This window comes from Amblyomma maculatum, chromosome 5, assembly GCF_055883805.1.
Source record: "Amblyomma maculatum isolate TAMU_Amacu chromosome 5, ASM5588380v1, whole genome shotgun sequence".
Classification (NCBI taxonomy): domain Eukaryota; kingdom Metazoa; phylum Arthropoda; class Arachnida; order Ixodida; family Ixodidae; genus Amblyomma; species Amblyomma maculatum.
The window spans coordinates 73,492,967-73,637,145 of NC_139348.1; the positions used below are offsets into that span (position 1 = coordinate 73,492,967).

The following is a 144,179-nucleotide window of genomic DNA, read 5'->3' on the forward strand; positions in this document are numbered from 1 at the left end:
GAACGTTAACAGCGTCGTCATGGTTGAGGTTTTGAAGCAGCTCAGCTGGAATGCCACCAATTCCGCTATCTGTTCTTAGCAAGGCTGGCTAAGGGCCCATTCAACTTCACTACATACATACATACATACATACATACATACATACATACATACATACATACATACATACATACATACATACATACATACATACATACATACATACATACATACATACATACATACATACATACATACATACATACATGCATACATACATACATACATACATACATACATACATACATACATACATACATACATACATACATACATACATACATACATACATACATACATACATACATACATACATACATACATACATACATACATACATACATACATACATACATACATACATACATACATACATACATACATACATACATACATACATACATACATACATACATACATACATACATACATACATACATACATACATACATACATACATACATTAGTTCAGTCGTGTCCGACTCTTCGTGACAACATGGACCATATCACGGCACGCTTTCCGGTCTCTCACTATCTCCCTAACATCAGATAACTTCATCAGCAGTAAATCGAGCATGCCATCTAACCATCGCGTTCGGTGCCTACCCCTTCACCGTTGACCCTCAACCTTTCCCAACATCAAATCTTTCTCCACCGACTCCTCTCTTCTCATCAGATGACCAAAGTAGCTGAGCTTTAACTTTAGAATTTGAGTCAGTGTTTATGGTCAACAATATCGACTGATTTGTTCTTCTGGCCGTCCAAGGAACTCTCAAGAGTGTCCGCCAGCACCCCAATTCAAACGCGTCAATTCTTCGGCGGTCAGCCTTCTTCACAGTTCAACTCTCGCATCCATACATCACAACTGGGAAGACCATAGCAGGAGTTATACGGATCTTCTGCTCTTTATTAGGCAGTCAAGACAAGCCATGGCTCTCTTTCCCAGAAGCAGGCGTCTCCTAATTTCAGGGCTGCAGTCTTCTTTCGGGTTAATCTTGGAGCCCAAGAAGAGAAAACCTGTCACAGCTTCCACTTCTTGTTCCTTGATGCTGCAGGACCTGATAGTGCAAGACGCCATAATTCTTTGTCTTTTTAGTGTTCAGTTTAGGCCCAAACTTCTCACTCTCTTCTTGTACGCACATCAGAAGTCTCTTGAGTTCCGCTTCACTCTCTGCCATTAAAGTGGTATCATCCGCATATCTAAGGTTGTTGATACGTTATCCAGCAATCGTCACTCCTGCTGAATACTCGTCCAGACCGGCCTTCCTCATAATGCACTCTGCATATAGGCTAAATAGGCAGTGCCACAGTATGCAGCCTTGTCTCACTCCTTTCTCAATAGGAAACCAATCATTAAGACCATCCCCAGTTCTGACTGTGGCCTTTTGCCCTTCATACAGGTTCCTGAGGAGAAAAATGAGGTGAATTGGAACTCCCAACACTTGGATATCTTGCCACAATCTGCTGTGATCTGCGCAGTCAAACGCTTTCGCATAATCAATAAAGCAGAAGTATATGGGTTTCTGGAACTTGCTTTTTCCATGATCCAGCGAAGGTTGGCAACCTGGACTCTAGATCCTCTGCCCTTGCGAAACCCAGCTTGCACGCCCGGAAGCTCCCGACCCACATACTGCTGCATCCTACCTTGGAGGATTTTCAACATCACCTTGCTAGCATGCGAAATAAGCGCAATCGTGCGGTAGTTGAAACAATCTTTGGCACTGCCTTTCTTTGGAATGGGGATGTAAACTGACCTCATCCAATCCTGGGGCCACTGCAAGGTTGTCCGAATTTTCTGACATAATGTATACTGAACGTTAACAGCGTCGTCATGGTTGAGGTTTTGAAGCAGCTCAGCTGGAATGCCACCAATTCCGCTATCTGTTCTTAGCAAGGCTGGCTAAGGGCCCATTCAACTTCACTACATACATACATACATACATACATACATACATACATACATACATACATACATACATACATACATACATACATACATACATACATACATACATACATACATACATACATACATACATACATACATACATACATACATACATACATACATACATACATACATACATACATACATACATACATACATACATACATACATACATACATACATACATACATACATACATACATACATACATACATACATACATACATACATACATACATACATACATACATACATACATACATACATACATACATACATACATACATACATACATACATACATACATACATACATACATACATACATACATACATACATACATACATACATACATACATACATACATACATACATACTGTAGTAAACGAAGAGCAGATTACCGAAGACGAGGATGAGGACGACGAAGTGCCACTGCGCTGCTCGAGCTCGCTGGTTTTGTGCCTTGACGGACTGTGTTCTTGTGCTGTTCGCCGTGCAGCTTACAGAGGACTATATGCCCTGTTGAACCCTCAGTAAGACCCCTTTCACTTGGTGGAGGTGAGGATATCCGTCCGCCCTAGAGCTTCGCAGCCGCACACTACCCTCTGCGTACTATTACTTGAAGGTTTCCTAAACCGCAGGGAAAAAAAGCTTCAGAGGCAAGAGATAGAAGCCCGGCGCCGTGTGACGACAAAAGATAACTTACAGGTAAACATACTCGTGAAATTATTGACAAGGCGAGTGAGAAATTTCATTTTCCTGAAAGCTAAAAAACAAAGCCTGACTGCTTCACATTGGTATTTAGAAAGGATTTCAGATGACCCAGCTTATATAAATGAACATGAGTACGTAGAAATAAAATTTTGCTTGGTAAAGCAAATAAAGTCTGTGAACTGAGGGCTCGCTGGGTATCGAAGGGGAAGATGTTGCTGAGGATGGTCGAGGTGTCAAAGGTGCTCCACAAAAATTGTGACTAATTCCTAGCTAAGGCTGACTGACTGGACATTTATCGTATTGGTTCTTTCACTTACAGCAGTGGTTCTCTCTATAAGTAAGGGGAATGACGAATTCAACTGGGAGCGATTATGTCCTGCTGGGAATTGTAATTTGGACAGCATACACAAAACCTGCAAGCTGCTTTCAGTATTTTTATGTCTACACTCATTTAATATCTCTATCACTACCCTCTCGAAATTATGGCTCCAGAAAGTAATGATGTTTCTATCCCAGGGATGTAACTTCGTTTCCAGCTCTATGAACGTCTTTTTAAGACGAGGAGGCGTAAAATTATAACTAAATCAGACATTGACTGTTCTATCAGTAGACTGTCGGTAATGAATAATCATGATTACTGAATATTCTTTAGGCTTATTCTTCGGCGCTTATCAGTTGAAGGGGACAGCTTCTCTAAATTGAATCTTATACATAGTTTTATAGCTTTCTTTCGAGCTGTTGCTAGGCAGTCGCCTCCAAACTCTGAAAACCGAGAACATTGCTTCGTACCCTTTTTTTTTAAAAGCCATCTTTAGAGGGTACAACAAATCCTTATTCTTTGTGAGCTGCTAAAAGAACCAGGGAATTGTCTCGCAGATGCCAGATAGAATATTCATTTGGCAAGTTCCGGTCCAGGTTTCTTTGTCTCGACACAACGCTGACTGCCTCAGTGATGCATCTGCTGTCTTCGGATTCAGATGTACATTGGGATAATCGCCTTATAATAGCTAACACTTCAAAAGGACGCAAATTTGGCCCAACAGCGAAGTTTGTTGTGAGGCGTAGGATCCACTGAACGCCCTCCGGGCTATCTATGGCATCCTGTTAATTGATAGAGTTGAGCCGAGGGTAGTCGGTGCAGACCCTTCATATTCGGTCTTCCTTTTTACCAATATCATGAGAGCCGCCCAAGGGTTGAAGGACTCCTGAATTATGCCCAATTTCAACATGTCTTCAACTTGTTCAGTGATGACCTTGAGCTCTGAAGGCGAAAACGGTACGGCATTCAGACGATCGATTGGGCATATCCCGCGTCAATCTTATGGCGTGCGCGAGACCGTGGAAAACGTTGTGAGCCGTCGGACAGCACGAAATAGAAGGCAGAGGCGCTGGGACAAGAGGTTCTTAGGATCCTGCGTTTTGGTGTGTTCAGTGATGCGCTGATCATCGAAAGTAGCTTCTGGTCGGCAGGCGAGTGAGTAGCGCCGTTGTAAGGGGAAGCTGCGCTACATGAAGCTAGTTTCGATCCCGCCGGAAAAACAACCAGTTCCCGTACGCAATTTATAGTCCACACTTCGGTACGGCCCTCTTTCATGTAAACTAAGCAATGCGGCAATAACACGTTTTTTTGACGCACTGTGAATGTAGATGCCCCGCATTAGCCTCAAAGTAGTCGTTAATGGGACGGGAGCAGGACGTGGAGGTTCGAGTCCCGATGGAGACATGGTTTATTCATTTATTTTTAACTCCCGCTCTCGAAAGCGTGACACCTCTGCTAACAATCTTCTGTCGACAACAATGAAGCATTAAAGGCTTTCGCCTTAATATTATTAAAGGGACAGAACACTGACCAAAATATATGATGAGATTATGGTGGAGATGAAACAATCTTGCCTCATATAGTACAGATCGAGCAATACAATATCAAAGACGAGAGGCATTAAAATTTTAATTTGCCATTGAAAATCGCATAAATACAACCGAGGCGCTATCTAGCGGAGAAACACTAGTACTTGCAGTGTAGCCCCCCACGTGACTACATGTCAGCAAAATATCGTTGATTTTTGTAACTGCACATTGTTCTTTTTTCTTCTAGGAGTGCTTGCCATAATTTATTATAATTTGCGCTCCTTCCCATTCGTCCTTAAAAAAAAAACCACCCCTGCCTTCGCACCGCGAGAGGTATGCTTTCAGGTTTTGCCACTAGATGGCGCCACAGTGTTTGAAATTTCGTGAATGAAGCAATGGCTGTGCCTTACAGTGCCCACTAAAACATTCGTCGACGAGGCGTGCATTATTGTGCCGTAACAGCATTGAGTGTGAAACTGAAAAGGACGTTACTCTACGCAAAAAAAAAATGTCTGATTACTGTCTGGCGAGTGAAAGTTATAGTCTTTTTTCGGTACGTCTTTTTTGTCGACCACCAGTCGTCATCGCGGTCGCTGCTCATGGTTTCCAGCATCAGACTACATAAAAATGCGCACGCGCATTCATCAAAACATTCCCGGTAAAATTTTCTACAGCGTTCCTAACAAAACCGTCATGGAATCGAACATTTTAGACATCAATCTTTACACTGCGGCGAAAAAATATCGAGACGTTAATTCCAGTGTTCTGTCCCTCTAAGGACTAGGAAGAGAGAGAGAGAGAGAGAAAACTTTTAATGAGCATATAATCAGTAAATATTCACAGGAGCTGGGTGGTCGGTGCCCCTAGTCCAGGGCTCCGCTGGCAGCAGCTGACTTGCGGACTAGCTGGATAATCCAGGCTTGCTGGTCCAGGTTGTCGCTGGTCAGGGCCGCCTCCCACTGCTCGTGTGTCGGGCATGGCACTATTAACGTTGGGTCAGGTTTGTCCTGGCATTCCCAAGAGATGTGAAAGAGTGTGGGGCTTGCACCGCACCAAGGACAGTAACTCGTGTATTTTGTTGGGCTTATCTTATTTAAAATTTGAAGATTAGGGAATGTGTTTGTATTTTTCTCCAGTCTATAGCGTCCGAGGAAGGAAGATGTTTGTGTGGTGGTGAGAAAATTCTTCTTTCTAACCGTAGGTGTTCCAGCCCGTCGCCGTAGGGTCCTAGGAGAGGGGTGAGGTAGGGATGGGGATCCGCCCGGTTTGTAAGAGCTCGGGCTAGATCATTCGCTACCTCATTTACTTCTAGGCCTTCGTGTCTAGGTGTCCATGTAATTGTGTGCGTCTGGGAGATGGAACGTAATATTGCACACGCTCTTTTGTGAGGTTTTCCGGCCAGGTAGTCCCTGCAGGCTGGTTGGGAGTCCGTCACTACGTGTGATGACTTATTTTGGTTGTCTTGTGTTTTTATGGTGATGGCTATTGCCAGTGATTCCGCTTCCGCAGGATCCTTGGCATAGATCGAAGCCTGAATAATTGGCCTCTTCTTGTGGTCAACTGCAGCTATTGTGAACTTGCCAGGTTCGCCGTAAGCCCCTATGTCCACGTAGACAACTTCCGCGTCTTTAGACAATTGTTTTTCCAATGATTTGACTCTGGCTTTCCTTCGACCCTTCTGTAACTCATGGTGCATGTGCCTGGGTATCGGGTTCACATAGATGTTGTTTCTTGTGGATGTCGGAATTTGTGATTTGATCTCAGAAGTTCTTAGTGCCTGCCAGACAGGATTTCCCTACCCGCCTGCGTTGTTGTTAGGCGTTGTTTCTGACTCTCTAGAACCGCCTCCTTGAGCTCCTCGAAGTTGTTGTGCACTCCGAGTGCCCAAAGACGTTCCGTTGATGTTGTTGACGGGAGGTTTAGGGCCGTTTTATAGGCTCCTCTTATGATAGTGTCAATGGCCCTTTTATCAGTGAATCTAATTTCGTGATATGGGAGCCCGTAGGTAATTCTGCCAACGACTAGGGCCTGTACAAGGCGTAGGGTGTCCTCCTCCCTCATCCCTTTCCGGTGGCAGGTCACCCTTCTAATCATTCTGGAATTTTGGTTGACTGGTTTTGAGTGTTTTGATTGTATAATCCACTCTCAAATTGCTTTGCAACCACAGCCCCAAAACTCTGATCTTGTCCTTCTCTTGAATTATCTGGTCTCCTAGAGAGAGCTGAATTTCTCCTGGGGACTTGTAATTTCTTCTGTGTAGCCTGATAAGTTCGGATTTTTCTGGGGAGCATTGAAGACCACTCTCCCCGGCAAATTCCTCGACTAGGTCTATAGCGGCTTGCAGAGCTTCTTCTTTTTGCGCCAAGGATCCCTGAGTAGCCCAGATGGTGATGTCGTCCGCGTATAAAGTGAAGCCAATATCAGTGCGGGTCAACAGTTTTTTTGCTAAATTTATCATTGCTATGTTAAATAGCATTGGAGAGATTATCGAACCCTGTGGTGTACCTTTGTTCGGCATGGGTACTTTTGGTGATCGGATCTCTCCAATTCCTATGGTGGCTGTGCGATCTGAGAGGAAAGCCTTCACGTATTTGAAAATTTTCTCTCCGCAGTTGATATTGTTTAATTCTTGCAATATGGTTTGGTGGCCAATGTTGTCGAATGCTCCTTTGAGATCTAGTGCCAGAATGAAATTTTCGCCTTTTCGGGGTATGATGTTGATTACCTCTTCCCTAATCCGAAGGAAAGCATCTTGCGTGCAGAGTCCCTTGCGGACGCCCAGCATGCAGGAAGGAAAGATGTTGTCTTCGTCGATGTAAGGACTAGGAAGAAGCAGGCAGTGGCGCGGAATGGAGCGCTCGCACCTCACAGTCATCCGACATCATCTCTCTTCTCTCTGTTCTCCTGTATTCATCGGCTTGCAACCCGTAACATTTGGTTGGAGGCTTTGGGTAGGTCAACATCACTCCTTATTCTGGCCGGAGCTTCGGCACCCTGTGTCTGCTTGCGCCGTCGGCAGCAGTTCCACGGAGCGCATCGCCTGGCTGTTCCCCAGCCTGCCGGAACAGCCAGACGATGCGCTCCATGGAACCCGCTGCCGACCTAACGCGATTTACCGTTCCTCAGCCCCATTCCCTCGCCCCGACCACAAGACGCGACGAAGGAGAGACTGACCCGAGACGGCACGACCACAAGACATAACGAGAGAGTTGATGACCAAGTGACCCCACTGATCCGATTTGCCGACCAAAAACCCCAATGACCCAAGACGCCGCCACATATGAAGACATGATCCCTGCTCATGCCATGCGGTGCGTTCCTGGGCATCAGCCATCGGATCTTGGCGACCAAGGGCCCGAAAGCGTGCTGGACCAGGCTTTGTACGGGAATCTTCTTCTTCATTCTTGGCGGCAAGACATTGTACTTTGCCTTCTTCCTCTTCTTCAGCCATCCACTCATGCCCATCGCCACGACATGGACTAATCAGCATCGACAAACTTCCTCGTCCACGATCGGAATGGACGCTCGGTGGCCGCAGGTAATGTAGCGAACGAGGAAGAAGAGGGCAGTGGCGCGGGATGGAGCACCATCCGCGAGCCAGACTCCTTTTTTGGAGCAGGATGGCCTCGGTTTCATACCCCGCAGGTAATTCTAGTGCAAAATATGTTACAACATTTGCACGCAGTTTTTTCTAACATCCTTCCAACAAAAGTAAGTGCATCGTCGGTTCAAATTGTCTATGATGACATTTTCCCAAATAATGCAAAACACTTATCACCTCCCATTTTAAATGGATTATTATAAGATCATTTACAAAGTCTTCCCGTTAGCATAACGATAGCAACGGATGCTTCTCAATTTAATGAAAAAGCCGGCGTTTGAATATACTGTCCGCTTTTAGACTGGGCTTTTTCAGTCCGTCTTCTGGATTTTACTCTAATTTTCCAGGCGGAGTTGCTGGCGGTGGTGCTTCCTCTGCGCAAACTAGACCCAACATACTCAACAGTGGCTGTAATTACACTCTTATTCATTGTGCTTGTCGCTTTCTTCGAATATGGATTCGCCAATTTTAAACACCTTTCTTTGATTGCTCCCCTCACATTTGAGCCTCATACATATAGTGTGGGTACTAGGACACAGCAATGTGACAGCCAATGAGGTTGTTGACAGACTAGCTAAAGATTCTCTGAATGGGCCTGTATTGCCCATCCTCCCGGCAACAGCGTACATAACAGCAGCACGATTTCGGCAGCGTGCCTTATTAAGCACGCAGTCTGGATCTATTTTATCATCGGATGAATACCTGCATCTCAAGTATTCTTAGAATAGGAAATCATGTCAATCAAGGCAGACTGAGGTCTTTCTAACCAGGCTACGCTGTCGTATTCCGCCCCTACATTTCTATATGCACAGGTCTGGTTTGGCGCTTTCTCCTGTCTGCGCATTCTGCGGGGAACCGCAAACAATGGATCATTTCTTGATATTTTGCCGCCGTTTTACCATGATGAGAAAACGGTATTAAGAGAAGCCGTTACAACAGCTGGGTCTTAATTTGAGCAGCCAAATTTTATTATCGTTCTGTGCCACCATGCTTGGGTACAGCCACAGGCATGTTTTTAACGCCATTCAAAACTTCTTAATAGTAACAAAACGTCTACCTTGCTAATATGCTTTGAAGTTTTAATCTGCACATATAAATCTTACTATTCTCCTACTGCGTCCGTTAGTATTCAGATATGTGGCGCAACAAACACAAACACAGGAGAAGATACACAACACACGCGCACAAAAAACATTTACCTGAGCGTAGTTAGGATGAGAACACATAAAAGGGCCCGCAGTACAAGAAAGGAATCTCAAAATAACGGATTGAGGGGCTAGTTGGTGCTGCATCGTATCCAGTATTTACTCTTATATATTTTGGTTTTTTATATTTACATTTCCTTTTCTATACCCTAGCATTTATTATTTTTTTTATTTTTGCGATGTAGTTATACATCTCAAAATCTAATATCGCTGCACCCCAATTCTTGGCCGATCCCCCTGTGTGGGTATGTGCCATCACATTAGAAGAGAACAACAAGGAGTACCATCGGACATCTCTCTTCTCTCTGCTCTCCTGTATTCATCGACTTGCCACCCCCTAACAATATTACACAGAATATATTCACATGTCCCATAAAATGTTGCCCTCGCTTTTAGTATACTTCTTTCGCGGCAGTGGAAATAAACACGAAGGGTATATGAAGGCATTTCGCACCAAGACACATAGCAGTGCTTATATTAGTTCTCATCTTAAGTGTTTTTTTTAATTACCTCTCAGGGCTTGGAGCATGCGTGGCTATTAATGAGGGGCTGGCATTTCATAAAAAAAATTTTTTTGGCTTCATAGTAAAGCTCTTGTAGGGTTCTTCCTTGTACATGCTTCTTTTGTTTGGCTGGAAGACCTTAAGCTGGCGCCTTTCACCGCGATGTCCCTCGTATCACTGAATCACCCAAATGGTAATAAGGACGCTTAGCCTTCTTCTAGGCTTCCACTCATAGTAATCTATATTATCCACACCCGGCTATTCGATCCGCCATGGCCGCTGAAGAACGTTGTGAATACGTTCGGGTTGTTGGCTCAGAGTCGTACGGAGCGCCAAACACCAAGTCTTCGCCACGATTTTGTGCATTTCTTCATTTAGACGGTCGCATCACAAAACTCCCGCTTTATGAGTTGCGCTTGGACAGACATGACAACCTGCGCATGTGATTCTTGAGATGAGATGCTAGTGCCTCACTAAGGACAAGCGCTTCACTCGTTCTTCTTTCTCTGCGAGCACTTACTTTTGTCGCTTGGCATGAAGTGCAGCTAGCAGCCGATCTACAACTTCCACCAAAGCATTCAGGCTGCTTACTTCCCGGTGGAAGAGGCGATCAGAAAGCGCTAGAGACGCATTCGGTTAGTTTTGCTTCTACGCACGGCGCAGCGCCAAGTAGAATTGCCAGGAGTGGAATGGAGTTCACTACGGGGGCGCTAAGTCAAAGCGCTTAATATCGATGAATACATCCTGTTCGCATAATTTGTATGAATTTTTTCGTGCTGGATGAGCGTCCTTTGCTTCCCTGCGTTCCCAATTCCGTCTTGTGGAGCGCTGAAGATACATCTTTCTCTTGAACGACGAATAGTTACAACTGTAACCAAGCAACAAGCACTTGTTCCCAGTGAGCGTGTAATTAGGCTTTTCTTGACATATCCAAACGCAAAAAATATTCAATACAGTACATTAATACCAATTATTCGTTGCTGTCTAAGGGAATTGCTCGAGTTGTTCCTGCACACACCACCGCATTTCTCGTAGTTAAAGTGCGGATCATGCACCTAGGGATTGCTGTTGGTGACATGAAGTTACTAAACGTCTCTTTATTTTGCCAAACGAGCAAACCTACCACTTACGTCGCCAACGCTGCTCGAACTGGCAACGCTAGTCTCTGCGTTCTGTATTTACGTGGCTTGTACAGTAAGCGCCACAAAATATCCTACATACCTTAGTTGTGCGTTTAAGTAACTACAATACCCATTATTTATAGTCGCAGATTTTTATGGCTGCAGGCAGGGTCTCTGTCACGAAAAAACAACAGCAGAATCAGCGGAAAGGGCAGTCCCCTTAATAGGTGCTATAGCACTAGCCGCGTACACTACACGCTGCAATGTCCACTAGCGTGAAAAAAAAAAAGAAAGGTGCCCCGTGCGAGCATGCGCGCGCACGACCTCGTGCACAATAGTCGGCATCTTTTTGAATATAGGTGGTTGTTGCCACTAACGCGCACACTAGTGGCTGCTATTACAGTTCCATGGCCTTTGGCTGCTACCACGTAGCGGCGCAGACGACCCACGGATCTGTAAAAAAAAAACAATTGTGTTATCCTGTTACTTAAACCGCTGTGGCTCTTCTACCCACTGAAAATAAACGATGCGGGGCAGGTACCTACTGGAGTTAGCGTACTTAGTTTAAAATGAAAATAGCTATTAGATCAACTATATATTGCGTTTAATTCGATCAGTTCGATGTCTCACAATGACAATGAGTTCAAAGGCAGCGATTGTGTGTGCACCATAATGTAGGCCTTTATTAGATGCGGACCGTCGATTCTGTCACCAGATGTAATTCCGTCGCATAGATCTCCAGTTATCACGGGCCATGACTGCTATCTTTGCCGCTGTAGTCGTTGGTTGAGGTGTGGTTGTGGCGTTGGGCCGTGCTGGAAGGTTTTCGATGATGACTCTGCCTTCTTCCGGAGTCTTGATCGGAGACATCTTCGTGAAGTACTGCGTGTACACGTCGAACGCGCTCACACCTAAAAAAGGGCAAAACAGACAGCACTATACTTTGGCCCGAAGACAGAGTGCGAATGCTCACTAGGATATGTTTAAAGACAAAGAATTCGAGGACAGTAAACATGATCATTTCATTCATGTAGTACATGTGCAAAGATCACTGTAGGAAATCATTATCAACGTCTGCCGCCGGCTCTTCTTGTTAAATGTTAAATTTTAAATGTTCTCCATGTAGAGCACCAAAACATGTACAGTACTTTTATAAATTAGTGTGACGTTGTGAACCAGGTAAAGCAGAGTAATATTAATCGGTTATTTATGTTGCGAATGAAGACCATAAAATTAGTTTTTTAGACCTGATTTCAAACTGGTTACATTGACACAAATTAGCTAGAATATTTGTTTCTATCACTAGTATAGTGTAATATCATCGGCGCATAAAGACATATTTAATAAAATAACCAGGCAAATCACAAATCTATCTTAACGGAACACTGGTCCTAAAATTAAATGCCGTGGCAAACCTTGGTTAATGGATACAAGAACAGACTTTCGAGTGGCTGTTAATCACCTAAAGAAAGTTTTGCCGGTATTCTATTTTGTAACTGTCAAGAACAGAAGGGCCCACCTGCTTTCCCCGCCCATTCTCATCCCTATAAAAAAATGTTACTCACGTCGACATGAATCAGTAAGAACGTGAGCAAGAAGAGACCCCCCCATCCGGGTGGCGCCGTGGTTAGGGCGCTCGACTACTGTGCCCAAGAACGCGGGATCGAATCCCGGCCTCGGCGGCCGCTTTTCGTTGCAAGCGAAAAGCTAGGCTCCCGTGTGCTGTGCGATGTCACTTGCACGTTAAAGAAGCCCAGGTGGTCGAAATCTCCGGAGTCCTCTACTACGGCGTCTCTCATAGCCTTAGTCGCGTTGGGACCTTAAACCCCGAACCTCACAAACCAAACCAAATCAAGAAGTGTCAGTGGGTCCCATGGTTCAAAATTATAAAAGAGGGTTCATTCCGGCTGGTTTATTCTTGCTAGAACAAAGAAAATCTAAAAACAGTGTGAAGAAGGTGCAAGGAGCAGGAGGAAATAGCGGTGACTAGGAAACAATTTATTTATTGGAACAGGCAACGTAGCAATCAGAGGGAAAAAGGGGGATTGTTTAAGCACCAAATATTTTTCTTCTTTCTTTTCCAAAAAGATTGCCAAAAGGCATAAATTGAGAGAGGGGAAATGGGATGCAGGAGATAGAAAGAGAAAAGAAGGAGTGAAGGACCGAAGTTCAACGTATGACGCAGAACACTTGATAGTGCCACGAACCATTTAAATCTTTATCTGATCGTTTCTCGGCCGTCGCTGCCATGTGGCCTTATCACTCTGATTATGGCGCACGGATCAATTCTGATTTTTTGTTTGCTCGTGCTCGCTGTCGAGTGACGCAGCTTTATCAATTTCTTTGTGGCGCAAGATGCACAGAGATGTGTCTCGGAGACTCCAACCACTCGCTTGTGTTTCTGCAATGTTCCAGGTTGTCCTAGTTGCCGTTTGCTGCTTTATCTAGATGTTTTTAGTCGCCTTGGAATTGAAGGTTGACGGGTAGGACGGGAATTCTTTGTTCTACGACCACCGAGCAAGATTATTGCTATCGTCGCCGCCAATTGCTTAGTTTATTTGCGCTCTGAGCCAGCCAATAAAGAGTTTGTTCAAGTGAAGTTCAAGCCTCTTCATTTGTTACCAATGGCATCGTCACCACTACATGACATCTGGTGTAGGTGCTGCCCTTTGCCTACCCTTTCAAGCGAAGACCTCAGCATCATTCCTGTCGCTCAAGGGGACCAGTCTAGAGGTTACCGAGCCAGCCGCCGACTACAAGGGCTCCAACCTAAACACAATGGGCTGCCGGACCCCGTTCGACCCTGGAACAAGGTCCCAACGTCGACAATGACCCAGTCTACAGTACCGGTTGTCTTCGTGCCGCCCCAGGAGCTCCCATCTACCAAAGATTGCCCACTGAAGATGCGGAAGACTGAATGGACCTTTTCGACCGTGTGGAAATATTTTGAGGCTAGAACGGTGCTGCGAAACTCATGTAAGTCTATTTTGCTTTTCAAAGACCTGCCTGGTTCGAAAATCAGTCTAGTGTCGCTTTCGTGTCGGGCCGGTTCGGGCTCGGGTCTAAAGTTTAAGTACAGGGCCGAACCAGGCTCAGAATTTCGGTCTGTGCACACCTCTAATCATCAGCTCTTGTCACATCATCTGCAGTGGTTCTTATCACTGAGTGGCCCGGTGAGCAGCTCGGAGCCGATGTCGAGGGAGCTCTGTGCGTGCACGTCTGCTGCCCATGAAGGCGAAGGAGCGACTGACTCTAGAGATGGGTCGCTCAGGAGCGAGCCCGATCTTTTAAGCCGCGCTCTTCAAGGAGAAAGAGAGCCGTGGCTTGGTAAAGGTTGAGCGGCGGTTCTTTAGAAGGCTCGGTTCTCTCGTTCAATAAGCCGTGCTGAACCATTCCGTCAGAGCAAGATCCTTATAAGGGCTTTAGGGGTTTTAGGGGCTTTATGGCGGGCAAACTTTGAGTGGCATATACCAGCAGTGAGAGAAAGCAACAGCATTCCCGCTCTTCCTGCCCTTCCTCGCAAGAGTCGCAACCTCCCGCGTGCTTTCGGGTGTCTCCGAGGGTGCCTCCTCCTTGGCACCCGGGTTTTTTTCCCCTGAACTTTCGCGGTTCCATTTTCTAGCCAATGAGTGGTAGCCGGCTTTTCTAAATACCCACTACTCGTACTCGTCCGCTTTGCATACGATGTTCGCCGTATGTAGACGCTTTATATCGTGACTTCCGATGCCACTGAAGGGCGAAGTAATGACGTCTTAATTAGCACATAATGGCGCCGTTCGTAATCTACTGCTGTGTCTCACAAAGCTCAACGGTCGTGCATTGTGCGCTTGTGCAACAAAACTCTTTGAAACTGTCTTCCGTGTCTCTAAACAAAATAGGTTACCACGCAGTGTACATCCAAGTTTGTATTTGTGCTCATTAGCGTAGTCGTGAAAATGCCGCTCGTGCATTTCCCGAGCGTGTATCATTAGCAAGTAAATAAAATGAGGTCAATCATGGATTGTGTTGTAATAACAACTCATTACTTTTGCTTTCAAGCACAATTGCATGCTCGCCACCATTATGCACATCCTCAAGAATAAACAAATGTACGCGCGGCAGAGAAAAGAAGAGGGTGGAGGGGGGGTGGGGGTGGGAGAATCGAACTGATATGCAAAGGAAACGATCGAGACAGAGCGGAGTTGCCACGCGGCAGCGGTTTATGTTTCTCTGACGACAAAAACAGCCATGTGCACTTGTAATCCGGTGCGCCGGTCAAATGAGCCGATTCGTTTTACTGAATTGAACCCTTACGAGCCGCTCACTGAAGTGAGTCGTTCTGCACATCTCTATCTGACGCTAGGGAAGAGTCCGAATTTGATGCTGTGCAAGCGAAACACGGCTACTCGGTCCGGAGTAATTCGCGTTTGAAAAGCATTGCCTGGTGACGGCCGCACGGCTCCAACTGTGACACATGCCATTTTTCTCATTGGTTGCAGCTCTAAGGCCGCTCCGCCTTCTCATTGGCTAAGACGCGCGATGAGCACAACACCACCTAGGCTCGCGGCGTCGCCGCCATGTCATTTGGGCCTAAATCACGCGCATATCGCAAGGGCAGGCGTCGGGCCGCCACCAGCGAAATCCGTGATTGCGGCCAGAAATACTGCGCACTAAAAATGTTTCGCGGCAGGATCGATGGAATCGTGTTTCGAAACAGAAGTTTTTGACAGAGTTTACCATCTGTGCGTTTAGTTACAGATGAGTCGAACTTGAATCCGTCGCCTCCATTTGCGATGAACGAGGTGGTCACGATGCTGTAGTTCTTGCTGTCGACGACGTCCTCGTACACTGGCACGCTGCAGTTGGCGCACAAAACCTTGAGCGACACGACCCGGCACTTGTTAGGTCGGTTGAAGTCGTAGACGACACGTGCCCCTATAAAGAACGGAAGTAGAATAAGAAGCGTTTAGACAAAAGATGTCAATGCAAAGAACACAAGGCATCGATTGATTACTTTCAACATACATCAAAGCATATTATTCGCTCACAATTTTTTATACAGACTACGCAAATAATTTTTTGGCGGGGCTTTAAAAGAAATCTACTTCGTTGGGACCGACACTGATGTTTCATTTCCGTGCACTCAGTTACTGAAGGACAGCCGATCGTATGCATGAAGACAGGAAATGCACATCGGGACGCTGACGGTTAAACGCTCACAATAGTTCCCCGATCCGATGACAATGCAGGATTTGGCATATTTCACAGGAGGCTCTCTACACTCTGATCGAAAGCTCCCACATTCTCGCTTTTGACCGTGAGAACATACGTAATCTTTATTAATACATACATTCTACCGGACATGTGCGCTTCTAAACCTTGGTCTTGAGATCTTGTTTCTTATGTCTTGTAATAAGGGAGTAATTACTCATTGCATCCACCCAAGCGCAGCCATACGGCTACAAAGGAAACCTATGCAGCTTTCTCAGAAACTTCGTAGTTAAAGAAAAATTCGTCCTGATTCGGGAATCCAACCCAGCACCCCCGCCTTTCCGGGGCAGTCGCTCTACCGACTGAGCTAACCAGGACGGTCAGCAGATCAGATGGTAGGGTGAAAGCGAATTGATCTATAACTCGAAGTGGGAATGGTGTTGGTCAAATATTTAGGGGAATCCCCCAAGGTGGAGTATATTTGTAATAAGGGAGTAATTACTCATTGCCTCCACCCAAGCGCAGCCATACGGCTACAAAGGAAAGCTATACAGCTTTCTCAGAAGCTTCGTAGTTAAAGAAAAATTCGTCCTGATCCGGGAATCGAACCCGGCACCACCGCCTTTCCGGGGCAGTCGCTCTACCGACTGAGCTAACCAGGACGGTCAGCAGAACAGATGGTAGGGCGAGAGCGAATTGATCTATAACTCGAGTAATTACTGAGTAATTACTCCATTATTACTGTGCTGAGTAATTACTCCATTATTACAAATTTACTCCACCTTGAGGGATTCCCCTAAATATTCGATCAACACCTCTTATCCTTCCTCTTATGTCTTGTAGACTCTCAGTTGAAAGCAAAAAAAAAGGATCATAGACGAATAATATTGGTCCAGTGGCTCGAAACGTTATGATTCTGCAAATGATAACATTCATATTTGGAGATATATTCTGATGAACACTCAGAAACTAACCGCTTGTTCAGAACTGGCGCAAATATTTTAATTTGATTAGTGAAGAAAGTTTTCAAGCTTACAAATGTTCATGATCGACGACACCGCTGCAAACGTGGAGAAAGGCAAGGTTGAGAAAAGACAAGTGTTGACTACATTTATCAATACAAATTTAAATAGCACTGCAGAATCTGCATTGGAGTAATACGAAACCACGGATGCTGCTGTTGGTTGCTTCTGGTTGCTATTAGTTGCTTAATTCACTTCTTGTTTATCCCTTTTAGTCTTCGGTACTTTCAATTTGCGTGCTAATTCCTTCCTATGTCCTTTTTCTCCTCTGATTCCGGTTGCGTGACGTCACATCTTCCACATCAAAATAATTCATTTCTTTTTTACACATTTTAGTCCTTGGTACTTTGGAATTGCACGGCAATCCCTTACTGTACCTTCTTCCGGCTCTACTTTCGGTTGCGGGACGTCACATCCTCGACGTCACATTTATTCACTTCTTAAGTTGTTTATCCGTTTTAGTCTTTGGCACTTTCAAATTGCGCGCCAACCCTTTCCTACGCCCTTTTTTTTTTTGAAGGGGGAGGGGGGTTCGACTTAGGTTGCGTCACGTCACATCCTTGACGTCACCTTAATTATCCATTTAATTATCCATTTAGTATTTGATACATCTTGACGTAGCCCTAATGGACTGACTTAACTATTTTAGCATTTGATACATTCAAATGTGGCGCTAAACCGTTGGCTAGTGAGACCATTTTCGCGTTTATATTTGTCTCTAATTAATCACCTAATCGCCTTTTTGGCCTAAATAATTTTTCAGATACAACACTACGTCAACCTCTATCGACTTACATCACTCATTAACCTCCACCTCTTCTCAATTACAACTGCTGCGGGCACAATTTTTCGGACGCGGTCTGCGGACAGAAGTCTGTGTACATAGCGAAGTAATGCTTTCGTTTTAATAAACCAATAACCGGTAAACAAGTTTCCAACCGAACAACGTTATGCGCGTGTACAGCCAACAATGAAACAGAATTAGCTAGCGGAAGGTACACCTCGAGATTAATTTTTATTGCTATCAACTAAGCTGTCGATACCTAATTGCTAACTCATATCAGGTAACAACAGGCGAATTGACGAAAATATTGCTAGAGAAATTTATGTAGAGCAGTCGCATTATTCTTTTTCTGTTGTTCGTTTATGCCTCCAAAATAAGGACGATGCAAAACAAGGTCACCTGATATTTAGAAGAGTTATTATTGCAAGTATCAAAGTGTTATTCAAGCCTTTTTTGACGCATCATCTGTTCATTCCGATATGCACCGCACTACATGAAAGTAGGCACCTATCCGCAGCTCAAGCACTGCGCGAAATAAGTTTCGAACTTTGCTTGACTGCACAATCGGCCTTCCTGGCACATGATTTTATACCTAAATTGCGTCTTAATACTGCGAGCAAGGAACGCTTACTACGTGCAGGAAGATCAACGCTGGCACTGTACCTGCCTCTTATCGTTTTATCCCGCGGGCCTACAACTGGACATACGGCACTACAACCAACGCGTTTCAATCCCTGCGAGTGGGCTCTTGCTTCAAGTCCATTTTCAGCACTTTACAACCATATCTGAAGCCCTGGATATGAGTTCACACAGGGCAACGACTAAGCTTTGCGATTTGTTCCGACGGTCTCTTACCGACCATGTGACCACATGACATATAAACGGCTGGCCTAATAACCCCTCAAAATTATGAATAATAAGATTTTAAGTGAGCTGCCTCATTCTTTAGTCGGGGTTTAAGCAGACCTTTGACGAATATTTGTGCCCCCACCAATCAGGAACGAACAAAAACAGGTCTAGAAATTGAATTCTGCCATCTGTCTAAACTTTAGAGAAGAATATGAAACCTCACCACTTATCGGGAACCAATAAAAGCTAAAGTCGTACGCCTGAAAATATGTAGTCGTGGACGTAACGAAAACGTTTTTGAAGCAAGCCTTTTATTGATAGACCTATCAACATAGCTCAAACAGATGTTCCTAAGCACAGGTGCTTTGCGGGAGTCAGTGCGTACACCTGATTTTTGGATGTAGTACAGGCCATTTCACCCCCCACAGTAGCAGAAATAAAATAGAAATCAAGCCATTCTAACACGTATCAACTGATGAGATTTCCTTTGAAGTGAAACTCGTTAGTGTATGGGTGATGCAAGCTTTTCCTCTGTTCATCAAATCCCCATGAAGAATGCCAGCTCTGAATGCTTGACAACCGGCGAGATTTCGTTTAATAAGTTGTTCCACTGCCCATTCCGAGTTGGAGACGAGAAGGGCGCGTGTATTTAAAATTAGTTAAGGTGCCTGAACGCATAAAACGCCATGGGAATATGCCACGTGTTGCTCTGTGACACGATTCAATAAAGGAAACTTAGAGCAGCTTACTTCCTACCTTCTGAAATCTGAAGTAGATTTTTTAGGATTATTCTGCGCTGCCAAGATGCACAACATTGAACTTCCGTTCCGTTCAGTGGTGTGAAATGTCATCAAGGGATATATCAATGTCAACCTCTCAGATCTTTATGTGCTTTTGAACTCACTTGATGTTCAATGAAGATTCCCGTCTTCAACTCCGAGTGGGCAGTTAAATTCTTAATTAAACTGAATTTCGGTGGTTACCAGGTCTTCAATGCTGACGTTTAGGATATTTTCTTATTCCGTACTTTGTGTGCATTTGAACTGCTTAAACACATACATTTCCCGAGACAATGATATGGTTGCCGTTGTAGACGATAAGGCGTATCAGTTATTAGTTTTTCGAAAATCGTGTTTTTCTATTTCACATCTGCTTTAGTAGGATCAAATGACCAGCATGTTAACCAAAGGTAGAATGTAGGATAATATTATTTTGAGTTATGATGGCAAGTACAGCAATAATAGCTTGCGTGCTAAGTTTGAAAACAATTTTTTTTTTTTACATAATCATGCTTACGAGATTTTTTCTGGCATGGGCTTTTATGTAAATATTTGTTCAACACAAGTGGTCAGGAATTGAACTTTTTCACTGCTGTTCAGAGTGCTTTCGTTTGGTTTGTGGGCTTTTGCCTCCCTAAGCGACCCAAGCTATGAGAGGTACCATAGTGAATAGCTCCGGAAATTCGACCACCTTGGGTTCTTTAACGTGCACTGACATCACACAGCACAAGGGCACTTGCTTTTCTCCTCCATCGAAAAGTAGCCACCGCCGCTGGGATTCGATCCCGAATCCTTGGGCACAGTAGCTGTCCATAGCGATGTCATGATACGATTTCCGGATTCCGCGGAGTTTTCGCATCACTTGTGTTGGCCATATCGTCTGTAAAAGCTTTAGTATACCATATTTACAGCTATTAAAAGCTAGTAAAGATGATATCGTAGAGCCATATATGTTTTGTTAGCGCTTGCAAGTATTTATCTTATCGATCGCAGTTTGTCGAGGCAAACAACAGGTCTGAAAAAGAAGGGTTACGCTGGTGGCTTTATCACAAGAGCATTTAAGAAGGTTTTGAAGCTAGTGAAGAGATTTGAGAGGCAACAGAGGCAACAATAGTAGCATTGACCCAAAGAAACGATAGTGCGTATGTTCACAATTTCTGTCATTGGCTAAAGGGAGGCAAGTACGTCGTGAGCGTTGATTTTTCGGCTCTTAAAAGTTAAGCAATTTTAGTTTGAAGATCCGGTAAGAACTCAGGTACATGATCACGTGGCATGAATCGGGGTTCTTTGGAGAAGCGCCGTTTGGAGTCCATTTCTTGAGGTTTTGTAGCCATGTTTAGTTTGCATCATTGAAGCATCACTGTAAATACGTTGTATATACTGGGCTATGCGTAAACAAAAGGCTTTAAAAATATTTAGATTTTTGAAATAGAAACCCTTCATAACCTCAGCTGGCCTTGCCTTGACTTTCAATATTCTAGTTGCAAGACTGCTTTTCTAGTACAGTGATTTCTTTAGGCATCAAAAAAGAGTTGGAAAGAAAAATAATTGCATCATTTCGGATATATAACTCTTAACAGCATCAGTTGCTCAACAACCGTGGTCGTACAAAATATCTAGATTAACTCAACAGCGCCTAACTATTTGATACCGACCAACACGCGTTCCAGCCTTTATCCTCTATTGGCTTCAGTGGCAAATGGTCTGGTAATATTGGAAAGATATTGCCAGACCATTTGCCGTGGGTGACATATAGGCCAACTTCTTGTGTTGTTTTTTGTTATATATTAATTCTGCCGTTTATTTGAAAAAAATATATTCTAGTAAACGCCTATCTGGTCTGTGTTTCTGCCCGGGTGCTTTTGATCATGACTATTTAAGGTTGTCATTTTGTGTGGATGTTATTGAGGCTTTGAATGGGAATCTTCAATCATTTGGTCACTGTCTGTTTTTCAACGCATAAATATTGCAGCCATTTCTGCTAATATTTACCACTGACGCTACCGCATTATCCAATTATCTCGAAGCCTTTGGTTCTGGAGATACTGCTTCTACTGAAATTGACACCTAGATTCACACAGCTGTACTCTTACAACTATTGATTTATAATATTTAATCACACTGTGCACCAATCATATTGAGCATACTTTCACCTTAGCCCGGTATTTGTTCATACCTGTCAGTATATATCTAGCTCACGTTTGTCCATACCTCGAGGTATTTGAACGCAGATTCTCGGTATCCGTGTTGTTTCAGGGTAGGATGAAACTTTATTTTACCTGCGTTCAAGAAACTGTCTATGATTATGTCTTTTGACAGCGGGAGTATTGAAAATAGATTCTATATATGTTTGCCTATTAGTCGATCACAATAGATTGTCGGCGTGCGCATTGTAGGGGCGAGACGCACTTGATCAGGACGTTACCGCGATACGTATACTTATCATTGTCATCAAGACCCTAGAGAGCAACGACTTCTGCTAAATCCCATATTTCAAGTTGTTTTAACTCGTACGTAGGGCATTATTTTCTTTTCATTTTCAGCGCATGCATATGTTTATGTTTTCTGTATTCTGCTAATAGTTAGCCTTGACCGCCTAGTAAAAAGCAGAGACATTAGTCTGCCAACCAAGATCCGTATAACTCGTGCTATGGTCTTTCCAGTTGTGATATATGGATGCGAGATTTGGGCTGTGAAGAAGGCTGACCGCCGAAGAATTGACGCGTTTGAATTGTGGTGCTGGCGAAGACTCTTGAGAGTTCCTTGGACTGCCAGAAGATCAAATCAGTCGATATTGTCGACCATAAACCCTGACTGCTCATTGGAGGATCAAATTCTAAAGTTAAAGCTCAGCTACTTTGGTGATCTGATGAGATGAGAGGAGTCGCTGGAGAAAGATGTGATGTTGGGAAAGGTTAAGGGTCACCGGAGAAGGGGTAGGCAGCGAACGCGATGGTTAGATGGCATCCTTGAGGCGCTACAGATGGCGTTATGTGATGTTAGGAATATAGTGAGAGACCGGGAAGCGTGGCGTGATATGGTCCATAGGGTCACGAAGAGTCGGACACGACTGAACGACTGAACTGAGAATATCATAGGACACTTACCCGATACTTGCAGAAATTTCCCATTCAGATCCGTATACCACGTAAAATTCTCGACGCTGTACTCGAACATTTGTTGCAAATTATATCCACTTATATTCATGACTACGAGATCGCTGTCGTAAGGCATGGCCCCCAGAAGGTCGCCAAGTGTGACGTTCGCTGCAAGAAGAATATGTATTTTATTTTCACCCCTGTGCTAGCATTTCCGTAACCAAAATATTCAATATTATTAAAGTGTGCAAGAGAGCCTACACGTTGTAAATTGGCACCTATCAGTGCTCTGCATGGCATTTAATCGCGTATGGGCCGCTCAGAACAAAGCAGTCTGAAATAAATTGCGACTCGGAAAGCGCCCGAAATAATCTGGTCAATTATGCGTATTTTTTTCTTCAATAAACAGAAAAGGTACTCGCATTGTTTTTGCTTTTTGTTTTTAAATGTGAGGGAAAGTAGATTTAAACACTGCGGACTCACGCTTTTGCAGGATGGAGTCCCTCGCTATGCCGCCATTGACGACAGCGGCGTTGACAATGGACCACGCTTCAGGCACGCTGCTGTTTCTGTTCGCGTAGTAGTCGAAGAAGGAGTCAGCCATGAGGTTGACTGAATTGCATTCTTGGTGTCGGCACATTTTGTTGTTAGCCTCCAACAGCACTTTCGTAGAACCGACGACTTTCTTCACCGCAGCGTCCACTATTTCCTTGTATGGCTTCAGGTTGTCCAGCATTTCTTGGTCTGAAAAATGTACAAGAGAAAAGTAGGGAAGGATAACAGAGTTTAAATATAATGAATAGAGTTTTATAAAGTAAATTTAGGAACATTTTCTTACTCAGGTATCAACGGGGGTCTTGAGAAAAGCACAACTTGTAAAATCAATGACGTATTGCACGGACCGACAGCAAGAACTGAACTGAGCGCGATAGGCTTTTTGGCGCGCCCTATATTTAGGGTTTTAGAATTCATCTTCAGGCGTAAGTAGGTTAACCAAAAAACAGGGCTTCGTTGGTAGCTCTAGACTGTTTCTTTTCACGATATAGCTTTAGATCATGTTGTGGACGAAACAAAGAGCCGTACAACAAAGCCCCTCATTTTCCTTGCATTACCTTTATTATTTACCTCACCTGAATTATTTGCTATCATCAGTGATACCATTCATTTTAAAAGTTCCTTAAAACGATAATTAACCTCTTAACGTGACTTCATTACTTACCCGTTAGTCTATTTTGAGGCCTAAATTCATATTATTCTCCAAAACATCATTTATGTTCTGAAATTTTTGTTAACCACTATACTTTTAACTACATTATTTTATATTATTGTATAAGTTATGCTTCGCGTTCTTTTTTATTGTTGTAAATTTTTCTTCTCCTCTGTATCTACTCTGCAGCCTGAGAGTAACATAAATAATAAATCAATTGTTTTCTTTTCAGCGCATGCTGTTGTTCGTGAAATAACATTGTCGGTAAGTGTTCATAGCAAAAAAGAATTGGCTAGAAATGCAGCCTGCAAGAAGCAAATGCTGTCCATGACATCTGATATTTTAAGGCGAACGCCTTTAACAGCTAATGAGAGGCGTTCGCAGAAAGTGTGTGCAAGATCTGTATGCGAGCAGTATCGGCGAGATTCTGCGCAATATCGGTGGGGTTCTAGTATATAATGTCCGATAGTTGTACTTAGTGTAGGCTGCGAGTTTACTAGAGTTACTGTGACTCGAGAAACAGCAGTGGGAACTGACTTTGTATAGGTAGGTCAAGCACACGCAGCGATAGCGTTGCCACTGAAGATAGCGCGCAAAATCTTCATCTTCACAATAGCCCTCGCGGTGAAGAGGAGCCACTCTGGCGACTTACGGCGTAGGCAATAGAGCAGGTTCGTAGTATTGCTTGATGCGGTCATGCATAGTCTCGCGGACGCGTTGGCGGAGATAAGGAGAGATTGTCAGAAAACTTCAAAGGGGCGGCCATAGAGGTAAGGGCGAAATTTGGTTACAGCCCAAACTATAGCCGAGGACTATTTTTCAGAGACTAAGTAATTTAACTCCGCCTCCGTGGGTGTGCGGCTTTCATAGGCAACTGCGTATTCGGTAAAGCCAGATTATTGCTGTGCGAGTACAGCGCCGAGGCCAACATCATGGACTTCAGTAGGAGCCGTCAAGTCGAAGTGACGCAGGACGGGTAGCGTCGTGAGAATGTTCCGCAACGTATTGAAGGTGTCGTCGCATAGCAGTGACCAGAGCGATACATCAGAACTGCCCGACAGAATCTGGGCCGAAGCTGCAGCAATAGAGGCAAAGTTTCGAATGAGCCGAACAAATTCCAAGTACAGGCCTCGGAAGCTGTGCAAGTCTGATGGATCTAGACTTGGGAAAGGCAGAAGCCTGAGGTTAGAAGTGGTCTGGAAAAACTCCTTCCTTGAAGACAACGTGTCCTAAAAGGGTCAGTTGGTAAGAGCAAAACGACAATTTTTTAGGTTTAGCTGCAAGCCGGCATCGGAAAGGGAGGTAAAAACGTGCTTCGGCGTTAGAGGTGAGTGTCAAAGTCACGATAAAACGATATCGTCGAGTTAGTAGAACCAGGTCTTCCACTGAGTGCAAGCAAAATGGTGTACATCCTCTCAAATGTCAAAGGATTATAGAAAAGACTAAAAAGCTGAACCGCAAATTTGTACAGGCCGTCCAAAAGCAACAACGGCGATTTTGGAGCGGTCGGCAACTTTCACCGGGACCTGCCAGTAACCAGACTTACATTTCAGTTACTGTCAGGTCCCAAAGTAACAAAGGCGGTTTTATAGCGGCCGGCGGCTTCAATCGGGACCTGCCAGTAACTGGAAATTAAGTCTAGTTGCTGGCACGACGTCACACGACGTTACTGACACGACAACGAAGCGCTGCGCTGTTTGCAAGAGGCTGAATTCTTTTCCTCCCTGTCGTCGATGCGTGGAAGAGAACAAACGTACTTTTTCGTAATCCTATTAAGTCGGCGATAACTACACAGAAGTGGATGGAGCCATCCTTCTCTTTAACGAGCACAATAGGCGAAGCTCAAGGGATGCTTGAGGGCTGAATCACGCCGTTCTGGAGCATCTAATGCTTGCTTTTCAGTAACCTGGCACTCAGTTGCAGACATACGATAAGGGCACGATCGCAGTGGTTCATGGGCTCCGATGTCGATCTGATGAGTGACAGTTGAACTTCGACCCAGGGAACTTCGATGGAAGTCGAAGGGAGCAGCAATGGCGAGGGTTGTAGGCTACCGAGGTATTCATCCTGGCACTAAGTAAGGGGAAGGGGAACAGGTACAAGCCCATTGCACAGAGAAGCCAGCAGAGATAGTGAGTACCCCGTAGGGCAACGGGAGGCACTTTCGGCACAGAAGTAAATGTTATGGCATAAAGAGGACAGTTGTATCGCATAAAGAGTCACAAGCGATATTGACAAACATGGAAGAGGGGGGAGGAATGTCGATGTTTTCGGCGACAAGGGATTTATGCATAATGCATGGGGCCCGGGAAGCGCAGAAAATTCGAATTCAGCGCGAGCACAATCGATTATAGCAGCGTGACGACATGAAATTTCAGCTTAGGATAACCGCGTGGAACAATTTGGCAGCACAATGAACTCAGTAGTGTGAAGCAAGGGCTAGATTACGACTCTAGCGGTGCACTTGGCTAAATACTTGATTTGCTGAGCGCTGGCCGTGCGCAACGAAAGTCTGAAAATTGGCGTCTCGACTTTCTTAACGCAGCTATCTACTTTTACATCCATCACAGAAATCTCGCACCAACAGTGCTAATGAGGGCTATGACTGAAACGCCCTCAACCGAAACTTCAATAAGGCTGGCTGGTGATAGATGAGGACTTGGAAAGTTCGACGGGATCGCAGTTCTCGCCTCGGGAACTGCGGCCTATAGTTTACCTCACGTGAAGTTTTCGGTCAAACCGGAGAGATGGAGTGGAGTCGCGACAAGGGTTAACGGCGGTTGGAGAGGGCTGAGCGGTCTGGTGAGAAATGGCGACCTGCTGCAAGCACAATAGGCGCGGAATATGAGGGGTCAAAGACCAGTGCCCGGAAGCTTGAGAAGGTGGTACTAACACTGGAAGGCGATTTCAGCAATAGCTGGCAATATGCCCAGCCAGTCCGTAAGTGTAGCCAATTTGCCTGTTATCGGTTGCGCGCCAGGAATTGTGCGGTCTTGAAGCCGATGGAAAATAGGGTGCAGGCGCTTGCACAGGCACTTCCGGTGGGTGTAAGTAGGTGGCCGAAGTTGGGCAACTATGTCGGAAAAAGTCATTAAAGAACCGGCGACAGGCCTGGGTATGACATTGTCATACATCACAGGAGCGGCGACCGGTCTTGGAACGGCATCGGCGTGACCAGAGGAGCAGCAGCGACAGCTGGTGGCCAGAGGGAAGCGCCTCAGCAACCTGCTCTTGAATAGCCTGTCGCAAGGCCGGGGCAAAATGCGTATCTGCTCTTGAGGGCTAGGAAGTAGGGATGGCTGACGCGTCGCATCTTTACGAATGAAGGCATTTTCTGCAGCAGCGAGGGGTTTGCGGTTGCAGGCACCCTGCGACGACCGGTTAAACGTATGCTTGGGGCTGACGCTTCAACACCCTCTGCTTGCGAAACTCCTCCAAGCTTTGGCGGAGCGGAGCGTGAAGACTTAATTGGTGGTACGCAAGTCGCGCGCTAACAACATCTGGAAGGCTTCGTCATCTATACACTTCAGTATGCGTTCGATCTTGTCAGCCTCTGACATTTTGGCGTTCACACGTTTGCACAGGTCGACGACTTCTTCTATAGTTTATAAAGCGTTCGCCGGCAAGCTATGACCTTATTTCACGGAAGCGCTGTTCGGCGCGTATTTTTCTTACAGCCGGGCGACCGAACAATCTTGTGAACGTTGTTTTATCGGAAGGCTAAGTACGGGGGTCGCCTTTATGATTGCGGTACCACAAGTTGGCCACGCTGGTAAGATAAAATATTGCGTTCTTGAGTTTGGTCTTGTCGTCCTATATATTTTAGGAGCACGCCCTTTCGGAAGAAGTGAGCCAATCTTCTACATCATGTTTATCGGTAGCGCTGAAAATAGCCGGGTCCCGCTGGCGAAGGTAGCCGGCGCAGATGACAGCTGGGCCCGCTTGCACGACTTGATGTAGCACGTTGTCTATCATCCCTGGTGTGGAGACAGTGTGGCTGCGGAGCTTCAGGGCTGACGTTTTCACCCCGGCACCTCTACCAATTGTAGGATGGGGATTTATTAGAGGTACTACGACTCATGAAGCAGCGGCGGAAGCAGCCAGTGTACAGGCAGGTCAAGCACAAGTAACGATAGCGATGCCACTGAAGATAGCGGGCAGAATCTTCCGTTTCATATTTAAATTAGTGATAAATAATCAGTTATGAGAAAAAGAGAGTCTCGTTCGCTTCCTTCACCATCTCCCTCTCTCTGGAAAGAGAGAGCAGAGAGTGAGAGGGAGAGAGAGTCTGTTTCTGTTTCTCTCCCTCCGGAAGAAGTGCTGCCGTGAATAATTGGGGGGGGGGGGGGGGGGGGATATAGCAGTTATTCCGCTGTTCACGCTGCGAGCCTCACGCGCAGCAATTCTGCGCCTCTCGCAGACTTCCATTTTTTATATTGTGAAATTGTTTAACGACGCTGCGGCCACTTGAAACGCCTGACGACCGCGGAAAAGGGGGTCGTTAGCATAACTTTTGCAAATAATGCCAGTAAAGCGGAGTCCCGTCAGTGCCAGTGCTCTTCCTTCTAGTTTCCAAAATTTGTGTTTCGAACCTACGCATGAAGGAGGCTTTGTCGCAGTTAATAATTTTAAAGCGATATGCAATCACAGACTTCTTGAAAACGCCGGTCTTCAAGAGGAACATAACGTCCACAGGTTCCCGCGTCATTCGTCAAAGTCTGCGCGCTGTAAAACTGCACTTTTACGCTTCCGGGTTCGGCCCTGGTTTAACCCACCTTTTGGGAGCTGAGCTCAAAGTACGAGTGTCTGGGGAAATGGAGTTTTAGCTCAAAACAGATAGCCCTTTCTTATTCTTATCGGATATATTAACGCTGAAAAAGATATTCATACTTAATGGTTAAAAGTAATATATTTTTGTAAACCACTCAAAACAGATTTCCTTTCGCCTAAGCGAACATTTACAGTGGCGTGACTGACGGCCACACAGTGTTATGTACACGCCCTTATTTCTTATATTTAGCCCAATGGCGTACGCGGGCCAGACTGCTTATTCCGGCTTTCAAAGCTACCAGTAACGTCACAATAGTGGAAAATTTGTGCGCCCTAACGAACAGCTGATGACACCTCGTTATTAAAATCTACATTTATTTTCTTGACGACATGAGGTCTAGCTGGATATTTACCGCTGTGAATTTTATTAAACAGCCAGGACTCGCCCGCACGCAGAGTCTGTTATCGGCCACGACGGGAACCGCACTTCCATGAAGGGCAGGGCGGGGGGGGGGGGGGGGGGGGGGACAGAGAGAGAGAGAATACTACAGCACGGTTACTTTTAGCATGATCGGCGCATCACATTCAAACAACAACACTGGAAATCCCTCTCGACAAAAGAATACGGTACCTAGCAATGACACACGGAACTGAAAAACTCTAATTACTGCGAGCAAATACGAATAATAAAAATCGGCATTACCTTCAGTCAGATTCTGGCCGAGCAAAATGGGATTCCCAGACCACCTGGTAATGTTGCCATTTTTATCGATTTCAATTTCCAGGAAGCCAAGGAACATTCCAAAACGGTAATCTTGGACTATGAGGCACCGTGTGCCGTCTGATCGGTTTTGGACGTAAGGGTACGGCCCTTCAGGTGTAACTGACACTGGTGGCGTGCCTGCGAGTAAGGGAAAAATAGGCAGCGGCAGTTTATTCGACGGGGTAAATGCTCGTAACATAATAGTCATGTCAAACCAAATATTTATGAATGAATGCATGAATGTATCGCATTTCCTAGTAACGAAACATCAGGTATGAAAGAAGGGGGAGGGTTATTCTCTAACCGGATATTCTCCTTTTTTTTCAATTTTATTTCTTTTTGATCCGAGGTGATCATTTATTTATTTATTTATTTATTTATTTATTTATTTATTTATTTATTTATTTATTTATTTATTTATTTATTTATTTATTTATTTATTTATTTATTTATTTATTTATTTATTTATTTATGAAATACTGCTGACATTTCGCATGTCCAAGCAGGAGAGGGAGGGTACATAAGTGACAGTATATCAGACATCAGCAAGCGCAAAAAGGCTTCATTTACATGACTTCAATAAACATTGGGGTAAATTATTCCTGCGGGAATGAAAATAATGCTACACAAGCCGTATTCATGAAGCGGTAGAGCACCCCCTGATATGCTTTGTATGCATTGTTTTCTTTTTCTTTATTTTTTGTTCTGAATGCAGGGATGTAAGAAATAGGCCCGCATGAATGACCGTTGTGCCATCTGGCACAGCGCTCAACCTATTCTACTTTATAGTACAGGTTAGTGCTTACCATTCTACTAACATACTGCAGCTATCACTACTGTTTATTGCAGCTGCCTTGATTGTTTTGCAACTAGGATTCTTTAGAATGTGTGTTGATTTAATAAGACCAGTTTGAATCGTGACATCGAGGTAAATCTAGGTCGTGCTAGCATGGCATGCTCCCTCTTCTTTCGGAACGTACTTATATGACAGCTGCCATCAACTATCGTTTAATCAGGCAATGCATACTGCGCTGAAAATACGTCGCAAAAGCCTGAAAAAAAGCATGACATTGCTGGAAGCTCGATTGGACTCCCTTTAATGCATTGATTTCATGACTCCAAATCCACAAAGCCTGAGGGGAAAAATAGAGTGGCACACCTGCAGGGTACCTTTCACAAGAATAAGAATAGGGTTCAGAAGTATAACTTCATTTTCTTGGAATAAAAAAGGAAAACGCGGAAACTTTTCAAGCTCTTACGAAAATATAAAAATAAACATATTTAAAGGAAAAATCAATCTTTACTGCAAGATGCGTAGCGAGATACCACAGACTGGAAAGAAAGGAGAAAATAGTTGCCACGGGAACCATTATAACATTAAGCTGCATAAAGAAAAATTTCATTCTATGTGCTTGCACTAAGCTGAGTGGTACAAACATTTCGAGCATGAGTTAGTTTTTTCCTCCGTGCATAATATCAGGACAAAGTTTTAAAAGTTCAGCTGAAGATAATTCAACAAACCTAAAGCTAAGCTATGCTTAGGAACTATGCCTGGATGGTAGTGGTTCGCTTGGGATATCGACAAAAATAAAATTGATACGCTTTGTGAAAAAAGTAAATGACCACTAGCAGTAAAAATGTTGGCATTAATAAGCCTAATTTCACCATAATTGTGAAGTCGCCGTGTATAAAGTCGCCCGTCTTGTAGGTATGCTGCTTGCACACAAAGCTGGTCATAGCGGTTTTGGTTTGGTTTGGGTTTGGTGTTAACATCTCAAAACGACTCAGATTATGAGACACGCAGCAGAGGAGGACTGTAGATAATTTGACCGCATGGTGTTTTTTAGGGTTCACTGACATCGCACAGTGAAAAACGCCTTGCTCTTCTCCTCCACCTAAAAGCGACCGCCACGGTCTGCATTCGATCCCGCGTCCTTGGGCACAGCAGTCCGGCGCCCTATCCACTGCAACACTACGGCGGGGCCCAGGCGTAATTGTGTGAAGACATGTTTATAGATTTAAAATTTATGCCAAAAACTACACCCTGCTTAGGAAACATTGTAGGAGAAAAGGTGGCGCTGCAGCTGCACTTGTTTTTAAATATAATTTCATATTTAAAATCTCCTGATCTTTCTGGCGATGAAGCTATGTTCTCTAAAATATACGTTAACAATATCTGATATATACTTAAAGCAATATATAGACCTCCCAGCTCCCATCTTATTATGCTTGATAAACATGATGTTAGGCTACTCACTGAGTCACTGGCGTAGTTCGAGCTACGCCATCGCTGCAGGCTAGAATCGATGCCCTTGCGGAAAAAAAAAAAGGATTCTCAATTTTTGACAAGATATCTACCGACTTGGTTTCTATTTCACTGTGTCCGCCGGAACAAGCTAAACAACAAAGCGAGGAGATAGCTTAGTAGTTTAAGGCAGCAGGAAGCCGAATGTTCTGCCATTAATTGCTTATTATATTGTGTTTTGTTATGCGCGTATCCCATTGTGAGTGATATCACTTCGTGACGACGCCGCAGTGATTCAGTACTGAGGAGCCACACCAGTTCAGCTTTGTTGGCGTGAAGGGAAAGGGAAGGCACGGTGGCGGGCTGTGTTCCGACTTAAATCTACCGTCAGGTGCTGCTGCGGTCAGAAATGTAATAAATTGAGCCCGGCGCCTCAGCTACTTGCGTCTCATGGTAGTCTGACGTTTCTGTTCAAAGGAACTAAAGGTAGGACAAAAATTTGAGAAACCACCACGCACTACAAAAATAAAACAATAAAAAGCTCCAGTTCTTCATAAACTGCCACCTTAACCCAAACTTTCAGGCGTTTGTTTGTTCAATTTGTAGTATTTAGGCTGGTTGTAAGAAGCAAAGAAGGATGCAATCAATACGTTACCTGTGTAGAGGAAGGTATTGGTGTGCCCACCCACAATGAGGTCAAGTTCTGGACATTCCAATGCAAGCTTTTGATCAACGTCGAAACCAACGTGGCTCACGAGTATAAATACGCTAACACCCTCTTTTTTAAGCTCTGCGATCTCGTCGTTGATGCTCTGCGCCTCCGGCAATATCTGTACACCACCTGAAGAACAATATTCACGAATAATTTTCTTTTACAAGAAAACTGTGTGCAGCGAGACGAAGATAGTTCAAAACTCTGTAACAAAAACACCTCAGCTTTCTGGCTGATATAATACTTGACAACAAACGCCTTTTCGCGAACCTCACTCCAACCTTATGATCTCGTGATCCTGATACATGAGATACACTTATAAAGAAAAGTATTCTTGAAAGTGAATAGTTCTGCCACAACGCTGAGCTATGCGAAACCGTTAATTTATTGAGACCGTTTATTTTTCTGGTAGGCCCCATTCTTGCGGGGTTCCTTTTGCATCGCTTTTGATGTAGCAGCGGCCGTAAGAACGACTGTATGGTGCTGTTTTTCACTGTACTGTTTTACGGCGCGTGAAAACGTGGATGGAGGTGGCCATGTTTTGAAAGAAATATTTTACGCCAGCAGTAGTGTACTAACTCATCAACGGAGTCACCCTCTACTGATTATTTATGCATAAAATAATTCCTTCTTCAGATTTTAATCTGGTATTGAAAACATTGCTGTGCTTATTCGTTTTTTCAGTGTTGGTATGGCTCATGACGGTGACCATCGAGCTGGCAATATCAAAGTTAATATAAATTATAAACCTCTAGCCTGTTATGTACTTTACTTTGAGGAAACTATTTTTGGGACTCGAAGCGATTGTAGCCAGTTTTTCTTTTTTTTTTTTTTTGCTGAAAACACCCGCAAGAAAGCAAAAGAAAAAGGGTGAAACTAATTGTTTTGAAGTATTTATCCTCTCTTTAAGAGAGGTTAAAAATGGTATATCTAAGAATCAACACGATTGAACTCTGAATGTTTAAAATTCTTTCCTTGAAACAACAAGCAGCATGGTGCAAGTGTGAGCGCCAATCCCTGAGTTCTGGTTTGAACCACTAGGTAGAGTATGGTATAGTATAGTATAGTATAGAATAGTATAGTATAGTATAGTATAGAATAGAATAGTATAGTATAGTATAGTATAGTATAGTATAGTATAGTATAGTATAGTATAGTATAGTATAGTATAGTATAGTATAGTATAGTATAGTATAGTATAGTATAGTATAGTATAGTATAGTATAGTATAGTATAGTATAGTATAGTATAGGTATAGTGCTCTGGGTTGCCCCACTGGGCTCCACGCCGATGTTCGAATGCAAGCGTTCTAGTGCGCACTTGTGTGCCAACCATGTCTCTTAAGCTCAGTCATGTTGGCATTTTTTATTTTAAGAAACTTTTAGGCAAGGAGACAAGATATCGCAGGTACTATTTACAGCTTGCTTAGAGGGTGTATTCAGAGACAATGGGAGCAGTTATGGACAAGAGTTGATGGAGAATACATCTGTAATTTGCGATTCGATGATGGCATTGGCTTGCTAAGTGACTCAGGAGACAAACTGCAAAGAATGATTGATGACCTAGACAGGAATAGCAGAAAGGTAGGCCTAAAACAGGTGGCTAAAGCGCGGCGAGGAGGTTGTACTACATTTGTCTAGCGCCATGATGTTACTCCTATGAATTTTTTTTTTTGCTTTACTTGCACACAAAAGCACTAAAAGGTGCATCCATAAAGCATTGAAGTTCATGAAACATTGTTCTCACATTTTAGTTTCTTACAGGGGTAAAATTTAAGTGATATAAAGGCTGATAAAAGCGTACATGCGATAGTTTCTTATCGTTTTGTCTGCTGTACCTAGCACTAAAGGGCGCTGGCTGTGTTCCGCTGTAGCATGCGAGGGGTACCATCATGGCTGCGAACACGATTAGCAAATGAAGGGTGAGGGTTCAGATGGGAAGGCCGCTGTCGCTTTCGTTCTAGAATTAGTAGTATTAACTCTATTGCCGAAAACTAATATGCAGAAAACAAAAATGATTGTAAAGGCCGGTGTAGGCGCGGTAGTGTGTGGGACACTGTCAGGCGTCAGCCCCATAGGTGAGTACAGGTAAGATGCAACTGTAATGTACTTTCCTTTTGAGCGATACCGGTAAACTGCTAGACATAATCTGCGAGTATTTGCCAAATGCATTGCATCCCAATCTTTTTCCCCTAGTCATTGTCCGTTCGTTGTCCGGATCTGCGGTAACTACCTGTCCTAAGTAGGCATATTCGCCTACCACTTCCAGTGCATCGCTGCCTGTAAGCTGCTTTTTCTTGCCTAGAATGTTGAACATTACTTTAGTCATCTGTATATTACTTATTATCTCTCTCTCAATCATTACTTTCTGTTGCATCGTGCATCATCATTAACATAAAATAGCATGTTGTCAATTTATGATAAAGGCAACCCACCAAATATATAAAGTAATAGCAGTTTTACGAAGGTTGGATGATGCAGCATTATGTTGGTGAAAGCATTTCGGCTGTAAAGATGTTCACAGGGTATCATAAGGAAAAAGGCAATAAAACGAAGACCTTCATTGTGTTCCCTTTCCCACCCCTTACGTAGCTAAGTAACTTGAGAGGGTGTCAGCTGCGGATGTGATTTTAAAAGCACAAATGTATACAGCTTGCTTTTAACCAAGTTTTACACCAAAACGCCTGCGTGGTCTAAACCGTATGCGGGGGTGAACATTTTCATCCCACTCACCCATCTCTTAGGAGAAATCCAAACAGGCATTTTCTGTACACTTGGCAATGAAGTGTGAGCTCTAAGCGTTGCAGCCAATCACCACCTACACCCATTTACGATAAGTCCCGTTCACTGAAACTTCGGCTTCGGTGGTACCACCATTCGCTTTCAGAACGAAGAATCACGATCATGGAGCTGGAAAACTGTAACTGGTAGCTGACACTGCCGAGCTCTAACTAGTCGTAGAGTTGCTTGATATTACGTTTGAAAGGAGCTGCCAACTCGGGCCTCTGCTCTCAGGCATATCGGAGTGTGATATCTGAATCAACCTGCAAGAGGCCTTGCATTCACAATACAACTAGGCCATGCAGATTCAAATGGATTGATTAAAGCGGAGCTTTGAAGGGGGCTGTCAGCCTACGCTATCCCGTCATACCCGTAAAGGAAGAGCTTTCCCAACCATTGTTTCGTTCATGAAGTCGACGCGGGAGTTCCTGCAGAATGAGGCATTAACTCTGTTGCTTTAAGCTTCGCTTGCGCAGTTTGCTTATTGCCTTGTTTTTCTAGTCGTGCACCATCTTATTATTCACACTTTGAGAACCTCTTTTAGCCACGATACAGCGTGACGTCGTCAATCTTTTTATCAGGAACGCATTTGCTTTACCGACTTGACAGATGTTCTGACAGATGACGCGGTCAAGCGCTGATCTGTCGACGGAATGTGTGTGACGTCAGGAGGCCGCTTGACATGACCGAGTTGTCAGATACTATGTCGAGTGAAAAATGTCAGTCATTAAGTAAACGTGACCTCACGGCTGCGACCTCATGAATTAGACATACGTCTGTAATGTCATGAGAATGTCTCCATGGCAACGGAGGGGAGGCGACGACGATTGCTTCCCCCCCCCCCCCCTCGTCTCCAGGAAGAAGCGTGGCGGACGCCATCTTCCGCCAGCTATGAAGACCAAGCAGCGCAACAAAGGCGCGCCTTCCCCGCCGCTCAATTCATTTCGAATCCGGTACGAAAGCCGCCGGCCTGCTGGCTTGTATCATCTGCAGTGATTGTCTAATAAACACTATAGTAGAACTAGCCCCAAAGACTTTAGCCTTATCGCTCTTATGGGGACTTAAGCGCCTCAAGGATTTTGTGCTGCAGATATGGGGGGTGACATCGCCGAGCGCTGAAACTGGTTGTGTGAAGTCATTAGATCATTCGCATGCCAGAGTTTCCAGGTGTTCCAGCAGGTGACATGGCCGGGCGGTGTTTGGCTGCCAAAGTATTTGACATCATGAGATTATGTAACATAAAATGCCTGCAGCTGTCGAAGGTACGAAACGAAATAGTTTAAAGAGTTAAAAAGAAAACAAAACAGTGAAAAGGTGACGAGTAGTCGATCAAGTTTAAATGAAAGTATAATTTAAGGACTATATAGCTTCGAAGCTATCGGAATAAAATCCTAAGGTGATTTTGGCATACAATAAATTTTGCTTTATATGTATGCATGCAGCTATATTAAAGCTGGTTCTTTTCGATTCTTAGGAAATACATTTAGAGAATGATATTTAGGGTCAGGTCGCTCAAGGAATGAGTCAGACTTATAAAGTTGGAATACGCGCGAAGGACATACTCTTCGTTCCATAGTGACTACCCCCATCAGTTTCAACGGCCACATGCACTAACGTGGACATTCAGTTCAAGGCATATATGGCATGACAAAATGAGATATAATTACCAATTCATCGTTTCAATTTTCTGCAACTTCAACGCAATGTTACGACGAATGCTGGAACAAGTCGGTATCGCTAACCTTGTGTACGTCTGAAGGAAACTTCAAAACTCCCGTCACAGCCGTCATACACCAAAAGGAACGAAAGATTGGGGAGAAAAGGTACGTGAATATTCAAGGCTCGCCTCAAGAGTGGACGCGCCAGCGCCTTTAACGCCGTTTTTTCATTAGGGGAATGTCTGCACTTATGGTTCAAGTAGAGTTTTAGGAAAAGGAAGGGACAGTACCAGCTTCACTTGTCAGTAAACACCCACGCATATTTACAAACGTAAGTCGTCAGTCCAAACTCCTATCTCAAACTAGCCTCCAACTTGATAAAATGGGTGCTAAATGCAAAATAAAATGGTATCACACCACCCTGAACTCTGCACAAAAAGTGGCAGCGCCACAATTTCTATGACAAAATCATGGACATATTTTCTGCGACATATTTTTCTCAGATAGGCTTACGGCACCGGCGATGAATGTGGTCCGAACTGGCTGTGTACACTCCACGTGAAGTCGCAGCTGATTTAGCTATGTTGGCCAAGTTCGAAGTATTTGCCAAAGTACATAGCCTTTCTCTTAGCCATGCTTCTGGCACAGGGGTGATGGCCAGCAAAATATAACTTATTTTTTGGTGGTTCACTACTAGTAACTTGTGAAGGTTGACAGTGTGAGCATTCGGGCTAGTGGATAGTGCCTGCTTTGCAGAGCACTTGCCAAAGAAGCACAATTCTAACATTCTTCTTTGAATTTTCGCTGATATGACGTGAATCAGTGACCATTAAACGCCATTTAATGCCACTTTCAGTGCCACGCTGTCAATTCCAAACTTCTTTTTTTTTTTTCCAACGCTGCTCATTTTCATTTCATTCAGGTTTCAAGTTCATTTTAGGTTTTTGTACATTAACTTTCCCACTCAGAGCCATTTTTTTAGTTAATTTAATAAAAACGTGGCAACGTCGTTCCACCCGCGAAACGCTGGTTACTAATATGTTTTGTAATACTTATTACCAGCTGTTTCCAGTGCACGTTTAGAATACTTCCCGTAAACACGCGGTAATATAACTTGAAGATTCGTGTAATTCTACTTGACATCATTTTCAGATCGTGCCTGATATTTTTACACAGGAATATAGCTCTACATCGCAAATATTGATATATTCCGGAATAATTGTGTATGGCGTTTACATATGACGCTGTATTTCGAACTACATATTCACCAAAGCGCGTTGTTATTGTTTCTTTTGATTTCCACACTTATTGATTAAGATATATACGGCTGATAGCTACTTGAAGATACATCTGTTTTCCTCCAAAAAGAACAAACTGCTTGCCCAACACCAAAAAAAAAAAAACTTACCTGGTCTCGCAATGGTTAAAGTTTCTGTTGTGACCACACCGAGCAGGCCTATTTTCACACCATCAATGGTGTAAACTTTAGACTTGGGAAGTGTGACGTTTGCGTTCACAAAGAGTGGCTCTGTAGAAGTGTTGAGGTTAGTCCCTAGTACGGTAACGTTAGCTTCCTGCATTCTGACCAAAAACGGCACCAATCCTTCAGGTCCATCGTCAAATTCGTGATTTCCAAGACACTGAAAAACGGTCGCGTACTGAGTCATACGAATGCGTTCAGGTTTACAGCTATTGTTTTGCTTTATGCACAATAAAAATATGGAACTGTGTCCTCTAACAACCACCCTTTTGGGGAGGGACGCGTAATCCTGCGCGAAATACCTAACAATAATGTATCCACCGTTCAGCAAAATTCCTTAAATGATGTAATGAAGTAATGTTACAAATGTTGGATGAAACTTCGTACTAACAAATTAAAAGGAATGTCTGGTGCCCAATTCTGTTCCCGCTCCCAGGGCTTCCTACATAAATAATGCTGCCTTAATATTTGTTACTAGTTAAATATACCTCCTAGTTTATATTGCGATTAACTTGTGGGTGATTCGAAAGGAAGCCAATAGCCACTAAAATGAAGGAAAGCATAGCGGATTTTTGGGTATTGTGTAGAAACAACAGTAAACTCATAGAGATAAGTGAATAAGAATTAGGATAAAAACACCCTGGTACATCAAAACATTTTCATAAATTCGACAGAAATCAGCGCTTGGCGTCTACATACCTATTTAGAAAATACCAGCGGGTGCATTCTCCAAGTTAAATTCGCAAGTTTGCAAGCCTAACCCCTCTAGGACCACGGACCAAGTTTGACCGATTGAAATTCCTATCTTTAATTATTCACAACCATGTTCAAATTAATTTATTTCGGCACTACGTACTATCATCAGATCCACGCTAACGACAGCGGCACATTTTGTACATACAGCCACCAATTACTTGTAGTTATGCATTCAAGGACAGCTTTTTCCGCGAATAATTAATTAATGAAATCCCCTACCTCAGTGTGCCGTTAAGTCTTCCATAAGCGTCTTTACAGATTGGATGGAAACTGATCTTTCCTGAACATCCAGTGTCCTAGGCTGTTTTCTTGTTTCCCTGATTTCTTTTTTTTTTTTTTGCGATGCATGTAACACGCTTTCTGTGGTGAATGCCAATTTCCTGATGCATGCAAATCGTTGCACTGATTTCATTTTGTTTTGTATCTTTATGTATCTTTTGTATCTTTATGCCCATGCACTCTTGTATTGGCCCTCTCTAGGGCTTGCAGTATAATAAACAAACAAACAAACAAATACCGCACGCCGCCTGTAGGATCCGAACCGCGACCTCCAACATTCACATCTGGTGCCCTAGAATGTGCGGAAACAAAATTCTCTCGTTCTACGCGGCCACCGAGGTATCACAGGACGTCGCACACCCACCACCATAGATAAGCGTGGCGCTGGCGCATGCTTGGAGAGGAGTGCTTACTCACAACATAAGTGGCCAAGGAAGAATAAAGCTGATAGACCACCGCCATAGATCAGTAGGTATAGCGCTCCGAACGCAAAATTCAAGTCGTGGATTCAGATCCCCTCGGCAAAGTATGATTGCTTTTCCCTCTAGTTTTCGTTCGTTTTTCTCCTTGATAACACACTTTTTACCATTGATCAATGGCAAGAAAATCCGCCATGCCTTCCCAGGCGTCATTGGCACTTGTTTCGCTGTCTATGTGTCATAACAAGCGCCTCATTTTCCGTGCATTTGTTCGCTGTTTTTCATTGATCATATAAAAGATAACGGAGCAAGCGTCGAGAAGGAGCCAACGTTTCGGAATGGGAGTTGGCTTCTACAAGTCTAATCTCCCGCACCTCTGCGCTGTACTGAGGACATCTGCGAGACGATATCACGCCTCAAGGCAATCATCAAAAAGGAGCTCCCTTAAAAGACCACTGGCGACTTGCACGGAACTTTTTCAGTAAAAACACTTGCCTTATATGACCATGCCCAGCCAAATAAAATAGCTTTACGTGTGACCTGTCTGACTCGCCATTGTGAGTGCCATTTTAATTGCCCATTTGATCGCTGATAAAATACTGAATATGGCTATTCGTTTGAAACACTTAACTGCAAGTACCATCGTATACCGTTCTTTTTAAGTCTCTGAATGTTCGCCACTGTTTTGGCGACCTTCGCATTAAGGAATGCAAAGCCGTTGGAAACTGTGAGTTTTCTCTCGACCCTATTTCTGTACAAAACATTATCAGTGTGTGCACAAGATGATTATTTGGGAGGAAATAAAGCAGAGCTTGATATGTTCATAATGACAGTTATTTCGAAATGCCGAAGACAAAATCGCCAGACTAATCCCTTGACACTAATCTTTTTTCCCTCCCAGATATTGGCTCCGCTTCCTTGAAAATTGTTCGACTATTTACCATCAAGTGTTGCATCAGCCGCGTTTGCGTTTGTGCGGAAGCACACTATGATTTGCGGCTAAAATATGTGCTGTGTGCGGCCCTCCATACAACTTCTAGCGGTTTTGTCTTCATAGACTTCCTTTATATGGGTTGTACTTGAGGAAACAGTACTTACCACGGCGTCATATGACATGTTGGGCATTACAGCCGAGACAATGTTGTACCTCAGAATGGAGTACCAAAGCGTTCCTTGGAAGAAGTCTCCGGCATTAAGGAAAAGAGGATTGGTGACGTTGCATTTAAGATCCCGCACCTGTTCGTGAGGATGAACACAGTATTAGCACCGCGCATTAATAAGACTAACCCACTTAACGCTGCATAACTTGCAAGGTTGAGAACATTAATAAACGTTCATATGAAAACGCATTTGTTTAAAGCATAGTGACTGGCTAGTTGTTTTTGCATACTGGAGATTTCAGCGCAGTAGCGCTTGTGTAGGCGTCCTTCTCATGTCGCCCTTTTTACTAGTACGCTGCAATGTCTAGTAAGACTATCAATATCAGATACTTTCAAAATGGGCGAAATTTCTCTAATTAATTAGATAAATGCTTCAGTACGCATATTCCTGCCCCGCCGGGGTGGTGCATTGGCAAGACGCCCGACTACTGTCCGGAGTTCCCGGGTTCGAACCCGACCTCGGCGGCTGCGTTTCGATGGAGGCGGAACGAAGAGGCGTCCGTGTGCTGTGCGATGTCAGCGCACGTTAAAGATCCCCAGGTGGTCAAAATTACTCCATAGCGCTCCACTACGGCTCCTCTTTCTCTCTTCCCACCTTCAATCCCACCTTCCTCCCTTCCCTTACGGCGCGGTTGCGGTGTCCACAGAAAACTAGTGAGACAGTTACCATGCCCTTCTCTTCCTCTAAATAAATCAGAAAAGTGAGACAGTTACCGCGCCTTTCCCTTCCTATAAATAAATAACCATCCTAGCGGGGGTGAGAGAAGAAAGGAAAAAGTGGGAGAGAAGACGCACGTTGCAACAACAGCCGTCGTACACTATCGAAGCAGTGGCGGGTGCAATGACGTCCTACAAGGGATAAAATTCGGCGGTTGGCTATCCCCCGCCGCAAACGGCGTTGGCCTACCGTCCGAGCCCCGTAGGGCCAGGAACTGCCACCCTTCACCACCTCCCAGCCCCGCAGGGCTAGGAACTGCCACCCTTCACAACCTCCCACTGTGTGTCAGTGCACGTTAAATATCACCAGGTGGTCGAAGTTACTCCAGAGCCCTCCACTACAACATTCCTTTGTCTTTGTACTAAAAAGAAAAGTACTACTTTTACTAACCTGCCGGGGTGGTGCAGTGGTAACACGCCTGACTACTGTCCGGAGTTCCCGGGTTCGAACCCGACCTCGGCAGCTGCGTTTCGATGGAGGCGAAACGAAGTGGCGTCCGCGTGCTGTGCGATGTCAGCGCACGTTAAAGATCCCCAGGTGGTCGAAATTAATCCGTACCCCACCACTACGGCTCCCCTTTCTCTCTTTCCATTTTCACTCCCACCTTCCTCCCTTCCCTTACGGCGCGGTTCAGGTGTCCACAGAGCAAGTGTGACAGATACTGCGTCTTTCCCTTCCTGTACACCAATTTAGTTTAAAGTATTCCTGGATACTGGCCCTAGTACGGCAGACTCCTATTCTCAAAAAGGTATGCGAAATTTATAATTTGCGACCAATTTTTCTTACGACCACATTCAAGACTATCGAGAACTCCGGACTGAGTATCCTTCTGAGGAACAATGTCCTCCTGAACATGCTTAGCGTTTTGAGAGAACATATGCGGCAGGAAACAAAGCCATAAATGCAATGCTATGTTAGAAGAAATCTCGTTTTGTCAGGGAATAAGTTTGTGCGACAAAATGCAGCGCCGCGAAATGCTTCGAGTCAAAGCAGAGCAAAAGGTTTGGCTTCCATATAAAAGCCGGGTTCCCTTGTGCGAAGCCTGGATTTAACGAGCAACGCTTCCGTAAGGAAGCCGAAATCTTTGTATCCTTTGAGCTTAAACTATTAATCGGCGCTGCTTTGTTTTTATATTTTAGCTTTTCCAAGTCGGGCGAAGATCGAAAAAAGTTTATCGGTAAATTCAGTAAGTGAAGACGTTTAGGCCCGATCAAGAGCGTCCACACCAACGGCCTATTTGGTATTATAGATAATCCCGCCTTACGTGTCCGGGTCTGAATTGAGAAACGCGACTTTTCATTGCTTGGTGTTAGCGAGCTGTTGTCCCTGAGTTGGCGAGGCTTTCGGACATGCCCATAATATATTGTGACAAATCAGCCTTTTTCGCATATTCTAGGGTAGAGGGAATACGCCACCGGGAACTCGGCTGCGTATAGCGCCGAACCATTGGTCTCTCGCGTCTTTAAATAGGAGGGAACAAGCTGCTCCTTAATTCTATCCGTCAATCCGCCGACTGTTATACTCGTTCCCGGGGAGGAAGTTTCCGCAGGCACACTCACCAAAGGGATAAGGCGTGCGTACAGAGTCGACCAAACTTGTCTAAAGTGCTTTCCCTGTGAGTTACCAAACATATTGAGTGAAATATTGCCGCGAAACCTTCAAAACAGTATTTGTTGTTTTTAACAGCCGCCGGCATACAGGCTTATCACTCTGATTCTGAACAGCGTATCAGTTCCGTAATCTTTGTTTGTTAATGCTCGATGTCGCGAGTCACACCTTTATCAGTTTTGTTGTAGCGAAAGATGCACCGAGATCTGTCTCGAAGGTTCCGGCCACTCGGGTGTCTTTCCACAATGTTCCAGCCCGTGCTGGTAGCTGTTTGCGACGTTATCTAGATTGTTCTGTGCAGCCTTTAAATTGAGCGTTGACGAGTGTGACGAGCATTCTTTGTCCGACGACCGACGAGCACGTTTGCTATCGCCGCCGCCGAGTTGCTTAGTTCTTTTGCGGGCGCAAGTCAGCCCAATAAAGAGTTTCTTCAGTGCAATCATCGACCCCTTCATTTGTGTCGTCAACCTTGTCACCCCTACGTGACATCTGGTGGAGGTGCAGCCTTTGATTCTTCAAGCGAAGACCCAAGCCGTGTTCCTGTCGCCCTGGAAGACCAGCCTACAGGTCACCGAGCCAGCCGCAGACTTCTAGGCCTACAACCCGAACACGGTCTGCTGCCCGACCCCATTCGATCTCGGAAGGCATCGACGCTGTCAATGGCCCAGCCTACAGCACCGGTTGTTTTCGTCCATCCCCGTGAGCCCCCCTGCTTCCATGGACTGCCGGATGAAGATGCGGGAGATTGGATGGACCTTTTCGACCGTGTGGCAGATTTCAACGGTTGGAACGACGCCGCGAAACTTAGGCAGTTTACTTTGTTCTTCAAGGACATGCCCGAGTTTGGTTCGAAAATCATGAGGCAACTATGAAGGATTGGGAGACTTTCAAGGAAGCATTTCTGACTGCCTTTTCAAGCGTCGTCCGGAAAGAAAAAGCCCAGGCCCTCCTTCAGTCAAGACATCAACTCCCTAACGAGCCTGTCCTAGCGTACGTTGAGGAGATGAAGCGCCTCTTTCGCCGCGCCGACCCTAATATGACCGAAGGTGAGCGAGTCAAACTTTTATTCCGAGGCCTTAAAGAGTCGCTCTTTGCGGGTCTTGTGCGAAATCCACCAAGAACTGTGGCAGAGTTTGAAACAGAAGTGCCTACCATCGAGAAGACGTTGGACAACCGGATGCGCCATTACGAGCGACCACTTCAACAGGACTACTCAAGCCACTACCCCAGCGCATCTACAAGCGGAGAGAACCTTCGGGACCTCATCCGGGAGATCGTGCGAGAGGAGCTCCGCCGACTGATGCCATCATCGCAAAAACCCCAGGTGGCGACGCTCGCGGACGTCGTCCGTGAAGAAGTCCAGCAGGCGCTGGGTGTTCCTGAAGCGACGGCTGCGAACTGTTCCGGCACAAGAGGCAACAGCGATGAACTACGCTGGTGCATTACGTCGCCCTGCGCCCCGACGTGATGACTTTCCGAGCCCTCGCCGTTACCGCCCTGTTCCTGAAAACCGCCCCTTGGTCCCCGCCCGCCAAGCCTACCAACGACCCCCAAGCCCCAGAAAGTGCGAAGCCTGGAGGACAGCAAACAACAGACCGCTCTGCTTCCATTGTGGTGAGGCAGGACACATCCTCCGTCACTGCCCATACAGGCGGATCGGCCTCCGTGGTTTCGCTGTCGACGCCCCATGACCCCGTCCTGGCGAGGGATCACAGGAAATCAACGACTTCCTGCGCAGCGGAGAGCACTCGTCGCCAAGGCATCTGTCACGCTCCCCATCACCGTACACTGCTCGATTTGCGTCTCCGGGCAGCGGTTACGTGCAAGGATGGTCTCCTAGCCCCCGTAGGGGAAACTAAAGGCAGCAACATTTGGAGGTGAGGTTGCTCAACGGCGAAAAGACGAAGATCCTCCCGCCGCCGACGACCACTAACGACGACGCAGCCATTTCATCGCCACGCCACACGACGACATCGACGACAACACGACCAGAGTGCAAGCCGACACCGCCCCCAGCGAAGTAACAACGGTATGCCCCGGCCATGACCTGAAGAAACGACGCAGCCGAGATCGGACACCAAGGCCCACGTGCAATGTGAGGACGCGAACAAGCGACCTTGAAGTTGATATCGACGGTCGCAGAATCACTGCCCTTGTAGACACCGGAGCTGACTATTCAGTCATCAGTGGACCGTTAGCCTCCCATCTCAGGAAAGTTACAACCCCTTGGGATGGCCCGCTGATTCGCACCACAGGTGGCAATCTGATTACTCCATCAGGACGATGTAATGCAAAAATAACCGTAAATGGGCGTACTTACCCACCAGCTTTGTGGTCTTGCAGCCGTGTTCCCGCGACGTGATTTTAGGCATGGACTTCATAAATGAACATAGGGCCATCATCGACCTCCGATCCAAGCTCATCAAGCTCTCTGCAGACAATGCCATACCTGCTACAACGACTTCGACGCAACACGTCGCTCTAAACGTCCTCGACGGAGAATTGACCGTCCCGCCTCGATTAAGCGTCGCAGTCAGTGTAGGTAGCGCAGACATCGAAACCATTGAAGGCATCGTCGAAGGAAATATCCAATTGCTCTTGGAACGAGGTGTCGGCATCTCAAGAGGCATCGCGAAATTCCGGAGAGGTCAAGCTCAGGTGCTGGTAACAAACTTCACCGAAGAATACCGGCATCTCAACAAGGGCACCACGATCGCTTTTCTCGACGAATTAGCGGACCTCAAAGACGTATTCGCCCTCCACGACCAATCACTGGAAGACGCACCGGACCAATTCCGTCAGCCCACATTTGACATCAACCCAGTATTGACCCACAGCAGGAAAAACCAGATTCGCAGTCTTCTTCGAAAATACAGGGAGTGCTTCTCGTCATCATCGAAGGTACGACAAACACCACTGGCCAAGCACCGCATTATAACGGACGAACACGACCGACCTCTGCGCCAAAGCCTTTATCGTGTATCTCCGCGAGAACGGCAGGCCATTCGCGATCAAGTTGAGGAAATGCTGCGTGATGTCGTAATCCAGCCATCTAACAGCCCCTGGGCGGCACCAGTTGTTTTGGTCAAGAAGAAAGACAGCGCACTTCGCTTCTGCGTTGATTCCCGCTGCTTGAATAGCATAACGAAGAAGGATGTCTACCCGCTTCCTCGCATCAACGACACTCTCGACCGGCTCTGCAATGCAAGGTACTTCTAATCGATGGCCCTGAGGAGCGGATATTGGCAAATTGAGGTCGACGAAAGAGATCGCGAGAAGACCGCATTCATCACACCGGACGGCCTTTATGAGTTCAAGGTGATGCCATTTGGCCTCTGCTCCGCACCAGCCACGTTTCAACGAGTAATGGACACAGTCCTGGCAGGCTTGAAGTGGCAAATTTGTTTGGTATATTTGGACGACGTTGTTGTCTTCTCGTCAAACTTTGAAGACCACCTAAAACGACTACAGACAGTGCTGGAAGCCATCAAGTCATCGGGACTAACGTTAAAAGCAGAGGTGTCACTTCGCCTATGAAGAACTCCGGTTCCTAGGTCACATCGTTAGCAAGGACGGTATTCGCCCAGACCCGGAGAAAACAGCTGCAATCGCACAATTCCCACCGCCTGCCGACAAGAAAGCTGTGCGCCGATTCCTTGGGCTGTGCGCTTATTATCGACGATTTGTCAGAAACTTTTCGCGCATCGCCGAACCGTTGACGCAGCTTACAAAGGCTGACGTACCTTTTAAATGGGAAGCGCTTCAAGGAGAAGCCTTCGACGAACTCAAGCGCCGCCTGCAATGCCCTCCTGTACTTGGCCTCTTTGATGAAAACGCCGAGACCGAAATTCACACCAACGCGAGCAGTGTGGGCCTAGGAGCCGTTCTCGTCCAGAATAGTGCCGGACAGGAGAAAGTAATCGCCTACGCTAGCAGGTCCCTCACAAAAGCCGAAGTCAATTACTCGACGACCGAGAAGGAGTGCCTTGCAATCATCTGCGCCACTTCTAGTTTCGTCCATACCTATACGGCCGACCATTCAAGGTGGTAAGCGATCATCACGCGCTCTGCTGGTTGGCTAATTTGAAAGATCCTTCCGGCCGCCTTGCCAGATGGAGCCTACGACTTCAAGAATTTGACATGACTGTAGTCTATAAGTCGGGCCGGAAGCATTCCGACGCAGACTGCTTATCCCGTGCTCCCGTCGATGCTCCCCCGAAGGACGATGACGACGACGCCTTTTTGGGACCGGTAAGAGCCAGCAGTTTCGCAGAACAACAGCGATCAGACCCTGAGCTGAAAGCGCTAGCCGATTACTTGGAAGGAAAGACCGCTTCCCCTCCTGGTGTGTTCAGGCGACATTTGTCATCCTTCACGTTAAGCAATGGCCTCCTCGTGAAGAACTTCGCACCCAACAAGACCGCGCAGCTTCTCGTAGTGCCTAAAACCCTTCGGCAAGAAATTCTGCAGGCGTTGCACGATGAGCCCGCAGTAGGCCACCTCGGATTTGCGCGCACGTTGCGTCGAATCCAAGAGACGTATTACTGGCCGCGACTGCCTGCCGGTTGCCCACTACGTGAAGACATGTCGTGAGTGCCAACGACGCAAGACGCCACCGATCAGACCAGCAGGACTACTAAACCCGACTCCGCCCCCAATCCTGCCCTTTCAACAAATTGGAATGGATCTCCTCGGCCCCTTTCCATCTTCGTCTATGGGTAACAAGTGGATCATCGTGGCCACTGACCACCTTACCCGTTACGCCGAAGGAAGAGCACTGCCAAATGGTACCGCGGCAGAAGTCGCCAAATTTTTTGTTGAACAAATTCTCTTGCGACACGGTACCCCAGAAGTGCTCATCACGGACAGGGGAACGGCGTTTACGGCAGAGTTGACGCAAGCCATCCTGGAATACAGTCACACAAGCCATCGACGAACAACTGCGTACAATCCCCAGACCAATGGCCTTACCGAGCGCCTGAACAAAACGATCGCGGACATGATCGCTATGTACGTCGACGCTGAACACAAGACCTGGGGCGCCATCTTGCCGTACGTGATCTTCGCGTATAACACGGCAGTCCAGGAGACGACCAGAGCGACCCCGTTTACGCTTGTGTACGGCAGGGAACCCACGACGACGCTCGACGCAATGCTGCCGCACGTAACCAGCGAAGACGACCTTGACGTCGCCGCCTACCTGCAGCGTGCAGAGGAAGCCCGACGACTCGCACGGCTGCGTATTAAAGACCAACAGCGCACCAACAGCCGACGATACAATTTACGACGACGCCACGCAGAGTACAATCCAGGAGACCAAGTGTGGGTTTGGACACCAATTCGCCGTCGCGGATTAAGTGAAAAGTTGTTGCGTCGATACTTTGGGCCGTACAAAATCATTCGCCGCGTCGGACCACTGGACTATGAAGTCATTCCCGACGGAACGTCAGCATCACAACGGCGACGCGCACGCCCAGAAATTGTACATGTTGTACGACTGAAGCCATATTACGCGCGTTAAACAATCTGTGGTGTTTAAACTTTTCAGTGTTTATGTTTACGTTTCTTTGTTTTGGAACATCGAGGTGATGTTTTTTTAAGGGGGGAGTAATGCCGCGAAACCTTCAAAACAGTATTTGTTGTTTTTTAACAGCCGCCGGCATACAGGCTTATCACTCTGATTCTGGACCGCGTATCAGTTCCGTAATCTTTGTTTGTTAATGTTCGATGTCGCGAGTCACACCTTTATCAGTTTGGTTGTAGCGAAAGATGCACCGAGATCAGTCTCGAAGGTTCCGGCCACTCGGGTGTCCTTCCACAATGTTCCAGCCCGTGCTGGTAGCTGTTTGCGACGTTATCTAGATTGTTCTGTGCAGCCTTTAAATTGAGCGTTGACGAGTGTGACGAGCATTCTTTGTCCGACGACAGACGAGCACGTTTGCTATCGCCGCCGACGAGTTGCTTATTTCTTTTGCGGAAGCAAGTCAGCCCAATAAAGAGTTTCTTCAGTGCAATCATCGACCCCTTCATTTGTGTCGTCGACCTTGGCACCCCTACGTGACAATATTAACGCCTTTGAAGACATTTCAGCTGCACTAGAGTGCAAGTACAATCACTCCAAATCAGTAATGTTAGAATCTCACTTCCTCCAGAGAAGTATGATGGACTGTATTTTTATATATAGACTTTATATATATATAGAACTTTTTATATATAGAAATAGAGATAGGTTGAACGCTGGAGATGTGCAACGAGCCATGTTACAGAGCGTAGAATCAAAAGCCCTTGGCTGCATATTTCTAAGGACTGCACATAATAATAAATAAAAATTATTGATTCACTGGAAGGGAAAGGCGAAGTACCTGTCACACTTGTTTCGCGTCCGCAACAGCCCATCTTGAGAGATTTGTTGTTGTTTTTTTTAATTGATTCCACAGGAAAAGCGCAGTATCTTCCACATTTGCGCTGTGGACACCTGAACCGCGCCTTAACGGAAGGAGGAAGGTGGGGGTTAAAGTGGAAAGAGGGAAAGGGGAGCCGTAGTGGAGGGCTTCAAGAATAATTTCCACCATCTGAATAATGTACGCTGACATATGTAGCGAGACGCCGTACAAGGTGGAGACACCGGCGCCATTTTTGGGCAAGCGCAGATACAGCGGGCTATGGAGCATCGGCTGGGTTTCTTGTTCAGCACGCGCTTGCGCTAGCAGGCTCAGGTGTATAACTTTTTTACATATATACTCGCAATCCTGAGCGCTCTTTTGCTAAAAAAAATGTGAAAACAACTACCGTTTGCTTGCGTGCCTCGGGATGCGCCCCTGCCATCTGAAATGCCACACTTGAACGCGCGCCAAGGAACGCCACCCGAAAGGAGCGATGGTCGTCAAACTCACACTTGCCGGAGAAAGTGTGAAGGATACTGCACCTTTCCTTTCTTGTAAACCAATTATAATTTTATGCAGCACTGCAACGAAAGTCGACAAGAGGCTAACTATGGGAGGCAAATTATAGGATTGGAAGGGTAGGCTTTCGCCATTCTCCTGTTACGAAAGACCCTCCATCTTTTTTTTTCTTTTTTTTTTTGAGGCAAAGGCTTTTATTGGCTCATTCTGTCGTGAACAGTGTCCAACGTTTGCAACGGCGGTCGCGTGGCGTTCCTTGGCGCGCGTTCAAGCGTGGGATTGCAGATTGCAGGAACGCTAACAAGATGATACTTCTGGAGGAAAGGCGCAGTACTATAATGCCTAGAAATAGCCAGTATATTTCCAGGCACTATAGCAGTACCTTGCGCCAAGATGGCGAGCGCGGCGGCGCCGCACATGCCAAAGGGTGTTGCCACCCTGTACGGCGGCGCTGGCATCGAGGCACCCTAGCTGACAACGCACAGCACACGGACGCCACTTCGTTTCGCCTCCGTCGAAACGCAGCCGCCGAGGTCGGGATCGAGTCCAGAAACTCCGGCACAGTAGTCGGGAGTCGTACCACTATACCACCGCGGCGGGGCAATTTTAATGGGTTAACTCGGTGTTTTAATGCGTAAGCATTGTACAGCTATCTATGCGGGTTTCGCGTGGGCATGCTTTTGTCGGCGCTGTAAAAGAACTGGTTGGTATACGCCCCGCTGGGGTGGTGCAGTGGTAAGGCGCCCGAACCCGACCTGGCGGTTGCGTTTCGATGGAGGCGAAACGAAGTGGCGTCCGTGTGTTGTGCGATGTCAGCGCACGTTAAAGATCCCCAGGTGGTCGAAACTACGCCGTAGCCCTCCATTACGGCTCCTCTTTCTTTCTTTCCACTTTCACTCTCACCTTCTTCCCTTCCCCTACGGCGCGGTTCAGGTGTCCATAGCCCCGCCGGGGTGGTGCAGTGGTAAGACGCCCGACTACTGTGCCGGAGTTCCCAGGTTCGAACCCGACCTCGGCGGCTGCGTTTCGATGGAGGCGAAACGAAGAGGCGTCGTGTGCTGTGCGATGTCAGCGCACGTTAAAAATCCCCAGGTGGTCGAAATTACTTCGTACACCTCCACTACGGCTGCTCTTTCTCTCTTTCCACTTTCACTCCCACCTTCCTTCCCTTATAGCGCAGTTGCGGTGTCCACAGAAAACAAGTGAGACAGTTACTGCGCCTTTCCCTTCCTACAAATAAATCAGTCCACAGTCCACAGGTGTCCATAGAAACAAGTGTGAGAGATACTGCGCCTTTCTCTTCCTGTGAACCAGCTAACCAACTGGTTGGTATACCGGAAAAAGAATCATACCTGTGGATCACAGCGGTTATTAACCGCCGCTCAGAGCTGGTATAGTAAGATAACGCAAAAGAAGGGAGAGCCTTTCGCAAAAACAAGATGCGACCCGCCAACAAACCAACAGCATGCGTCACAAGAACATTGTAATCAGAAAAAATTTGGAGGACGCTTAAGCTTCGCCTTTAAGAATGGAACGCGATAGCACAAGAGACAACGTAGTGCGTCCGGCACTGGTGGATGCAACCGCTTTCAGTACGTCTCTCAAGAGCGAGCTCATGTTCCAACGCTTCATTCCCTAGCGATGACGTCATCGCTTCTCCTAGCGGCCCTGCGAGAGAACCTTTCGGCTCCAGTTCGTGCGTACAAGCGTGTCTTCGCTTACAATGCGACTGAGGCGTGCACTGAGAAGGGAGGCTCAGTTTGGAATTCCTACCTAGAGCAACTTGTTATACTCATTTTTATTTATTACTCCTTCCGGGACGCAGAAGCGCTGCCAGCCACCTTGCCAAAACGCGCGGGCCTCAAGGTGCAGTCGTAGTTCGTCGGCAACATCGTTGCCGATCCGAACCGACGTGATGAAGATCTCGGAGGCCATGCCCTGTCTATCTTATTTCTTGCGCCACACGCATGATGGCGTTACGTGCACGCCAAGCGAAGAGGAAGTACAGCGAAACAGTAATTTGCCACTCGCTTAACTGCGTGTTTTGTAATCCTTTAATTTACATGCTCATAATTATTATTATACGTCACAATACCCTTCTCTAAGGGACATTTCTGAGACAACACCGCAATCAATAGACGCGCCTTTGTCCATTTCAAACCGTCTAGCTGGCGTGGTGGAGCAATTCGTATTTTCCCCGTATTTGTCCAATGGGACTCCCAAATAAACTCCGGGCTTTGTAGCCCATCTTACTGCAGAGAAAGTTTCCGGTTCCTCTTCACATTCCCCGTGCCAGACTCCGAGATTTTTCTTTAAATTAACAGCACTACCAGTCTGCCTGCAATATCTTTGTGTTACTTTCGAAGCTTCCGAAAAGTTTTCGCGGTCTTCACAAAAAAGCGCCACATCATCAGCGTATGCCAATATTTTCATTTCACATACTCCCAACTTAAAACCACGGATGTATTCGTTAGCAGTTACCATTCTACACAATGGTTCCAAACATATAGCAAAGAGGAGAGGAGACAGTGGACATCCCCGCCGCACAGATGCTCTTAAATCATTTCTTTCAGCTAACACTTTGTTAATCATAAGGCGTGTAGAACAACATGCATAAGCCATTTTAACTCCTTTCAATACAACGGCACCAACACCAATATGTTCCAACAAACAGTACAATATTTCATGAGACACACGATCAAATGCTTTTTTAAAATCAACTTGAACCATGGCCACTCTCCTGTTTAGAGCATCGCAGCACTCGAACACACTACGCGCTACATGAATATTAATAAATATGCTTCTGGTCTTTATTCAACATGTTTGATGATGTCCAACAATATATTTTATAATGTATTGCAATCTCTTAGCTAACACCTTCATCAGAATTTTATAATCAATATTTGTTAACGTGATCGGTCTATAGCTTTAAGGTTTTGTTTCCTACGTGACCAAAAAGATGCATTCCTGAGAACCTTTATGCAAATCATGCTGTCCAGTGCAATTCCAGAGTTTATAGTATCTTCATGCTCTGCTCGGGGATACACTGTGTGACGCTTCCTGCGAGAAGTGGTGTGGTCGTTCAAGTTTTTGCGCGTGCGGTACTCTGTAGAGTATTTAGCGACGGTACCAAATAAGCGGCTGTACAAGGATCTTATTTCACAATTGTTCCCAGCTCCATTGTGCAGAACCTTATACTCTGAAGGCCCAGGGAAAGACGTGCTCAAGCGAGTTAAAAACATGACTGTTGCACCGGGCGTAAATACATTCTTTTTTATATTGCATACAGGAACCCTCCCAGTCAAAACATGGATGGAAGAAAAGGGCCTTTTTTTACTTGGGGCTCAAACTGTCTAAAGGGTGTTGCACAATTAAAGGCGCGATGTAGAATGCTTCTCCCAGCTAAACCGCGGAATCCTTGAAGCTCAAATTTCACACAGAAATCACATTTTGTCGCTAGTACTTTTTAATACTAAATTTGTTTGGGGTACTTGCCTTATTCGATCAGAAGAAGTCAGATGTTCCCATCGCCTGCGGCGGCGACGACGCCAGACGAGCCGCTGCCCCAGCGGTGGTACTGGTGGCGCCACCTCATGCTGCTTACAACAACTCTGTAGCAGAAAAAGAGCGGGCGAATGTTTTGGCAGAAGGTTTGAGTTGTTGTAAGCAGCATGATGTGGCGCCACCAGTCCCATCGCTGGGGCAACGGTTCGTCTGGCGTCGCCGCCGCCGCAGGCGATGGGAACATCTGACTTCTTCTGATCGAATAAGGCAAGTACCCCAAACAAATTTAGTATTAAAAAATACTAGCGACAAAATGTGATTTCTGTGCGAAATTTTAACTGCAAGGATTCCGCGGTTTAGCTGGGAGAAGCATTCTACAATGCGCCTCTAATTGTGCAACACCTTGTACTATGTAGGAAACCTGAAACACCTGAGCACGTTTTCCTGGATTGTTGGGATGCGGTGTTTTACTGGGATGTGTTGCAAAGGACACTTAAAAAAGACCTGCCATTGACGCCACGTGGAATTCGGTACTTGACAACTGCTAATGATGATTTTCAGTATGACCTCATCATGCTATTGGGCCTTCACAGTATTTGGTTGGTTGGTTGGTTTGTTGGGTTTAACGTCCCAAAGCGACTCAGGCTATGAGAGACGCCGTAGTGGAGGACTGCGGAAATTTCGACCACCTGGGGTTTGGAGGAGTAGGATGGCCTATAGACACTGTGATGTCGATGCACGATCTGTATGTGATTATTTTGTTGAACAAGTGTGTAGACTAAAAGAAATTTTGAAGCAGCAAGACGCTGCGAAGGAGGTCTTGAGTCTGATGGGCGAACTTGTGGTAATGAAAGTCCACTAGACACGGTTGTCAGCCAAGGGGCATGGCAACCACGATCTTTTACTGATGTATTTGTGCCAATTCATGCAATAAAGAAAAAAAAAGCTGGCGTGGTGGAGTAGTTAGCGTGCTCGTCTCGCACCCCGGAGACCCACCCCAGTAAACACCAACCCATCCATGAGACGGCTATAAACTGTCTTGCCAAGACAAGCAAGATGCCTGATAAATGTCTCAGTAGACCTCTGAGATGGCTACTAAACATATATAATATGTCTCGACAAGATATGCAAGACATTGCCAGATGTCTTGATATTTCTTGTAGTGATCTTGTAGCTCAGCTAATGCACCCACTTTTTTAGGCTACAAGACGTCTTGCAAGATATCTCCTAGAAATCTGGAAGACAAATAACATACTAAACGGAAGTCAGTCTAGCAGATAGCTATAAGGCATCTTGTCGAAGATAAACAAGTCACCTTATAGACATCTGAAGTGGCACCCAAGAGAGCTGATAGACATTTAAAAGATGCATTGACAACATATGAAAGACGTTTTTATACGTCTTGGTACATCTTGTAGCTGCCTTCTAGCTCAGCTAATGCGCCCACTTTTTTTAAGCTACAAGACGTCTTGCAAGTCATCATCTAGAAATCATTAAAATAGATTCTGAATGTCTAAAATGAGCTCTAGAATCTCCTGCAATGCTCTAAATTATTTATTCCCTGCTATTTCTTGCAAAACTGTCTGAAATGCTTATGTATTTGCAGAGGTTTTCAACACCACTGCCAGATATAAAATATAGTCTCATCAGATGCTACAACTAAAGCTGCATTGCCATCACACCCACAGTGCTCTTTCACACATTCAGTTATGATGCAAGCTAAACTGATGTACAATTGTAAATCAATAATTCTCACGCACAACTGTTGTCTAGTAATGAGAACTGTGTTTTTTATTACAAAGCGTGCCACATTTCACTGTTAATGGCCATCAGGTGCTCTTTGGAAAGTTTGGTAGTACCTGCACCCAATGCTAGAAAATGACATGAGTAAACTACAGAACTCTTTAATTTCCTCAGCATTATACATTGCAAATAGGCAACTTAAACAATCTCACGCATGTTAAAAGCAAGGAAAGCCACAAGCAACAGTATACAAATGACAAAATGTGGTTCTCTGAAGCCTAATATTGTACCAAGGAAGAAAACACCAGAAAGAGCCAACTCATGAACACATGACATGAAAAGAATGATGCACATTGTCATTCATTCTCACAGATATTAAAACTGCGAACAGTAAGTGAGATCTGTACACATTCTTTGTTACAAAACATGCCACACTGCCCGGTGGACAGCCATCATTGGGTGCTCTTTGGGAGATTCGGCAATAACTGCAAAAGGTGCTAGAAAACAAAATGTGTAAATCATATATTTGATTCTTTTCAACAATGCACAACGAAGTTAAAAGCACAGAAACTAGACACTACAAGTGGTATGAAAATGACAAAATAATAATGCAGTTCTGTCCAAGCTTAAAATGATCTCTTTACAAAAACAATGAAAACATCCATACTCCAAACAAGAACAGGAAATGACTAGAAATAAATAGGGATAGGTATGCAAGTGTACAAAACTGGTTGAGTGGTTAAACGAACTATCTGCATAATGTTTGTACAAAATAAAACAAAGCAACAAATTCAAATGAAAAAGCTTCAGTATACAGAAAAAGGTGCTTTCACAAAGGACCATCATCACCAGTGTTGCATTTCACAATACTATATGTGCATGCATGTCACCAACTGAATGCTGGTCATACATACATCTTGTAGAAACTGTATAAACACTTGAGCATTAGGCACGACATCAAATCCATTAAAAAATCTACACTGCAAAAAAAAGAAGCCAAGACTGCTTCACTGCTGCTGTTCCTGTTAGCATGACTAGAATGCACTGAAAAAAAAATGCAATGGCTGCATGCCTGTCATAATTACGTTCTACTATCATAACTAAAAAGCACTAAGGAAAAGGTAGCAGGTAAGGGTCGTACATCACTCTACAAGAAAAACAAGAAGGCACCATAAGGAAAAAAAAAGGAAGGAGCAAAAGGTTTGCATCCCTGTTATTGTACATACCAACCACTATATTCTATCTCAAAAGCTGTTTGCAGCACTACAAAAGATAAGGGCAGCATGAACCAGCCATGATGGCACAAACTGCCCTTACCTTTTGGAGTGCAGCAAACAGCTTTCGAGGAGTACAGAAGGCACAGCAAAAAAAATAATAATAAAATAAAATTCAGTGTTGCACACGGTGCTGCTCTTCACATTCTGCTGGTATAAAAAGAAGGAAGTTAACTGCTGAGATAGTTGGTTTTCAGAAACAAAAAAGATATTTAGCATAACACAGACACACACAAGAAAGAAGACACTACGTGTACTTACTACAACTTTTTATTTAGGGGCAGTCGATGCATAGCTTTCACTGCTGATGTGCACATGTACAAGGCAACAGGAAAACAGCACCAATCTTATCAAAGCAGGTATGAGAAATATCTGTTCAGCCTCAAAGAAAAACTGAAGTGTCGCTGACACAGCTCGAACCTGTTTAATGTATAGATGGTATCCTCTGCTCCCTGAAAGCTTGCTCAGCTGAGCCATCACATAAGCTACGAAAGCAAACAGGTCAGCTGTCAGAAGAGACATGGCCAGCATTTCGTGCACCACCGTCTATAAAATTCTACTGTCATGTAGAAAAATCTTATTTTGCACAGGCAGGATTCTGCGTGAATGGCCAACTTAGGGAACATGCAAAAGACATTAACAATGAAGGTGAGCGACTTGTCTTGCACCGTAGGGTTTGCACCAATTGTGAAAACTGTGGGTAACGGCTCATGAAACACTAGAAGCCCTTCATATAAAAAAGCAGGTTACAGCTGTGTCAGCAGCAAATTGGTTTTTCTTATCAGACTGAAGAAAAATTTCTCACGCATAGTTTGACAAAATTGGTGCTGTTTTCATGTTGCCTTGTACCCGTGTGCATCACCTGAGTAGGCTATGTATATCGGCTGCTTTCCGCTGGACAGTGTAAGTGGTGGTGGTGTCCTCTGTCTTGTGTGCGACTGTGTTATGCTAAATAGCCTGTTATTATGCATGGAGAAAAGGCATTGAAAAAAAACCAAACAAGGTCTAAATACCACTGCCAACATTCTGGCATGAAAGCATTGTAAAATGAGGGAGCTGGCATGGGTTGTGCATCTGTTATTCTGTACAACCCCTAAAGGGCAGAGAAAATTGAAGAAAAAAAAAAGAAAGAAAAAAAAAACTTCTGAAGCTTTCAGATCCACTGCAGTCAGTTACAAATATCCCTCAAAGGAGGCTTTTCTGCCAATCAGATCGTTCTCAACACTGGTACCACTCCAGCCCTTGTCCACAGCTAACTAGGCTGGGCAGCTTTTTCTTTATCGGTACTGAACACCAGCTGCACTGCCTCTTTTTTTCACCTACTGCCATGAAAGGGGGAATTCCTTTGTGGCTCAATTGATTGAGAGGCTCCTCTCTGTCAATTGTTGGAGGCCTACCTTTGCAAAATTACAAAGCTTCAAACTTGAGTTGTAACTGAGCACAGAAGGTGCCTTGATCCCAGCTGCTTGCTATTGTGGCACTGTTCATGGTGGCTGCGCAGCGCCTTTAGATGTGGACTTGGTCTTTGTCACAAGGCAAACACCAACCACTCTTTTGTGACGTCGGCAAAACTAAGTTTCATTGGTGTTGAAGGCTTTCCATGTCACACCTGCCAGGATTAAAATCAAAAGCACGATTTAGATATATGAGCTCCCAAACAGAAGGAAAAAGTCCCACTGTTGGCAACTCTACGTTTTTGACATTTCCGCCAAAAAAAAAAAACTTGAGGACCAAAGCAAATAGAGCACCAGCACATCGCACAGCATGCAGTTCAGGAACTTAAAAAGAACTAAATTGTGCTTTCTGACTATATGAAAATGTAAAATCACTTAATCACTGAATATATACGGACTATAGTATTTGTTGTGGCAATGTAATGCCTGACTGTAAACATTTTATGAACTATTAAAATTAAATCACTGCAGAATGTTTGTACGCCGTTCCTATCTCGCCATTGTTTCAACTTGTGCCTGTGAACAGGCCGAGAGTATTTTGCTAGCAGTTGGGAGAGTCGCTGTGGCCAGAATGCACCTTACTCTCCCCTCTAAGGCGGCTTACTGAGATCGTTCTTTTTCTTTTTCGCAACCGCGGCATAACTTAGCGCGTATAGAGCTCTGCAGGCTGCCATAAGCAATGCACGGCTTCCACTCGACGGTGCGTATTTTCTGTATCTTGCTGCAGAGTGAAGGCCACACTAAGCATGCAGACTTTCGTGCTCAGTTGTGTTTCCTGGGAAAGTGTTAGAACCAGCGGCAATCAACGAAAGACGTCGGATCGCCAAGCTCATTTTGAAGAATTACATCACGAGGTTCCGCCGCCAATGGCAGTTCACGAAACGCGGCGAGTGGAATTACAAGCGCAAAACCTTCCTGCATGCACACAACTATAGATGCGCCATAAAACACCGCCTTTCGTACCGACTAAACGGTCCGCGCGCGCTATCTTGCTTGCCCATACAGCCTGCGCCGACGGATGCACACAACGGTCCTTGCAGCATTTTTATCGGAAAAAGAAAACACTCAGTCACTTTACTGCTCCATTAAGTGACACATTTAGAAGAACCAATTTCTTACTCACCCAGCGAAGCTTGCCTTGCAGCCAGAAGTAGCAGCCGCTGTGCGGGATACATTTTCAACGCAGTCACAAACTAACGGCCTAACGTGCAGACACGACTAGACACGACGAAATGGCCGGGGCCCGGCGGCCGAGCAGCGCATTGATACAATAACTTTTAAAACAATAAAAATCTGAAATATATTTCATAAAACAAGCTATACAAGAAATGTAACTGATGCTTATGTCGTATTTGTTTCAAAATGGTAAACACATCCTGCGTCTTGCGTAATTATTTTGGTGAACTATTTTCTATCTCGCTGTAAAGAGGAGGGGTGCAAAAAGGCCACGACGCGCGAAGTTTGGGAATGGCGGGTCGTGCATAGCTGGCGTTCCGTATTAACATCGGCGCAGCAAATCGTTCCTCTGTGCGAACTACTGGCTTTTATCCCACACGGATACATAGCTAGCTTACTGTGTCGTAGTGAACACTCGGAGTTTGGAGTCTTCCGGCGGGCTGGACTGCGCCCAGCGAGGTCGAACACAGATGTGGCTATGGGCTGCACCAATTAAATGATACAGAAATGAAGGTGTCAGCGACTTTTGTACATTATGTTCAGATACCCATCGCCTAAACAGCATTTCTTGGTGCCATATTGGGCCTGCATGCTGGAAACAGCCCAGATTGCATGCTTAATTCAAAAGCGCAGGCACTTTGGATACAGTAGTTTGCAAGCTGAAAAATTGCTAGAACAAACCTTCGACAATTTATACTTAGAGTATGCAGAACAGTGTCGTCCAGTGAAATTGTGTGCATATTGCACTCAGGCGCATATGTGATCATGAAACGTCTTGTGAGGAAGTATGATAGACTTCTGACGCAGAACTCTAGAAGACATCTTGCGTAAGCCAGCTAATAACTGTCTTGCGTAGCTGAAGACATAAAAATTCTTCACAAGACAGATTCCAGACATCTTGCCGATGATGTCATCTAGACTAGCACCAAGCGACGTCTTGTAGATGTGTTTGATAGCTCTAGATATATGTGACCAATATAGACATATCAAGACAGCTACAAGATATTCTGTGCTCAGTGGGACGTTCGATTCCTCAGGTCGGCGATTTTTCCTACTCGTTTTTATTTATTATAGCTTCTGGAATTTTTCGCTCATGGCCAACGCTGAACGACGCAGGACGGCGGCCGCCGACACAACACCGACTTTTCTGCGACACGGGGCACTGAACGCTACCGCCTTAAAACGGGCACTAGTGCCATCTCTTGTCTCTTGTTCACTTCCAATCTTGATGGTGACAAAATCGAGCCGCCTCTTGCTAAAAAGTCTGCCAAATTCCGCCTGCTTCTGACGAGACGCAAGGTCACACAGATTCAGTGTTGCAAACGCCAGCTGTTCAGTGGTCGCCATGGTGTCCACAGAAATGTTAACTAGGCTTGCCGGGCTCATGACAAAGCGATCGCAATTCTCTTTGCCTAGCGTGATGATAGTTGCGACGTAAATAACGGTGCAATTTGTGCTTATGAGAATGATGCTAGTAGCGATAATAATGGCTGTGCATTTAGTTGATAGTAATGGTTCAGTAACATGTGTTGTCTAGCTAGTTCATTCCACATTTCAGACATGATAGTCGCGCGAGGCCCCGCCGGGGTGGTGCAGTGGTAAGACGGCCGAATACTGTGCCGGAGCACCCGGCTTCGATCCCGACCTCGGCGGCTGCGTTTCGATGGAGGCGAAACGAAGAGGCGTCGTGTGCTGTGCGATGTCAGCGCACGTTAAAGATCCCCAGGTGGTCGAAATTACTCCGTAGCCCTCTACTACGGCTCCTCTTTCTCTCTTTCCACTTTCATTCCCACCTTCCTCTCTTCCCTTACGGCGCGGTTCAGGTGTCCACAGAGACAAGTTTGACAGATACTGCGCCTTTTCCTTCCTCTGGACCAATTAATACTATTATTGTGCGTAAAAGACACACAGAGAACAACGTACGGGACGAGCGAAATCCCTTACCATGTCTTGTGTGTGTCTTTTTCGCGCAAAAAGCCGCCGGAGTGGTGCAGTGGTAAAACGCCCGACTACTGTGTCGGAGTACCCGGCTTCGATCCCGACCTCGGCGGCTGCGTTTCGATGGAGGCGAAACGAAGAGGCGTCTTTGTGCTGTGCGATGTCAGCGCACGATAAAGATCCCCAGGTGGTCGAAATACTCCGTAGCCCTCCACTACGGCTTCTATCTCTCTCTCTCTTTCCACTTTCACTCCCACCTTCCTCCCTTCTCTTGCGGCACGGTTGAGGCGTCCACAGAAAACACGTGAGACAGTGAACCCGCCTTTCCCTTCCTATAGATCAATCAGTTTAAATCAATCAGTTTTTTTTTTCAACTACCATGTCTGAAATTATAGTAATGATAGTGACAATGCTGGTGATATTAGCGATGAATATTATGGGGCAATTAGTGAAATCACTCCTGTAAACTGAGTTTCGCCATTTCTTCTCATCAGCAGACTTAAGCGCAGTCTTGTAATTTTTCCTCGTGGTCGGTAATATAAGTATTAGTGTAAGGAAATTAAACAACGGCAACATTTTCGAAATCAGATATAATCAAACGGTTGCACAAGTAGTGTAGTTTGAGGACCGACGTGTCGCCATGCGCGGTATAACGAATTAGTCGTTTCTGAGTTTTCAACCAATCCTATTTGCGCGTTCGTTCTATCTGAACTCAAGAGATTATTTGACCGAGACTTTTATGTTCAGCGACAGCAGCATTAAGCGGTAAGCCGCTATAAGCGTAAAGAAATTGTCATTTATAGTTCTTTCTTGCTATTGTCATGCAGCCTGATTTATTGCCAGCTAGTGTCATCTAACACTCCGCACGCCATTTTATTAACGTTTTTAGCGTGTTGCGAAAGGTATCATGGCCATCGCATAGGTTCAGTTTTTGATATACTATAACGCACTCTTGCTAATATTTAGCGCCTAACGTAATGTAAATAATTTCTAACAAATATTGGGAAGAGACAGAAGCGAGTACGCAAGCCTGGAAAGCAACGAACACAACATGAATTGTGTGGGAGGATTGCTGAATAATTCCTGCAAACTGCGTTCAATCTACTTTGCGGTTCTTGTAACAGGATGTACTTTAAAAAACAACCAGCGGGTAACAATTGGTCACAAATTGCGGCATTGTATATTGTTGTGATTGTGGTCGCCATAAAGTGTCATGTGTTTACCGCTGACATGAAGGCAGCAAGAGGTGTAAAAAAATTTAGCTCGTTTTCTAAGGAGATAATCTTCAATAGAAGGTTACTATTTCTCACAGATAAATATTTTATTGCGATTACAGCAGCATTCGACTGTATAATTACGTTGCGCGCAATTATTACAGCTCGGCATTTAATGGCACCTTTCACAGTTAAAGGTCGTTGTTCTCCTCTATAAACAGCTTTGTTTTGAGCTCAGTTGACTAAAGGTAGTCAAGTACTGCATCGAGCGAGTGATATCAACATGATTACCTCCGAGTGCGCCCACATGACATTAACACGCTAGAAAAATGTATTACCCTGATGGTACAATATCGACAATAACAGTATTACATCTGTCACATATAAAACAGCCAAAGGGGCTCGCCATCACATCCATGAGATTGAAAATCCTGGGTAATTTAGGACTACAAGATAGAATCCTGTAAATAAATGCACAAGTAAAACTGCCAACTGAAGTAAGGAACGCACTTATTAAACCGCTACCAAAAAACATGCACCTGAGTTCACGCTAGAATTGCAACTTTAGTTTGAACGATCACATCATGTAGGTAGTCGAAGCACTATGTATACAACAGGACACTCAACCTCCAATACTAAAGTAATTGCAGGCACATACTTGGTGAATCCCATACTGGTGTACGCTGACGTCGTATGGAATCTACATTAGAAAACGGAGATCAGCCGTGCTAATTGACAGCAACGAAAAGCCCTCCGATCTACCTGCAATGCATACGGAAGACTTGTTCCCGTGAGCAGTATTCTTATCTGATCGGGTCTTTCACAGTTTGAGCAGCGGCGTAGGACATATCGAATAAAAATTCTTTTAGAGCGCAGCTCTTCGGCGCCCGTTCCTGAGTTTCGTATCGTCGTCGTCGGTCTCGTAACCGGCTGCGCCCCCTTTCATCCCGCCAGTTCTAGCCGGCGCTTCGGCTACCGGAGCCTCGCAGGAGGTGAGGGGAGGTGGGGTGGGGGGGTACACTCAGCGGCGAACGATGAGGGCAGGATCGCGCGCAGCAACCGGAGAACACGAGGAAAGGAAGGGGGAATGGGGTCGACGGAGGCAGCGCTGGCAGCAACTGACTGCTGCCGCCGACGCCGCTAGCCAATCAAGGCCACGTGACAGCGAAAAAAAGAACTGATTTATTTATAAGAAGGAAAAGACGCGGTAACTGTCTCAGTTGTTTTCTGTGGACACCGGAACCGCGCCGTAAGGGAAGGAAGGTGGGAGTGAATGTGGAAAGAGAGAAAGAGGAGCCGTAGTGGAGGGCTACGGAGTAATTTCGACCACCTGGAGATCTTTAACGTGCGCTGACATCGCACAGCACACGGACGCCTCTTCGTTTCGCCTCCATCGAAACGCAGCCGCCGAGGCCGGGTTCGAACCCGGGTACTCCGGCACATTAGTCGGGAGTCTTACCACTGCACCACACCGGCGGGGCAACGTGACTGCAAAGAACACCGTCGCCGTCATGCAGAAAGAGGAGGGGGGTCCCTCCCCGCTCTTCCTGCGTAGCGGCGAGGGTGCTCTCCGGTTACCTAAACGCCGGCTTATCACGGTGCGTGCATCCCGTTCTCTCTCGCTTCACTCGCAAGCGGCGTCAGTGGCATCAGTCAGTCGCTGCTATCTGTTCGTCGCACAACGTTCCTATGGACCCACGCGCTGCCAGGAGTGACATTCGCAGACATCTTTAGCCGTGCGCTGAAGACAGCGGGTCGAGACCCTCTCCTGATATTGGGTGACTTTAATGCCCCCAGTCAGCTGTGGGGGTACCATAAAGAGGAGGTGCGAGGACGAAAACTAGCGGAGCTTGTGTCCACACTGGGCCTCACCCTCCACACACCGACCCTGTTTACCCAACACGGGTAGGTAACTCCGTGACGCGGGACACGTGTCCGGATCTTACCTTCACTCGCAACATACGGCACGCAGACTGGGTTAACACCGAGGAAACCCTCGGCAGCGACCACTGCCTTCTTAATATCACGATCTACACGCGCCCCCTCAAGCGTCCTACCACACAAGCCCACATTCCTAATTGGACTACCTTCCGACAAAATTTTTCCGCCACTACCAACATTGCCATAGCAGAGCAAGGGTACACCAACTGGTCCCGGTCACTGATGTCACACCTTCGTACACATGAAACGCAGATCCAGCTCACAGAGGCAATAACGGACGTGGATAATCACCTCCATTCACCTCTGGGAAGCTCGCCGCAGCCTTACACGCCGCTGGCGTCGCCAGAAACACAACCGCAAACTTAAAGAACATATTGCCGATTTCACCCACCGAGCCGCCGAGTACGCGGCCCAGCTCGCTGACTCGAACTGGGTGGATCGTTGCAATACAGCGGCCCGACAAATGTCTAGCCGTAATACATGGAGGCTCTTCCGAGCTCTCATCAATCCAATGCAGACCCGCACTGAAACCAAAAAACATTTACACCGAGCAATCCACTCCTTTAAAGGCAACACTATGCAACTGGCACAATCGCTCCGGGACCGCTATTTGTGTACAGCTCAAGACCCCCGAGGATTGGTCTACTCCTACGCAGGCAAGGAGAACTCGGAGCTGGACAAACCTTTCCAGCTTCACGATCTTCGGGCCAGTCTAGTCAAAATGAAGAGAGGCACCGCGCCTGGTCGGGAAAAGGTCACCGTCAAGCTTTTGACGAACCTGCCTGACTCGACGTACCAGTGCCTACTCGAATACATTAACGCAATCTGGACAGGGAAAACCCCCTTACCCATCGATTGGAAAACGGCACTTGTGACTTTCATCACGAAAGCTGGCAAACCAATAGACACGGATAACCTCCGCCCCATCTCTCTCACCTCCTGTGTGGGCAAACTAATGGAGACTATGGGGCGCGATCGGCTATCCAAGTATCTTGAACACAGGCACACTTTCGCGGACACCATGTTCGGATTTCGCCCACACAGCACACAGATCCGCGAAGGATGTCCTTGTCCAACTTAACAGAGAAATTCTCAACCCATTCGAACGCCCCCACAATGACCGGGTTGTACTCGTCCTAGACTTAAAAGGCGCTTTTGATAACGTCACACACGAAGTCATACTGAACCATCCAAGTGAAACACACTGTGGCAGCAATACGTTCAATTACATAAGACAATTCCCTACAGACCGACAATCATGCATCAAAATACAAGACAAGGAGCACAGACCATTCATGCTCGGCACGCGGGGCACACCTGAGGGCGCAGTTCTCTTCCCGCTGCTTTTTAACATTGCCATGATGCGTCTGCCGGCCCAGCTGGCTGAGGTCGAAGGCGTGCAGCACGCGCTCTACGCCGACGACATCACCCTATGGGCAACGAAGGGCAGTGTGGGCGACATTGAAACCTGCCTGCAAACAGCGGCGAGCATAGTGGACCGCTATGCCCGGCGCTGTGGTCTTCAATGTTCCCCCCCAGAAATCACAGTTTGTGCATCTTCGCCCCTTTCGGAGATGCAGTACACAAATCTCGCTGTCGCTTGCGAGCGGTCCAATTCATGAATCAAAAGAGATCAGAGTACTCGGTCTCTTCATCTATCACCAAAGACGCCCTGACACAACACTAGCCAAGCTCCGCCAGGTGGGGGACCAGGTGGGCCGTATGGTCCGCCGGGTGTCTAACAAACGCGGGGGGTTGCGAAGCAAGGAAGCCTTGCGGCTGGCAAACGCCTTTGTAACCAGTCGAATCCTGTATTAGACTCCTTACCTCCACTTGCGGAAGCACGAGGAGGATACCCTCGAGGTGATCCTCCGAACAATCATGAAACGTGTCCTCGACCTCCCAATCTCCACCTCTAACAGTCGGCTCATGGCCCTAGGGGTGGTGAACACTTTCAGGGAGCTTCGGGAAGCACATTTGATGAACCAATATACCCGCCTCACACAGACAGTGTCGGGTCGCCGCCTTCTTACCCGGCTGAACATTTAACATAAACAGTTCACAGAGGAGAGGCTCCGCATCCCAGAACTCTGGAGACGCGCCCTCAGAGCGCGGCCTCTCCCTGCCAACATGTCACGAGAAGACCATAATGGGCAGCGCCTGGCGCGGGCGGAAGCCTTGGCCCGCCATTATGGCAACAAATCAGGTGTGTTCTACGTGGATGCCTCGGGCCCCCATCCGGGGGGCTGGTACACGGCCGCTGTCGTTCACAACGGGAACACAGTCGATGGCCTTACATTCAAGGCGAAATCTATAACACACGCTGAAGAGGTAGCCATTGCACTCGCCGCCTCAGACCACACTTCTAAATATATCATCACCGACTCACGAGGGGCTTGCCGGAACATCGCCCAAGGGTGGACCACCCCCTTAGCCTATAGAATATTTCAAAATTGCTGTCGGGACACGGACCCCGCGTGCCGGTATCTCGTCTGGGCTCCTAGCCACTAGGGTCTTGCAGGGAACGAGGCAGCTGGCGCAGCCACCCGCGCGCTTTCTCTCCGGGCAGTTTCCTCGGGACTCGAATCGGCTGAGGACATCGATTCCAATCCGGCCTACACATTCAAAGTTATTGTAATTTTTTATCAAAACTCCCATCGCAAATACCCTAACCCCTGCAAAGGGTTAGAAAAAGCGAACGAGAGGCTGCTCCTGCGCCTCTTCACTAACACAATGCTGTGCCCGGCAGTACTTAAACATTTTGACTCCCAATTCACTGGACAGTGCCAGTACTGCGAGAAGGTGGCTGACACCTACCACATGGTATGGGCCTGCCAACAAAGCCCATCCCTTCCCCCCATCCCTAACCCTTCACGGGAGGACTGGGAGGCGACCCTGCTCGGCTGCTGCGACCTACAGGCGCAAAGGGCCTTAACGCGGCGTGCGCGGGCGGCGGCAACCGCCAATGGGGTCCCTGACTAGAGTCTCCACCCAGTATTATAAGGCCGAAGCCCTTAAGGCTCCGCGTCAAACCTCCCAATATGAAATAAACGTTTTCACCACCCCCACCACCACCAGCAACCTCCTGATAACTTAATTGCTCTCTTCGTTTTCCGACCACACAGTTTCTTTCATGACAGCCAAGAACTGTTAGTGGAGTGTTTCTGGAAGGAATATGTGTAAAAAATTAAACGGAAAGTTGGTCTGTAAATGTCCATACGGGCCTCGCTCGAAATCTTTGCCTCAATCTATTGAAAAGGTGAAACAGCTGATGAGCTGCGCGCAAATTTCGCATTAGAAAGTAACGTAATCGTCGGCAATATTTTTTAATATCATCATAACAATACCAGACTAGATTTTAATGCTTCATGGCATTCAATGCCATATAACCCCCTCGAGGAAAGCACTACAGAACCCTCTAATGCCCCAACGTAGAGAAATCTCATATCAGCACTTTCTTTTCCCTCGACCATTTTCGCATCAAACGAATTTCTTCCAAGGTCGCCAATTCAACAGCTGTTGAAACATTCTGCCTCTTGTCTTTGTATGACTGCACTGTGCGTTTTTATTTTTGCTTTGCGCACCAGGTGTACAACTCTATTTTCTCTTTCCAACGCACAGAATTTTGTACAACTTTGCGCATGCCTTCCTGTTAATGTAATCTGATGTGTGTGCTTATTTTTATCAGAGCCTTTACCTTCTCTGTAAGCTGCACACGAGTTTGCTGTAAGCTGCACACGAGTTTGACAAGCCTTGCTGCCGACGCAAATTGTTACACCATCACAGCTCGATGTATATCGCATGCGCCTGTATACATATGCAATTTGCACTTTGTCCACTCCTCTTAGGCCACAAACAGGCGTCAGGTGCCATTACGAAAAAAAAATTATCTGTGAGGTGGGGGTTTATTAGAGGTACTGGAACTCAATCGAAAAGTGCGGCAGGAACAGTCCGCGTAAAAGCAGATCCGGCGCACATAGCGATAGCGATGTCACTGGAAACAAAGCGTGGAATCTTCTTCGCATTTGCACGTACATGTTTTTCTTTATAAGGGCTCCGGGGAGAAGAGGAGCCACCCTGGTGGCTTACGGCTTAGGCAACAGGGCAGGGTAGTAGTATTGCTTAAGGCGCTGGACGTTGACAGTCTCGCGACCAAGTCGGCGGAGATCCGATAAGGGCGTCAAGGGTTCCACAGCGTGATTGGCAGGAGAGATGCGCTCCAGGGCACAATAGGGACCGTGATAATAGGGGAAATAATTTTAGAGGATAGTACTGAAGTACCTGATGGAATCCAGAGCCACACAAGACTACCAGAAGAGAATTGCAGTGTCGTCTGATAGTTGTCGTGACGTGATTTCTGGTGGGACTGGGGTTCTGTAGCGACAGACCGTGCACCTTGGCGACACTCATCTGCGAGTCGGGCAGCCTCAGAAGCAGCGGTATACTCAGACGTGTCTGGTTGGTAAGAAAGATTGATATCTAGTGGAGCAGGAGGGCGACGGCTGTAAAAAAGATAGAGTGGAGAGAAACCAGTAGGTTGACTCTGTAGCTGCATTGCACACGTCACTAACATATGGAAGGAGGAGATCCAAGTCAGAATGGTCGGAGAAGGCGTACTTAGAAAGCATGTCACCAAGGGTACGGTTAAAGCGTTCCGTGAGTTCGTTAGTCTGCGGATGATAGGCGGTAGAGGTTCGATGAACTATGTGGCGCTTGTTAAGTAGAGCTTGAACAACATCAGACAAAAGGACACGTCCTCTGTGACTGAGTAGTTCATGAGGTGCGTCGGGGTGGAGGGCAAATCGCTACAAAATAAATGAGGCTACGTCTGATGCTGTGGAAGATGAAAGGGCAGCGGTTTCTGCATATCTCGTCAAGTGGTCAACCGTGGTCCAACGGTTTCCAGCGGCAGTGTACGGGATCGCGACGTATAATTCAATGCCACAAGGTAGCGGCTGCAACTCGCCAGCAGAACGATGAGGATGGGACTTTTGACGTTGACAGAAGAAGCATGAGTGAACGTATTTGACGACGAAGTTGTACATGTCACTCCAGTAGAATCGTAAGCGTAGCCGATGGTATGTCGAGCGCATGTGGCAGGGAATGACTAGCAACTATATGCGGCCATCAGTATTGAAAATAGCGGCATTAAAGGAGTTACGAACGGCGAAGTGTGACGCTTGGCGGCGAAGCGCATGCGATGCAGAAGCAGCCGATAGATCGGAAATGAGATCGATAAGAGAAGCGTTCCAGGGGTCTCTCCACTGCGCAGAAGGCATATCACTGATGGGAAGTGACGTTGGCGAGGCATCCAAGATGGAAATGCTGATGACGTCATCTGGAAGGGGGCAGCGAGAAAAGGCATCGGCGATTGATGCTTTCGGCCAGAGCGGTAGACTACGTTAACATCAAATTCCTGTAGACGAAGAGCCTACCTGACGATACGGCCGGACGGATGTTTCGGGGAGGAAAGCCAGCACAGCGCAATGTGGTCCGTCAAGACTTCAAAAAGACGGCCATAGAGACAAGGGCGGAGTTTGGTTAGAGCCCAAACTATTGTCAAAGACGCTTTTCCGTAGATCAAGTAATTTGACTCCGCCTTCGTGAGTGTTTGGCTTGCATATTCGACGACGTATTCAGCAAAGCCAGATTTCCACTGAGCTAGTACAGCGCCGAGACCGACACCATTGGCGTCGGTGTCTACTTCAGTAGGGGCCGTTGGGTCGAAGTGACGCAGGACGGGTGGTATTTTTAGGATGAGGCGCAATGTACTGAAGCCGTCGTCTCATGAAGGTTACCAGAGTGAACATTCGGATTTGCCCGACAGAAGCTGTGTTAAAGGGGCAACAATGTAGGCGAAGTTTTGAATGAACCGACAAAAGTAGGAGCACACGCCTAGGAAGCTGCTCAGGTCTTTGATGTATCTCGACTTGGGAAAGGCAGCGACAGCACTAACTTTGACCGGGTCTACAGAAACTCGTCCCTTGGAGACAACGCGCCCTAAAATGGACATTTGACGGGCGGCGAAACGACATTTCCTTACGGTGAGCTGCAAACCGGCGTCAGAAAGGCAGGTCAAGACACACTTCAGGCGGTAGAGATAAGTGTCGACGTCAAGGGAAAAGACGACGATGTCGTCGAGATGGCAGAGGCAGGTCATTCATTTCATTCCACGCAAACCAGTGTTCATCGTTCTCTCAAATGTTGCAGGAGCATTGCAAAGGCTGAAAGGCTTAAGAGTAAATTAGCACAGATGCCGCTTTTACGGTTCCGGTAGCACAAGTTTGTCACGTCGGTGAGGTAAAATATCACGTTAAATTTTGTTTCGTCGTCCCATTTACTATAGAGGCTCACCCGCTCATAACAAGTCAGCCAATCTTCGATACCGGGCTCATCGGCCCCATTGTTGAAGGCAGCCGGCGCAGATGAAAGTTGGACCTACTTGCATGCCTTGATGCTGAACGTCGTCGGACTTTGCAGGTGTAGGAAGTACGCGGCTAGCTCCGCGCAGCTACGGACCTCCAGGACTGACGTTTATACCCAGCATCTCCACCAAATGTACGATAAGGGTTAATTACAGGTACTGGGGCGCGATATAGAAGCACGGCAAAACATTCCGCGTACAAGCAGTTTCAGCGAAAGCAATGTCACTGGAAACAGTGCACGGAATCTTCTTCGCCTTTAAATTTAAATTTTCATCTTTACGAACCAAAATCAAAAATCGTCCGGCTGTGTCCGGCACTTTTTCGCGAAAGCAGAAAATGCGTGCTACCCAAAATTGGAACACTTACTTCTCGTGAGTACAGGATTGGCACCCAGCTCCCGTGGTTTTTTATTCGTTTCTTTGCGTATTGTCCTTGTCATAATTTATGCAGCCTTATGTTACCGTGAAATGAACCAAGTATCTCGCCCAGAAAGCTCTCTGACACCAATAAGCTTAGCAGATATACAGAAGTCGAGAATAGGGCTGCTATGCAAAGGTTGCATTATTTTGCAAGATTATTTTATCTCGGTTTTCATACTATCTTATTCTCTTTCCAGGCATACAATAAAACAGCTTAAAAGCACCCTTTTTATGTTTAAAATCCTTTGCCATCTTTCGCACTCATTCTAACTAGACTCATATCACCAGTTCTTGTATGTTCACCCAACAACAATTGGCACAATGGTCTCGGCAATTTGACATCTGCTCTTCGGAATTGATAGATGATTCATGTCTTTGGTACAGCTCGTGGTACATTTACAATAATGGTGACTGTCATATATCATGTAGGCGTAAACATTTAAACAGAGATATGTAGACGGAAATACAGCCTACAGGGGTTTAATACACGAAATGAGCATGTTGCGTGTGTTTCTATAGTAGCTGAGTTACGAGAGCGGGCGCCTCTTTTCTCATTTTGAAGGTGGTGCACAGCTTCTTTATAAAGCAAGAGCTTTACTGGCCTCGTCGAGGCAAGGTCATCTATTTCCCCTCAAGTGCGGCGCGCGGGTCCAGCGGCACTTGGTTCTTCTTCGTAAATGTGATGCAGAGCCGCTTGTTCTTTCTCCTTTTCTGCAGTCTCGCTTCTTTTACTTCACATACTTGAAGCTTCTTCTTCTCCTGCATAAACCTTGCAAACTTTATTCGTACCAGTGCATATCTCTACAGGCTTACAACAATGCCTGACACAACGCCACAGAGCTTTCCAGTCTCCTGCCTATTACTTCCTTTCACCGTCACCGCTGCCCATCTGGCTCGCCTCCTAGACGCCTTCCGTTTTAAAATGACGTCTATTCCTTCATGCCGTCTAGACCCGTATGTGGTGTCCTTGAAGTTTGCAGACCATCAAATAGAAATTAAACCACAGCAAACCGTGTGTGGTCATGTTGCGTCAAGCTTCCTCTCTGTAAACTAGGTTATTTCTATGAGTCTAACCTAGCTTAGCAACGCAGAACTAACCATACCACAACTTTCGCTTGCATAACCAAGCTTAGACGAGCTAAGCCATGAACGTGTTTTGCGAATTGAATAGTTCAATAATGTGCTAACATTCCAATTAAAACCATTTCGTGATAACTAAGCTTGGCTCGGATCTGCAAGCTTTGTGACGCCTGTAAAAGCAGATACTGTCCTTGCTGCAAGGCACCCTAACACCTTAGCAGGAGCTCAGTACTGAATAAGCATATTCCTTGTATATTTCTTGCGTTAAAATACAAACAATAAATGTTTTTAAGGAAAAAACACAACGCGAATCCACCAATGAAACCAGGCCAACAAACCACTAAGAGAGCACTTGGTACAGCCATATTTTTACTCAAGGGAGGAAACAAGCCCGCTCAATAGCAGCACAGCTGTAGCGCACTGCTTCCCGAAAGTACTCTTGCAAGATCATTGATAAAACTAATGTTGGTTTATTGCTAGTAGTTTAGGTGTAGTTTTACTTGGATTCTCTCAACAAGCAAATGTCTACTGCATAAGTCTGCACATGCGAGTAACACAGGCTGGACGCGCGTCTGAGCTCTTTCCTTCTTTATAGCCTGTCGTTTTCCATAAATTCTCGACAAGCGAGTTTTCAATGCGTAATGTTTATAAACATGAATTTCTTTCGCATTTTCTTGATTTCTGTTGTGTATATATCGACCATCGGTATATCCCCGGCTTTCACATCGGGAGCCTCGTACTCAGCGGTAATACCGTCCTATATTTCGTCAAAAGCGTTTTTCGTAGGACAGTGCTGAATACTCATTGCTTGTTAAGGACACATATGAAAAGAAATACCTTGCCGCGCATCGGCAGATTATAGCATTTCCTTCAATATCTATAAATAACAGCACATTACCACATTCCACAGTTGCCCCAAAAATAAAACCCTTGTTTAAAAATGAAAGGCCGTCTTATGATGAGTAGTCGATGGATCATCTGCGCCGTACATCGTTTCTTGCGCTGGAAGCGAAGTAATAAGGTCGCATCACAGCGGCTGTTTGCTGCGAGAACCGACAACAATAGTTCGCGGCATTTCTCCCTCCTTAATAGAGTTTTCTCTCGTTGCTTCAAAAATAGAAAGCGTAAACATAAACGCTTATCATCGTTATGAGAATATAAAATTTAAACATCAAAAGACATTTGCCGCGTATAATAGGGCTTAAGGCCCACAGCATGCCCTATTTCTGCGCGCATTAAGAGCCGCTGGGATGCTGTGGCGCCGTCGGGAAAGGCTTCGTTGTCTGGATGTCTCAAGCGGCGAAGGAATTTGCATGGGCCCATGTACCAGCGTAAAAGCTTTTCACTCAGTCCGGGGCGGCAAATCGGCATTCATATGCATTACATGATAAGGCGGCTTGCACTTTATGAGTCGTCGGCGTAGATTCTGCTTTGTTTTAGGGATAGTATGCTGTGTTTCGTCGGTGGCGTGTGTATGACTGCAGCTTGGGTGAGCTCGGGTCGTAACTAACGTGCCTCTGGCTATAATAAGTTCTGATAGACGGCGACGTATTAGAATTTCTTCGGTGAAGAAGATTTTAGCATTCCTTAGCAGTAAAAGTTGGCACGGAGTTTGCTTCAGCATTGCTTCGCAGTGATGCTCACCTGCTTCCAATTGATGAAATTGAAAAGGGCCGAGGATATCCATCCCTATTTGTTAGAAAAGCTTGGTCGCGGACGAAATGCAGTTCAGTAGGCGAGCTTTTGTAATCAGGGCTGTCTTACGTTGCTGACATTCACGGCATTTTTACAGAAATTGCAACGTCGATAAACGCGGCCACTAATACACCTCTTGGATTCGACGCACCATGCACGTAAACACGAGACGGACTGCTGTTGGCTCATCGTCAGAAGCTTACGAAATTTCTTCTCTGAGGATTTTTGGTTGTATAATGTTGTTTAAAACCAGCACACCAAATCAACCCAATCACGCACTCTACATAGCAGGGACAGAACAGCAGCTTGGGCTTGTTGGTTATTCATCTTCAGGTAACAGCGCAAAAACCATGGACGGAACACAATGCAACGCTTGTGGTGTGTTCCTGCTCTTGTGTCCCGTCCATTGTTTTTGCGCTGTTACCTGAAGATGTCAGAGACCTTGACACCAAATCTAGTTAGGCTCTATCTACTTCATGCATGACTCCTACATTTCAACGCAAAAGAGTGGCATGGCTTAACAGGTCGGCTCTAGCGAATTTTCAACAATTCAGAAAGCATGCTCACACACAAAACGTTGCCGCTAGCTAGGTACTTGAAAATTTGGAGTGTCATTGGGAGGCATGTAGGGTAGTATCGGAGTGCCAATATAAGGCATTTCAGTGTATTTGTAAGCTAATGCTCATTCATATAACAATAGCGAAGAGCGTTTTCGTTACTGCCGCTGTGCATGTTGTTTTCACAAATATGCATTCTACGAACGAAATGCTGAACGTCGAAATAAAAGATTAAAAGACAGTTCCCGCAAACTAGATTGTAAGCAAACCAGATGACAGATTAACATTAGCGTTATTGCGACGACAAATCGATATGTGTAGGCAAACCTGCATTTTTAAATTATCGCAGGGGCACCTTATTTCACTATTGTCCTACAGATTAATGAAAATGAACTCGTGTATATCGCCTACCTCAGCGTAACACATGGGCAACAATATCTTGCACTGTGAATGCGTCAAAATGATGAACGCCGTTACACTTGTCTTTCTTCGCATGGTTGCAGAATATCCCAGCCTGATTTTGTAGCCTGGTTTCCCAGCCAAAAGCGCAATACACGCGAAACAATAGTGCACCTAATAGAGTCCGCGGCTCATTATTCGCGGACATTTTGATTTCGAATATTACACTGAGGTAAACGTTCCAGCAACCCCAGGCCAGAGGGTAAACTCTGGTGCAGGTACGCTGTTCTTCACTACCGCCCGGTGAGAGTGATGTGGCTTTATCTTCAACAGAGAGGCGGATAAGGCACCAGAGTACGTTTCCCTCTTATATTCTTCGCTTTGGTAACCATTCGCTCGCACTAAGCAAAACGCTGCCTACCGCTGGTGTGATTTAGGCCAAAAGCCTGACATCTACTCTGCTTCATCGTTTGCTATGTGAAAGTATGGGCCGAGATATTGTCACGTCGAGGTGACAATGTCGAAGACAGGGAACGAAGAGACCGGTGTTGCTCTTATCTCTTTATTGGGCTGACTTGTACCCTAAGAAAAATCAAGCAACTCGGTGGCGGCGAAAACTGCAAGAGTGATCGTCGGTCGTCGAACTAAAGTGGCGGTGACACTCGTCATCGGTGAATTTAAAATCGGCGAAGCGTCGAGATAAAGTCGCAAAAGGTAAGTAAAACAAACTGGAACATTGTGGAAATAGGCGCGAGTGCCCGGAACAGTTCCAGATATATCTAAGTGCATCTTGCGCAACAACGAAAACAATAAGGCCACATCTCGGTGCAACTGAGCGTGCACAAAGAACATTAGGTCTTGCTGTGGGTTACAAGCAAAGTGATAAGGCCGTACGCCAGCGGTTGTCAGCGGCAAAAAACGATTGCAGGGGTCGTAGCCATATGCCAGGAGGAGATTCGTAAGGTGCATTGGACACCCGTCTTGCGACGATAATAATATAATCAGCGCTTTCGACGGACAAAATTTTCCGGCATAAAATAATGAATGTATACGAGCATTTTCTCTATGCAGTCGGATGATGCAGCACGCCAGAAGGGCCAATGAGAGCTGTCAGAGCAGGCCAATAGCATCCCTTCCTCTATCCACATGAGCAGCGCATCCCGCAAGCCGTCTGCGCGTAGGATACGGCGGATCCGCTGCACCTTGATCAGTAAAGCGTGCTAAATTGTGTCCTTGCAAAGGATAAGACGAGCTTCAAAAATGAATTATGCTTGACGGTCGCTTACCGATGCCACGTTGTTGATAGGAGTTGCATCTCCGATACAGGCGATTTTCTTCTCACACAAAGGTGCCTCCATAGCGTCGCAGCTGCTCCGATCTGCAGACACGCCAGCGCCGCTAAAACGTCGTCAAAATTAATCGTATTTTATTTTGTTATAAGAGAATGCAATTTACAGTCAGGCATTTTTATGAATACGCCATTTACTTTAGCGGTGACTATTTCCATGGAGCCGTATCTGTGCTGTCGATGCAATACAATATTTCCCAAGTGACGACTAGGTACCAGCGCACGTGAACCATGCAGCCAAAGCACTGTCGACCGCCACGTTAGCGGGCAGTACCGCTTTGAAAGCTCGCGGCGTTCGGGGCTGTAAGTGCTAGCGATCTTGTTTACTTTCATGGTGCAGCTGCTGCCAAGACCTTTATCGACGTTCTGTGGGAGAACTCTGCAACTACTATGCTGCAAAGGCGAGACGGGCCTCCAGTAAGCTCTTGATGCGTCGTCGGAGCTACTACAAGGCTGTACACAAGCGGGGTCGAACGGCGTTCTAGACACTGCCTAATTTATGTGTCGCTCTCGAAACGTGATTTCGCGGTAAAAAGTGAACGTTATTGAAGCGGGCCAGCTCGTGCGTTTGCCTCATACGGGCACCGTCGCACTGGTGGCGGCCACTGGCTTTTTGCATGTACGATGATGCATCGGTGTTCCGTCGCGCTGGTGGTGGCCGCAAACAGTACGCAGTGATATCAGTTCTATTTGTAGCCATTTTATAATCCTGTCAAAGTCTGGTACTCCTCCGTACTCATCCATCCACTCATCTGCATCTTCACACGAGGTCTCTTTGACAATGGGCATTATTCAGGGCTGCTGAAAAAACTGCAAAAGATTTGGACTGACCCATTGCTGATGATTAGCCTCCTTCTAATATCTCAAACATAAATGGCAACGCCTCCGTCTGATGGCACGTGGTCGTGGCGACAGTAGAACTCTTAGGAACACAACGAACGGCCTCCTATATAAACGCTTCATGGCATGAGCGAGCGTCCGCAAACTGTGCAAGTCGGCGGCTGTGATACCAGGAAACGTGCTCGGCCGTCGGAATGCTTTCATTTCGCGGCAGTTCTCAAAGCAAGGCGGGTATCCAAACATCGATATAGAGCCACCGAAGGCACCCAGCATGATGTTCAGCAAGGTGGAATGAGCCACGCGTAGATAGCACTATTCGAGGTAATTATCGGCGCAACTTGCACAGCAAAGAAAATGATAGGATAGGAAACCAGCAGCGGCAACAAACCTTATCATTTCGCTCAGCACGCAAAGTGGCATGGTCGGATAGCAGCGCTTGTTATCAGCAACAAATAAAGATTACAACAGTTCACTGTCGTACAGTTGTATTCCCTTAGTACAAATGCAATAGGAAAAATGTTTCACGGTACTCCTTCATTTTGAGATATTTGGGATCTTCCGAGCTCTTTTTCAAGGAATACGAAAGTGATTAGACATTTGCTGCTAGAAAGTAAAAGCTAATTCCTGTCACTGATACTGCCAGCGATGCATTTACTAGAAGAGGAACGTCATACAGCATACAGGCGGCGTAAACATCTTAGAAAAGACAAAGATTGAGGATCTCAATACGAACGTTATGGAAATGCTTAAACCTCCTGCCTTTGTCAGCCCAATGTACGAACGCCAACAAATGGAGCAAGGGTGACTTTGGATTATTGGCCACTATGTGCATAGACGATAGTGTCGCATAAATTCAGTTAATGAACTAATCAGGCAGCGGCGAAGCTCGGAGCTTACACTAATGATGGAAGAACTTTACGTCCAGCGTCGGAAGACCTTTTGAAGAACGCTCGAATCGTGAGAGACATTTTATAAATGTCTAGGGTGGTCCACAGGTGCCACTCCGCCCACTACTATTTGATGCCGTAACGCTCAATTAAGCTCCCTTTTTGCCATTTCAATCACTATTTTATGCATTAGCTTCGCATCTTAGTCAGCTGGAAATACGTGAAACAACTTTATTACAAACAATCAATGAGACAATAGAAAAACTTCTAGTAAATCTTATCCTTCACAGTTTTACAATAGGAGATCCCAAAAATGAACATCATTGGCTCCGCCTTGCAACAAAGGCTCTGTTTTGCTGCTGTGCTGCTTTAGATGGTAGGGTTTTGCGATGTGATCAGCAGTAACTCATTATCACCGATGATGAAGAACTTTTTCGCGTGCATGTGATTCGAATGCACATAAGTATGTGCTTTTATCCGTGAAAAAAACTTACGGCGAACTGAGAGCTCGTTAGTGTTTATTATCTAAAGGGCTCGATGGAACTACAATCGCTGTTCTATGCCATTTTGTAAACCCAGCTCATATTTAGATTATTAAGCACTAACCAGTCCTGAAATAATAGCGCTGCCTTTCAGTATTTGAAGAGGTGGTTTACTTTAGTGATTACTAGACATGTTTTCTTGGTTGCATACCTAGCAGGCCACCCAAGATAAGAATTCAAAATATGGAGCGAAACATATGAAAATACCACGTGTCTGCGCATTCGCAGACAAGTGGCATTTTCAGCAGTCTCATAACGTTACAAAACCTTTTTCCTACACGCGATGTGCTGCTTGTCTCGCTTAGGATTTTGCCCGCGGTCTAGACACAGAGCACTGTCCTCTCTGGGGCCCAGATAATGCTCGGGGTTTATAAAATAGGCTACAAATCAACACCAGATGCAGAGAATTGGCATCTTCGTTCTCGGCCACATTAGGCTACCCTCTCATTCATAAAAAGAGTGCTAAGCTTTTTATGTATAACCTCAGACAAACACGCAGTATTGTTAAAGTATTGGCACATAAGTCCCCCTTTTAGGCTAGCATTTCAATATGTGGACATTAGGATATTATCAGGGATCAACACGCGCTTTTAAAAATTTAACAACAATGTTGAGACGAGCGGATTGTTTAGTTCACGATAAACTTACTGATGGTGACTCCCTGTCTACTCTAATGGCAGACAATAAGATACACACTTTCCACGTAAGAAGCAAAATTTCAAAATTTATATTAATTCACTCTATAACTGCGTAAATATTTGAAATCACACCAGAGCCTGACGTCGTGTATTCACTAACTAGATAAAACCCGACAGAGGTATATTTATACCTTGGCCCTTTACATTGTCCGGACTAACCAATACAAATATCATCATCCTATACCCACTGCAGAGCGAAGGCCTCTCCCATATTTCTCCAATTAACTCGGTACATTCCTCGCTAATTCTCATGAAGTGAAACTCACTGCCGGTTAAGGTGTTCAAAAATAAAAATTTGGGAAATATCTCCGATGTAATTATCTGCGTTCCTGATACTTCGGAGTTTTGTATATTTTCTCGTCTTCATCAAAAAGTCGCCGCCGCGGCCGGGATTCGATCCCGCAGCCTTGGGTATAGCAGCTGAGCGCCAGACCTACAGCGGAACCCCAGCGGGGCACTCAGCTAGACAGAGTGTTCTTGTAGCAAAAACAGAAGTGCAGTGTGAATATTGTCCATTTCTTGTCTGTTCGAACCACGTAAACATTTATTTGGTTTAATTATTTTTCTCTCGTACCAATGTTGCCTATTAAAGTGCATTGAGCGAAACTTATCGGCTCGTGTTGTCGTAGTACATAAATTGAGTTGTGTTCCCGGATGCAGGGCTCTCGGATGCGCATCAGTACTTCTCCAGTCCTGCGCTCGCGGCCGTAATAGATGTAAAGTTGTTTCTCTGTATTATCGATTCCTTTTACGACCAATGCGTTCCAAAGTATTCAGTAATTTCTCACAGCATTTCATTGCACACAGAAGTATAAAAAGTGCATTCTGGAAAATTTTGTTTGCAAATTTTCAGCAAAAAATTTCACGGACGATCAGAAATAATCATTCGGCACAAACTCCGATTATCGTCGCCTCCTATTCGGAAAATGGAACACTCCCATGCCACCTCCTAAAGCAAGCTCGTGATCTTACAACAATGTTATACTTCGAATGATCGAGGGAGCAAAGATCCCGTGTGTTCGAGTCCCAGTTCGAACATCATATGAAAGCATGCATCTGGGTCAGCAGCTCCTTCCTACTAGTCATTGCATCTTGCCTTCTGACGTCACACCTAGCTTGCCAAACACGTCTGGCGACTTTAATGAGCGATCACGTGATGAGAGTCGGCGCGCCATTGAACCTCGGAATTATCAGTGTCCGGTCATGTCACCTACCAGTTGCGAACTACCAGAGGCAAGCTTGTGATTTTCGAGACTGTGAGGCTTTAAACTGTAGATACAATTTATTTTCGACATTGTTTTACTATAGCGTTTTTGCGCCAAAAACAAAAAATAAAATCGAGATATGTCGTGCGATAGCTAAAGTCATTCGATTTATGAGCATAAACGCTGTATCGCATATCGGCTAACCAATATGGCTATGTGGGTGGCCGCTCTCAGTAACAGAGTGAAAATGAACGTGCGTTCTTATGTTTGCTAGAAGCAGTCCCTATAGCAGAGCTCCTGCCAATTTGTCACAGAAAGCTGCCGCCACCGTTGGAGCACCGAACTCGCATGACAACACATCTTATCTTGCTCTCCATTTGCACTCACCGTTTGTGTAATTCTGGCAACGCCACCGTAACACTTGCTCTCGTTGCGCTTTTTTTCGGTGCATTGGAAGCCATTCTTGTCACTCTCGAGGATCCGGGAATGAATGTCATTTGTGTGCAGAATGGTCATATTGACCGTTCCTCTGCTCCCCTGCTGATCTCCATCGGCGTTGCTTGAATGCACCCACGATGAGACAACAAACGCGAGGCACATCAGACGAACCATGACAGCGTCCATACGAAGCCAGAAGGAAGAGGCGGCAAAATCTGCGTCTTATATTCAACCTTTGTTCTTCTACCACCGTCTTTTATCCGATCCTGGATTCAGCGGGGCTGCCATATAGCTTGACATTTATTTCTTTTTATGTCGAGGCTACCTACCAAGAAAACAAAAGTCATAGTTTTTGGTGAGTAGAAATAAAACTCTAAAAAACAAGATAGCTCTATGCTGTCACTTATCCTCATGGCCAGTTTTCGCCGTTGGCTAAACAAGCTGTCATCACTACACTTGATTTTTGACATGCACTGACGTATTCCGGCTCTCCACTGCTGACCTTTCCACCGAGACGCCTTGTGAACAACTGGCTGGACTGTTTGCTAAACGAGGTATCTTGAATGGCATTTTCCAAAAAAAAGCTACCTCTGGAAATTAAATTTAACAATATTCTCGTTTAATCGTTAATTGTATCTTTCTAATATACATCAATGGTACCAGCAATTAACAGATAGATTTATAATTTCATTTTGCAGTGTGTGTGAAAAAGGCTAGGTGGTCCCTTTCCTCTGACTGCCCCGAGTTTGCAGTTCCCTTTTCTCGCACTCTGAAGTGAACCTCGCGTTTAGCCCTATCTGGAGGAAGTTGTCAGGATTGGGTGAGTACCGCGGCGGCCGCTATCCAGGAAAGCGCTCGATTTTCATACTGTCTTCGCAATCGCCGCTGAAGCAGAAGTCTTTTACTTTGAACTACGCTCCGCGCCGTCACTGGCTAGGCTAGTTAAGCCACCTTAAAGGGACGATGAAATGGCTAGAAAGGCCACTAATAAACGCTTTTAATATATAGAACGAATGCTTCCAAGCATTCGCCCAAATTACAGCTCCTTTATCAAGCAGCAATTTATCATTAATTTTAAAAACTGCGTTTTTTTTTTAATTCGCGGGCTGCTCGGTTTTCGCGTGGTGGTGGGATTTGAAACTCTTCTGTCGTGAGAACATACGTCACAACTACAGAGCGACAGGCTGCCAATGATCGCAGCCCCCACGGCCACTACGTCACGGACACATTTCCGTTGCTGCGAAAATCGCCTGGTCGAGTGCTGCATGCACTGCGTGCGTGAACCCCTGAGTGCCCTGAGCTTGGCGCTTCGGTTCGCGACGTTAACCGAGAAGGTGGTGGCGTCTTTCTGAAAGTGCGTGTAGGCGCTTGAGTGCGAAAATCGCACGAGTTGGTCCACTCCGACATCGTACCGATTGTACACTTCTGCTTCAGATCATATTTCAGGAGCAGCACATAACACAGGCGGCGTCAGCCTTCGTGCGCCTGCCGACGGCGCAGCAACAGCGTTCTGTAGTTCCGTTTCGTCTTTGCAGCATCAATCATTTGTGCGGCTTGTTTAAAATTAAATTGAACGTGCATAATAAAACGCCTGCCCTCAGCTGCATCAATTCGCACCGGTTAAGTGTCAGCATCGGATGCCGCCAGGTTACCGCACAGATACTGTCCGCGAGCACTGCGGCCGACGGCGCTCCGGTCGTGCGCTGCTCCCTTGTTGTCGCTAGGCCTTTTTGTTTGGCATTGAAACCACGGCGAACGTCTATCTGAAATAGACGTCCGTAGTAGTAGCCATCGTGCTCCTGTGCGAGATTCTTGCGTGTAGCTGCGGAAATCGCTGATAACCTGCGCTGCCCAACTGCATGTTCCGAGCTCCTTTCCTGACGTTCTGTGCCATCGATTCTGGCTGGGACAATACATGCACATGAGATAAAGCATACATGGACTTTACTCATTTGCACTTCCAAAACTATGCGCGAAAGGACTTAATTGAAGACACTACACTATCCTTTTTTTTATTCTCTTAAGATTCTTAAGATTTATTAATTTCTTACATCGTCGGGACCCGGCGATGATGACCGTCTGCAAGAAGCCAGCACTGCGCTTAGAAATTTTGGACAAGAAGCTAGGCACGCTCTTTTGGAATATTACAACAAATCATGGTGTGAGGGGACAGTTCCAGACGAGTGAAAGTGCAGTCGTTTAGTTCCGCTCCTGAAACCTGGCAAATCGCATCTGGACTTGACATCATACCGTCCAATTGCACTAGCTAGTTGCGTTGGTAAAGTACCCTGCTTACACGTATTGAGTGGTACCTGGAGTGCTACCGCATATATCCAAATATAATGTTATAGTTTCGAAGGGGACGCTCTTCAATTGACAACGTGGTGGACCTGGTATCATCTGTACAACGCTAAAAAAGTTTGAAGCACTTGCCCGCGGCGTTGTTCCTGGATATAAATAGCGCATATGACAACGTCACTCACCAGGCCATTTTGGACGCTCTGAAAGCTGCCAAGCTTTGCGGTCGTGTTTTTTGCTGGATACGCAGTTACTTATTCAACAGATCTCACTTTATGCAGACTGAGGATGGACCAACATCATCTCATTTCACTTCCAGTGGAGTCCCACAGGGCGGAGCACTAAGCCCAACGCTTTTCACTCTTACTCTTGTCTGGCTTGTCGACTTAATACCATAATCGGTGCAACTTTTAATATATGCAGACGACATCTGTATCTTGGCATCAGGAGTTACGCGCCCACAGGTTAGAGCGAGGCTTAAAAGGCAGCAAGTATAGTTGCGGCCTACCTCCACCTACAAGGTCTACAGATATCAACTGAAAAGTGTGCGCGAGTTGCAATTACACGCAAGAGCATGTCACCTTACATAGTACGCATTGATGGTAAGGCAATACCCTACGAAAGCAGCCATCGCTTTCTGGGAGTTATCATCGACCGAAATCTTTCGTACACTCCCCATATTTCATTCAGAAAAAAGAGGCTGACAGCAATTATTCACGTACTTGCCTTTATTGGAGGAAAGTCATAGGGAGCGTCCGTGCGGTCGATGCTCCAGCTGTACCATGTATTATTTATGGTATTTCTTCGGTACAGCTTACCTGCACTTGGAAATATCAGAAAAACCAACTTAGGAATTTTACAGAGCGGTCAAGCTCAAGCTCTGCGATCCTGCATGGGATTGCCGAAATGTGCCTCTACGGCTGCTACCTATTAATTGCACAGGAGCATCCCGTATCTACCTACCTAACAGTTGACTCCCTGAGGGCACATTTCCGACACATCTCCCGGGTTCCCTGACATCATTTGGCCAGTCTTCCTAATACCAGGCTGCGTACATCGTTTACAGAGACCGTTGATGTGCATCGCGCTATTTTGCCGTCCCAGTTTTCACCCACATCTAGACCGTCCTCCCCACTATGGAGCCTGCATAAACCACACGTGATTTTTTCAAAACCCGGCATCAGGATGAAGGTCCAGCTATCGCCGACAGAGCTAAAACAAAATACTTCTGTGAGCACCATGCCAATCGTTTGTGCGTCTACACCGATGATTCACTGAATTCCGTGAGGTCTTAAGGCTCCATGGTCATACCCTCAATTAATAAAGAAATAAAAGTTTGGACAATTCACCAGACTTCTTCAACAGCTGCAGAGCTAACCGCTCTTTGTGTCACAATTAGGCATATCAGTCACCAGAGCCCCCAGCGATCGTCTATTTCACAGATTCAAAAGCAACCCTACAAACCTTAAAAGCGGCTCTTCGCCGTGGAGCCTATGAAAAACTCGTTGCGGAAATACGACAAATTCATCCCTGTGCAATTATTGAAGGGCATGACATCATCTTCCAATGGCTTCCAGGACACGGCGGCATAGCGGGCAATCTTCGGGCGGACGAGGTCGCACGAACAGCCCACCAAGACGGCGATTGCGTGTTGATTCCCTTTTCCGGGGCAGGCGCAGCGGGTAGGCTTCGCGCACTTGCGCGGGAACTCACACTCCCCTTGTGGAATTCTGGCCAGTTTGAGAACTGCCGCTTAAAGTCCCTGGACCCTGACCTGAAGCTTCGGCTTCCACCTGACCTAACCCGACGCGAAAAAACTTTGCTGTGCCGCCTGTGGGTTAGTGTAGCATTCACAAACTCGTATTCTTTTATGATAGGCATGGCAAACAGCCCTGCATGTACAAACTGTGGATGCGACGAGTCTATAGGCCACATTCTTTGTGAGTGCCCGATATACAATCAGGAAAGACAGTGTCTGTGCCGTACGCTGGAGCATCTAGATGAAAGCCCATTGGCTGAAATTAAGATTTTAGGTCCCTGGCCACGGCGATCGTCTGCGCTGAAGGCCTCCCAGGCACTGCTCCTCTTTATGAGAACCACAGGCCTAATTGAAAGACTATGAGTTTGCTATGACATGACTGTAACGTGATGTGATGTGGTGTGTCTGTTATGTGACTGTACTAACTTTCACTATCCCTCTCTCACAACTTTTATATCCACTCACCACCTTCCCCCAGTGCCGGGTAGCAAACCGGTTGCTTTTACGGGTTAACTTCCCTGCCTTTCCTCCTCATCTTCCTCCTCCTATTAATTGTTAAGATACGCGGGCGAGTAATTCATCCTCACCTGTAATTCGAAATCAAAACTTTGCAGCGATTTGTTGCATTGATCAGTCCGTGCTCCCACCGATTATACGTGTACATTCCATTCGTTATGCCCCAGAAAAGATTCCTCTCGTCGATCACCATGAAAGCGCTCGTTCTGGCCAAAAACAACGACGGCATTTTTGCACGCGGGCAACTCACACGGTCGATCATCTGCCAGCATCCATGCAGAGTCAATGCAAACGCGTCAACTTCGCGAGGGGTCACCGGCCGCCGTTGGTCAAACCGCAAAAGACGGTACCGAAGCTACAAACACTGGAGCCTGACCAGCAGTGCGAGAGAAGAAAGCGGTCTTGTAGAAAGCCATACTCGGCAGGAGTGCACGCTAAATTGCGCTCAATGGTGCACGGAATAAATGGTTGTCCACCGCGGCGGCCGCCGGTGTGGACATCAGCCTGCCCGCCTGCAGGCATGCGCTCGCGAATGACCCGGGTCGTTCGGGCTGCTGTCGCACACGATTGCGAAAGGTCAAGAAACTGCAGAGACCGGCTGCCGAGGAAGGCCGGAAAAGGGTTTGAAAGTATGAAAGCGCAGACGGAAAGGGAATGGCAGGGACCGATTAATGCGTGTGCGACGCTCGGGGAAAACTGGCGCGACAACCGGATGTCTGTGCACTGAGCGCCCCTCGTTGACGTTTCATGGGCGGTAGATCCCGAGCTATTTTCTTCGTTTTTTTTTTCTGGTGTGTCCGAGTGTTGACTTGAGGGGGAGATAAGGAGCGCCATTTTTAACCGCCGATATACCCGGTGCTCAAAACTAGTTGAAAAATTCCTGCGATGAATTGACTTGTGAGAGAGTACCTATATTTCTACCTATTTTGTTTACCTCCTTTTAGGCGGTTCATAGTCCCTTTAAGTAAACCTCTGCGGTCGGTGCTGCCACAGCGGGTCTCGAAGCGGTCGGCGCTTGTCTGCGATTTCTTTGCAATTGCCGCGGAAGCAATGACAACCACCTTTCCTTGAGGTATGCTCTTCGCCGCCGCTGAGCGCGCCGACACAAATCTCATAAAGTCACTGGAACGGGAAAGGTACCAAGACCATTGGTGGCAGCTCCACCTCTCCGCCATATTTGGTCCAGCGCCGTTGCAGCGACGGTCGTGCGGTGTGCATTTGATATGGAGTAACGCATGTTTCGCTCATTTGCTGTCTTTTACAGCAGCGAATAGAACATACCGCTGCTCTGTTTCTAATTAAACAAAAAATGACTGCAGTACGTCAAAGGGCGCATGCAGTCGTACTGTCACGATAAAAATATGCGAACGATGTGACAGATAGGCGCTATGTTCTTTGTATTTGTTTTCATAGTGTTTTTCACTTTATTTGTATAACATTTGTGCTGTTCATTTTACCAAGTAAAAGAAATCTTAACCCCATTTAACGAAGCCGCGGCAAATGCTGTTTCCAGAAGAGAAAAGCGGATGATATTAAGCATTCTATTAGAGCGGCAAAACACCTTCCTAAAAAAATATAACATTTTTATTTAGCATTAAACAGACCGGATTTGAAGTATTTCGCCAATCAAGCTTTGAGCAAAGAACAGAAGAAATACACTTCCCAATGAGCGAATGATCGAGTAAGCGAAAATTATAGGAGTGATGAAATAACAAATTCACCAAACTAAAGAAATTATTATATGCACTTATATGTATAGTATATGCAGCTAATTGTCTTAAACAAGACGCGCTTTTGTATGAGAATAGTGATGGAGGAAATAACTGCAGCGATTAAAAATACTTAAATAGCGCCTTAAGATAATGGGATCTAATTGAAAGTGTCTCAACGAAGGCTCCACCGAGGATTACTCTGTGAGAGCATCATTTTCTAATCCAAAACAATATATGGGGGAGACTATGAGTAGTAGGAAAATTTATTCTTGTCATTCAAGAAATGAGATCAGAAGTAGCCTAGAGGAGCTTTAACAATAGGTATGCAAAGCTGCTCTGGAGATATAGAAAAAAAGATGTGCGCGCCGACCCTTCATAGATCATTCAACAGTTCAGTGCATGTGACGTCAGAAACGATCAGTGTAAATGACAGCAACAAGTATACTTACGTGGTTCACAAAAAGAACGTTAAAACGCAAGGAAAGGTTCAATTGATTGCCGCTCAAATTTTTGAAACGCTTCCTAGCATGCTGATCGTCATTCGTGCGCTCAAATGCGTCAGTTTCTTGAGAAACGCCATAGCAGCTGCCTGCAGTACTTTTGTGAGTGCACGTATTCTCTCCGGCAATCACGCAAAGTTCGCTTTACTGGTATTGAAACAAGCTAAATAATAACAAAAGCAATATTTGTGAATATTTTGAAAATCTCTTACCTCACCGAGGCGCGTTTCCTAGGAAACGACAAATTCTTCACGCTGTGTTTTGTGCATCCATACAGTCCGTCGCTTGGCGTCCTTTCTTCACGCTCGAAATTGTAAAGAGCGCGTTTCAAGCCGGTTGCTACGCACAAAAGAGCGAAACAAAAACCTTAGACTTTCTTGAATGTCTTTATTTATGAACAATATAAATTTTCAAGCCTGAAAACGCGGCCGTAAATGCAGTGCACGGTGTTTATTACTTTTAATGACACTGTAGCAAACGCGAAGGAAGACTCTGCACGATTTGCGTGCCTCCGTTCGCGATTAAAACTGAAATGTTTCAATTCCGATCTCCTAGATGGTACTCGGCCAAAATGCCTAGATCTTCTAGTAACAGGAAATTGGTGTTTGCATGCGAAAGAGGGAAATGCTGATTTTTTACATTCTATAGCGGCATGTAGGCAGTCGATGCAGAAATATGCTTAATTGTCGTGGAAAATAAATTGTTTCGTTTTTGGTTTGCGTGTTGCATAGCTTAAGAGCGAAACTCCTTTTGAATAAACTCAGAAATTTACGACTTAGATTTAGCAAATTTCGGAGAGCTGCACTCTATTCCTGTTCGGCGCAAGAAATCGAAAACGCAGCGTCTTCTCCCATGGGAGTTTTTTTATTTCTCTTTTTTTTTTTTAGAGGTTAAATTGGTTGTGCCCATTGGGAGAGCCTATTGGCACTTTTCAAGCTACCAAGGTACGTCATGTACTCAACGTCAAAATTCTTGCCGCAGATAGCTCCCTTCGCAGCGCGGTATAATTAATGGTAATTTATTGCGTCCAATACAGAACACCGCCCCCTCTCTCTCTCCCTCAGTTTGATCTTCCCCGCCGCTTATTGCACGACTACAACTGCGTGGAACAGTGCGTACATTTTTATTAAAATGCTCACTTTTGATGGAGGCATCTCCCTAGTACAGAGTTCGTGACCTATTTATTTACAGCTGTTGGTTAATCATGCAATAAACCTAATGCATATCTGTCATAGATGCGCGCCGCTCACGAAACTATACGTACATTTATAGTCTTTTAGCGGACTGATGTATCCTGAACGACCAGTATATTCAAGCTAAAGAGAACAAGTCACTGGATGGCACAGCTGGAATTTCAAGCACGAATTTATTTTCGCTCTTTACTTTGTACCTGTGGAAGGCCAAGAATCCCCGCTAATGCCACTTTGCCTCTGAACGAAAACAGCAGCGATTCAGATTTCAGGATCATTATTTAGGCATAACAATCACTCATATTCTGAGGCTTGCGATGCAAACGTTTGCGGATGCGTAAGTTAACAAGATGTCTGCGAAAAGACACACTACATGTCAAAATCTTTGTGTTCATTGAACCGTTCGAAGCAGAAAGCGTGCACGTCAGTATATTCAAAACCTTATACTAACATTCAGTCACACTCAGTGAGTGAGCAAGCGCGTAATATTTCCTGCGTTTTTACCTCATACAGGGCTAATTGAACGCGCTGGTTATTCAGTGTTTGTATTGTGGGACTTCTGCGCCCCTCTTGGCCTTTTCAAATACGTGCGCTGTATCCACTCCCGTCTTGGTGCGCGCCGAGGTAGCACAACTGGGCATGTACATACTTTATCGCGGGGTATGACGTACTCGGCTTAAAAGTGGGCATTAATAAGGGCTATCAAAGACGAAGAACGGGGGATTCTGAGGGAGCGCAGCTGGGACGCGATCGCGCTAAAGCGAGAGGCATGATTAATTCTGGGTAAACACGGACGGCGGAGCGGAACCTCACCGGGATGAAGTCGGAAGTGGTGCCTCCGGAGAAGGGTTAGGCTGTTTGCATGAGTTGTTGCCACGCGCGAATCAATGTCTCTGGTGCCGTTAGGAGCGATTTTGCCGTGCCGCATTCCCCTATTTGCGCCCTAGTTTGTTTTGCCTTGCCGCGCCGTGTGAAAGCAGCCCTCCTTTCTTTTGTAATAATGGCATAGCGCTGCCGCACGCCTCGAATGCATGCTTCGCTCAACAGTTGCTTCCGATGTTGTATTGTTCCGAAGTGCTCTTTTGTTGACCCGGAATAAACCGGTATTTTTATACAAACTGTGAATTTGTGACTCGCCGGGCAAGACCATTTCTCGCGGACCCATTTTCTAGGATACCAAACCTTCATCTGGCGCCCAACCTGGATTTCCTTTAAGCCTTGGTTCATTCCGCGAGTTCCGCTACTAATTTTAGCGGCAACGGAAGGACGTCAGGTACGCTAGCATGCCGACTAAACATGAGCCCAGTTCGCTGCATGTGGAGCCGGCTGTGGCAGAGTTTGACTTTTCAGATTCTTCTGCCGAAAATGTGACTTCGATCCTCGAAAAGTTTCAGCTGCTATCGGACCTTGCTGATTCGATGTCCCAGTTTCTAGAGGCTCTAGACAGCAGATGTCTATCACCAACGGAAGTACAAGCTCCAAAGCTCTCGGGTAAATGTTCTCCTTTGTCTCGCAACACAGTACACCCGTACATGACGAACTGCTTCAATTGAATTTGCCATTACATAAGAACAAAGGCTACACTGACAAAACGTCAGTCTGCGATTTCATCGCTGAGCCTAACGAATATCAACAGGCAATGGGAATATCTCATGATGCGCCATTCATACGGATAATTCCGCCTGCATTAGTGCGCTGGGCGGCAGTTTGGAGTAAAGGGCGTCATTTCAGCACGAAGCAGGATTTTTTAGAACGCTTTAGGCCATAATTTCTGCCAGGGGGCTATCACTTCCGCATCAAAGACGAGCTTCGCGCCCGAACTCAGGGTGAGAATGAGAATCTGACCGAAGTTTGTCGCAATTTCCAAGAGCTACATGACCGTACTGATCTAGGAGTGCCTGAAACAAAGTGACAACTTTCAGCGCCGGTCATACGAGAACTTCGTCGAGCTGGCCAAAGAGGCGTCCTGAATTGTGTAGCTACTCATGGCTGCCCTTTTGTAAACGCCTACCCTGCCCCCTAAAGCCTTGATGAACCACCGTGTGCATAGCAGGCTGGTATGTCCGCGTTAGCAGTTTGGACGTAGCTGGTGCAGGCAAGAGTAACAGAAAAGAAAACCGAATGGCAGCTGTTTTGCAATGAACTCACCACGGCTGAAGACGGTGATGATGACGTTGAGTACCGGCACCAAACGGATGATAATCTGTTGCACAGATTATTCTGGCGCATCGTTGAAGTATAATGTTTTCTTTGTGGATGTTATCTTCGCCTGAAAAGACGATCGAGCCCCGACAAAATGTCTTTCAACGCAGAGAGGCGGCTGCCCTTTATGCACTTGCAGCAAGCGTATGGTCAGTTCAGAGTGCTCCGTAGGGCCCCGCTAAAAATACAGCTTTGTCCTCGCGAGGATGTGCTTTACAATGCAGCTGGACGCACACGTTTGCAAATGCTGCATTGTGCAAATGCAACAAAGTAGTCACGCGCAATACACATCCTCCCTGACTCTCGGTCAGTGCAGTTGACCTCGACGTGACTCCCTGCAGGTGGGGAAAAAAAACGAGTATCACAATGCTGAATGCCCTGCACTTTACGACTTCCTGGCTGCATAGGAATTCTCAAAATATTTCTTGCTTTTACACGGCGCTGACAACAAAGAGCTGCGATAGCACAAGTGGCTGTAAACAAAGCGTTTGCGTTAAGCGTTTCCTGACCGGAAAGCAAGCCTGAGCAAGTATTGCAATCATAGCGACGGCTTGTATGTAGTCGCTAGCAGCCGCGTTTAATCTCTGCTTGTATAGGCCTTGTTTTGATCTCGGAGACGTTTGACTACACGTTGTGCGTCTCCGCACGTAGTGTTTCGTTTAGTATTTCGGCGCATGGCCGCTAAGCCCGCGGCCTTTGTTTCTGTTTGTTTTACTTCAGTTTCTCGCATTTAGTCAACAAGGACTAAGGCGTACAGTGCCCCGTCAAAAACAACTTAACAAATATTTCTGTTCATCATCATCATCAGCCTGATTATACCCACTGCAGGGCGAAGGCCTCTCCCATATTTCTCCACTTAACCCGGTTCTGTGCTAGCTGCATCCACTTGACCCCTGCGAACTTCTTAATCTCATCCACCCACCTAACTTTCTGCCGCCCCCTGCTACGCTTTCCTTCCCTTGGAATCCAGTTTGTTACCCTCAGCGACCATCGGTTATCCTCTCTTCGCACTACATGTCCTGCCCATGTCCATTTCTTCTTAATTTCCACTAGAATGTCGGTAACTTGAGTTATTTCTCTGACCCACTCTGCACGCTTTCTATCTCTTAATGTTACCCCTACCATTTTTCGTTCCATAGCCCTCTGGGTTATCCTCAACTTAAGTAGAACTCTCTTGGTTAGCCTCCACGTTTCAGCCCCATAGGTGAGTACAGGCAAGATGCAACTGTTGTATACTTTCCTCTTGAGCGATACCGGTAAGCTGCTAGTCATAATCTGCGAGTGCTTGCCAAATGCGCTCCATCCCAATCTTATTCTTCTTGTTATTTCCTTTTCATGGTCCGGATCTGTGGTTACTACCTGTCCTAAGTAGACATATTCGCCTACTACTTCTAGTATTTCGCTACCTAATGTAAACTGCTGTTCCTTCCCGAGGCTGTTGAACATTACCTTAGTCTTTTGCATACTGATTTTCAAGCCTACCTTTCCACTTTTTCTGTCTAGGTCATCAATCATTATTTGCAGTTCATCCCCCGAGTTGCTTAGCAAGGCAATGTCATCAGCAAATCGCAGATTACTGAGGTATTCTCCATCTACCCTTATCCCTAACTACTCCCATTCCATGTCTCTGAATACTTCCTCTAAACAAGCTGTGAATAGTACTGGGGAGATCGTGTCTCCTTACCTAACACCTTTCTTTATGGGAATTTTGTTGCTTTCTTTATGTAGAACTATGGTTGCTGTGCAGCCACTATATATATCTTCCAGCACTTTCACGTACGGCTCGTCTACCCCCTGATTTCGGAATGCCTGCATCACCGCCGAGGTTTCAACTGAGTCAAATGCCTTTTCGTAATCAATGAATGCTATGTATAAGGGCTGGTTATATTCCGAGCATTTTTCTATCACCTGATTGATGGTATGAATATGATCGATAGTAGAGTGCAGTTTCCGAAACCCTGCTTGACCCTTTGCTTGATTGCAGTCTAAGCTTGTCCTGATTCTATTAGCGATTACCTTAGTAAATACCTTATACGTAACAGACAGTAAGCTGATTGGTCTGTAATTTTTAAGGTCCTTAGAGTCCCCTTTCTTGTGAATTAGGATAATGTTTGCATTCTTCCATGCTTCCGGTACCGTCGATGACACCAGGCACTGCGTGTACAGGGTGGCCAGTTTTTCTAGCATGATATCCCCCCCGTCCTTCAGCAAATCTGTAGTTATCTGATCCTCTCCAGCTGATTTCCCCCTTTTCATAGTTTCTAGTGCTTTCTTGACCTCGTCCTTCGTCACTGGTGGAACGTCTGACTGTTTTTCCCTGCCGCCAATCTCATTACGGTCCTGACTACTTTGGCTACTGTAGAGATCTGTATAGAACTCCTCGGCTACTTTGACTATCTTGTCCATATTAGTGATGACGTTGCCCGCCATGTCCCTTATCGCATACATCTGGTTTTTGGCTATGCCCAATTTCTTCTTTACCGCTTTAAGGCTTCCCCCGTTCTTTACAGCATGCTTAATTTTCTCCATGTTATATTCCTTATATCGGCCACCTTGCGCTTATTGATTAGCTTTGTTATCTCGGCCAATTCAATCTGCTCTGTTGGATTGGAAGCTTTCATACTTTGCCGTTTCTTAATCAAATCTTTCGTCTCCTTAGACAGCTTACCGGTATCCTCTTTAACTATCCTACCGCCTACTTCTACCGCACATTCAGTAATGATATCTCTGAAATTATTGTTCATTGCTTCTAGGGTAATGTCGCCATCCTCAGTTAGAGCTGAATACCTATTCTGTAGCGAGATCCTGAACTCTTCTGCCCTCCCCCTCACCGCTAATTCGTTGATGGGTTTCTTTCTTACTAATCTGTCGCGTTCCTTCTTCAGATTTAGGCTAATTCGGGACCTCACCATCCTGTGGTCACTACATCGAACTTCCCCGATTACCTCTACATCTTGCACAATGGTGGGGGCTGAACACATTATGAAGTCGATTTCATTTTTAGTCTCTCCGTTAGGACATTTCCATGTCCATTTCCGGTTCTTCCGTTTGCTGAAGAAGATATTCATGATTCGTAAGTTATTGCGCTCTGCAAACTCAACTAGTAACTCCCCCCTGCTATTCCTAGAACCAATGCCATAGTCACCTACTGCCTTGTCTCCTGCCTGTTTTTTCCCTACCTTGGCATTGAAGTCGCCCATTAGTACTGTATACTGCGTCTTTACTTTTCGCATTGCCGATTCTACATCGTCATAGAAGCTTTTAACTGCCTGGTCATCATAACTATATGTAGGTGCATAGGCCCGTACAACCTTCAGTTTATACCGCTTATTAGGCCTAATTACGATGCCTGCAACCCTCTCATTAATACTATAGAATTCATCTATATTACCCGCTATATACTTATTGACAAGGAAACCTACTCCTAGTTGTCGCCTCTCTGGTAAACCTCGATAACACAGTACATGCCCATCCTTCAGTGCAGTATATGCCTCATTTGGCCTCCGAACCTCACTAAGCCCTATGACATCCCATTTCATGCCCTCTAGTTCCTCTAACAGCACTGCTAAACTAGCCTCACTACCTAGGGTTCTAGCATTAATCGTTGGCAGGGTCAGTTTCCAATGGCGGCCTGTCCAGCGGAGCCAGGTTTTCTTAGCACCCCCTGCTGCGTCACAGGTCTGACCGCCACCGTGGTCAGTTGTTCCGCAGCCGCTGGTGACTGAGGGCCGGGGTTTTATGGAGCTTATCATAGGAGGTTGTGGCCAATTACTGCACCAGGGTGGCCAACTCCTGTTCTGGTGAGGGAGTGCGTTGCCGGAGGTGTTCACCGGCATCAGGTCGCACCCCAAACCTGTATATGCAATATCATCGACACGCGGATTTTTCTTCTTTTTTTTTGTCATCCGGTGGAGAATTGCGCGGCCCCGGGATTTGAGCCCCGGCCCTCTTGCATGCGAGGCGGATGTTCTACCGCTACGTCACCGCTGCACCCCCTGTTATCACGACAAAATATTTGTGCTGTTATTGACTGTGAGACAGAACAACAGCCTCACTACAAAGTACTACAAAACTGCAGACTACGTCCCTACAGAAAGAAGTACAGAACTGGAAAAAAGTAGTACAACTGCATAATAGTGTAAAGTAACGACACAACTACAGAATATTTTGTCATAAATTTGACGCGGTATTGTACTTCTTTTTTTTTTTCATTTCAACTTTGTTAACGCCTTGCTTTGAGACAAACACGTGGCTTTCGTGAATATGCTGCAGGTAGCAAAGCACCTTCTGAACGAAAGAGAATTGAGAGCACGTATCTGGGGCTGCAAGTAGAATATCGAACGTGTCCTGACACACTCGTTTATGTTCTAGGACTGTTCGAAGTATGCAATGTGGCCGAGACTGAGTTTGCTATTGTTTGTTTCTGTAATCGTTTTCAACGGCAGTATTCATATTTATTTCAATCAGGGACATCATTTAATCAAGGCGCTTTCCTGATATCATCTGCGCCGAATTGGGCTTTTATCGACAGACAGAATAGGCGCTTACACGGTCTAAAAATGGCAAGAACAATGTCCAAACACCGAAAAAACATTTTGTCGCTTTCTCGTAACGCTAGATATTTTTGTACATTAAACTAATTTTCTAAAATCTTGCCAATTTTGTGTTCTTTTCTGCAGTCTGTAGTTCTATAAGAAATTCCTGTATTAATTATGCAAAGTTATTTTGCTAGTAAGGGCTACTGCTTCCAAAAAAGCAGGCTGCTTCTTTTATGTTGTTTGTTCCAAATGGCCAGTATAAACTGCGTGTAGCGCTTGTCCGTGTCATCCATTCGTCTTTAGTGTACGTTTTGCGCTATTTTTCATCATGAACTTTCACCAACTCGCCCAACTTTCGGCGTGACCAGAACTACTGCATATAATCTTTTATCAGGGCCAGAAATCTTCTCGCATTTTTAGAGTGGGCATCGTCAAAAGGCAAGAAGAAACGACCCATATACCGACCCAAATAAAAAACAACAACGCAGGATGCTTCACTGAGCCCGGTGGTGTTTCGGCTAAGAGCTTCCATGTGGAAGAGCTTTATCTGAACCCGCCTCTCAATATTTGTTAGATGGAACTGGCGCATTGCGAAGAAAGGCGAGCCAGGCGAGCTAGGCGCATTGTTCAATGCACACACTGTGAGAAACGTGGGATGAGATTATATATGGGAAGCGCAAGACGAAGCGTTCACTCTGAATAACAATTTCATTTTGGCGGCCTTCATATATAGTTACTTAGTTCAAAACACAACGAACTGTTTGCTAAAATAAAACTATAATGAAAAGTCTTTCGTTCTGACACCATTCCATGCGTTTTTGGTTTTGGTTTTATTGCGAAAAATAAATGTTTCTCTGATTGATGCTGCAAGCTCCATGTATCTTTCTTCCCTTTATTTCATTATACATCTCAGTTTCTACTTCTTTTTATTTTTGCCCTTGACAAGACGCATTCGTCGTAGATGTATTCCCTTCTCCTTACACTTGCAGCTCCTCCACTTTTGTTTTCTAGAGTCAAGCAAGCGTTATATAATTCTGAGCAATATCCCGGCTTATACCCCCCTGCATTCTTCTTTGTTGTTCTTTGTTTGTTTGTTCGTTTGTTTGTTTGTTTGTTTGTTTGTTTGTTTGTTTGTTTGTTTGTTTGTTTGTTTGTTTGTTTGTTTGTTTGTTTGTTTGTTTGTACTGTAATTGTTGCGTTTGAAACAAAAACGCAATGTTTAAGCAATCGCTCAGTAAGTACATCGAACAAAGAGTCATAGCAAGACAATTGAGGAAAGGCTTCTGGAGCTACGGCTGCACTTTCTAGAAAGCAGCGACTAATTTGAGTTGGAGGGCGTTCCATCTACGCAGGCTGAAGACTACTTCAAAATGTTTGAATCCATTGGCATGGACGTTGATTGCCTCAGGCCTAAAAGTGGCAAAGGCATCGTTAACCGCATCTTCTCCGCGTTATCTAAAGGGCGAAATCCCTTTAAATCATACATCGAAAATTTCGTAGTACGTACGACCCTACTTACATGGAAAGAAGCTACAATTCGCACGGCTGAAAACTATTAATACATATAGACTTCCCTCGAACTGGCCCATAGCCAGTCTACATAAGCGCTGTTGTGATCGGGACGACTCCCCTGGCTTTCAACAAGGCGCTCGACGCCGCCACGACGGGAAGGAGCGACCGCGCAGCGGCCCGCCATGCGCACGGACAAGACGCCGCGGCGAGGAAAAGAGGGAGCAAAAAGAATTGTTTCCGGTGGCCGAGCAGGGATGACTGCCCGCTGGGCTGCGCGTTCTCCGCGGTCCCTTTGAAGCCTTCGGCGGGACCGCTCTGTTTCCTGTGAACTGCTGTGTGCCTGTGTCGGCGTTACGGTGACAGTTCGGCCGAAAGACAAATGGCCCTTTGGAAGTGGCCGTGCCTATGTATTTTGTACTTTCTTGTTACTATATTTCACTCTCTCTCTCTAAACGGGCTACGCGCCCTCATTATTGTACAGTTTGTTAGGGCAGTCTCTCTCCAGAAATAAACGGAGATGGTCGAGCTTTGAGTCTCTTCCTCGAGGCCCCGGGCAGCGCACGGAAGGCCCAGCTCCTTGCTGTTTTGATCCCGAACCACCGCTCGGGCACAACAGCGCTCATTTCAGCCCCATACGACTGCTCGACAAAGAAACATTGTTCGAAAGAGCACTGAAATGGCACAAAGCCAAAATACTCTTAAAAATTACTGGCAGATAACGACTCGAGAAACGATTACCAGTCACTGCTGCGGAAGTCGGGAAGAAGGATTTGTTTCTTTTTAGTCGTAATTTTGTCCCACCGCCAGGCGTACAACAAACGCGAATTTATCCATCATATAACTCTTCCTCATCATAGTGAATTTGACCACTCGGAGCTTTCGTGAGCACTCTGACGAACTCCATTCACTAATATTGACGACAATTTATCCGTTTCCCATCACCTTAATTTCGGAAACAAGGTTTAATGCTCTAGATGCAAATTTTATGGCTTTCTACATATAAGGCAGAATACTGACTTCGCGACTCTTACTACAGTGGCTCAGCCTTAATTCGCCTTGGCAGTAAGTACAAACACTGAGGAGATATAAATTTAAATGCCCTTGATATTGTGTCTGTGAGGATGAAAACAGTTCATCTATGCTTTCTCATCAATACCGAAAGCATTGATTTGACAGTATGAGTTCCTCCTAGCTCACCTATTACTAATATTCGCTGCACGCGCAGGGACCTACTCTCCCCTTTGCATATGAGAGCATATAAATTTTACCAGACCAGATTCGTGGGATACCTTTTTAATTAGCTGCGTACCGTCATCTGATGTATTCATGCATATGTTAGAATAACCAAAAGCTTTCAGTCCATGAAAAAAAGTTTGTCTTTAAGGTGTTGTCTGCATGCTAGTACCTGGTATTCAATATTTAGCCAAGTATTAGGTAACCGAGGGGCATCATGTTTAAAGCTATTTGTGAGAAAGCAGTCGAATCTTTCCAAATGCCATTTAAATCGACTGTTAGAAATATGCTAAGCAGCCCTATGCGCAGCAGCATTTTCCTTCTCAAGTTTGTCTACCACTTGCAACGTGTAGTCGGGACTGCCGCACAAAGCCAATACGGTGCATCTCTAAATATTTATGAAGCAACCGTGGAATATCGCAGAATGCTTATGCGAATATTGTTAGAAAGCTCTAAATTAGCAATGCATAGAAAATATTTTCCCTGAATTTTGTCCTGCACTGGCAAATAGTAATTAATATCCCGTTATCAAAACGCTGATATGCTTTCGGATAATAACTGAAAATCACAAGCTTGCCGAGGTTAAAGCGGCTGCTGTGTTTATTCTTAGGGTGCAGATATATAACATGTCGGAAATTACGTCAATCCTCGTTTTTCCAGAATTCGTCCAACATTTCGTGACACGGGGTAGTAGAATTTCGTTTATTTTTGGAATGTTTTTAAACCCTTCCTGTCATGCAGTTCGGCATAGGCAAAACCAGGAGGCGCACTTGAAGGTGATGACAACAGAGCATATTTACTAAAATAATAAAACTGGAAGCCGAAATTTGTCTAAAAAAGAACCGATACACTACCTTACCCTTTGACCTAAATGGTTAGAGTCTAAGTAGAACAGCCGTGTTACATGCCTACGCATCGAGCCCCAACTCAGACTGTGCTCTACTCTCTTCGATCATGTCCAGTTTTACACACTCAAACAGCAATGTAGGGGTGATCATTTTGTGCTCATATATCAATTGTTCAATGAAGAAATGGTATGCTAGATGGGCACAGCGTAGTGGGCTGGCATCAGCCTCTAACCCAGGGCCCCGTTAGCACTACAAATTACATTGAACAAAGAGTACGGCAACACTACTTCTCCAGTGAGGGTACCGAAACCTCTCCTGTCGGGAGGCTCTCTTCCCACTTTCCTCCCGCTGTCGCTGCTGGTAAATCCTTCCCGCAGATGCAATGCCATGCGCCCCCCGTGCTTGACTTCTAAGGGCAACTACATGGAACGAGAAAGGCTACCCAGCCACTATGCCGAAGACCCGGCGCCGGAGGAAAGGGAAGCTTCTGGCTTCCACGCTCTGAGCACAATGCCCGAGTCAAATCTTGAGTGCCTCCTCGGGCACTCTTCGTCGCATCCACGGACAAAATAAGCGAGACTTCATTTTGCACTGCAAAAAGCCACCATGTAAAAAAAGGCTTAAGTAACATTTGTATACTCGTTACCGGCAGCACGAAAGGTGCCTTATGCGACAACCCGTCAACGCGGTCGGCTGTGCCTCTCCCCATGGTTGGCCTTCCGGTTAAAGCGCAACTCCGCTGGGTTTTTCGTCGCTTAAAGTTTAAAACAAAAAAAAATGTTTTTCTAAATTTCAAGTATAACTATTTTTAAAAAGAAAAAACTGCGAACCGAAACCGAAACTTATTGCTTTTAACAAACGCGTGCTTCCTTAGAAAAAAAATAAATCAAACCATCTCCTTATGCAAGAAAGGACCCAGTACTGTGGTGGGAAAACTGCCCGAAAAGCACCAAACACCTTCAGCAAACTCAGTCAATTATCGCCAAGACAGCGTGGTTTCCATCCCGCTTATTCAGCTAGCTCGACATTATATTAATGTTTACTCATAACTTCAAGAGGAAACGGATGAAAACAAGTTTGATCTGTTTTTATACTGAGCTTAGCAAAACATTTGATGCAATCGACGAGGCTATATATTTTACAGCAGAAAAATTATATATTATACCCCGCCCCGCCGTAAAAGTACATCAAAGTTATTTACTGAATAAAAAAAATACCCATATCATCAGTTTATTGGGAATCACCCCGCCACGGTGGTGCAGTGCTTAAGATGCCCGACTACTGTGCAGGAGTAGTCGGGTTCAATCCCGAGCATCGACGACTGCGTACCGATGGAGGCGAAAAGAAAGGCGCTTGTGTGCTGTGCCATGTCAGTGCACGTTAAAGAACCCCAGGTGGTCGAAATCCTCCACCGGAGTCCTCCACTACGGCGTCTCTCATAGCCTGAGTTGCTTTGGGACGTTAAACCCCACAAACCAACCAACCAATTCATTCGAAATCATGGGTATTTTACAGAGGTGTTCGGTCTTTTTTTCACGATCACGGTTTTTACTTTTATACTAGCTATCGTGTCCTTGATTTTCATTCAGGTAATACAAGTGTATTCAGGTAACGTGATTGAATAGAGCTCTCGCAATAGCATCAAGCATTACCTAAATGAATCAAGAATCTGCTAAAAACGCTTGGGACTAAAGCATATCGCTAAATAGGCTTTCCGAAACTATGTACACAGCTTTTAGTTCGCGGGAAAACGAACCGAGATGCCAATAATCAGTTTTCATGAGTTCTCATGTAATGCCCATTAGAAATCGTTGTGTATTCGTGGCTGTTCTGTATGACACGATTTTGAAGCTCACTGCTTAAAATAAACAAATTACACAAAATGGTTAATGTGACTTACGGACAAAACAGCCTGGAGTGATCAATGCAGCTGGAAACAATAGAGAGGACTTAAAAATTCGTTTCAGGTTTGCCGATCCCTGGTCAAACGTGTCCTCAGTGGCAATATAGCTCTACAGAGCTGCACGTCAACAATTTGATACCGGAACGGCTTCAGCGGGCCTCATCGTCAACACTTACGCTACGCAGATGTTGCCTAGATAAATGGCAGGATTTTGCGCATCCAGCGAAAGGTTGAACCGATGCCTCTACCATCCTTCGTCCCAGTTCGGGGTGACCCAGGAAGTGGAAACAACAAACAGAAACTAAAATTTTTACCTTGGTTTCGAAGGTACGTACATGTTTAGTTGACCTATTTTTAGTTTCAGTTCTTGGATTCCCGTGCATACGCCCCAGGAAAATAAGCGAGTGAACGAATACGTTGTCAGCTTGACGATGTGTTGAGCGAAAAGCCACCGGCGGTGATAGCATAACTTGACAAAACTTTGGCCGAAGTGACTGTGCGGCAAGTACCCCTACTTGTATCAGAGCCGACATCAAAGCTGTTGCATTTGACCTCCAAACTTCGCTTTCTGTCATAAAAGAAGCCAAACAATGGATTAATATCAATTATGCCACTATCGAAAATTTCGAAGATTTATAGATTTATAGACCTTGTGCCATACAATAACTATGATCAAAAAGAAGCACGCAGAATGCGAAGAGAAGATCCGACAACTACGAAGGCATATAAAAGAAGTCAGAAAATACGCGTTAGACCTAAAAAGTACAGGTGAAGGAACAACCTTGATACAAAAGGTGTACAAGGGTGCCATCATCTCCAAATGAATCACTGCCTACTGTGATGTAACGATATCTGAAAACACAGAGGACGAACTTCAGACTGAAGACATTTACGTCATACACCGTGCGCCAACTGAAGACAAAACCCAGGCAAGACAATTCAAAGGATTTAATTCCAAGGAAAATGCTTGCTTCATTTTCCTCAAAGGTAAAAAAACATGGTAAGGGATAGCTCACTTTATATAAATGAAAATATGTTCGCACAATATAAAAACTTGCTAAGTAAAGCACTCGAAGCAATACACAAGAAGTGGGAGTTCCCTGGGTTTGCAGAGAAATGTGTTGCTGATGAAGGCTTACATGCCTTGGTGATCCACATAACATATGACGAAGACCTATATAAGGTTAGCTAAGTCGACATTTATCGTTTTTAAACGTTTGGGGCTTTGATCTATAGAATCTGTTTTCTCAATAAGCAAGGTTAATAATAAATTCAACAGGGGAGCATGTTTTTTCTGTTGTTCATTGTAATATCCGCCGCATCCACAAAAGGTGGTACTCGTTTCCAGTCTTTTTATCCCAAGATAGTCATACATTATACGTCATTGCCCTCTCGGAAGCGTGGCTCTAATGAAAGAACATTTTCCTCTCCCGGGATACAACTAGGCAAGCAGTCGCGGCCAGTAATACTTCTCCTGGATTCGACGCAACGTGCGCGCAAATCCGAGATGGCCTGCTGTGGGCTCATCGTGCAACGGATGGGGTTTTTTAGGCACTACAAGGAGTTGCGCAGTCCTGTTGGGTGCGAAGTTCTTCTTAGCGAGGATCCCATTACTTAACATGAACGATGATAAATGTCGCCTGAACACACCAGGAGGGGAAGTGGTCTTTCCTTCTAAGTAATCGGCTAGCGCTTTCAGCTCAGGGTCTGATCGCTGTTGTTCTGCGAAACTGCTGGCGCTTACCGGTCCCAAAAAGGCGTCGTCATCATCCTCCTTCGGGGGAGTGTCGACGGGAGCGCGTGATAAGCAGTCTGCGTCGGAATGCTTCCGGCCCGACTTACAGACTACAGTCAAGTCAAATTCTTGAAGTCGTAGGCTCCATTTGGCAAGGCGGCCGGAGGGATCTTTCAAATTAGCCAGCCAGCAGAGCGCGTGATGGTCGCTTACTACCTTGAATGGCAGGCCGTATAGGTATGGACGAAACTTAGAAGTGGCCCAGATGATTGCGACGCACTCCTTCTCGGTCGTCGAGTAATTGACTTCGGCTTTTGTGAGGGACCTGCTAGCATAGGCGATTACTTTCTCCAGTTCGTCACTCTTCTGGACGAGAACGGCTCCTAGGTCCACACTGCTCGCGTCAGTGTGAATTTCAGTCTCGGCGTTTTCATCAAAGTGGCCAAGTACAGGAGGGCACTGCAGGCGGCGCTTGAGTTCGTCAAAGGCTTCTCCTTGCGGCACTTCCCATTTGAAAAGTACGTCAGCCTTTGTGAGCTGCGTCAACGGTTCGGCGATGCGCGAAAAGTTTCTGACAAATCGTCGATAATAAGCGCACAGCCCAAGGAATCGGCGCACAGCTTTCTTGTCGGCAGGCGGTGGGAATTGTGCGATTGCAGCTGTTTTCTCCGGGTCTGGGCGCATACCATCCGTGCTAACGATGTGGCCTAGGAGCCGCAGTTCTTCGTAGGCGAAGTGACACATCTCTGCTTTTAGCGTTAGCCCCGATAACTTGATGGCTTTCCAGCACTGTCTGCAGTCGTTATAGGTGGTCTTCAAAGTTTGACGAGAAGACAACAACGTCGTTTAAATATACCAAACAAATCTGCCACTTCAAGCCTGCCAGGACAGTGTCCATTACTCGTTGAAATGTGGCTGGTGCGGAGCAGAGGCCAAATAGCATAACCTTGAACTCAAAAAGACCGTCTGGTGTTATGAATGCGGTCTTCTCGCGATCTCTTTCGTCGACCTCAATTTGCCAATATCCGCTCTTCAGGTCCCTAGATGAGAAGTACCTTGCATTTCAGAGCCGGTCGAGAGCGTCGTCGATGCGGGGAAGCGGGTGGACATCCTCTTAGTACTACTATTCAAGCGGCGGTAATCAACGCAGAAGCGAAGTGTGCCGTCTTTCTTCTTCACCAAAATTACTGGTGCCGCCCACGGGCTGTTCGATGGCTGGATTACGTCATCAAGCAGCATTGTGGGCTGGCGGAATTGGTCCGCTAATTCGCTTCCAACGACCAACCACTGGTCCGCTTCCAGTGGTTGGTCGTGGAGGGCGAATACGCCTTTGAGGTCCGCTAATTCGTCGAGGAAAGCGATCGTCGTGCCCTTGTTGAGATGCCGGTATTCTTCGGTGAAGTTTGTTACCAGCACCTGAGCTTGACCTCTCCGGAATTTCGTGATGCCTCTTGCGATGCCGACACCTCGTTCCAAGAGCAATTGGATATTTCCTTCGACGATGCCTTCAGCGGTTTCGATGTCTGCGCTACCTACACTTACTGCGACGCTTGATCGAGGCGGCACGGTCAATTCTTCGTCGAGGACGTTTAGAGCGACGTGTTGCGTCGAAGTCGTTGCAGCAGGTATGGCACTGTCTGCAGAGAGCATGATGAGCTTGGATCGGAGGTCGATTATGGCCCTATGTTCATTTAGGAAGTCCATGCCTAAAATCGCGTCTCGGGACCACTGCTGCAAGACTACAAAGTTGGTGGGGGAAGTACGCCCATTTATGGTTATTCTTGCAGTGCATCGTCCCGATGGAGTAATCAGGTTGCCACCTGCGGTGCGAATCAGCGGGCCATCCCAAGCGGTGGTAACTTTCCTAAGCTGAGGGGCCAACGGTCCACTGATGACTGAATAGTCAGCTCCGGTGTCTACTAGGGCAATGACTGCGACCGTCGACATCAACTTCAAGGTCGCTTATTCGCGTTCTCGCATTGCACGTGAGCCTTGGTGTCCGATCTCGGCTCCGTCGTTTCTTCAGGTCATGGCCGGGGCAGACCGTTATTATTTCACTGGGCGGCGGTGTCGGCTTGCACTCTGTTCGTGTTGTCGTCGATGTCGTCGTGTGGAGCGGCAATGAAATGGCTGCGTCGTCGTTAGTGGTCGTCGGCGGCGGAGGATCTTCGTCTTTTCGCCGTTGATCAACCTCACCTCCAAAGGTTGCTGCCTTTAGTTTCCCCTACGGGGGCTAGGAGACCGTCCTTGCACATAACTGCGGCCCGGCGACGCAAATCGGGCATTGTACGGCGATGGGGAGCGTGACAGACGCCTTGGCGACGAGTGCTCTCCGCTACGCAGGAAGTCGTTGATTTCCTGTGGTCGCTCGCCAGGACGGGGTCGTGGGGCGTCGACAGCGAAACCACTGAGGCCGATCCGCCTGTACGGGCAGTGACGGAGGATGTACGTGTCCTGCCTTACCACCATGGAATCAGAGCGGTCGGTTGTTTGCTGTCCTCCAGGCGTCGTACTTTCTGGGGCTTGGGGGTCGTTGGTAGGCTTAACGGGTGGGGGCCAAGGGGCGGTTTTCAGGAGCAGGACAGTAGCGGCGAGGGCTCGGAAAATCATCACGTCTGGGTGCAGGGCGACGTAATACAGCAGCGTAGTTCAACGATGTTGCCTCTTGTGCTGGCAGTCGCAGCCGTCGCTTGAGGAACACCCAGCGCCTGCTGGACTTCTTCACGGACGACGTCCGCAACGACTCTTCGAGAGGTACTGGGATCGATACCCAGCACCTCCACCAGATGTCACGTAGTCTTGACAAGGTCGACTACACAAATGAAGGGTCGATGATTGTACTGAAGAAACTCTTTATTGGCCTGACTTGCGCCCGCAAAAGAACTAAGCAACTCGGCGGCGGCGATAGCAACAAACGTGCTCGTCGATCTTCGAACAAAGAATGCCCGTCACACTCCTAAACGCTCAATTTAAAGGCTGCTCAGAACAATGTAGATGGCGTCGCAAACTGCTACTAGTGCACCCTGGAACATTGTGGAAAAATACGCAAGTGATCAAAATCTTCGAGACAGATCTCGGCGCATCTTTCGCGACAAAGAAAATGATAACGCGTCGTATTGCGACGAGCATGAACAAACACGGGATACAGAATTGATACGCGTGCCAGAATCACAGTGATAAGGCCGCATGCCGGCGGCTGTTAGAAAAACAACAAATACAGTTTTGAAGGTTTCGCGGCAATAGAATCAAATCTCTGTATACCAAACCATAATAACAATGAGCCAGTCAGTTACGGCCCGATACCTGCTCTCAGAGTAGTAAATATTCTATTTAAAAAGCCAATGCCTAAAGAGTGCGCCATTATTCGGATGAAATATTCGAGTTTCTCAATGTCTCCATAGCTTTCATTCAAACATCTGTTCATCCAATCAGTTCTAGAACGAAATTACCTAATTCATCATCATCGTCATCATCAGCCTGACTATACCCACTGCTGGGCGAAGGCCTCTCCCATATTTCTCCACTTAACCCGGTTCAGTGCTAGCTGCATCCACTTGACCCCTGCGAACTTCTTAACCTGATCCGCCCACCTAACTTTCTGCCGCCCCCTGGTACGCTTTCCTTCCCTTGGAATCCAGTTTGTTACCCTAAGCGACCATCAGTTATCCTCTCTTCGCACTACATGTCCTGCCCATGCCCATTTCTTCTTAATTTCCACTAGGATGTCGGTAACCTGAGTTATTTCTCGGACCCACTCTGTACGCTTCCTATCTCTTAATGTCACCCCTACCATTTTTCGTTCCATAGCCTTCTGGGTTGTCCTTAACTTAAGTAGAACACTCTTGGTTAGCCTCCACGTTTCAACCCCATAGGTGAGTGCAGGTAAGATGCAACTGTTATATACTTTCCTCTTTAGCGATACCGGCAAGCTGCTAGTCATAATCTGTGAGTGCTCGCCAAATGCGCTCCATCCCAATCTTATCCTTTTTGTTATTTCCTTTTCATGGTCCGGATCTGCGGTTACTACCTGTCCTAAGTAGACATATTCGCCTACTAATTCCAGTAATTCGCTACCTAATGAAAACTGCTGTTCCTTTCCGAGGCTGTTGAACATTACCTTGGTCTTCTGCATATTGATTTTCAAGCCTACCTTGCTACTTTTCCTGTCTAGGTCACCAATCATTATCTGCAGTTCTTCCGCCGAGTTGCTTAGCAAGGCAATGTCATCAGCAAATCGCAGATTACTGAGGTATTCTCCATCTACCCTTATCCCTAACTGCTCCCATTCCAAGTCTCTGAATACTTCCTCTAAGTAAGCTGTGAATAGTACTGGGGAGATCGTGTCTCCTTGCCTAATACCTTTCTTTATGGGAATTTTGTTACTTTCTTTATGCAGAACTATGGTTGCTGTGCAGCCACTATATATATCTTCCAGCACTTTAACGTACGGCTCGTCTATCCCCTGAGTTCGCAATGCCTGCATCATCGCCGAGGTTTCAACTGAGTCAAACGCTTTTTCGTAATCAATGAATGCTATGTATAAGGGCTGGTTATATTCCGAGCATTTTTCTATCACCTGATTGATGGTATGGATATGATCGATAGTGAGTACCGTTTCCGAAAACCTGCTTGATCCTTTGCTTGATTGCAGTCTAAGGTTATCCTGATTCTATTAGCGATTACCTTAGTAAATACCTTATACCTAACAGACGGTAAGCTGATTGGTCTGTAAATTTTAAGGTCCTTAGAGTCCCCTTTCTTATGAATGAGGATAATGTTTGCATTCTTCCATGGTTCCGGTACCGTCGAGGACACCAGGCACTGCGTATACAGGGTGGCCAGCTTTTCTAACACGATATTTCCTCCGTCCTTCAGCAAATCTGTAGTTATCTGATCCACTCCAGCTGATTTCCCCCTTTTCGTAGTTTCTAATGCTTTCTTGACCTCGTCCTTCGTAACTGGTGGAACGTCAGACTGTTTTTCCCTACCGTCAATCTCCTTACGGTCCTGACTACTTTGGCTACTGTAGAGATCTGTATAGAACTCCTCGACTATTTTGACTATCTTGTCCATATTCGTGATAATGTTGCCCGCCTTGTGCCTTGTCGCATACATCTGGTTTTCGCCTACGCCCAATTTCTTCTTTACCGCTTTAAGGCTTCCCCGTTCTTTACAGCATGCTCAATTTTCTCCATGTTACACTTCCTTATATCGGCCACCTTGCGCTTATTGATTAGCTTTGTTATCTCGGCCAATTCCATCTGCTCTGTTGGATTGGAAGCTTTCATACTTTGCCGTTTCTTAACCAAATCTTTCGTCTCCTTAGACAGCTTACCGGTATCCTCTTTAACTATCCTACCGCCTACTTCTACCGCACATTCAGTAATTGTATCTCTGAAATTATTGTTCATTGCTTCTAGGGTAATGTCGCCATTCTCTTTTATAGCTGAATATCTATCCTGTAGCGGGATACTGAACCCATCTGCTCTCCCCCTCAGCGCTAATTCGTTGATGGGTTTCTTTCTTACTAATATGTTGCGTTCCTTCTTCATATTTAGGCTAAATTACCTACATCTCTACACAAAAAAGAACTTCCGATAGAACCATTTCCTCATTTCAAAAAGAGCGTGTTATAACAGGTGGCTATTGTATTTTGTTAAAACCTTGAACAAAAATGTAACTTAGCTCTAGCACTATGGCTGTTAATACATTGAGAAATAGAGGCATGATGTATAGACAACCAAAATTAAGATGGACAATTAAGCTCCACCTTAAGAGTACGATGCGATAGCGTAGGTTACCAGCCTACACATAAAGTCCCCCATTTAACGCAGGAACCTGCCTGCGTGGCCTAGCGGTAACGTGAATTCAACGGCCCTGGCAAGCTGATTCTGACATCACCCGCCCATATGGAAGGAGAGGCTCGAGTTGGCAGCTGCTGTCAAACATAATGTCAAGCAACCCTACGCACAGTTAGTGTTAGGCCATGTCAGCTGCCAGCTACCGCCTGCTTACGCCGTGTTCGTGATTTTTTCGCTCGCAACGACAGCTCCGTGGGACGGCCGCCGAAGCTGGATTTCGGTGAATGACCTTTTTTGGAGACAGAGAGTTAAAAGTACATTTTAGGGACGAAACGAAACAAAATAGGCACCATAATATTCATGACCAGCACGCAGGACATCAAGTATCGACATCATCAAACAGTATCTAATGCCAAATAATAAACAGCACTGATGAATCAGGATCGTTGTAAAGGCGCAAAACTTAGTAGTATTTTCTTTATTCTGCCCCATTTTATGTAACACTATTCACATTTACAGCAGAGAAAACGGAGCGTCCACATCCTGCAGCGGTAATACCTAGAAATATTGTTAGCAACAGTAAAAGCAATTTTGACACATCTGAAATCATACAATAAAATGCAAATACAGCTGTTGCCAACCAAGCTAAATGTACAAATGAGAGATGGTCAATGTTTGACGCAAGACTTGGCCTACCTAGCTACAAAAGTGAAAATAGCGAACATCTTAGCAAGAGGGTACTTGTTTTTGTTTTTTATTGGGCAGATTACACTCTCGTGTAAGACTGATGGCACAGCGACGCTGTTTGCGTTTGGTTCGACAAAAATATCCGCGATTATACTTCAAGGTTCGGCACTTCTCTCTGTTATCGTGGGCAGAGAAGTGTGACAGACGCCTTTTCTTTCCTGTAAACCAATGTGAAACGCCTGTGATTCCTGCTTTACTGCGCCTGCTTATGTAAGCTGTGTTGTGCGGCGTTTGAGAAAGCGCCAAATTGATTGCGCAGCACAGACGTCTGGATCGAACGCCCGAAGGGCTCAGCTGCACGAATCGCCTGGTGAAGTAATCGGTCATGACCGGACGTGACGCCATGACCTGGTGTGACGTTATGATGACGTCACTTACGGTTATTAGATATGACCGGGTGTGGAGTGATGATGACATCGCATCCGGTCATGACATAACGTCCGGTCATTGCCAATGACGTCACCAGCTGATGACATCTTAATCTTGCGTTCAATTATGACCTTTATTTTCCCCACTGCCGAATTATACCTATTGGTCCATGCAATGTGAATGAAGAATAATTAATGCTCAGTTGGTAATGACTCGCCTTTCTTTCGCATTAAGCTGCGAGGCAAAATAATGTAGATAACCTGCACAATACCAGCTGCAGTTCGAATTGAGAGCTTTAGCCACTGCACACGTTATCCCCGAAGATTCCCTCTTTACCGACCATCCTGCACGCCTCTCGCAGTCAGTTTCGGTTTCAAACCGAAAAAGCGTCGCATTTTGCTTTGCTGCACGACTTTGGAAAATAGATTCTCCGTTTTAAAAACTGATATGGCATCGCCTTTTTCATAGCTTCAGAGTCGCTTTTGCCGCTAACTATCCAACTGTAATAATCGAAAGGTAATAATCTTTCTTTTTAGTGGGTTGTTGCTAGTTTGCTGAATAAGTAGGAATGTTTTGCAGCATGTGGGTCTGCCACTGTATTATTTGTACTGTGAACTCACTATTTCCACGAGTTTTTGAAAGCATTGGTTGCTGCATCCTATTTAATGTATATACTTTTCTTTCAATGGGAATGTATTTCATTACGCTCATAATAAATACGGTTTACTTTAACACACTTCGTTCCCACTTAGTTAACTGCAGCGAGTCATGCGCATTTACACTGAAAACAGACTCTGACGTCGTCATTCGTCTCCACAGAAGAGCTGTACGGACAATGATCTTACCACACACGCACTCACCGACACCTTCATTATACGCAGAACTCCGGATGCTTCCTTTTGTTCACGTGTGCGAAAATCGTGGTAGCTCAGGATTTCCACGTCCGCCGCTATAGATCAGGGCGGCGCGGGTGAGCGCTCTCAAATATAGGCTACGGGAATCATAATACCCAAGAAAGTGGGATATTGAACAGCTGTCGCCGTAGTTCCCCTGACGTGAAAAGTGAAGGTCGTAGGTTGATATCTCACCGGATACATGCGGTTGTTACTACTTTCTAATCGAATATCTGAATTATTACATTTTTCTTCCATATTCGTGAATAAAAATGCACATACCCCAATATTTCCTCGGTGGCAATGGCTATTGACACCTGCATATATTGCTCGTAACGAGCCCCTCGAGTTTTCTACTTCTGTTTACTGACTTGCCTAAATAGGGTATCGAATCTGAGAGCCCTAATGCCATATTTAGAGGCAAAGGGTTATCGTAGAGCTTCGTTTTCGCGGTAGGAGGTTCTACTTCCGCCGCACTCTCAAGGATAGGTCACGCTTAACGTAAATACCTAAGAAAGTAAATGACTGAACAGCTATCGCCATAGCACAATGACTGAACACAGGAAGCGAAATTTGAATGCCGTGTGTTCGCGTCCAACGAACCGCCAGCAAATTGCTTTTTCTTTCGAATTAACTATCTCAAAATAACTACATTTATTGATGTCCATAGCAAGGAAAAACATATCAAAGCTTTCTTGGTGTCAGTGGCTGTTCACTGATATCCCATTGATCTAGTTTGTGACTTTGCTGCGCAGTCCATGGAAGTGGAGAATAATGGGGAGTCACTGTAATTAGGTATTTGCCAAATATATTATTTCTGCCAAATGATTGTTCATCTCAGTAAAGTATATGGACAGACAGACCTTTCCTGGAATTCCTTGCTGTTGTGTTAAGCCGTAAGTTAAACCGAGCTCTCTAGTGCTCGGTTTTCCTACCATATATTTTGAAATATCCTTAATTCTCTGGTGTTTCAGTAATAGATAAAGTAAATAAAACCTATCGCACTCTAATAATTTCGTTTTATGAAGGAGTTCTAATAACTGCCTATTCCGCTCAACACACACACAGACAAGAAAGAGGACATCACGGGCGCTTCCTTCCTTCATGGCCTAGTTGTTGGCGTATATACTTTGCAACCAACGGAAGTACAGTGAACACCCCGCCGGGGTGGTGCAGTGGTTATGGCGCTCGACTACTGTTCCCAAGGATGTGGGATCGAATCCCGGCCTCGGAGGCCGCTTTTGGATGGAGGCAAGAAGCAAGACGCCCTTGTGCTGTGCGACATCAGTGCACATTAAAGGGCAGCTGTACACGGTAGGACCATTTAAGCAAAGGAGCATATAGTACTTCGACCAGGTACAGGAGATAGTGTGTGCAAAATGCTACAGCGATAGGGGCGCGACGCAAAGCAGCAAAAATACAAATCACAGCTCTCTCATCCTCCCCTTCGGGAAACTAGCTTTCCCGTTCTCTACGAGCCGCTAGGCTGACGTCGGGGTAGCAAACGACATCCATTGGTCCATCTCGCTGACTTGTTTGTTTTTTTCGCGCACGCAGAGTGCCACGCCCCACCTCCCGCCAAACGCGGAGGAGGAAGGGGAATTTGGCTTGCGGAGGCTAGATTACCGGGCAGGAGAGTGAAAAACCTTTGCGATGGAACGGGAGTAGAGAAATACGACAGAATCGGGTAACCTGGGCTGTAAATGCGTTATTAAATTACTTTTTTTTTTAACATTTTGCGGCCTTACGTTCTGGGTGCGAAGTCTCGCAGCCACCGTGGAAGAAAATATTTTTCGACCGGAGGGTGGAACCCCAGGTGGTCGAAATTTCCGGAGTCCTCCACTGCGATGTCTCTCATAGCTGGAGTCGCCTTGAGACGCTAACCCCAGGAACCAAATGAAACCGAAATAGATTGTGAACAACTCTGGGCTGCAACACTAATCTTTTTTTTTTCTCTTTTAGGTAGAATCGAATTATATTGAAATGTTATATGAGTCATATTATAAATTCGCCGACCTTAATTCACGATACAAGTTCCTTTTTTTATATTTTCTTGCAAGGATATTCTTGAGGCGTGAATTTCAGGACACAGAGCCTGGGTGACGTTGCTTTATTGGCAAAGGGTGACGTTGATTGTTCGACCCAGTGCAGATGCTGCCTTTTCCTCGGAGCTCGAACCTTGAAGTTGTTCGCAGAATATACCCATTGAGCACGCGCGTGACTCCTATCCGGCCGTCGTAGAACCACAAAATCGGCACACTCCATGTAGGCAGCATAAGTAGCGTGGCTAAATGAAATGCCTTCATGACCAAGGAAAGTGGCATAAGCGTCGGTTCAGAGCTGTCATTCGTTCGTTAGCATTTGCTCGGTCAACAAATTCTCAAGCCTCCATGGCTTGCTTGCCCAGTTGTGTACAGTCTGACGTACGTCGAGATGTCCTCACCGCTGTTTTCGCTTTCCGTCCTTCTAGGTCAGTCCTGAAAGCCGCCATCTGTGATGAAGCAATTCATAAATTATTTGTACGAGGCTCTGCCTTCGTTCGCTTAGATTAATAAGATACTTTTTGCTTGCTGTGGCGTTGTTTAAACTTTGTAGGTTAGATACTGTGCAGGGTACAGAAAAGCTGTCGACAACAGCAAGCGAAATAACACTTGCAGTTTTATTTTCTTTATCGCGATGAAATCGCGTCTATTTTCAGTGACGTTATCAATGGACTTCATATGGCTGTTCACTTAGCAGACATAAATGAGCAATAACTATAAATAGACAACAAAATTGACCGTATACCTCCGTCTTCTTAGGCCTTCCTAACAAACCATAATATTGTCGGAATGTTCAGAACGATAGAAAAACTTTCAGATAACTCTGGCTGAAATTCTAACATTGAGCGAAAGAAGTGCGGCATAGGCTTTGCTTCATTCGCCTAGCGTTGTTTAGTTAGCTCAAATGAGAAGTTCATTTGTCACCAATTAATTATGTGTTTTTATTCCTTTGTGGCGCGCCTGCAGTGTCATACGGCGACCCTACCCGGGTTTGTTTGCTGTTGTCATGCAGCCGTTATGCAGTAGCTGTGCATAGCAACACCTTGCTATGCGGCTGCTCCACAAGCAAATAAAGGTTTTGCTCAAGGCAGTAGCCTCCGGGTTACTCCCATGTCACTAAAATCCTCGTCAGTATCTATTCACCTTGATACTGTCTTAATTATTACTTAATCATTAATACCCCCTATATGTCTTTACATATTCCATTATGCCTTGAGGCAATAAACAACATTATTAAAAAATAATAGTGATGATAACTGTTTATTTGCCACTAGACATATATGATGGGAGGGTAGTGGGAAAGAAGCTTCTCGCAAGCAATCTCATCAGCCTTAGTCCCTGTTCTTTTTTGTAGCGAAAGCTACATTTTTGTAGGTTTTCAAGCCGTTGGTGTGGCACCGTGTGCCGTATTCCGTAAGAAGAAGAATAAAAGAAGAGAAGAAAAAGAAAATAAGATGAACATAAGAAGAAGAAAAGGAAAGAATAAATACAATACACCGAATGCCATGGACTTATTTTCAAATAGTTGATCTTTTTAATTGCACATCTAATACCTCACACATACTGACCCATATACAGTCGTAAGGTACCACAGTGCATCAAACCCTTTTGATATACACCAAAATTGCCACGCCGTGCAGACGTTTCTGCTAGACAGCATGTCTAACTCGAGATCCAAGTGTTCTCTATGACTGGATTTTGATCTCAATCTTCTACCACAAAGGCGAGACCCTGGCTGGCTGCACCTGTCAGATCTACCACGGCATGCGGACTCGTCACATACACGATCGGACAACCAGTCACTGCATGGTCATCCATCTGCCAACAATCACGTGTCAAAGTTATGCTTTTAAGTTTTCGCTCTGGATGCCAATAACGCCAACGCCGAATTTTCTGAGAAACGGAGTCTTTAATGCTAGCGCCTTAAAGCTCGCGATTGGAGCATAAGATTTGATTAGTGTAGATTAGATTAGCGATGGTTATTGAGGCAGTTTCCTGCGCTGTTCTTCACTCATTCCAATGTTCATTTCAAACAGCCTCGCTTAGAAAAAAAAAACACGATGTCAGCCCATAGTGTGTTGTCATGATTGCCTGTTAAACACAAGGTGGCCCTTTTACAGCGATGGACGTTTACGGAAGTTGACCCTGAGGCGTGGGCGTAACAACACATTGTAATGCTAAGCCTAAGTCTGCTTAAGGTCGGAAAAGACGAAACCTACTTTGCATGTATCCACAACTGCATCGTCCTACCACCATCATCATCATCATCATCATTATCAACGAAATACACACTTATGTACTTGCTAATATTATCGGCATAATTATCGTTAGCTTCAGCGCCATTATAATCGCTACTGTCATCATTATCATTATCCCTAATTTCCCCGTTATGGGCATCTCAACTATCATGCTTATCAAGCCGGAATAGTTTTCGAACAGGCACTTGGATTCCCGCCTCCACCACTACTTGATGGTGATTTGGCTGACGGAGACGCGGGGAGTAGTAGAGACAGCCGACATGGTTGGAGATGTAGCAAAAGTGAGGCCACTAAAGCGACGACTTAAGTTGTGAAGAAAAATCTCCGTGAACAATAATAAACTGAAGAGACACCTACGTAATTCGGTTAGGGAACTTGCGGAAGCTTTTTCGCAAGAACCACTCGTTACAAAAAGCAAGACCCATACCTAAATTTAAAATCCTCATTCTAGACAAGGAGAACTATGATCGGTTTCTCATCAGCCCATCATAGAGTAGTGCTAGCGCATTCGGCTGGAAATCCGGGGGAAAGTGGTTCGATTCCCAGTAGACAGATTTCTTTCATGCAGCGGACACTCCCGGCAAACAGAAGACATCCAGTGAACGGACACGAACGTCATCGGGAACTTAGAAAGTATTTTACTTTAAAAGCAGTATGCAGTTGGCTATCGTCTTAGATATCCTTTCTTGATCTAACTTAGTTTGCCTGTCTTAGCACATGGTTGCTTAAGCTGGAAGCCAAGGCAAGAGAGAGAGAGAGGGAGGAGTGATGAAAACGAGCTGAAATAACAAGATCAGCACGAAAGTTTTCTTCTTGGCCGGTGCAAGAAACTTCTCTGTGCCACTGCATACTCAGTCAGAAAGATTTTCCTCTTTACATCTTGGCATTTTGTTCACATTTTAGCCTCAGCTTTAAATGTCTTCAAATACGCACAGTGGTCACTGTTTCCTGACGTGCCGATACGTTTTCAAGACACTTTGGCTACATGAATAATTACAAAGAGATAGGTGTACTGTCGTAGCCAAGAAAGAATAAAGGCTTGATGTAGCAGGAAAGTTGAATTTCATTCTGGACACTCGAGCTTTGCGACAGCATCTCTTTAGAAGCACATTATAATTCGCATCGGCGACATTTTCGATACTTTGAGAATGGCTCCAATAGAATACTTGACTAAGGTTTTCATCCACACCTGATTTTCACGTGGCCTTTGTGTAAAATTCATTCTTAGATAAAAACATTATGTTAAACATTTTTGGCATCAGCATAAATAACCATAACATAAACGACCACAACACTCTATAAAGAAATAGCAGCTGATGTATTCTCTTTATGAAGGTAAGTATTTCGTCATGGCTGAAATAATACTTTCTTGGAGATACTATTTAAAGATTCAAGTCACATCCTATTGCTCATGTCCTAATATTGCGCTAAAAATGAAGTATTTGCCCGAATTTTCTATCTCAGTATTGACTTCGTGTAGCACGGTCATGTTCTTATATTGATCTATGTCTGGTGCGTTCTGTGATGCTAGTAATTACCGCTGGCGGAGCTGTGTACACTTCAGAGGAAAGTAGGCGAATTTCTAATGAATTTAACTAAATATCTAGCGTACAAGCTGCGGCTCCAGGGTGGCAGAAAACTATTACTTTTTTCGGCTCATCACACTCTGGAACTTTCATATTTTTCTTTCCCCGCTATATCTCCGCCTGCCTAAAGACCACCGGGCATCATTCGATGTTCCTGGTTTTGATTTAGGGAAGAGTACCAAATCATTCAACAAATATAGCAAGTTTTAAAGAGAAATGTTGGCTTCAGAGCTTCTTTCAATTCGATTGTGACCGGCTATTTAAAGGGCAATGTTAGAAACAAAGCTTTCACCGATTACACAAGGCAAGTCTATGAATTCCTGTCTCAGAGTTTTATCGCCGTTTAAGAAGGAACATCAATCACTACACAAACGCAGGGGGGTCGGGCAACTTCAATATTCACACTTTGTTCTCTGCAACTCTTGGCTGATAAGCGGGTGAACACTGCTTGCAGACGAAAATTCTCGTTACTTGCACAGCCGGATGTTACCTACAAATTCAAATACTAATAAAAATATCTTTGACCCACTATGTGGGTCCAGACATCATATTGATATCCAGATATATTGGAAAAATCTTTGAAAACCCTGAACGATTCTTGAAATTTTCAGTGGGGCGTCTAGTCCGACAGGTGGGCGACGGGGGCTGCAACAAGGATTCTTTCACCAGCCTCCACTTTTGCTCAGGATCCAGAGCCAGCTGATTGTTTCCCAATGTTTCTTTCATGCTGTAAAATACGCAAAACCGAAAAATATATGAAAAACCGGATTCAGCAGGAATATTTCCAAAATATCCGAAACAGTACTGGCATGCGAACTCCAAGGTTCTCTCTGGAGAGGAAATTCTTATCAACGTCAGGAATGACGTAAACTCGCCAAAGTTTCAAACCGAAAGCAATATGATTCACGTTCCGTTGCCTATACGGATGCGATGGTCACAATGAGGCAAAGCAAGGGGGGGGGGGGGGGGGGTAGCTATTTAGGGTCAATTTTTGAAAGAAGCGAATGTGTACGTCTAAGAGGTTTCCCCGTGTTCGGTTTTTCGTTTGTGGCTTTGATACAATGTACGATAATTGCATGAGAAAACGCTACGGCGATATTGTTTCAATCAAACCTGCCGCTTCCCAGTCGATGACATGGCCAATGTGTTGGCGATGTTCCGCTAAAGCGTTTCAGCGACTTCTTCCTTGAGTGACGTCATTGTTGTGGGTTCGGGCCACATCTTTCACCGATGTAGGCAGAATTATACTGTACAGAGACGTTTGCTCTTATTGCGAGCAAGCATGCTCTCCTCAGAGCGCCATTTCCTCTGATCCGACCGCGCACTGAAGCTAAGTCCCTGCCTCTGCGCAGCCTCACCTTCCGGATCTCCTTGGTCCTGCGCTGCTTTGCTTCGATGTGCCACCGCCTCGGACACAGTGGCGCTTTCAATAGAGTATGCTTTTTCGTACTACGTGTGGACGACCCTGTACCTCATAGACAATCACCGAGTAGATACCTGCATCGATGTGGTTTTCGACTCGCCGGAGACGTCGTAGGTTGCTTGAAGGAACATGAGCCACCATTACGTCGCATTCAGATAAAATGTGCCGGCTTCTTTGCGCGTGTGAGAGTTGGGTTTGGCGGGGCAGAACGCGCTGCACCTGTGACCTTAGTATCTTAGCTGGATGGTCATTCTGTATCAGGTCTCGAATACCTGTTTTAATTATTTTGCTCTGCGCTTTAGACTAGAGCATGTTCTGAAAAAGCGGCTATACAGGGCTGAAGCTACCCAGCGTTTGTGTCCAATGAGAGGGGGTTATTCGGAGTTTAGCTACCTACTGGTGTGAGTGCGCTTGTGATAAATTGTGGTCTCCAAAGAATGCGCTGTGGGTTCCACGATAACGTCGAAAAGGGCAATTTGACAATGCACTTCTTCCAGGGCGAAGTGGATGTTTTGCTGGAATGTGTTGAAACGTAAAATAAACCGCTTCACGCTTTGCCGGATGGTGACGCAGAAGCATCCTCGACATAACGCACAAACGTAGCTCTAGGGGTCTGTAGGAAAGAAGCACTGAGGATTCTATGAATTATAGGACAAGTTTAGCATGTACAACTCAGATGGAATAATCGATGGCTTTTCCCAACGTCCTCCTGTAAAATGTCTTGATGAGGGCATGTTGCTGGGTGAGTTGGTTATTCATTGTCAGAGAAAGAACGCTATAGCAGACGACGGACCAGAAAGAGGAGGACACACACACACAGAGCGCATGTGTGTGTGTCCTCCTCTTCCTGGTCCGTTGTCTGCTATAACGTTCTTTCTCTGACAATTGATGAGGGCGAAGTACATATTAAAGAAGGACTTAAGGAGTCGGCAGAAGTCTTCAACTTTAATCGGGATTTCCTCAGGCAACATCGCATCTGCGTTCGAACTTGAACCGCTCGACCATAAAATTCACAGGCACAAATATGAATACCGACTTCACATCGAACGATACAGTGATTTTAAGATGTCGTCCGTCTTTCACAGGCCCAGGATAATTCGACACGTTGAAGTACTGAAGACAGACAGCTTGATGAGGAGGATGAGATGTAATTATATTTACACTGGTAAATATAATTACATTAAGTTGGTAAAGCATTATACTGAAGACAAACTACGCAGGAGACAGGACACAGAGGAGAGGCAGACAAGACAAGCGTATGGAAACCGAAACGTCTTATTTTCTGGACCGAAAACTTCGGTCGATGTTGCTTTTGTTGTTGAAATGAGTATGTATAATTCAAAACGAGATGCTATCGAAACATGCGCGTCATTTATTCAACGAGAAGCCATTTTTTTACTGTCAATTTTCTTCCTAGCAGCGACGTAATCGCCGCTAGAAAGTGAACTATAGTTCTCCCCCTCGTAACGTGAAAAGCTCTGGTGGTAGAACTCACCCCTTTCCCCCAGTGCAGGGCAGCAAACCGGTTTCTTTTACGAATTAACCTCCCTGCCTTTTCTCCTAATCTTTCTCCTCCTCCTCTGAAGGTAGAAATAGGACGCTTAGCCGCCTGTCTGACGTCAGTAGTGAGGTCTGTCACTTCCGGTACTCCGCCAGCCGAGCTGGTTTAGTGCAACCGCCGTTCAGCACAGCCCATAATGACAGCGCGCATCTCTGCTTTTATTGCTTTTCCTCATAGAGCATGCTCTGCGCAGCCTTTTGCTGTCAAATGTCCATACCTACCACATACAATTCACCTACGAGCTGCCATATATGGCAAAAAGGAAAGATTCCGACGAAACTGTAAGCTTTGTCCTGGACCGTGTACAGAGGGATTTTGTTTTTTCGACTAGAATGCTTTTGAGAAAGGTGTTTAACTTTGCATTGTAGCCATATCTTGAGCCTTAGATGATATGCGGAAATATTATTAATTACAACACATTTTTCTCTTTTAGGAGATTTCCGTAAATATTAGAGCCACATCCTGCCTTATCAGGAGCACTTGTGGACGGGACGACGATATGTTTAACTGCTGCAGGCAAGAAAACAGTCGAGCAGCTTTGTCGTTCACTGTTTTTAACGCGGGCGCTATAAAACGCTCTTGAACAGCGCGATCTGCAAACCCTTCTGTTTTAATGATACACGTCATCATAGCCAGATGCACCTTGGCTCGCGAAGCGTCGGTTTGGAGGCATTATTGCTACAATGGGAAAGAAAGTTTCATTCACAGAAGTGATTTTACTTCAGCATGCTCTAAATGGGCATTACTTGTTCGCCACCGTTTTCAGAATGCTGTCATCCAACTTCACACCTTTTCGTCACACAATAAAGCTTTACGCAGGAAAGAAACCGGAGCGAATACCTGAGCATGCTAACCTGCCTTAGGCTCGCACAACTGCTCACATTTTCATCGCATCAAACTAAATCAGCACAGAAGATGTTTTCCAGTTCGGCAGTGTATTTACGACGTAAATAAGCAGATTGAATGACAACCTGATGATGTAGTGGGTGACATGTTTGGTCGAAGACTGGAGAGTACATCTGATCGAGCTAGGAGACGCCGCCGCTGCCCAAAATATTTTAGCTAGGTTAACATAGTATGGCATTGTAAAGGAATTTCCACTGCTCAGGAAAGTTCGCAGCGCATGGGAAGATTAAAGCACTTTTAAAATTTAGCCTGCATGAGGCCACTTATTATTTCTTTTTCCGGCGAATTCCCGCCACGCATAGCGAAATCGCGGACACTAACCGGTAAACTCAAGTAAGGCTTAACTCGAGTTTAGTGAGTTCACTGAACTCGTTCTGCGGCGAGTGTCACTAAGGGTCATTGTAGGACGTCACGTGAGTAAGAGCAAAAGCATATGTCTACAATAAGGTTGATCTTGTGAAAGGGTTATCATACCTGAAGGCTCGGCGAGGAAAATGATCTAGGAACAATCTTTGTTAACCGAGTTCGCGAAGCTAATTTCACGAAGGAGAAAGGAAGCACCGAACTTCAAAGTGCGCGGCATTTTCTCCACCTCGCTTCGATTAAAATACAATGCCGAAGCCGCATTTTCAGAGCTTGTGTGTGCTCGTTCTTCGTCGTGTGCCTTGCTTTGTTGCGCTGGTATACATACATAATGTTTTTTCTCCTTTACCGCTTTAAGGCTTTCCCCGTTCTCCACAGCTTGCGCAGTTTTCTCCACGTTATACTTCCTTATATCGGCCCCCTTGCGCTTATTGATTAACTTTCATATCTCGGCCAATTCTATCTGGTCTGTTCGATTGGAAGCTTTCATACACTGGCGTTTCTTAATGAAATATTTCGTCTCCTTAGACAGCTTACCGGTATCCTCTCTAACTATCCTACCGCCTACTTCTGCAGCGCACTCAGTAATTATATCTCTGAAATTATTGTTCATTGCTTCTAGGGTAATGTCACCATCCTCGATTAGAGCTGAATATCTATTCTGTAGCGAGAGCCTCCACTCTTCTGCCCTCCCCCTCACATCCAATTCATTAATGGGCTTCTTTCTTATTAATCTGTTGCGTTCCTTCTTCAGATTTAGGCTAATTCGGGACCTCACCATCCTGTGGTCACTGCATCGCACTTTCTCGATTACCTCCACTTCTTGCATAATGGCGGGGGTTGAACACAGTTTGAAGTCAATTTCATTTTTAGTCGCCCCGTTAGGACTTTTCCATGTCTATTTCCGGTTCTTCCGTTTGCTGAAGAAGGTATTCATGATTCTTAACGTATTACGTTCTGCAAGCTCAACTAGTAACTCCCCCCTGCTATTCCTAGAACCAATGCCATGGTCATCTACTGCCTGGTCTCCTGCCTGCTTTTTCCCTACCTTGGTATTTTCAGGTGCACGGGACCTTGAACGCTTCTGCGTTACAGAGCAAGACAGAGATATTTTGTCCCCGCTGTTTAGCCACGATGTGATTACTATATCAAGCCGTATTTTTTATGAACGCGACAGTAGTGCGCCGCCATTTTTGCGCAACACGGTATTGCGGTACGTCAGCGTTCAGATAATGTGGCGCATTAGAAAGCGTTAGTGTAGCGCGTTCCACGGCCCGCTACCATGGTCCGCCTCCACGCGTTCAACTGCGCATGCCCAGATCCCCTTGACGCCGATAGACGGCGCCACACGCTAGAAGTCAGCACTTCGTCGGTGTGAGCGAACATTCGCACTCTTCTCTGTGCTGACCATCTGCGCACGATGGTAACAGTGCAAAGTTCTGCCGTCAGCACGAAAACGTGTGACTAGAGCTCGCATAGCCATAAATAAAAGCTGAAAGTAGGTCAGGTGGTGGTTTCGACTGAGTTCATACTCCGTCGTCACGGCAGACCCTCCAAACTAACTCTCTAATGCATCACAACCGTAGAGTTAATACAACCAGGACCAGAACGAAAGCGACGGCGGCACTTCCATGAACACTCTCCGCTCCTTTGCTAATCGTGTTCGCAGCCATGATGCTACTTCGCCCATGGTAGCTGGCCCTTCCCACAGGATTTTTGAGCCAAATCTTGGGTAAATTATGGCGTTCCAACCTGACAACGCTGGCAAGAGGCGCCGGGGCAGCCGGAATTGTCCATGTCCACAGACAACGCTCGCAGTCTAAAAATATCAGTTAGTGTTAGGTACTGGCTTTGCTGCCCACCTTTTTCGAACAGCTGCGTTATGACCAGCTACCGTCAAGTCAGCTTGTCTGATATAGTTTCTAACATCTTGTGTCGGCTGGAGTTTTGTAGACCATGGAAGGCAGTGCAGAAAGAGAGAGTGTGTGTGTGTCTTCCACACACACATACACACACACACACACACACACACAACCGACAAAATGGAAGACACACGCTGGTCCTTACACCTAGTCGATTAAGTTTCCATGCGCTAGTGTGCGCAAGGCTCTTGCGAAACGCGAAATATGTCTGGGAAATAGAGACAGAAAAACAGAAGAATGGGATAGCAGGAAGTTTAGCTAAGCGATGCCCAGGCTACCGTACACGTGCAGAGGTGATATACGGAGAATAAGGAAAGAAAGCACGAATTGACTGAGGAAATCGTAGTGTGAAGTAGGGCGGTGCCGCGCGCGCGTATTCCTTGCTGTCGAAACGGTAAAATGCAAATCAATAAAGGGAGATTATTTTCCAGTTGTATTAAAAAGCAACACAAATGTCACTCAACAACGTCATATGATTAGAGCGTACCGTCATAACGTGCTCTGGAGTACTTACTCTTTTCTAAAAGTAAGTCGGAGCGGTCCGAAATCTGGCGCCTAACATTGGTCATTTAATGCCAGCACATCATTTACGTAATGCAACGCCATTTTGACGTCATCATATAATGTTAATGCATGATGTATTTTCCACCACACAACGTCCGCCAATCAGATTTCAGAAGGCAGCTCTTGACAATGGGCAGTACATTTCACCCCATTCGTAATACAAGCGTAAGTGCTTTCCTCTCTATCATCTATACCACCGTTTTCCCTCTACAGTTACTTATAAATACCAACCAGGCATGATGAACAGCGCTAACAAAAATACGTTTCCATGATTACGTTATTTTTACGTCACCGCAAAAAGCCATTTCGACCGACCGCGACTTCGCGCCACAAATTTGAAACACGTGACTTTTTAGAGCGCAGTTCTTTGACACCCGTTCCTGCGTTTCGCGTCGTCGTCTTCGGCGGCGTTGGCGTTGTCGTCGGCTTCGTAACCAGGTGACGTCATCAGCCGTGATATCATGACCAAATGTGATGCCATCTAAAGTCACATCCGGTCATGTCTAATGACCGAAGTGATAATGACGTCATATCTGTTTATGAAGTCATGACTGGTGATGACGTCACCAGGAGATCCACGCATATACGAAGTTGACCAGTATGGGCCCTCAAGTCCTCCCTGGGTAACAGGAAAATTATCTTTGTAAAGCATGTGGGGAGAGGGGTACCTTCGACCACATTATATGGGAATGCGTCGGCTCCCCGATAAACCATACTATCAACAATACTGCGCACAGGAAACGACTCGCGCGCTACATGCTGCGTGTAGTAAAACACGGCACGTATACAGCGCACGAAACGATGCAAAGCTGTTGCAATTACGCATTTATCAGCCTTTATATCACTCAAATTTTGCAACTGTAAAAATATGCAGGGTTAGAACATTTTATTCTGATGTTTTATGCTGTATAGGTTTATTTTGTGTTTCGTTTTTCGAGTAAAGTGAAAATGGAAAATAATGAGCTAACTTTATTAGCAAAAGCGCACCAATCAGTACAGGCAACTATGGGAGTACCATTATGGCGCTACACGAGTGTAGCACATTCTCCTCGCCGCGCTTTACCCCCCTAATCACAACCAAAGAAAGGCATCAGATGCCACTGTCAAGAGAGGGAGGAGTTGAGACTAGCTCAGTGCTCGGTGAGCGCACCGGACCAGCGCTAATGCCCTTCCCAGGCGATGCTATCGGGTCTACATGCGCGCCGAAAATCTACTTGCTTCTCTCAGTTCACCCCTCACCTGCGGCATTAATGCGATGAGCGTTCTATAGCATTACCCCCGTTTTCAGAAATGCAATAGGCTGCTCAGTGGTGGCACTCATGTAAACGAGACGAATGCGATCACTAAGACTTACCGTCACAAGTTATAGCTTACCTGGGCAGCCTGATGGCAGCACTAGATTAGGTGCATAAAGTAAAACCTTATCATGTGACTTAAAAAGTGTCTGTAGCACAGAACTCGCTTGAAAGCTTTGTTTATCAGTATTCCGTAATTTTTTATTTTTCGTGTATCTATAAAGGCGCGGTCTGAGAAAAGTTGTCTATAATTGTACATACATGTCTTGCTTGAAATCCTTGCCTCGATCTATCGAAAAAGGTGAAACAGCTGATGAGCTGCGCTCAAAATTCGCATTAGAAAGTACAGTGATCGTAGACAAATTTTTTTATCGTTTTGTGTAAATGCATGTATCCACCTGCCTAATGATTCACGGCCATCTGTTCCTCACGCTTTTGAACGCAACATTAGGTATGACAACAATAGAAAAAGCAAAAGCCAAAGCGCCTCGATCCTACTGCACGCACTGGCGATGATGATTCGTTGAGAAGAAAGTACTTCGAGACACGCCTGAAATATTCCCAATGCGAAAATGCATACATGATGATGAATTGTTTCCTCTTCACCCTCTCCTAAACACGAACATATTTTGAGAAAAGCATGCTTCCATTCACGAGTGTACATTGCGAGGTCTCGGCTGAGGCATTCTTAGGCGATCATGAAGTCGCTCCCTTTCTTTCGTTATACATCTTGCGCTCGCTTTCGAAGCCTGTCGCATTCTCGGCAACAAACAATTGCACTTGTTGCCGGAGGTTCCTCCGTCCTCGACGTCATTGTTTAAGCTCAGAGCAACAGAGTAAGCGAGTGAAAGTTTGAACGGTAAGTAGAAACGGTCCTTTCATGTCGAAAGTCGGGTGGTAAAATGCATTCTCCTAGCCACGTAGTACGCATGCGCTAGCTTTGTCTGACAACTACGCTTGACTATGACTTTATGTATGTTGTCTTTTTCCAACGCTGCAGGCTGCGCCCTGCGTGCTATAGTTTAACTAGAGCCACTGACCTCACTGAGTGCAACCGTGCACTCAAAAACTGTGCATACAGAGTGCAAAAAGTTTAATGTGCCGACTTCTGCCGCGGACATATAGAAGTTCGCTGCACTGAAAAAATTGTATGAGGCAATAAACACACATTTTCTCACACAATCTCACTCAGTTCACATAAGAAATCACATACAAGTCGCATATAATTGCATAAGTTGTCATAGTATCTTGTACATTATCATAAATTACGTACGATATTTTATGATAATGATATGCACCGTATTAGAGTCTTTGTGATTAGATGAGATTTTATGAGGTTATTACCTCGTAGAACTTTTGGTTTTACAGTAGGGCTGTTTCTACTAGAAGCGGAGATAAAGTACCCCAATTTTGTAGCGTGTTCTAAACATTTTCTCTTGCTTTTCTGCCATTTACGTTCGGATGAAACCGCAAAAAGAAAAGGATGTCGAACATTTTAGAAAAACGTTTAATATCATGTCAAAACGATATTGCATAGGTTTGGCTGTTCTGTCGCCTAGCTTTCTGCATTTGCCCGGAATGATTCACATAATTGTCACCGATAAAATATCTACTTTTATTGGCTACGTGCGTTACTGCAGCGCCATACCGCGGGTCTTGCCGTTGCCTCGGAAACATGTTGCTGTACGGGCGTTATGCAGCTATAGCTATGTACAGCAACGCGAATTGCTATACAGCTTTTGACAAATCTCGATACCACTCGAGCGAGACAAGATTTTGCTGGGATAGTAGCCTACAGATTAGTGCTTTCGCAATAATGATCAATGTTGGCTGCGCGCAGAAAAGAAGGATGATCTGGACAGACACACGCCTCGCCGGTGCATTTTAACACTTTGATGTTAGCAAAGGGCACCAACCACGGATAAGCGACTTAAATGTAATAAAAAGTGCCACAGCGGTTTCCATTGAGCGAACAGGAGCAACAGCAACAAGCAGCCAGTGCAGCGCACAAGAGCACTGGGGACGCGCGTTCTCGTCTCCCCAACGAAACATTCAAGCAGCGTAGCAAGGTAGAGCGCGTGACGTCAGGCGTCAGGTGATCAAACGTTTCCCGCGCTCGCGTTGCCCGTATTCCGTCGCGACGTCAAAAAGGTCACGTGACTTCCTCCGTTCTCCCGGTACTCCGCCGCTGGCGACGGAGCACCGAGGACTGCTCTCGGCTGCTCTCGGGACGCCAAAAGCGCGCCTCCTCTGCCAATAGAACACAACGCCACTGCTCCTGTTCGACCACTGGTAGGCGCCGAAACTCGCGGGAGCACTTTTAGTGCAACTAAAAGTGCTCCTGTTCGCCCAATGGAAACCGGTATAAGGCTCGGTACCGTACTTAAAAACGAAACATTCTACGGGGCAATAACCTCACACAATCTCTTCAAATCACATTGACTCTCATATGGCGCACATCATTATTATAAAATATCTTCCATAATTTATGTTAATGAGATCTTACGCAATTATATGCGACTTGTATGTGATTTTTTACGTGAATTGAGTGAGGCTGTGTGAGAAAATATGAGGTTATTGCCTCGTGCAATTTTTTCAACAGGGTAGGCGTGGACACTAACCTTACAAAACATAGCGACAAAAAAAAAACAAGTTTTGCTTAGTCTGTATTCGGTCATATTTAAAACATCGTGTTCGAACACTGCCTACCACTACCTGCATACCTATTCAGCGAGCCACAGTAAAATAGCAACAGCTACGCCAACAAGTGGGAAAAAAGTTGTAAAAGGCTGTAAAATCAAAGCATTGTGTAGCGAAGCTTCACACCCAACCCGGCAGTGGAAATGCATTGACTGTAGTGTACCACGTAATAAATTAGGGCTAGGATATGGCATACGTTGATTTTGAAAACGCGTCTCATTCAGAAACGACCATTGTCTTATTTGCCTCCTTGATTAGGCCTAAATGCGGCGCATTTTCATTTTTATGTTCAATATATTTTTCTGCCATTACTAAAATTTCCGATTGTGGAGTCGAAAATTTAGAAAAAAGCGTTCGGTACTGTGTGTTTATATACCTGTTAGTTAATGTAAGCTACAGTGAGCAAATTTCTGTCACGTTTTTCCCCTCTTCCCTTCTACTATCTAAGTCACAATATCTGCTTCAAATACATAAGGTGATCATTCCCCAGTCCACAACAACTTGTCCAGTTGACCACGTCAGGCACGACATATCAAACTGTGTGACAGCAGAAAGACCAAGCAGCATTTGTCGCAGTGTGTTATTTTTTACTCGTCAGCTCACCAGCCCTCCCCGATCAGACATTTCCGCTCGTTGTAACCTTTGGTATTTTTATCAGCATTCTGCGTCACGCCATAAAAACAGCTGCCGTTTTGTCACAGCAAGGTGACAATTGCTTACACTTCTCTTTATTTACCGTGCGGAACAAAATATTCGCTTATAATTTGTGCATTGTTCTGCGGATTTCAACTCCGACTCCTGGAGTCTTCCTTTCAGCATTCGTAAAGTCAACGTAGTTCCCTATTTGTTCAGAACACGGTAACGGTCTTTGGTATTGAAAGTGCACGGAGTCACCGCCATGTGATTTTTAGCGACGGCAAAATGAGCTGTAGAGGTTTCTTTCTAGCTGGCGAGGGGGTGGTGAAGTATGATGGATGAAAGAATTTCGCCTTGGAAAAATAGATGGCATTTTCGTCAATCATATTTTCTTTGCAGCAGTTGAACGAGTCTTGCACGAATAACCGTGTACATGATGATGAGTTTGGAAAACATTGCTCAACAATTCGGCATTTTTCTCTGTGGACACGTCGCTTTCTTGTGGTAAGTGGTGTACGCGGTCGCTTACATTACAGACGTGATGATTGCCGGATAGAAGCAATAATGAGCATGGCATTAACTGAAATACCACAGTCTCTATAAGGCTGTACACAGTTTCCCCTCTGGCAAAAGCTGGTGACCCGCTGAAGGCAGGAAGGGTCGCGCATCGCATAGGGGGTTCGACCGCATGCTTAATTATGCGAAAGGATATCTTGGCTTATGGGTGGATTGGACAGTATATGTGACCAGGAGAAATGTATATATCGACTAGAAGAAAAATAAGTTAATTTTACCCGCACCAGCACTCAAACCATCATCCGAGGGCAGCCGAGGGCCCATACCGCTACTGTGCACCGCCTTTTATAAAACGAGCCCATAATTCTCCTTGTCCTGAGTGAAAACCCTGGATGGTGTCTATTGGAGCTGCAGAGCGCTAATAAATACGGCAGATATTGAAAGTAAAGCATCTTTTCAACAAAAAGTATGACAAAGTATGGTATGTCATATTGAATTTAATTAATAAATAAATAATTGCGCAGCATTATACATGCAAACATAGCCCTGAAAAGTAGCTATAAGTCATGTATGACTAGCAGCTATAAGCTGCCAGTCATGATCTGTGAGTGCTTGCCAAATGCGCTCCATCCCGATCTTATTCTTCTTGTTATTTCCTTTTCATGGTCCGGATCTGCGGTTACTACCTGTCCTAAGCAGACATATTCGCTACTACATCGAGTACTTCGCTACCTACTGTAAACTGCTGTTCCTTCCCGAGGCTGTTGAACATTACCTTAGTCTTCTGCATATTGATTTTCAAGCCTACCTTTCTACTTTTCGTGTCTAGGTCATCAATCATTATTTGCAGTTCAACCCCGAGTTGCTTAGCAAGGCAATGTCATCAGCAAATCGCAGATTACTGAGGTATTCTCCATCTACCCTTATCCCTAACTGCTCCCATTCCAAGTCTCTGAATACTTCATCTAAGCAAGCTGTGAATAGGGCTTAACATCTTTCTTTATGGGAATTTTGTTACTTTCTCTATGCAGAACTATGGCTGCTGTGCCGCCACTATCTATATCTTCCTGCACTTTCACGTACGGCTCGTCTACCAAAATGCCTTGTTGGGCGAGTTGGTAAACATTCATTATTAATTTAAACAGCGCGAACACGAAGACAAAAGACAAGATAAAGAAAGCCACAGTACAAGCGCTGACTCTCAACTATGCCTAAGCCTTTACTCCAAGGCCCAGATAAAAACAGACATGACGAAAGGGAATCATTCATGTGAAACAACCCCTGGGTTCACCTGCTGCACAAAAAGTCACTCAAAAAACAGCAGGTAAACCCAGGGGTTGTTTACCGTGATTGTTTCGTTTTCGTCATGTTTGTGTTTATCTGGGCCTTGGAGTAAAGGCTTAGGCATAGTTGAGAGTCGCCTACCCCCTGATTTCGCAATGCCTGCATTACCGCCGAAGTTTCAACTGAGTCAAATGCTTTTCCGTCATCAATGAATGCTATGTATAGGATTCCGAGCATTTTTCGATCCCCTCATTGATGATATGGATATGATCGATAGTAGTGCACCGTTTCCGAAAACCTGCTTGATCATTTGCTTGATTGCAGTCTAAAGTTGTCGTGATTCTATTAGCGATTACCTTAGTAAATACCTTATACGTAACAGACAGTAAGCTGATTGGCCTGCAATTTGTGAGGTCCTTAGAGTCCCCCTTCTTATAAATGAGGATAATGTTTGCATTCTTCCATGGTTCCGGAACCGTCGATGACACCAGGCACTGCTTATACAAGGTGGCCAGTTTTTCTCCCCCCTCCCCCCCCCCCCCTGTCCTTCAACAGATCTGTAGTTATCTGATTCTCTCCAGCTGCTTTGCCCCTTTTCATAGTTTCTAATGCTTTCCTGACCTCGTCCTTCGTCACCGGTGGAACGTCTAACTGGTTTTCCCTACCGCCAATCTCAATACGGTCCTTACTACTTTGGCTACTGTAGAGATCTGTATAAAACTCCTCGGCTCTGTGACTATCTTATCCATATTCGTGATGACGTTGCCCGCCTTGTCCCTTAGCGCATACATCTCGTTTTCGCCTATGACAAATTTCTTCTTTACCGCTTTAAGGCTTCCCTCGTTCTTTACAGCATGCTCAATTTTCTCCATGTTATACTTCCTTATATCGGCCACCTTGAGCTTATTGATTCACTTTGATATCTCGGCGAATTCGATCCGGTCTGTTGGATTGGAAGCTTTCATACTGTTTCTTAATCAAATCTTTCGTCTCCTTAGACAGCTTACCGGTATCCTCTCTAACTATCCTACCGCCTACTTCTATAAGAAGCTATAAGTAGCTTTTCTATATCACAACAGCTTCTCATATTGTCGGACATGCTACCGTGCAGGCTACATTCCCTCATAAGTACTGGCGCTGAAATGATACAAGCCTTTAAGCTGAAGGCACTCCTCTCACAGCCCGATAAACGAACCACACGCCGCAGAAGACGACCAAAATGCCTCGTCTCCGAGTTCATGGATGCCGTCGTCTTTCGCGTTAGAATAATGCGTTGTATGCGCCGCCTTCTGTTACAATGAGCAGTTGTCGTTACTTTCCATGTAATGACTTTGGAGAAGTGCTTTTTGAATGTCGTTTTCCCTATGCTGCATACTTTGAAGGACGGTTATTAGTGTCGAAATTCGGGGAATATTGTGGCATATCAAGCTACAAAAAACGTTTGCGGAATTCTGAGAAACGCCCAGCGTATAACGAACCTGTTGGCGGTATGCACGGGTTAACAACACATATTCTTAGCGGCATTTAAGAAATAGATTGTTTCCGGAATGTCGTAGCTTATTTTGTCACACATTTCTTCAAAACTCTCTTTAATGTTTAACGACTGGCTACCTCTACTATTACTCTGCGAAAGGACAAGAATGTTGTGGTAAGGTGTGTTTACATGTGTTTCTAAGGGTCGCCGTCGCATTTCTCACACTCAGGCATTTCGCGGTGTTTTAAAAAACTGCGCCCCTGAAATGGTGTTTCATCTTTCCACAATCTGTTCTAGGATGTGTATGGTTGCTCTGTACCAAACAAAATTATGTGTCCTGTGAATTAGAAAAATGCTTTGAAAAATTTCGGTTTGTGTATTGTTATGGTCACTAAGGCTACTTTTCACCCACAGTCTGCTGCGGCGTCGTGAGTGTCCTCTTTGTTTGTTAACACGTTGTTGGTCTATATTCTTGTCCTTGAATAACTATCAGCACCCAGGAGACATGTGCAATGAACGAAAAAAAAAGCATGACACAGTGGTTCAGATGTTTTACTCTTCCTTAATTCCTCAAAAAGGCCACTTAAGCTGACAGGAAGTGCGATGAACAAAAACGTATGCGGAAATGGCGAAGAGAACCATTTTTTCAACAAAACAAAATAAAGGGTACACTTAACAAAATGAGGATACTTTATTGCGCTGTCAACATTTTCTGAATCAGCCCGTCTGTCAATGTTTTTTTTTTCTTATGCCTATCGCGCTCTCTAGTGGTTTGAAGGCCTCTTCCACGGGCGTAATAAACATGCACTCTAGGGAAGAAGACTTACGTGGACTCATACGCATGTTCAACGCTATTTAAGTTCTGCTATTTAATTTAGTTATTTATTACTTGCGTCGGCTTGTACATCGTCCATCTTTTTGATCGCTGTTTGTGTCAGTTATACCAGAGTTGAGCAGTCATTTCATCTTCATTTTCTGAGTTGGGCCATGAAATGTCCGCTTATGGAGCCTTAAGGAATTCTGCTCTTAATTCAACTAAAGCAGGGATTCTGTGACGGTAGTAGCGGCTTTCAAATCGGCGCTTCTTTCCTTCCGGTTGCAGAGAAGGTTTGGAGACAGGTGAAACTTAGTTGCTTGGGCATGGTTGAAGTGTGTGACGGGCATTACAGAACAGCTGCGTCATAATTTTGACACACTGTGGTTTAGGGGATCTCGTTTTTTTGACCTTCGGTTGGCATGGTCTTCGTCTTTTGTTAATAGGTCGTCTTTAGAGAGGAATATTTGGTTTTGCTTGGGAAATGATATACGGGGACTTCCCTCGCAGGGGTTTTGCAAAGTAACTGCAACCTGACTCAGTGAATATGTGGACGGTGATGGTGAGCGGAACAAACGGTCCTAAATGTTCTACCCTCAGAACAGGAATATAGTCGAACTGTCATAAAGGGAAGAAACTGCATGATTGGGATGTGTCGCAAGAGATACCATAGATGAAGGCCAAACTATATGTTACCTGTGGTGCGGATTGATATAGCTGCTCTCACGGAAGAGGTATTAAAAATCCCAACGGTCAAGAGTCCTTCAGGTGCCGCAACTCCTGGCGATATTGGGTTGCTGCTGGCGGGTGACTTTGCCTGTGAATCCTGGTGTTATGGACATAGGCTTCAATATATTTTGTCTCAGTCATCATCTCGCACGCTAAATCCTTCGGAGGGCTGCTAACCGTTTTTTGAGAAACGATGGTTGTACTCCACACATTTCCTAGTGCATAATCATGTGAATGATGTTGACAAAGCTACAGCGCATCCAGCTATGCCGTACGGATGGCTTGTTGAAACGACTTGTCTTCAGAATATTTTTTACTAGCTGAGAAAGATGCGGCTTAATAATCCTTCGCATCATAAAACTAATCTGCTTTCTTCTTACCCGGCTCAGCGCTTACAAAGAGAGAGTGAGAAAGTTCACGAAGTGAATGGGCGAGATGCATAACAAGGAAAGTTCACGAAAAATACGAATAATTTATTAGACATGAATTTTGGCTGTGTCCAAGAAAAACAAAGCCTTAGTGGATGCGCTGGCTTTGAATGTTCTGAATTTACAGCCCCTAGTTCGGCCCCAGTTTCTCGGGGACGGCATCCGGGATGATCCAATCGTCTTTCCTGCCCTCTTCTTTTTTTTACTTTTATGTCCTTCAGAGCTGTCCTGTTTTCTTCTTTCTCATTTCCTCTTCCTTTTCTCTTTTCTTGGTGGCTCGTGTTGCCCTCTTGTAGTGAACTGAACGTGTTACGCCTTATATGGTTATATGCCACCGTGCTGTCGCTCAAAGCGGAGCGCTGCAGAAATAGGCTCTCATTCGTTGTTGTTTTTTCACGCTCTGCTAACGGCATACGGTCACGCTAGCGAGGGGAATCTACTACAAAATGTACTTATTAGTTCGTTTCTCGTCTTCGCCGCCAGGTGCCGCATACAGTGCAAGAGTACCTGCTACCTACACTACTTGGTGAGACAGATTGCTTGTGTGCAGTTTGCTATGACACAGGCTACTGACGTCATTTGCATTAATGACGTCACAAAATAGCTTAACCTAAACCAGGGACGGCACAAAAACTTCAGATGCGTGGCTCAATTGCTTATTTGATCTTTTGAATATACTTCTACACACTCAAACTAAATGTCAGAAACTAAATATCCAATCTTGGATGTTTAGGTGCCAACGATACAGCCACAGCTCGAAGAGTTGCTGTGGCCGTCTAAAATGAGCAAAGGTTTCCTCTAACGACCACGCATGTGGTAGGGCTGCGCTCCACAGCGTCGTGTAGAGTCTGATCGGCAAACCAGCCTCTGTATTCCAGGCCATCTCACTTCTGAAAGAATGAGAAAGAATCCTTTAAATAAAAACCAAAAAGAAAGATGCAATTCCTAATAAGCTCGTGAGCAGTTTCATCTCAATAAAAACACGTTCTTTTTCACAACTGAAACAAGTTTCGCAGATCTGGAGTCCGGGGGAGCCTAATGGCACAGGAATCCGGCAACTCCCCAGTAAAAGCATTAGTCAGAGTCCACGCCTCATGCAAACGCAGAGAGAGTTGCCTGCTTCCTCTAAAAAGGGGCGTGCTGGCCCTTGAATCGGTAGCCTTGAAGGCTTCGCTCGATCGCGAGAACGCTGCAGTCCGTAATAAAGGGCCTTCTCCGTAGAGCAATGCGGAGGACGTGCTCCGTGAGAGACTCGTGCAAGCGGCTGCTGAGCTGTTTCGCTCAGTACAGCCCTCTCTGGGATCGGTGCGTGAGGAAGGGAAATTATTTCGTTGTGTCGGTTCCTTATGGAAGGAAACTGTTCTAAGAACCGCCATAAATCTCATCCTTCCCTATATGTCTCTTTGGCTTCGCGTCCACTCTTAGTCCCGCCCAGAGACGGACTGGGCTGTATCACCACTGGACCACCACTGACACAAGCGGCAGCAGAGCGCGTGGAAATTTTCCTCCGGGTTTCCTGGTGTTTACCAAGAGGCCTAGCGGTGGTGGTAAATGCGCACGCATTGGAATTTTCTCGAGTCCAGACCCGAATGAATTCCTCGCGCCCACATGTGCGGCGTTTCCGCTCCGGAATAGGGATAGTCGGGTCGATTTCCCTTGCTCTCTGTCAGAGAGGGCCAGTGACAATTTCAACGCGGGTGGACTTGATAATCAAGTACGATTGTGCTACGTCGATAAGGTTTACTCCACACAATTCCTTTGCATCCTTCGTGTTCTTCAACGCGTGACACATTCCTCTGGCTGGCCCTGAGCCCCGTAAGCACACTGCTGGTCGCGCACGTCATTCTGGTGATGGTGCACCAGGACACGTTTTGGCCCCATAAGGAAGAGAACACTCTCCGCTTAATACAATCCTTTGCGATCAGTCGCATAGCCTACATATGCCCTGTCCTACATCCTAACTTAGCTGAAAAAGAGAACGTGGAGGTCGTAATCAGTAAATTCGTCAAAACCGTAGTTGGGCTACCCATTCATAGAGCGACTGAGAGAGCCTTAGGCTTGGGTCTTCATAACACACTTAGTGAGATTAATTAATCGGTCACCAACTCACAATGAGAACGGTTATAGGGCCCACAAACTGGCAGATACATTCTCTCTATACACTAGGCACAAACTATAAACGACAAAGCGAATCGACAACTGACCTTCCCAAACATATAGGAAAGCTTTTGGTCATCCCACTGATGCCTCGAAACATATACCCAGAGTTACACACTGAACGTCGTGCAGAAAGAGCGAAATCTTTAGTCAAACGTTTTCTTAATGATACGTCTGTAGTGTGTGTGGATTCAGCAGATTCCTCGGCTGGAAAGATGATAGCTGTTTAAATACAAAACATGATAGTCATAACTGGGTTCATTATAAGTACTCAGCACACGCATATTCGAAAAGAAACAGCCATTGCTCTAGTCATTATGGGATCCTCAGTAGAAACCATAGTCAGCGACTCAAAACTGGCGATATGTATTTACACGTTGGAAAGAATCTCCCCACAAGCAGTGCGTATTCTGTAAAATTATCAAACCCAACGGCGCTTTCGCTTAATCTGTACGCATGCGTCCCTTACTGGTAACGAGGCGACTCATAGCCTAGCTCGAGAACTGTAACGCCCAGCTAGGTCGCTTTATACTCCAGCAAGCACAGGTTGTTTCCTTATAGAAAATCCCTACAGCACTACAGGCTTACCAGACTAAGATTCCAGCTGCAGATAAAACGCTCTCCAAACGAGAGGCCAAGGCATACCATAAACTTCATGCTAACACCTATATACAAATCCCCAAATATGTTGCCTATATTCGAAAGGAATGTATTCAGACAAATAGAAAGATTGTGAGGCCAAAGCCGATCTAAATCATATGATCTGGATCAGCCCACAGTCCCTACCCGGGCGCCGCTTCATACGCGACTCTGATCACCGGAAAGCTCTATTGTTTATCTCCTACACAGGGACTTATTTCAAGCTCATCCAGCTGGCTGAAAGCGCTGCCGCTCCACAAAGGATATCGGCCGTCGTTTAAGCGCAGGGCGGCCATTCGGTGCGCTCCTCTTCATCCGCTATAAGTATTCTGTAGCCCGTTCAAATAGGCCAAAATGTCGGCAGCGGTTTTTGAATCATTCAGAAGCGCTCCCACGACAATATATGGCGCCCGACGCATCTATAGACGATGCAAGTATACAAAGAATATCTTCACCACTTTGCATCCCATTGCTCTGCACGGCACGCCCATGTTATATCGTGATTGTTAGCAACCGTCTTTTACGAACGCCTTCCGCCACCGCTAGAACCACGGCGACTTCTTCCGCTTCCGTTACAGAGCAGTCTCTGAACGATGCTCTTGCAACCTCCTTGTGCCTGGAGTTGACCACCGTCGCAACTGCCTTCTGTATGTCCTTCTTATACGTGGCTGAGTCCACATAAATCACTCCTTTCTTCTTCTCGAGACATCTTTCCAAAGCTTTCATCCTTGCTTCGCGTCTGTCCGCGCGGAGCCGAGGGTCCATGTTTCTTGCCATCGGGGCTACCCTGTGCCAGGGGCAGATGCTGAATGTTAAAGGAATGGGCAGCATTCCAGATGAGACACGCAGGATGATAATGGTAGCCTCGATGCTGACGCGTTGATGCGTGGCAATATGGTTTGGCAAGAAGAAGGGAGCAGGATAATAGGTGTGACCTCATACAATGAAGCCTGCCAGAGCTGCGTTACCTTACATGTGCGTGTGGAGAAGGCTAGTATTCTTTTTAAATATATCTGGCAGACGGCAGCAACTTTCGCTATGTGAGCGAAAAGTCTCGGAGATCGAGTTTGTGCGAGAGCTTGGTGGAATTCCGGGCCTCTCTAAGCTTCGTGTGGAGAAGAAATTCCACGTTTGTTTTTTAGAACGGTATGTATTTAAAGATCAAGTAGTATTCCCGTCGCTCCCGTTCGTGGGTGGTTTGGAAGCCTGTGTCTAGCAATGTAACTTTCAGATGGGAGGGAAAGAGGATAGGGAGAAAGGGGTGGCGCAGTGAAGGGCTACGGAGTAATTTTAACCACCTGGGGATCTTTAACGGCCCCGCCGTGGTGGTGCAGTAGTTAAAGGCAAATTCACACGACGGACAAACTATCCGCGAACGGAACAACACGTCATCCGACATCACTGGCTCCTCCTCATCCGCGGGCGGCGGACGAGGCACCGGACGACGTCATAGACCGGCTCCACCACCACAGATGAAAATGGCAGGCGACGACATTCCAAGCCAACTACTCCGCATTGTTGATTAGGGTTTCTCAATGGCCAGGGAGACGAGAGCTTCGAAAAATACCATCGTTGCCCACTTAGAAGATGTAGTTCTGCTGACAAATAGTAGAGAACCCCCCATATTTTGACAGGGGGGGGGGGGGGGGGGGGGGACACGTGCGCCAGTTTTTGGCTTGCGAAGGCTGCGCCGTCTGCGGACGAGGCGAAGCCAATGACATCGGGTCACGTGGTGCTCGTCCGCTTGCGGATACCAGCAATTCCATCCGTCGTGTGAATCTGTCTTAAGATTCCCGTCTACTCTGCCGGTGTACTCGGTTTCGATCCCGACCGCCGGCGGCTGCGTTTCTATGGAAGCCAAATGAAGAAGCGTCCGTGTGCTGTGTTATGTCAGTGCGCGTTGATGATCTCCAGGAGGTCAAATTTACTCCGAAGTCCTCCACTACGGCTCCTCTTTCTCTTTTACCACGTTCACTCCCATCTTCCTCCCTTTCCTTACTATGCGGTTCAGCTGTCCACAGAAACAAATGTGACATCACAGCGTCTTTCCCTTCCTGCAAACCAATCACAATTGTTAAATCTCGCACCGCTCTCTACTGCCGGAAGGAAACTTGCTCTCGTTGTTCCTCCCAGACTGCGTCCTTGCAACCGTTTTGCCCTGGTGGTATTGCTGGAGGTTCTCGTTTTCGGCAACTACCTCGCAGCTTGAGTGAATATGCAGGTAGTAGGAAAGACAACGATTGTTTGACTGTCTACGGTTCGCCCCTCATAGCACTAGGCACAGCATCGCGCTTCACTTGCAAAACAGTCTGAGCATCAAGCACCGGTGATTTCACTGCATAACACTCCTGGCTACAGAAGGAGCACATACTTTTGTACCGTCATCTCTACTGCATTCTTCTAGGTGGCGTTATTCTGAAATTTGACCTTGAGCAATAGATCGCTTAGCAAACCACGTGCCACGTGACCTCAGTTGTAATGAAATTGTGCGCCAGCTACGGTGAATATTAGTGATAGTGGAGGTAGTATAGAGATAAGCGTGCCCCGCCACGGCGATGCGGTGGTTAATATGCCCGCCTAATGTGCCAGAGTACCCAGGTTCGATCGCGACCGCCGGCGGCTGCGTTTTAGTGGAGGCGAAACAGAGTGACGTCTGTGTGATGTGCTATGTCAGTGCACGTTCAAGGTGGCGGTGGTGAAACCTTTATTTAGAGAAGGCCAAAAAGAAATGAAAAGTATGTTGCCGCCGTTCTGTGGGGGCTTTCCGGCTACTGGTGATGGCCTCTAGGCCACGCTTGGCGGCGACTTCCACTGCCAAAGTCATAAGCCCTAACTGAATATGCTGTTCCGAGCTGGCCAAATCAGCCTCCCACAACCTCGAGCTGTTTAATTGCGAGGCGGGGGAAAGTTTGCCGGACAGAAGTAAAGAATGTGTGCATATTCTGCTCGGGGACAGCTCCAGAGCAGGCATTCCCGTTTGAAGGCACTGGGGTGAATAAGGGCGAGGCATGCAGGGGCGAGGAGAGAATAGTAGTGTAGGCCTGTAAATGGTACCACGTACTCTGCTCGACCTTAAACCACGGTGTAAGAGTACCTTACACAGGAACTTATGAGAGTGACGGGTTGATTAGATTAATAAGCAAGAGTTGTGGTAATGGAGGGTGTCATAGAAGGTGAGGTGGCAGTCACGTGTGTCCCTTCAAGAGTGGATGGCATGTTAAAGAGCACCAGGTGGTCGAACTTTGCGGAGTCCCTCAATACGGCGTTTTTCAAAGTCTGAGTCGCTTTGGGACGTTAAACCCCATAAACCAAATCATTCAAACGCCGTTGTTATGGTAGCGCAAAGGAAAGGCGCGGTATCTTTTACACTTTCGGGTGGACACCTCAACCGACTGCATTAGGGAAAGGAGGAAGGAGTTAAGTTCAGTTGAAAGTCCTTTATTGAATATGAAGGCTCATGGCCATGGATGGAGGGAGTAAAAAATTGACAGGGCTTCAACAAAGGTTAAACCGAGTTAGACCTGTTTGTTTGTTTGTTTGTTTTTTGCTCTAGGTTTCGATTTGGTTACGTTCTAGGATATACAGACATCGGGCAACATGTTCACGTTTCCGGCATCTTGTCTCCCGTTCCAACTGAACCCGCCAGTCACGGCGCACTTCTTCGGCCAAGACAGTAGAAAGACCCGGCTCACTCGCCATCCTGGCGTGGTCTGACGTGCCGTAGCGGTTGCGCGGTGCGCCTATGCAGGCACCCATGGCGAGCAGCAACATGCCAGTCGCATCGTGTCGGGGCTGAGCCACTATCGGTGTCACATGATGGAGACAATCCTGTCGTCTGGTTATCTGATGATGACCGCTGTACCGAGGCGTGACTGAGGGGAGATTTGTCAGCGTCAATCGACACACCTGTTAAAGATTCCTGGGTGTGTGGTCCCCTCTCCACCTCTCTTTGTGCAGCCTCTTCTGGGCCCGCGATACGCCCCTCAGTTAGCGCTTGACCACGGGTAAGTTGTTGCTACTTGGTTTGGCAAGGCCACACTCAAGCTTAAGCCACGCACATCATGAAGACCTGTTTAGACCTCGTGAATAGTGCATTCGCACTAAAAATGGCGCTATAATCCATGCAACGCCTAGAGTTTTGCTTTTGCTCTATAGGAATGCATGCGTTCTGTCCCATGTTCTGTTGTCATAAAAACAAAGTAATAGTTCACGAGAAACGTAGTTTAATCACGCGTCTGCTCTGTGCTGTCTAGCTGAACAACGAGTAACGCCATGTGGTAACTGAAGTAAGACAGCTCATTCTGGTTACATCTAAGTGTCGTAGAAAGGTGTGATCAATGCAAGGTGCACTTCTGGTAATGGCGTGAAGTGGGTTACCAATTGTGACCCCGAGTAGTTCGCGTATAGACTCTGGCAACTATTGTGATTAGCGTCGACGTTAAATTCGTCGCAGAAGGTCAGCGCAGTGTCTGGAACCAGGATCTTGCTTCAGCCACCTAGCGGACACCAGCACGATTCTTGTTTAAATGGCAGCAATCTTTACAGAAGCGAAACGCAAATTTTTCCGTGTGCTGTGCGATGTCAGTGCAAGTTCAGCAAGTTAAATATCAAAAGGCGATCGATATTATTCCGCACCCCCACACTATGGCAAATCTTTCTCTCTTCTTCCAGATCCCCCTTCCTCTCTTTCCCTACTGCGAGGTGCAGGGGGATCTTTACTGTGCGATGTCAGCGCACATTAAAGATCCCCAGGTGGTCGAAATTACTCCGTAGCCCTCCACAACGTCTCCTCTTTCTCTCTTTCCACTTTCACTCCCTTCTTCCTCCCTTCCCTTACGGCGCGGTTGCGGTGTCCACGGCAAAACAAGTGAGACAGTTACCGCTCCTTTCCCTTCCTATAAATAAATCAGCCCAGGGAGCTGTCTCGCAGATAGTGCACCTTTCGTTTCCTATAACCCAATATTTATGTTTACGGACAGACACTATATACGCAGGCGCTGTTGACCCTGTTAACGGTTACATGACGATTACTGTGACAACTCCAGCGGGCACTCTCTTCAACTGTGCCTCTTTTCGTACCACTGAACAGAGTGATTGATTGAATGTCCTTTATTGAATGGGAAGGCTCATGGCCAAGGATGGGGATAAAGGGGAGTAGACATAATCTTCATTGTTTAGGTCGTCACTCGAATCACATTGCTCTAACCAGGCCACTAAGCGAGCCATACTTGGCAAATATCATCTGTGTGTTAGCATCAGTTTCTAGAAGGGAACGGTAGTTCAGGCGGTAGGGTTCTATCTCGGGGCGTCCAGTAGAAAAAGCAGGGCAATCCCAAAGTAAATGAGATATGCCGCCGCAGGTTAGAGTCGTACAGTGGGGGCACGTAATCATTTTCTCCGTATACTGACGCCAGCGGGCCATAATACGTGGCGTGTAAGCTGCATGGGCGATGAGCTTATTCAAAAATACTTCTTGACTTCGGGTGAGGTGGGTTTTTCTCGTACACTGTGGGTCTGGTGTGGCCACCTGCATGCGATGCTGACTGAGGCTACGAAGACTGGTCTGAGTATAGTGCATAAGGGCAAGAGAAGGGGTGAGTTGCCCGCCCAAGGTCGAATAAGGATGAAGCAAGGGGGGTGGGGAAGGAAATGTGGACATCCTACCTGCCAAGGCAGCCGCGGCGTGGGCCGCCGCATTGCCCCCTGATTCGACTGAACAGAGTATTACGGAAAAAGCAGCCATCGCTCTGGCCGCCGCCACTAATGCACAAGCTACCAGCATGTCGATTCCCGCACGACCTTCGTAACTATCTTCGCGAACGCATCGGTGCCGCCAGCACTCGGATGCTCCTCGGTAACCCTCCGCAAACGATCGGTATGATCTGGATTCCGGGACACCAGTCAATGCCCGGCAATGAAGCTTCCCATCGGCATGTTCGCGCGCTCCTTACTCAATCCTCCCCTCTCCCGGATCACACGTATGCCTTTCAAATCCTCATACACAGAACTGCTTGAGCACTACAGCTTGTCTCGCTCCCTTCTCTCACCCTGTCTACACAAGAGGCTGCAACTTACCACCTCCCACTAACAATAATAATAATAATTGGTTCACAGGAAGGGAAAGGCGCCGTATCTGTCACACTTGTAGCTGTGGACACCTGAACCGCGCCGTAAGGGAATGGAGGAAGGCGGGAGTGAAAGTGGAAAGAGAGAAAGAGGAGCCGTAGTGGAGGGCTACGGAGTAGTTTCGACAACCTGGGGATCTTTACGTGCGCTGACATCGCACAGCACACGGGCGCCACTTCGCTTCGCCTCCATCGAAACGCAGCCGTCGAGGTCGGGTTAAAAACTGATTTATTTATAGGAAGGGAAAGGCGCGGTAACTGTCTCAATTGTTTTCTGTGGACACCTCAACCGCGCCGTAAGGGAAGAGAGGAAGGTGGGAGTGAAAGTGGAAAGAGAGAAAGAGGAGCCGTAGTGGAGGGCTACGGAGTAATTTTGACCACCTGGGGATCTTTAACGTGCGCTGACATCGCACAGCACACGGACGCCTCTTCGTTTCGCCTCCATCGAAACGCAGCCGCCGAGGTCGGGTTCGAACCAGGGTACTCCAGCACAGTAAGGTCGGGTTCGAGCCCGGGTATTCCGGACGGTAGCCAGGCGTCTTACCACTGCACCACCCCGGCGGGGTTTCACCATCTCATTTTGAAACTTCATTTATTATAATCAGTTCATTTTGAAAAGCATTTTCGCGCCGGGGTGGTGCAGTGGTAAGACGCCCGAATACTGCGCCGGAGTACCCTTACTGTTTTACTGTCTTTGGAAATACAACACACTCAAATCTAAACAGGCTGCATATAAAACAGAAAAGAGCCATAAGTATTGCAAACGTCCCTCGCGACATCACTACTAGAGGGTGGAACAGCGCGAAAAGACGACACACACAAGAAGAGACGCACAACAGACGAGCGCTGACTCGCAACTAATTTTTTATTACAGAGAAAGCGCATTCTTATACAAAAAATATGTCACATGATGTTACAAAGAACGAAACCCTTGACCAGGCAAAATTCAAGATATCGTCTTCCTTCATCAGCCACGTGGAAAACCCTAATAAGCAAGACCAAACATACAAGCCCCCCCCCCTCCCCTTCTCCCCACCAGCCCGTTGGGGAGAAGGCCAAGATGGTCTTCAGCCATGATGGCCTTCAGCTAAATTCCGGTCACGGTTCTCAGCTTCCGGTCGCATGTCAGTGCAGAAATTCGAAAGCCTGAGTGTTGTCTCTGCACACCGTGCATTGCGATCCTTGTCAAATAAAACCGGGGTTCCGTTAAATACATAAACTTTCACCGGCGTTTTATAATTGGTTTACAAGAAAGGAAATGCGCTGTATCTGCCACTAGCGGAATCCCGCTTACACATCTCGCGGACAACACAGCAATGGTTAGGCTTACATTTCTCCAGTGCAGATTCTGTTGTGTATCAAAAAATTTTGTTACCCATAACCCATCCCTTACTGCTATTTCCCAATTCCCATTCTCCCATCCCAATTCGCTACATCCCATGGGAGATCGGGGGGAATCTCCCCGGGCCCGTACTCCTAGCTGTGGGTTGCTGTAGTAGCAACCCCCTTTTAACGCGATAGCGTTAAGGACCCCGCGTCGCAGAAAAGTCGGTGTCGTCGTCGGCGGCCGCCGTCCCGCATCGTCCGGCGTTGGCCGTGAGCGAGAAATCCCAGAAGCATTAATAAATAAAAACGAGTAGGAAAAATCGCCGGCGTGAGGAACCTAACGTGGGCCTCCGGGGTGCGAGACGAGCACGCTAACCACTCCGCCACGCCAGCTAGATGGTTTGTAATGGACAAAGTGCTTCGATACCAGCGCCGCCGTACAGGGTGGTGACACCCTTTGGCATGCCCCGCGCCGCCGTTTTCTCCGCGCTCGCTATGTTGGGGCAAGGCGCTTCGTGCAGTTGCTGCGGAGTGTCCGAAGCGGTTGTGCTGTGCGCTGGGTGCTGGGCGATTGTACTGTGTTCAGTCGCGAGTTCCATTGTGTGCTGGTTCAGCAACAAAAAAAAAAGGAGCCAGATGTTTTTTGCTTTCTACGGGATAAGAGACAGATAAATGTATGGGAGGCGAAAATGAAACGTGAAGACTGGACGACGAATGGCAACACGACGATCTGCGAGGTT

General features: G+C 45.9%; 1 protein-coding gene across 1 annotated transcript; it reads right to left on the bottom strand.

Annotated features, from left to right (window-relative positions):
- Nucleotides 1-11,619: 11,619 nt before the first annotated feature.
- Nucleotides 11,620-81,206, bottom strand: LOC146188507 (protein 5NUC-like). The gene is made up of 9 exons (XM_084603814.1): nucleotides 80,885-81,206; nucleotides 40,869-41,006; nucleotides 38,245-38,476; nucleotides 32,342-32,527; nucleotides 29,382-29,579; nucleotides 23,185-23,445; nucleotides 22,711-22,869; nucleotides 15,696-15,893; nucleotides 11,620-11,890 (listed from the first exon to the last, which is right to left on the bottom strand). The coding sequence occupies exons 1-9, from the start codon at nucleotides 81,119-81,121 to the stop codon at nucleotides 11,688-11,690; spliced, it is 1,812 nt and encodes a 603-aa protein (XP_084459940.1). The 5' UTR covers nucleotides 81,122-81,206; the 3' UTR covers nucleotides 11,620-11,687.
- Nucleotides 81,207-144,179: the final 62,973 nt, after the last annotated feature.

Excerpts from the sequence above, each read along its gene's own strand:
- LOC146188507 (XM_084603814.1), bottom strand. The coding sequence starts at position 81,121 with ATGGACGCTGTCATGGTTCGTCTGATGTGCCTCGCGTTTGTTGTCTCA. Across the intron at positions 23,446-29,381 it reads CGGCCAGAATCTGACTGAAG|ACCAAGAAATGCTGGACAAC; the intron begins GTAATGCCGATT and ends TACATTTTTCAG. Across the intron at positions 22,870-23,184 it reads GGACTCCATCCTGCAAAAGC|CGAACGTCACACTTGGCGAC; the intron begins GTGAGTCCGCAG and ends TTCTTCTTGCAG.